General features: G+C 37.5%; 1 protein-coding gene and 1 pseudogene across 10 annotated transcripts; one reads left to right on the top strand and one right to left on the bottom strand.

Annotated features, from left to right (window-relative positions):
* Positions 1-37,413: 37,413 nt before the first annotated feature.
* Positions 37,414-122,687, top strand: WAC (WW domain containing adaptor with coiled-coil). Of its 10 annotated transcripts, none has more exons than XM_035713367.2 (14): positions 37,414-37,548; positions 38,560-38,596; positions 40,208-40,403; positions 83,776-83,882; positions 90,798-90,913; positions 91,478-91,590; positions 95,911-96,219; positions 108,108-108,353; positions 109,848-109,970; positions 111,085-111,233; positions 114,362-114,480; positions 115,952-116,138; positions 117,120-117,247; positions 119,539-122,687. In XM_035713367.2, exons 3-14 carry the CDS (start codon positions 40,265-40,267, stop codon positions 119,606-119,608), a joined length of 1,806 nt encoding a protein of 601 aa, XP_035569260.1. In that variant the 5' UTR covers positions 37,414-37,548; positions 38,560-38,596; positions 40,208-40,264; the 3' UTR covers positions 119,609-122,687. The 10 variants fall into 10 exon arrangements, with proteins under 10 accessions (XP_035569260.1, XP_048956281.1, XP_035569266.1 ...); XM_049100324.1 differs by having other exon boundaries at positions 38,560-38,597; positions 40,191-40,403; XM_049100310.1 differs by lacking the exon at positions 37,414-37,548 and adding an exon at positions 38,017-38,155 and having other exon boundaries at positions 38,560-38,597; positions 40,191-40,403; positions 115,955-116,138.
* Positions 62,576-63,421, bottom strand: LOC112670272 (40S ribosomal protein S3a-like; annotated as a pseudogene).
* Positions 122,688-144,179: the final 21,492 nt, after the last annotated feature.

Genomic DNA, 144,179 nt, shown 5'->3' with positions numbered 1-144,179 from the left:
GGACTTTATTGTGTGGCTGCCTGGATGGATAATGAAGGGATAATGTGTCCTCAGAGCCCTATCTATTACTAGCCAAGCTTTGGGGGGCAGTGCTGTGGTTTCTAAGTTGCACACCTTTCTCCATGAGTTCATTCTAGTGCACCTAGGGCAAGGAGAACTGATGTGACCAATCTCTTTCCTTTTGGCTCATCCAATGGCTCTTCTGATCTATAGGGCCTTGCTGAAGCTATTAAAGTTATTCTTGTCTCTGTTTCAGTCAACAGAGTTAAATGATGAATACAATTCACACACAAATTTTTTTCAGTATTAGATCTTCCTCCTTTTAATAAATGATATTTGGACCTGAATTCAGAAATTATGCTTGGCTTTAAATTTTACATGTAAAGCATGTAAAGCAAAATAGTTAAATGATGAGTTAGTCTGGGTTCTCCGAGAAGCAGATGCCAAGAAGGAATTGGATATGTAAGAAGCTTATTGGGGAAAACATCTGTGAGAGATGGTAGGGAAGGAGCAGAAGGCAGGGACATGCAGATCTGAGATGCATGATGAAGACAGGGAAGGAGGAAAGGAAGAAGGTGAAAAGGTGGGGAGGGAGGGAAGGAGGAAAGCCACAAACTGCTTGCAGTTCTCAGAAAGTTTCAACAAGGTTAGAAGGATATTCCTTTTTTTTTTTTTAAGATTTTATTTATTTATTCATGAAAGACACACAGAGATAGAGGCAGAGACAAAGGCAGAGGGAGAAGCAGACTCCATGCAGGGAGCCGGACTTGGGACAGGATCATGCCCTGGGCTAAGCGTGGTGCTAAACCACTGAGCCACCCGGGCTGCCCCTAGAAGGATATTCTTGAGCCAAACTCTCTCATCAGAGGATCCTCTGCCTTCCAGGAATGATCTCCTTAATATCCTTACCATGCTTAGTTACTGGCCAGGAGCAGACCATGAGAAGTATGGCCAGCAGCTAGGATTGGAGGCTGATTATGTTTCTTGCAGTAGGAGATCCAAGAGGCATATTCCACTGGCTGCAACCAACAATAATTTGCATGATTTAGGCTTAGCTACCCTCTGCTTTTACCTGAAACAGTGGTATAATCCAAGGCAAGTTTGGAGTTTTGGCCTTAATCATCCATCTGGACGCTGTTGTCAGTGACATGTAGCTTTGAACAGGGAGTCATAATCAGGGCACCCTAAATAAAGGCTGAGAAAAGGGATCCATGTTGTACTGAAAACATTAAGCTATAGCTCTGCAGCAAAATACATTCTGCTTTCATTTCAAAATACAGTAGGTACATTATTTTCCTTTTGCCTCATGAGGACATTGATTCAAGATGTTGGATGCCTATTGACTCCCCAAATCTAGTGGCTATTATTCCAAAGCCTCACTTAATTATTTATTTTAAATATTTATTTATTTATTTATTTATTTATTTATTTATTTATTTATTTAAGTTGGCAGGAGGAAGAAGGGGCAGAAGGCAAGGGTGAGAGAAAATCCTCACTGACTCCCCATCGAGCACAGAGCCCAAGGAGGGGCTTGATCTCACGACGCTGAGATCATGACCTGACCCAAAATCAAGTCAGATGCTTAACCAACTGAGCCACCAGGTGCCCCTAATTATTTTTATAGACTCATTTATGGATCAAGAAAGCTTTAAATTTGCATTTTTTGCCAAATGTGAAGGTCCCCTTATGGTGAGCTATCTTTGCGCCCATGGCCTGGGGCTGCTAGAATATCTCCTCTCAGAAACACTGAGGCTTTCAGTAACAGTGACATCAACTAGATGAAGACAGTTGGCTTTTGCCTCTGCAAGGTAACTGTTTAGGAAGCCAGAGTTCTTGAGAGGGTTCCTTTGCAGAGTGCATTTCACCAAATCTCTTGTTTGGGGAACATTGTAAAAATGTGAGGCTAGGTCATGGTAGGATCTAGTGCAGACGAGCATAGTTTTGATTTAGAGATGATGATATCCGGGTTTGAATCTGCCACACTACTCTCAACAAGGCAGATGGCTTGTAAATATCCAAGTCCCAGGCAGTTAGAAAAGTTCTAGAAGGAAAAGGAGGTCTAGGAGTAGCTATTTGATACTTGGTCACAGAACAATGGTGTTCAGAGGGGGAATTTATTCGTGGGGCTAGATGAAACTGGAGAACCAGAGGAGAATCCAGATCACAGCAGGTAGGGGCAGCGAAGCATAAGGAGAAGAGCAGCCATCAAGTTTCCAGCCTTTAAAGTAGAAGGCAAGGCCTCAGGCACAGAAGTATAAATGAGGAATCAATGTCCTGCAAATACTGGGGTGCAAGGATCAGATCCTATCAGCAGTTAGAGCCTGATCCAATGTTGGTTTGATGATCTGGTGACCTAGCTTTCCTTATCTACCACATATAGAGGATCTGATTTACTCCAGCTTGAGCTGGAACTTTCCTACCCTACAGATAGGGACTAAGCAGCCCTAGATGCAAACTCCCAAGGCTCAGAATTAGGGAGACCATGACCTCAGAAAGCTAGAGTCTAATGTTATGTGTTCACACTTTAGGATGATAATTTCTGTAATAAAGATTTCACAAACAAATTGAACATCAATTTACTCAAAAGGGTAAGAGATTGTTAAATAATACAGTGGGGACTCCATTATCAATATGGGACTGAAATATGACCCTAGAATAACTGCAAATTCTGTGTACTCACATGTCATCAATACCACTGAGAAATTCTCAGTTTTCATTACCTTTCGACAACTTGAGAACACACAGTCCTTTAAGATTATTGATGTATTGGCTGCCACTGCCATACACCATCAAAGCACGAAGTTAATACTGTATCAAGGCAGCTGCATATTCAAAACAAAGTATATATTAGAAAAAGAAAACAGAATTAGAGGTTAGGGCTCTGCTATTTTCTTATTTCTTTATAGGGGCATAAGCCTTTATCTGATAAATTTCATGCCACTTAGAGGCATTTATAGGTTATTCCTTTAGAGGTATTTAATCCTCTTTTTAGCAAGGTTCATAGGGAGAAGTACTTCTAGTCTTATAAATGTTTGGTAAGTTTAATGCTTTTTGTTTTTCTTCAAGTTGTTTTTTTTTGTTGTTTATTTTTTACACATTATGGATCATGATGTACATAATGCAGCAACCCTATCATTATTTTAAGGGAAAAAACAGAATGGTTTATTCTTGTCTTACCCTTAAATTAAACATATAGGGAAAATTACTAAATTATATACTTAAGGCTAAGTCTATGGTATTCAGAAAGTAGGGAAATTACATTGCCTATGTGCTCTACATCTTTTATCCTTCCCCCTCCCATGTGAAAAATGAATTATGGAGATATAATCCAGTTAAAACGTTATCAAGAGGAGTATTGATGGGGAAAGAAGACAGGGAAGGAAAGGAGGCTTTGATAGACAAGTAAATATGAAAAAAATAGGCATGGTTTTGGTAAAGAGATTGTAAGGCCACATTATGGACTGATTTTATTTATATGTGTCTATTACTGCCTAAAGTCCTTTTTCAGTAACAGTTTATTGTGCTATGTTCCATTCCCTAATTTACTACCTTCATGAGTCCAATGCTTGGAGTCTGTAATAGTGGGGCTCTACAGTGTAGAGGTGGTCGTTGTGGTATGGTTTACTCAGAGGCAGCTCTATGTGTAGTGTCTTCTTTCCAAAGTTTGGCTTGTATCCAAGGCTATATCTCACGATCACCAACCACCAGTCATGCTGATGATTAAGACAATGACTTGGTCTTCAGTGAGATAGGCATAAAGATACCCGTTTCTAGCTAGCTGTGTTATCGTAGACAAATCATTTAATGTTTGTGAGTTTCCTCATTATTAGAATGAAGGCGTTACACTAAGTATCTTTCAGTTTTCAATGTCCGTCTATGCATTTCATAGTTACCCTTTATTATTAAGGCAGATGCTTGTTAGAGAGTGATATTTTTGCTTGGAGCTAGGCTGATGAGAATAGTGCATAACTGTTGATACATTTAATAATTCTGTCACTGTAGGGTGCCTGGGTGGCTCAGTCAGCTAAGCCTCTGCCTTTGGCCTAGATCCTGATCTCAGGGTCCTGGGATCAGTCCCATGATAAACCCCACTACAGGGGTATAGAACTCCCTGCTCAGTGGGGAGTCTGCTTCTCCCTCTCCCTCTGCCCCTCCTTCTACCCCTCCCTATGCTCATGCTCACTCTCTCTCAAATAAATAAATAAGGTCTTTTTTTTTAATAAGGTCTTTTTAAAAAATTTAATAACTGCTACTGCTATATAGAAAGGTAAAATATACTTGTTAGAAGTGAATATTTCCATTTTGGAGTAGGTTGATAAGATTATTTAACCATTGTGGACTCATTTAGATTCAATTCAGAGTCTGTATATTTTAATCATACTCTGCCACTGGTTACTTTTGGTTTTCATATGAGTCAGTGATAAGATGAATATTCATAATCAGCCAGCCTCTCGGATCATTGTTTCTTTATAGGAAAACTTTTTATAAAATGTAGGAAAATTATTACAAAGTGTATATTAATGATTAAGTCTCTATTTTAATGTATTTTAACTGTGATAAGAGAAATGCAAACTATTAAGTGAGAATTTGGATATATCCAAAGCGAGTTTCTTTTTATTTAGACCACATCTATGGGTTAAGAAGACAAGTCAAGAGAAGGTTCCAGGCAGATAAAAAAATGAAAGATAGAAAATATGACTGACAAATTAAGAGACATGTAAGATCAATCCAAGAGGATTAATGCAATTCCAAGAAGAAATAAGAAAGAAAAAGTGGAGAGTTAGTAACTAAAAATAAAATAGGGAAAATCTCTCCAAGCTGAGATTGATGAGGCCATCATGTGTCAAGCAGAATAAATTTTAGTAAGACTGACATTTAGCCACATCCTCCTGAAATTTTACAAGAGTGATAAAGAATTCTTGGAAGCTTTCTGATATAAACAAAACAGAACAATGGGTTAAAAGGCATAGAACCCACACTTTCAAAGTTCTGAAACATGGTGACTTTTATATTCCAATTTTTATTGTACTCATCGTGATATACATTTCAGTTCTTGGGTTCTTCTCATAAGCTTGTCATTCATAAAACCACCTGCATTTTCTCATATGCATATTTTCTTAACTGAAAAATTGAAATGTTTTTAAGCTTAACTTCCTGGCCAAGAAGATTCTTTAAACATAATAATATACACATTAAAACAAGAGCTTGGTAACAATTTTGTAAAATTGTGTACTTTTCTTCATTTCCAAAACCTCTGAATGGAATTTGGATATACTTTTAAACATTTATTCTTTTCCTAGGTATGAGCTGTTCCAAATTGGCAAGATAAGGACATACAGGCTCCCTTTGTGCTAATTATGGACTTCAAACAAAGTCCTTAGGCATGACTCAACACATAAAGCTCTAGCAATACTGAAATGCAAGTATTTAATGTCTCAAGTAACTTTTCCCCTACTGATATTCAGAGCAAAGCTCAATTGTAAAGTAAAAGAAATCCTCAAGGGGAAAGAAGGAAGGAAGATAAAAGGAGGGAAGGAAGGAAGGAAGGAAGGAAGGAAGGAAGGAAGGAAGGAAGGAAGGAAGGAAGGAAGGAAAAGCAAGGAAGGAAGTGTGAGCTAAAGCTATCTTGAAAGCAGTTGCTGATTTCTGTAGATTGGAGGAATACAACAGCCATAGCGTAAGGACCCATGCAACACAGAGAGTCAGGCCAGAGACCCTGTGTAAAGTGAAAATGCTTAAAGGAAACCCCATAGTGGATGAACTACAAAATGATCCATCTCTAGCAGAAAGATAGACAGTTGACCCTTGAACACCTGTCGGTGTTAGGGATGCTGACCCCACATGCAGTCAAAAATTTACCAAAACCTAATTTCTATTAGCCCACTGTTTAAAATGTAGCCTTACTGACAACATAAACATAACATAAAGAGTCAGTTGACATATATTTTCCATGTTATATACATGATATACTATATCCTTATAGTGAAGGAAGCTAGAGAAAAGAAAATGTAACTAAGAAAGTCATAAGGAAGACAAAATACATTTATAGTACTGTTCTGTATTTATTGGGAAAAAAAATCTATGTATAAGTGGATCCACACAGTTCAAACTCCTGTTGTTCAAGGGTCAGTTATTCTTACACTAAAAAATTATTTATTGTTTTCTGAAACTCAAACTTAACTGCTGTCCTATATTTTTATTTGCTAAACTGGCAACCCTGTTCTTCAAAAAAGATAGTACTAGGGATCCCTGGGTGGCGCAGCGGTTTGGCGCCTGCCTTTGGCCCAGGGCGCGATCCTGAAGACCCGGGATCGAATCCCACATCGGGCTCCCGGTGCATGGAGCCTGCTTCTCCCTCTGCCTGTGTCTCTGTCTCTCTCTCTCTCTCTCTCTATGTGACTATCATAAATAAATAAAATTAAAAAAAATATTAAAAAAAAAAAGATAGTACTAGAATTTACTTCTTTTGGCCTTGGCTCTGGCTGGAGGCAGGTAGGCAGGAAATTTCCTGGAGAGTTTCTTGTGACAAGCAGGTCCTCTTACAACTTTTAGGGCACAAATTCATGCTTAGGGACACCTATGTGTCCCTAAGTACCTGGAAGAAACTATTGTAAATCTATTCTGCAGGAATCTGACTTAAAACACAGACTTTGAAGAATAACAAGAGATACATTTACAACAACTCACAGTCAGAAAATACAAAATACATAAGGAAAACAAGCCATCATGAATGAGAGTTAGCAGAAATAACAAATAACAGAGTCAGATTTGAAAGACTAAATGTGCCTAACTTTCTAGATTTAGAATGTAAAATAAGCAAGGTTAATCTGCATAGATAAATAGAAGAGGGTACCAGATGTATGACTAAGAAACAAGAGATTTGATTATTGAAGATACTTAAATTATTTAATTCGGTGAATCAGTTAATTGGAGCTAGGTATACTTTAACTCTTGCTTTAAATCACATCTTTCTTTCTTTCTTTCTTCCTTCCTTCCTTCCTTCCTTCCTTCCTTCCTTCCTTCCTTCCTTCCTTCCTTCTTTCTTTCTTTCTTTCTTTCTTTCTTTCTTTCTTTCTTTCTTTCTTTCTTCTTTCTTTTCTTTCTTTCTTTCTTTCTTTCCTTTCTTTCTTTCTTTCTTTCTTTCTTTTCTTTCTTTCTTTCTTTCTTTCTTTCTTTCTTTCTTTCTTTCTTTCTCCTTTCTTTCTTTCTCCTTTCTTTCTTTCTCCCTTTCTTTCTTTCTTTCTTTCTTTCTTTCTTTCTTTCTTTCTTTCTTTCTTCTTTCTTTTCTTTTTCTTTCTTTCTTTTCTTTCTTTCTTTCTTTCTTTCTTTCTTTCTTTCTTTCTTTCTTCTTTCTTTCTTCTTTCCTTTCTTTCTTTCTTTCTTTCTTTCTTTCTTTCTTTCTTTCTTTCTTCTTTTTTTGTTAAATTTATGATAGACATAGAGAGAGAGAGAGAGGCAGAGACACAGGAGGAGGGAGAAGCAGGCTCCATGCCGGGAGCCCGACGCCGAACTTGATCCCAGGACTCCAGGATCGCGCCCTGGGCCAAAGGCAGGCGCCAAACCGCTGAGCCACCCAGGGATCCCCACATTTTTCTTTAAAATGTAAAATAGCGGCCCCCTGAGTGATCAGTTAAACGGTTAGTCTGCCTTAGGCTCAGGTCATGATCCCAGGGTCCCAGAATTGATCCCCATTTGGGGCTCTCTGCTCAGTGAGGAGCCTACTTCTCCCTCTCCCTTTGCCTGCAGCTCCCCCTGCTTGTGCTCTCTGTCAAATAAATAAATAAAATCTTTTTTAAAAAAGGAAAATGTAAAGTAAATTAATGTAAAAAGAAATTTAAGTTTATTTTAGTCTTTAAAAAAGTGATCTCCATATCATGTTTCCTAAAGTCTTATAACATTTTTCTGTTTGAAAAATAGTAACTGGTCTATACTCTTTGGACAGTGTTAGCTTCTGCTTTGTAACAAATCATCCCCCAAATGTAGTATCTCATAGCAGAGTTTCATTATTTGTTCACAATTATGTGGGTCTGTCTGTTTTGCTCCATGCTGGGTTAGCTCTCAGCTCACTCTGTGTCATCTGAAGAGGCTGGATCAGCTGGAATATCTGGGTCCTCTCTTCACCGGCTCTTTCACCCTCTAGGAGACTAGACTAGACTTTTTCTGCATAGAATGGGCAGAGTCCCCGAAAGAGGACAAGACTTTGCATAAATGCTTTTCGAGCTTTTGCTTGCATCCTATTTGCTAATGTCTCATTGGTCAAAGCAAGACGTGGTCAATTCCAGATTTAAGGAGGGTGAAGTACCCTGTCGCCTGAGGGGAGGAGCTGCAAAGCAGCATGACAAAGGGTATACAGCTAGATAGAAAGAATTGATAGCCGTGTTTGCTGTCAAAAATATGGAGTGGCTACCAAACTGAAAGAGGAATAAGGGAAATGCACAGGGCAGCTCAAACAGTAGGTTTCGGAGTGGAGTCAGATTCCTTCACACATTTACTAAACCTTTCCTGAGTACCCACATAGTCAGGTGAGAGCCCACACTCTGCTCCGGGGATGTCGTTGGGATCATTCATGGGTGCTCTTTCACGCCAGATCCATTTCACTATTATCCAGTTAGGGCGTATAAACCAGGTGTCTAGTCCAAGCAAATCATTAGGTATAAACTATGTACAAAGGAGGCAAATAAGCATACGCCTTGCTTAAAGCCATTTAACTCATGGTTCCGTAGAGAGCTGTCTTTTAAATTGTTTCCAGTTTCTATTCTAGTTCATTTATTCCCACTCTCAGTCCAAGACCAGAGCCATTTATTTGTTTGGTTAGTTTAGATATATGCTCTGCCGCTACTAAGAAGATTTGAAGCAGCTGTTAAATTTCTTTTTCTCAGTTCCCTTGGGTACTAGGGAAGCACATTCCTTTCTCTCTGAGCCCTAAGTCTGGCCTCTTAGCACAAGTGAAAAATGCACACTTGATAGCCAAGTAAACCCCTACCTAGTTTAACACTGATTCTTACAAAATGTCCTTAACTTCAGTTCCCTTTTTTCTGGGAAAACAGAGCTGAGTTTATCTCCCATAAGCTCTTCTTGCTTTAAAGTGCTCACATCTATGCAGAAAGCATGATTTCTCTACAAACGTAGTGTATTTTCATTCTTTTCTTCAACTTGTAAGCAGCCTACCTCAGCGACACAAGGCTCGTATCTTGATTTTCTAGGAAACCATTATCCTCTGGTTGAGCTTTATCATATGCCTACTGTCAGGATATATTCCCAAGTCTATGTTAGCTTTCAAACAGAATTTGAAAAGACTACAGCTTTCCTTTTTAAAAATGTGGGGGATCCCTGGATGGCTCAGCGGTTTAGTGCCCGCCTTCAGCCCAGGGCGTGGTCCTGGAGTCCTGGGATCGAGTCCCACATCAGGCTCCCTGCATGGAGCCTGCTTCTCTGCCTGTGTCTCTGCCTCTCTCTCTGTGTGTCTCTCATGAATAAATAAATAAAATCTTTAAAAAAAGTGATTATTCCTAATAAATGCCAAAATTTTTATCAAAAAATTTTCCAAGTATAGAAACTCTTGCATTTTTGCTGTTATGTAACCTAAGTACATACTATATATGTACTTTAAAACATACTCTCTCATGAAGACTAAACTGATCTATTTTTACTCTTTCTCAAACTTACCCTGATAATCATTCTTTTTTAAAAGTTTCCGTGCTTGCTATTTTCTTTTTCTTTCTTTCTTTCTTTCTTTCTTTCTTTCTTTCTTTCTTTCCTTTCTTTCTTTCCTTTTTTCTTTCTTTCTTTCTTTCTTTCTTTCTTTCTTTCTTTCTTTCTTTCTTCTTTCTTTCCTTTCTTTCTTTCTTCTTTAAGATTTTATTTATTTATTTGTCAGAGAGAGCCACAGAGCACAAGGGTGGGGGTGGGGGATGGCAGAGGAGAAGCACACTCCTACTAAGCAGGGAGCCCGATACAGGGCTCGATCTCAGAACCATGGGATCATGACCTGAACCGAAGACTGAGCCACCCAGAGACCCCCTATGCTTGCTATTTCTGATAGAAAAAAATTAATTTACAAAATAGAGCAAACAGTTGAGACACACTGTTAATATGAAAGGGAGTTAATAGGGTGACCTCTAAAGAAAGGGAAAAGAAAAATACTGTTCTCAGAAAACATAGAGTGGGAAGATTTTGTCACAATCTGTTCTTTTCTATCACTTCTTATTTTTAACTGTATCACAATCTTAGAGTTGTAGCCAAAAATCTAGAAGGACACTACCCTTAGCCTTTGTGTATTTATCTAATACAGCTATTCATTTTCAAAGTAGACTATAATTTAGGGGCTGTATGACCTTTTCAGGATTTCAATAACCAGTGATTATGTTGCTGCAAGTTATTGGTCAAGAGCAGTCCCTTTTGCCTAAGCTCATCAAAGAAAAATTTGAAACCCAGCAGCTAAACCTAAGATTTTGTTTTAGCTAAATTGGAGGGAGAATTGGTGGAGAGTCACAAAATACTTCTCAACAAATGGACTTTTAGCAAATTTCCTGGCAGGTCACAGATAGGCCTTCAGGGTGAGTGACCTCTAGATTGCTTTACCAAGCTCCCGTACATGTTGACTCCCTTTCTTTTGGTAAAGCTTTGGGTTCGGAAGAGAAGAAGAGAGTTACACATTCTTGGTCATCATCCTCTCTGTCCACCAGTGCTGCTGCTGCCAGCACCACAGCTTTGTGGAGTTTCCGTTTTGATAATGCAGGGAAGCTGTGCTTATAGGAACTGTCTGTCAGTTCAACCACAGAAAGCTCCATGGTGTTATCTTCTAAATCCTGATATTTAGTTTAGCTTGTTCAGTTCACAGGAAAAAAAAATCATGAATTTCTCAGGCTACCTTGTCTTTTGATATCACTCATAGTGGATGATAAATACCTAAATTGCCCAATGTGATATGAAGATTTTGAAGCCCAGCACTCCTGGATTCAAATTCTATTTCCTCACCTTTAACTTACCGTGCATTCTGAGACATATTATTAAAGATAATGAAAAATGCCTACCATCCCAGCTAAGCCATCCCTTGTGTGTGGACCCTCTTCCCTCCAAGTGTCATCCGTATAGGTGTATCTCAGAGGTAACCAAACCAGGTTTGGTTCAAGACCATTGCAATAAAGCAAATCAAATGGATTTTTTTGTTGTTGTTTCCCAGTGCATATGTTTACACTCTACTGCAGTCTATTAAGCGTGTACTACCATTACATATAGAAAAACAATGTATATACCTTACTTTAAAAATAGTTTATTGTTGGAGCACTTGGGTGGCTCAATAGTTAAGCATCTGCCTTTGGCTCAGGTCATGATCTTGGGGTCCTGGGGTCCAGCCCCAAGTTGGGCTCCCTACTCAGAGGGCAGTCTGCTTCTTCCCCTGCCTCTGACCCTCCCCCAACTCATGCTCTCTCTCTCAAATAAATAAAGAATCTTTTAAAATACTTTAGTGCTAAAAAATGGTAACTATCATCTGAGCTTTCAGCAAGTCATCATCTTTTTGCTGATAGAAGGTCTTGCCTGGAGGTTGATGGCTGCTGACTGATGTAGCTGCTGAAGGCTGGGGTGACTGTGGCAATTTTTTTTTTTTAAGATTTTATTTATTTATTCATGAGAGACACAGAGAGAGAGAGGCAGAGACATAGGCAGAGGGAGAATCAGGCTCCATGCAGGAAGCCCGATGCAGGACTTGATCCTGGAACCCCCGGATCACACCCTGAGCCAAAGGCAGACACTCAACCACTGAGCCACCAGGCCTCTAGACTGTGGCAACTTCTTAAAATAAGATAATGACGTTTGCCACGTCGATTGACTCTTTCTTTTACAGATAATTTCTCTGTAGCAGGCAATGCTGTCTGATAGAATTTTACCCACAATAGAACTTCTTTTCAAAATTGGAGTCAATTCTTTCATACCCTGCTGCTGCTTTGTCAACTAAGTTTATGTAATATTCTGAATCCTCTGCTGTCATTTAAACAGTTGTCACTACATCTTGACCAGGAGTATATCCCATCACAAGAAACCACTTTCTTTGATCATCCTTAAGAAACAATTCATTATCTGTCCAAGTTATGTCACAAGATGTCAGCAATTCAGGCCCATCTCCCGGCTCCACCTCTAATTCTAGGTCTTGTGCTGTTCGGCTACATCTGCCACGACTTCTTCCAATGAAGTCTTGAGCCCATCCAAGTCATCCAGGAGGGTTGGAATCAACTTCTTCTAAACTCCTGATAATGTTGACATTCTGACCTCTTCTCATGAATCATAAATTTTCTCAATGGCATCTAAAACAGTCATTCCTTTCCAGAAGGGTTTTGATTTATTTTGCCCACATCCATCAGCAGACCTGCCATCTATGTCAGTCAGGGCCTTACATAAATATATTCCATAAATATTAAGACTTTAAAGTCAAAATTACTTCTTGATCCCCAGGCTGCAGAATGGATGTTGTGTTAGAAGCCAAGAAAACAACTTGTACATCTTGTACATCTCCATAAGAGTTCTTGGGTGACCAGATGCCTTGTCAATGAGCAGTCATGTTTTGAAAGGAATCTTTTTTTTCTGAGCGGTAGATCTTAACAGTGAGCTTAAAATATCTAGTAAACCATATTGTAAACAGATGGGCTGTCTTCCAGGCTTTGTTGTACCATTCATAGGGCATAGACAGAGTGGATTTAGCATATTTCTTTAGGGTCTAGAATTTTTGGATTGGTCAATGAGTGTCGGCTTCAATTTAAAGTCACCAGTTACATTAGCCCCTAATAAGCAAGATAACCTGTCCTTTGAAGCTTTGTAGTCAGGCATCGACATTCCTTCTCCAGCTATGAAAGTCCTAGGTGGCATCTTCTTCCAGTAGAAGGCTGTTTCATCTTCACTGAAAATCTGTTGTTAGCACAGCCCCCTTCATTAATGATCTTAGTTAGATCTTCTGGATCACTTGCAACTTCTACACCAACACTCGCTATTTCCCTTGCACTATTCTGTTATGGAGATGGCTTCTTTCCTTAACCCGCAAGAACCAACCTCTGCTAGCTTCAGACTTCTCTTCTGCAGTTTCCTCACTCTGTCAGCCTTCATAAAATTAAAGATAGTGAGGGCCTTCCTCTGGATCGGGCTTTGGCTTAAGTGAATGTTGTGGCTGGTTTGATATTCTGTCCAGACCACTAAAATTTGCCCCACATCAGCAATAAGATTGTTTCACTTTTGTAGTGTTCGTGTGTTCTCTGGAGTAGCACTTCTAATTTCTTTCAAACACTTTTCCTTTGCATTCACAACTTCACAAACTGTTTGGTGCAAGAGGCCTAGCTTTTAGCTTATCTCAGCTTTTGATATGCCTTCCTCACCAAGTTTAATCATTTCTAGCTTTTGATTTCAAGTGACAGATGTGCAACTCTTTTTTTCACTTGAACACTTAGAGGCCATTGTGGAGTTACTAATGGGGCTAATTTCAATATTGTTGTGTCTCAGAAAATAGGGAAACCTGAGGAGAGGGAGAGAGATGGAGGAACGGCTAGTCGGTGGAGCAGTCAGAGCACACAACATTTACCAGTTAAGTTAGCCTCTCTTGTCTCTTTTTTTAGATTTATTTTTTTATTTCAGAGAAAGAGAGAGAATGTGCACATGTGCAAAGGGGGTGCAGAGGGAAAGACTCCTCAAGGAGACTCCATGCTGGGCACAGAGCTCCAGGTGGGCTCCATCCCACATCCCCAGGATCACAACCTGAGCTGAAACCAAGCGCCATCTCCTTAACCAATGGAGCCACCAGGAGCCTCAAGGTAGCCTTCTAATTTGGGTGCACTTTGTGGTCCCCCCCCCAAACAACTACAATAGTAACAGCAAAGATCACTGATCACAGATCACCCTAACAGATATAATAATAATATATAATATATTATTATATATAATAATTTTATTATAATAATAATATATATAAATATTGCTAAGATTACCAAAATGTGACACAGAGACCCGAAGTGAACAAATGCTGTTGGAAAAATGTCACTGAAAGACTTGCGCCATGTAGGGTTGCCACAAACCTTCAAACTAAAAAATGCAGTATCTATAAAGTGCAATAAAATGAAGCACAATAAAACAAGGTATTAAGTAAGCAGTAAACTGTAGACAATATTAAACTCAAAAGGAAGGATAGCAGCCAATCCTATAGTTTTCTCCCCTTATCAGTTTCCTTAAATCAGTTCTCAGAATGAGAGAGGAGAGTGAGCTATATTATTTTTATTATTATTACTATTTTTACTATGAGGAACATCATTCAGAATTGAATTACTTCATTAAACGGAGACGCAACAATTAGCCAAAACTAAACCTAGAGCACAATATGGTGTATTTCCATGCTTGAGAGTTGAATTAGCTACAAGTAACAACAACAAAAAAATCCCAAATCACAGTGGCTTAACAAAATGACGGATTATCTTCTCCCTCATGAAAAAATCTGGAGGTAATCTCTCTAGGGCTAATAAACCATTCCATGGTGCCAGGAAACCAAAATTTTATCACCCTTTGCACATAGCTGCCACTTCATCGTCCAAGATGTCTTATTCAGCCTCCAGATAACACATTCACATTGCAGCCAGAGGAAGCAGAAAAGTATAATAGCCCTTTCCCTTTAAGGATATTTCTTGAAAGTTCCATGTGCTACTTCTGTTTATGTCTTATTGGACAGGATTTGGTCATGTGGCCACATCAAGCTACAGGAAAGTGGGGGAAATACAGTTTTCTTCTGGACAAAAATGGACTCCATTGAAAATCAGGGATTCTACTAAGAAATAAAGGGAGAAAAATTATTGGAAGAAAGCCTCTTTGCCCCAGAGGGCTTTTAGATTTGTAATGTTCCACAGGTAAGTGTATTTATTATATAAAAAGGTCGATATCCCCTCAAACAAGAAAGTAACTCTCATATAGTAAACAACAAAAATCTATTTTAGAATTTTGCAAACTAAATTTAACTTTCTAAATGATGACTTAAGATGGCCTGTTTTGATATAGCTGATGAATATTCTTTTATCGAGAAGTATACTTTGTGATAAAAGAATGAAAGTCAGATGGAAAACAACATTTTAAATGGAAGAAATTTGAAGGGCTCTTGGATGATTCAGTCACTTAAGCTGCTGACTCTGGACTATGGCTCAGGTCATGATCTCAGAGTTCTCGGCTCGAGCCCCATGTTGGGCTCTGCACTCAGTGGGGAGTTGGCTTGAGGATTCTCTCTCCTTCTCCCTCTCCCCTTCTCTCCGCTCATGCTTGCTCTCTCTCTCTCTCTCTCTCAAATAAATAAATAAATAAATAAATAAATAAATAAATAAATCTTAAAAAAAAAGAAAAGGAAGAAATTTGGTACTATCATACAGTTGCATACCACCTGACTAGACAACACTAATATAAGTTTGGAGTCCTGCTGATGGAGTCATATATCCCTACTATGCTGGGCTACAAGGCCCTACACTTGCTTGCATGTGCCAAGGGTATTCCCTACTGCAATGTGTTTGTTGCAATGGCCTAAAAGCATATAGCATGCACCAATGGTAAGCTTGAAAGAGTGTTCTTACAGAAGTCATATTATCTCAATACGATAATGAAGCTTGATGAATTAGGAGATATTGGACATATACATGAGTGAAACTATTATAGCATTTCCTAAAATATTGTGTGAAAAACAGTGTACCTAGTCATTTAAGTCCTAAGTTGACTTAAACTATAGCTCTCACGACTCCTTTGATCTGTCTCTCAAGAATTCAAATTATGAATAATGCCTGAATATGCATGTTAGAAAGGTTTTGAAGAAATGGATCCTATGATGCTTTGATGGAGCATTGGAGTCTATCAGGAGAGAGTGTTGACCAAGTAATGATCGCTAGCTGCAGGATCCAGAGAAACCCTACTTGAACAACAAAATAATCGCAGAAAGTACTAGAAACCTCTAGTGTTCCACATCACCCTCTACCTGTAAGTAAATTTTGCTTTAGCAAAGACCCCTTAATTGGGTTTGATCTTTCCAAAATTTAGGAGAATAAAAGAGTCTGAAGAAACCACTTGTATTTTCCTTCGCTTTGATTCAAACACAGATAATAATATCTAATGGATGACATAGAAGCCTTTGAAGGCAATGACAAACTCTTTTTTATGGATAGAAGACAGAGAACTTTTGCTAAAGCATGTAGTTCCTACACTACAACAAATAAAACTATTCATTCTTTTCATTCACAAGAGTAATTGCAGTGGTTTGGTAAAAGTAGACGAAATTATGAACTTTTCCAAAATAAAAATTGGCTTTCTTATTTTAAAAAGTTGCTTACTATTCTCTTTAAGTTTAATACTGTTTTGCAAAAAGAAGTTTGCATAGGGAAGTCTGCACCACAAAACAGTCTGGATAAACCAGGGATCTAAATAGTAAGGCCTGAGCAACTGTTACTGTAGCACTTGAACTCCCTGGTCAAGGGGAGTTGCCTCATAGTTGGATAACTGGTGCTTCTGTTTTGGGGTAACTTCCTGGCACAACTGAGAGCTTCCCTTATGGACACAGCTGCTCTATTGTAATATTATCAGGATTGCAAAAGAAAAGTAAACCCCCAAATGGAGACCCAGAAGCAATGTTTCATCAGTCTAAAATTTTAATCTGTGAGTAAATGAGCATACATACAAGTAGATGATGCCATGCAAATTACATTGAATGCTGTGGTTTTGTTGAGTAGGCATTGATTCGTACCTTGGGATCATCTGCTCTGTATGTCTGATTATCCATTTCATATGAGACATGTAGTATTATGATTCAGATTGTACTTTAAGTTATATAGATAATAATTCCACACAGTGTTTTAATTGTGGTAATATTTTTAAGTGTTCTGTGGCACTAAGTACATTCACATTGTTGTGCAAACATCACTACCATCCACCTCCTCTTTTTTATCATATCCTACTGAAACTCTGTACCCATAAACACAGCTCTCTAATAACCCCCCTTCCTTAGCCCCTGATAACCTCTACTCTAGTTTCTATCCCTGTGAACTTGACTAAAATAGGTACCTCATATAAATGGAATCATAAAATATTTGTCCTTTTATGGTTTATTTCACTTAGCATAAAGTCTTCAAGGTTCATCCATGTTGTAGCATGTATCAGAATTTCCTCCCTTTTTAAGGCTGAATAATATTCCACTGTGTGTGTGTACCATATTTTGTTTGTCCATGTATCTGTCAATAGACACTAGGTTGCTGCCACCTTTTGGCTATTGTGAATAATGCTTCTATGAATTACTGGTGTATAAATAGCTGTTGAGGTGCCTGGGTGGCACAATTGGCTAAGAGTCTGACTCTTGTTTTTGGCTAGTGTTGTGATCTCATGGTCATGAGATGGAGCCCCACGTTAGGTTTTGTGCTCAGCAGGAGTCTGCTTAAGAGTTTCTCTCCTTCCCCTCTCTAAAACAATAAATCTTAAAAAATAAATATACGTCTGTTTGACTCCCTGCTTTCTTTTCTATATACCCAGAAGTGGAATTGCTGGATGATATGCTAATTCTACTTTTAAGTTTTTGAGGCATCTCCAAACTATTCTCCATAGTGACTGCACCATTTTACATTCCTATTAGCAATGCACAAGTTTTCCAGTTTCTCCATCTCTTCCTCAACATTTAATATTTTCCATTAAAAAAAATGATAGCCACTTTAGTGGATGTGAAGTAGTACCTCATTGTGGTTTTTGACTTGCAGTTCTTTAATGATTAATGATATTGAGCACTTTTCATGTGCTTATTAGCCATTTGTTTATCTTCCTTGGAGAAATGTCTATTCAAGTCCTTTGTCTATTTTTAATCAGATTTGTTGTTATTGTTAGGAGTTCTTTATATATTCTAGAAGTCAATTCCCTATCAGATATATGATTTCACCAAGTGTTTTTTTTTTAATTTATTTATGATAGGCACACAGTGAGAGAGAGAGAGGCAGAGACACAGGCAGAGGGAGAAGCAAGCTCCATGCACCGGGAGCCCGATGCGGGATTCGATCCCAGGTCTCCAGGATCGCGCCCTTGGCCGAAGGCAGGTGCGCCAAACCGCTGCGCCACCCAGGGATCCCTCACCAAGTGTTTTAAGGGGTAATTAAGTTCACAATGGTGGCTGAGAGGTGGAAGACTCATGGGATGAACACAAGCTTTGTGTAAGTGAATGAAACATACTGACAAGCAGATCTCATGGGAGAAAGAACAAGTACTCTAGAAATCCCCCACAAATGCTAAAGTGAAAGGATTTGATCTTTGAATCTTAGGCAGAGTTCTTCTTCCTTTTCTATCCCCCTTGGTGTGTGTGTGTGGTGTTACCTGAAGGTTCTCCCTCTATTTCTCAATCCCAAAAACTATATCAAAACCTACCCCAGACAGATCAAGGATTTGCACTTTAGGACAGTGTTTCTCAAACTTCCCTCACCTAACAATTTTTGCCATATTCAATGTTAATGTTAATATGTTAATATTTTTTTCTAACACTTTCCTTTGAATAAACTCGATTTAAAAAATTAAATTTATCTTAAAAGAAAACTTTAAAATCAATATTGTAATGGAGAACCAGAATCAGGTACCTTCCAGCCACAGTAGATTATAAACATCAGTTACTCCTTTGTCATCCAGGACATCCCTTGCTAGTGGCCCTAGATAAGCATGCCTTGGCCCTGACAGTGGGCCCAATTACATTCGCCAGCATGATGAGGTGAGACTACTTATTGGGCAGAAGGTACTGCTCAGTGGATAGTTTGTACCTGTACAAACTTGTACTCAGGGAGCAGAAATGTGCTGATGGTAGCATAGTACCATCACAAATGGTTTTCTATCGTGCTGTGAAACACTGCTCTAGCCTAAAGAATACTTCTTAAAATTTCCTTTTTTGGAGGGAAAAGCCCACAGATTCTCACAAGACATGCTCTGTATACGTGAGAAAAATGTCAGTTGTCTGAAGGTAATTCCTTAATTTGGTAGTCCTCACACTTAGTGGTCTTAGGATGTCTTTAGATCCTTTAAATTAGTGAACTTTTGCTGATGTGAGTTTTAGCTACTCATGTTTAACATATTAGAAATTAAAACTGAGAAAATTTGAAAAAATTTACTGATCATTTTAAATAATATAAATCACATGTTAACAAATACATTTATGAAAAATAACTGTATCTTTCAAAACAAGAGACGAGTAACTTTGTTTACATTTTTTGTAAATCTCTTTAATATCTGGCTTAATGGAAATTAGCTGTATTTTCATATCTGCTTCTGTAGTCAGGCTTTTGCAATATCACACATCATGTGGCCTCAGTAAAACCTCACTGCACATTCATGAAAGGGAATGAAAAAGTCAAATAATGTTTTATTATAAGAAGTTATGACTTCATAGATCTTCTGAAAGAAGATCTTCTTAACTACTCACAGATGGAAAGCTCTGCTTTAATTCATTTGGAGCTATCTAGTGCAAGTTAGTGGTTTAGAGGGCAGATCCTGGAACTAAACCGCCCCAATTCTGCCTTCCGCTTTTATTATTCCTTTGACTTTGACCAACAAATTTAACTACTTTGTGCCCGAGGTAGAATAAAGATATAATGAGGTGATAAACATAGGATATATACATATACATATATATATAGCAAAATAAAATAGAACCTTGAAAGGGAGGTGTATGTAAGTGCTCAGTTTAGAGTTGAACTGGAAGTTCATTATTACTTTTATTCTGTTTCTTAGTTTATATGTGAAGCTGAACACTTCTGGTATGTTTATCAGCCATTTGTATTTCATTTTGTTGAGTTAGTCTTTTTACTAATTTTATGACATCTTTAATGTAAGTATACATATTAACTTCTCAATTCTTATATGTATTGCTTTTATTTTCTCCAAATCCATAATTTATCTCTTAACTTTATTTGTGGTGTATTTTTCATCATGAAGAAGTCTTAAATTTGTATGTGTCAAATCTATCAGTCTTTTTTTCATGGCCTCTGATTTTCGTGTCTTGTTATTCCTAGAATCAAACTATTCTACATTTTATTTCTGTAGTTTATACTTTAATTTTTAATATTAAGAGATGTAATATACTAAGAATTTATTTTGGAATATTATGTGAAGAGGGAATCTAATATTTTTTTTTCTGCAGAATTGCTTCACTATCACTTCTTGAATATTCCATTAATTTGCTGCTGATTTTAGAATGTCTTCTTCTGGGATCTATTTTTGGATTCTCTATTTTGTTCCACATAGCATTTGTCTCTTCCAACATCCATAACATACATTTTATTTTATTTTTTTTTTATTTTTTATTTTTTTATTTATGATAGTCACAGAGAGAGAGAGAGAGAGAGAGAGAGGCAGAGACACAGGCAGAGGGAGAAGCAGGCTCCATGCACTGGGAGCCTGATGTGGGATTCGATCCCGGGTCTCCAGGATCGCGCCCTGGGCCAAAGGCAGGCGCCAAACCACTGCACCACCCAGGGATCCCCCCATAACATACATTTTAAATTACTTTAGTTTTATAGTAAATTTTAATGTATGGTATGAAAAGCTTCCCTTCATCATTCACATAATTTTGAATTTTTCATGAATTTATTTCATGAATTTTAGAATTAAGTTTTCAAATACAAGCCTTACTCCACCCACATTGTGATTATGATTGGAATTACATTTGTATATTAATTTGGAAGCACTGTCCTCCTTTACAATATTAAGTTATCCCTGGTGCCTAGCTGGCTCAGACAGTGGAGCATGTGACTCTTGATCTCAGCATTGCAAGTTCAAGCCCCATGTTGGACTGTAGAGTTTAACTAAAAACCAAAACAATAAAAAGATTAACTTATTCTATCCAGGAAATTAACAGCTTTTAATTTAGTCCAATTGTTTTACATATTTCAATAAATTCTTAAGATACTCTTATATATTGAGGATTTATACATATATATTATGTTATATACATATTGCTACTGCTTTTAAAACTTTTTCTTGGACATCAAACGATCTGTAAAGATCTGTGATTATCACCCTCAATCAAGATAAAAACTATAAGGCAAATGTAAGTCTATAATTGTGAATTTTCTTTTGCACCATATTTTTGGTTTTGCCTCATCTTGAAAAATAGAAGTTACAGTGTTCAAAATTTATAGGGTGAGCAAAATGCATCAAGAATTAAAGATAGGGGCACCTGAATGGTTCAGTGGTTGAGCATCTGCCTTTGGCTCAGGTTGTGATTCTGGAGTCCTGGGTTTGAGTCCCCCATCAGGCCCCCTGCAGGGAACCTACTTCTCCCTCTGCCTATGCCTCTGTCTCTGTGTGTGTCAGGGCATGATCCTGAGTCTGGGGATCGAGTCCCACGTCAGGCTCCCTGAATGCAGCCTGCTTCTCCCTCTGCCTATGTCTCTGCCTCTCTCTGTGTGTGTCTCTCATGAATAAATAAATCTTAAAAAAAGAAAAGAATGCAACTAGATGGGCTAACAGAAATTGATGAAATTAAATCATCAAGATCTAATGATGAACTGGATATGACATGTAAAGGAAGCAAGTGACAAGGATGTCTTCTGGATTTCAATAAAAAGGTGAATGGTGGTCTAGCATTATCATTAAGGGCAAAGATTTTGAGAAGTCAGGATACCTCTGTTCAAAGTTAGCCTTACAAGATATGCAATATGAACAAGTTATTTTGCTTCTCTATTTTCTCACTTCAAAAAGCAGGTAATAACATATGAGCTTCTTGTGAGGATTAAATGAATTAGTAGATATAAAATGCTTATTTAAGCCCTACCACATAGTGAACCTTCAATGAGGACTATTTTTAGTCCTTATTAAAACATTCAAGGATGATCCAGCTTGAAATGGAAGTAATGAGCACAACTGTGTATATTTCAAAGCATACATTTAAAGCATACATATGGAGGTGTTAGGTAAATATGCAGTTGGACACTCAGGCCTAGAACTCAGGAAGAACGATCTGGGCTAGAGATACAGATTAGTGAGTCATCTGTGTATAGATGGTAGCTATACACAGAAACCATGAGAGTGGATAAGATTGCCTGGAAAAAAATAGGACAAAGACTGATTTTGTTTTTGTTTTTGTTTTTAATTTAGATAAAATTCATATGACATAAAATTCACCATTTGAACCATTTTAGTGCACAATTCAGTGACTTTCATTACATTCACAATGTTTGCAACCATCACCACTAAATTTGAACATTTTTATCACTCAACAAGGAAATCCCATATCCATGAAGTAGTAACTCCCCAGTCTTGCCTCCCACTAGCCCCTGGCAAATACTAATACTTTTTACATCTGTGGATTTATAGATTCTTGACTTTTCACTTGAATGGAATAATCCCATATGTGGCTTTTTGTGCCTGGCTTTTTTCACTTAGCATGTTTTTCAAGGTTGATCTATGTAGCAGTACTTCATTCTGATTTATGTCTGAATAATATTCCATTGAATGGATCCCACAACGTGTTTTTCCATTCATCTGTTGATGGACATTGGGGTGTTTCTACTCTTTGGTTAATATTTGGCTATACACATTCATGGACAAACTTTGTTTGAATATCTATTTTCAGTTATCTTGAGCATATGTTTAGAAGTAGTATTGCTGGGTCATATGGTAATTCAATGTTTAGACTTTGGAGGAACTAAGAAACTGTTTTCCACAGTGGCTGCAGTATTCTACATTCCCACCAGCAATTTATAAAGGTTCCAATTTCTCCATATTTTTGCTAATACTTCTTTTCAAATTATAGCCATCCCAGTGGGTATTAAGGGCTTTGCATTTCCTTAATGGTTTACAATGTTGAGCATCTTTTCATATACTCCTTGGCCATTAAAATATCTTCCTTAGGGATCCCTGGGTGGCGCAGCGGTTTGGCGCCTGCCTTTGGCCCAGGGCGCGATCCTGGAGACCCAGGATCGAATCCCACGTCGGGCTCCCGGTGCATGGAGCCTGCTTCTCCCTCTGCCTATGTCTCTGCCTCTCTCTCTCTCTCTCTCTGTGACTATCATAAATAATAAATAAAAAAAAATTAAAAAAAAAATATCTTCCTTAGAGAAACATCTATTCAAATCCTTGCCCACTTTTACATTGGGTTGCCTTTTTATTCATAAATTACAAGATGAATTTATTACAAGAATTATATATTCTAGGTTAGAGACCCTTAACAGATATATGACTTGCAAATATTTTCTCACATTCAATGGGCTCTTTTTCTTAATGTCTTTTGATGCACAGAAGTTTTAAGTTTTGATAAAGTCCAATTTAAAAAATTTTTAAAGATTTTGTTTATTTATTTGACACAGAGTGAGAGAGAGCACAAGGTAGGGGAGCGACAGGCAAAGGGAGAGGAAGAAGCAGGATCCCCACAGAGCAGGGAGCCCAATGCAGGTCTCAATCCCTGGGATCCTGGGATCCTGACTTGAGATGAAGGCAGACTCTTAACTGACTGAGACAACCAGGTGCCCCTGATAAAATGCTATTTATCTATTTTTCATTTTGTTACTTGTACTTTTGATCTTGACCTGGAAATCCACTGTTAAACCCAAAGTCGTGAAGATTTGCCCCAATATTTTCTGGGATTTGTGTAGTTTAACTATTCCACACAGGTCTTTTGATTCGAGTTACTGTTGTTACATGGTGTGAGGGAAGTTTCCAAATTCATTCCTTTGTACGCTGATATCCAGTTTTCTCAACAGTATTTATTGAAAATACAATTCTTCCCTTAGTGATCTGTCTTAATATCCTTATCAAAAATCAATTGAAAAAAAATCAATTGATCATAGATGTATGGGTTTATTTCTGGGCTTTCAATTCTATTACATTGATTTATATATCTATCTTTCTGCCAGTAACACATTGTTTTCATAACTGCACACTTGTAGTAATTTTTAAAAAGGTTTATTTATTTATTTATTTATTTATTTATTTATTTATTTATTTAGAGTGCAGAAGCAGGGGAGTGGGGCAGAAGCAGAGAAGAGCGAGAGAATCTGAAGCAGCAGTGTGGAGCCCAACAGAGGGCTCGATCTCATGACCTTAACATGATGATTGGAACCGAAATTAAGAGTTTAACTGACCGATCCACCCAGGTGTCTCTGTAGTAAGTTATAAAATCAGGAAGTATGAGTCCTCCAACTTTATTTTTTTTCAAGGTTGTTTAGGGACTATTGTTATTCCATATGAATTTTAGGGTCACCTTGCCAATTTCTCCAAAAAAAAAAAAAAGCAGTTGGAATTTTGATAGGTATTACAATGAATCTGTAGATCCATTTAGGAAATATTGTCATTCTAAGAATATTCAGTCTTCCAATTGATAAACACAGAAATATCTTTTCATTCATTATGTCTTCTTGAATTGCTTTCAACAATGTTTTTTAGTTTTCAAAAAAGAAAACAAAAAGAAACAAAAAAAACACCCCAATGGGGATGCCTGGGTGGCTCAGTGGTTGGGACATCTGGTGGCTCAGTGGTTAGGTCTTTGCCTTTGGCTCAGGGTGTGATCCTGGAGTCCTGGGATCAAGTCCCACATTGGGCTCTCTGCATGGAGCCTGCTTCTTCCTCTGCTTGTCTCTGCCTCTCTGTGTGTGTGTCTCTCATGAATAAACAAATAAAATCTTAAAAAAAAACAATGCTTTATAGTTTTCAGTGTACATCCCTTTTGCTTCATTTAAATTTATTTGTTGGTATTTTATTCTTTTCAATGCCGTCAATGGAATTGTATTCCTAATATCATTTTTGTAATATTCATTGCAAATGTAGAGAAAGACAACTGCTTTTTGTATATTGATCTTGTATCTTATGATTTTGCCAAGTTTATTCACTAGCTCTAATAATTTTTTGTGAATTCCATTTGGTCATGGTATATAATCCTTTTTCTTAAAAAGCATGCAACTCTTTTTTTTTAATACTATGCTGCTGAATTACTTTTGTTGAGATCTTTGTATCTATATTCATTAGGGATATTGGTCTGTAGTTTTATTGTTTTCTGCTGTCTTTGGGTTTGGTATCAGGGTAATGCTGAACTCTTAGAATGAGTTACAAAGTGTTTCCTCTTTGTATATATATATATTTTGTGTGTGTGTGTGACAGATTGAGAAGGACTGTTTTGTTTTGTTTTTTTCTTTAGACGGAGGGGGGGGAGGGGCAGAGGGAGAGAGAGCATCCCAAGAAGGCTCAACACCCAGCATGGAACCCCATGTAGGACTTGCCCCCACAACCCTGAGATCATGGCCTGAGCCAAAATCAAGAGTTGAACACTCAACTGACTGAGCCACCCAGGAGCCCTGGACTGGTGGTGTTTTTTAAATGTTTGATAGAAGCCACCAAGGAAGCCATATGGCTCTTGGTTTTTCTTTTTTGGAAGTATTTTGATTATTGATTCAGTCTCTTGTCCTGTTATATTTCTATTCTATTTAGAGTCAGTTGTGATAGTTTGTTTCTAGGAATTTATTTCATTTAGATCATCTAATTTTTTGGCATATAATCGTTAACAATTTCTTTTATTTCTATAAAGTTGGTAGCAGTAATAGTAATGTTTTCACTTTATTTCTGATTATAGTAATTTGAATTCTTTTTTTTTTTCCTTGTTCATTCTGTTTACAGGTTTGTTAATTTTATTGATCTTTGCAAAGAACCAACTTTTGGGGGCACCTGGGTGGCTCAGTGGTTGAGCGTCTGCCTTTGGCTCAGGTCGTGATCCTGGGGTCCTGGGATCGAATCCCACATCAGGCTCCTCCCTCTGCTTCTCCTTCTGCCTATGTCTCTGCCTTCCTCTGTGTGTCTCTCATGAATAAATAAATAACATCTTTTAAAAAAACCCAACTTTTGTTTTCATTGATTTTTCTGTTTTCTATTGTCTATTTCACTTATCTCTGCTCTTTGCTAGTTCCTTCCTTCTGCTTGCTTTGGGTTTCATTTACTTTTCTTTTTCTAATTTCTTAAGGCAGAAGGTTAAGTTATTATTTCCAGATCTTCTTTTTAAATGTAGGCTTTACAGCTATAATTTTAGTTTTATAATTTACAGCTATAAATTTCCCATTGAGCTCTGCTTTTGCTGCATTACATGTTTCAGTCTGCTGTATTTTCTTTTTTATTCATCTTAAAATATATTAAAATTTCTCTTGTAATTTCTTCTTTGATCATTATGGTCAGAGAAGATAATTGATATAATTTCAATCTTTTAAACTTTATTGAGACATGTTTTATAGGCCAACTTATATTCTATACTGGAGACTGTTCCATATGTACTTGAACTATGTTGGAATATCTTTTCCCATACTTTCACTTTCAACTCATAGGATTCTTTGATTCTAAAGTGAGTCTCTTGTAGATAGGATATAATTAGAACATTAAAAAAATCCATTCTGCCAACTTCTCTGCCTGTTAATTGGAGTTTAATGCATTTACATTTAATGTGATTAGTGATAAGGAAAAACTTACTTTGCCATTTGCTTTTTCATATGTTGCACATCTTTTATGTTGCTCAATTCCTCCACTACTGACTTCTTTTGTTAGGTATTTTCTAGTCTATCTTTTGTTTCTCTTGTCATTTGTTTTATTACATTAGTTATTTTCTTAATAGCTGTCCTAGGGACTATAATTAGCAACTTATAATATTTTAAAAATAAAAGCCAATTTATTTTCAAGGGTATAAAGCATCTTTACTCTTATGCTTCATTCTTTCTTATGTTATCACAAATTACATCTTTATACATTATGTGCCCAATTACACAGATTTATCATTATTGTTTTCATAGTTGTATTTTAAATCATACAGAAAAAAGAAGTTATTAACCAAAAATACATTAACTCTGACTTTTATATTACCCACAGAGTTACCTTTAACAGTTCTTCTTCATGTGGGTTCAAGTTACTCTCTAGAGTCTTTTCATTTCAGGTTAAAGAACTCCGTTTGGTATTTCTTGTAGGACAGGTCTACTAATGACAAATTATCTCAGTGTTTGTTTATCTGAGAATATCTTAACTTCTTCATTTTTGAAGCATAGTTTTTCTGGATATAGATTTCTTAGCTAACCAGATTTTCTTTCAGCACTTTGAATATGTCATTCCACTGTCTCCTGGCTTCCATAGTTTTGGGTGAGAAATCAGCTGTTAAATCTTTTTTTTTTTTTTTTTTTCAGCTGTTAAATCTTATTGCGGTTCCCTCCTATGTGAGGATTCACTTCTCTCCTACTGCTTTCAGGATTCTTTGTCATTGACTTTCAACAGTTTGATTACAATGTGTCCTGTTGTGGGTCTCTTTGAATCTATCCTACTTGGAGTTCATTGAGCTTCTTGGGCACCTAGATTCATGTTTTTCATCAAATCTGGCAAGTTTTTTGCCATTATTTTTCAAATATTCTTTCTGTCCCTTTCCTTCTCTCTTCTTCTGGGATGCCTGTTATGCATATATTCGTATACCTGATGCTGCCCCACAGGTCTCTTAGGCTCTATTCATTTTTCCTCATTCCTTTTCCTTTCTGTTCCCCAGCTTAGGTAGTCTTAGTTGACCTGTGTTAAAGTCTGCCGATTCCTTCTTCTGACAGCCCACGTCTACTGTTGAATCCCTCTAGTGAATTTTTAATTTCAGCTATTGTACTTTTCAACTCTAGAATTTCCTTTTTTAAAAACTATTTCATTTATTTATTCATGAGAGACACACAAAGAGAGGCAGAGACATAGGCAGAGACACAGGCATAGCCTCGCAGGGAGCTTGATGTGGGACCTGATCCCAGGACCCCAGGATTATGACCTGAGCCAAAGGCAGAGGCTTGACCGCTGAGCCATCCAGTTGCCCTCAACTCCAGAATTTCTACTTGGTTCCTTTTTATAATTTCAACCTCTTTATCAATATTCTCTATTTGGTGAGATACACTGTCCTGACTTCTTTTAGTTCTTTTTCCATAGTTTCCTTAAGCTATTCCAGCCTATTTAATAATAGTTGGTGGAACTATCTTTGTCTAGTAAGTCCAATGTCTGTGCTTCCTTGGGAAGAGTTTCTATTAACTTCTTTCTTTCCTGTATATGGGCGACATTTTTTTCTCTACCTTGTTATTTTGTGTTGAAAACTGGACATTTTGATTATCATAATGTGGCAAGTCTGGAAATCAGAATCTCTTCCCTCCCTGTTGTTTCTGCTTATTGTGATTGTTGTTGTTTGTTTAATGACTTTTCTGAGCTAACTTTGTGAAGTCTGTATCCCTTCTTATGTGTGACCACTGAAATTTCTATTCTGTTGGCTTAGTGGTCAGCTAGTGAGTAAAGAGAGATTTTCTTAAATGTCTATAACCAAAGAATGAAGAAAACAATTTCCAGGCTTTGTCAGAGGGCTCTTTGCAGGTGTGTTGGGACATGTCTTTATCATTCAAATGGGCAATTTATAAATCTACCTTATCTTTCACTTTCTTTCTGAGCAGAGCCTGAATGTTAGTCAGAAGTGAGACTTTAGGAACTTTGCAAGTTTTTCTGTGTATTTTCCCCACCCTAGATATACAGGTAGCCTTTTTCTTTAATTCTATTTTTAAGTAATCTTTACACCCAACATGGGGCTTGGACTGACAACCCCAAGATCAAGAGTCACGTGCTCTACCACCTGAGCTAGGTGGGTGCCCCTAGGTAGCACTTCAAATTCCCAGGAATATGTAGGAGCTTTTCAATGATTTTATTCTCCAAACTATCTCACTCTTCAGGCCTTCGTCCCAGGCTTTTTGTTGTGTCTATTGTTTGCTTATTATTCCTTTCCCCCACTGGCAGCAGCTAATAATTTGTCTTTAATATCTCCTGAGTAGTCATTTCTGCCTCAGGAGAGCTCAAGTTAGGCAAAATAAGGACAAGCCCTTGCACCAGGCCTTCAGAGAGCCACCAGACAGGTCAAAATAAATTACTACAATTCTTTGGGAACAAGGTCCATTCTGCTACCTCTGGCACCAGGTACCTACACCAGAAATGTAGGCTCTTGTCCAAAACTGCCACTGAACTGGGTATGAAGAAATGGGATTAGGGTAAGTGTTGGTAACACAAAGCTTCCTACTGGTATTCAGCTACCTTGTTCTTGATTTAATGTTTGCCTGGTATTGTAAACTTTTACCAATTTCCAGAGTTCACATAAACTTGATTCTGATAATTTTTGCCAAATTATTTGCTGTTTATTTGGAGGACAGTCCTTGGAGTTCCATAATGGCCATTTTTACTGACATCACCCCCCAAAGACTGATTCTTGGAGAATCTCAACACTTGGTAGTGGAGTAGAGGAAGATAAATCTGTAAAAAGGAATGAGAGGAGCTGCCGGAGGTAGAAAGAAAGCAAAAAATGTGATGTATTATAGAAGCCAAGAGAGAAATGTAATTCAAAAAGAGTAGCTATCAATGGCAAATATTCTAAGATTCTAAGAAAAAGATTGTAAAATCTTTGGTGAAGAAAGGTATATAAAAGTCATTTGTGACCTTAAGAGTATTTTTCAAAAATCTTTCTTCTTCTTTTTTTGTTTCTTTTAAGTAATCTCTACACCCAATGTGGGGCTCAAACTTGACTTCACAATCAAGAACCACATGCTCTATCGACTGAGTAAGCCAGGTGCCCAAGATTATTTTTCAAGAGGTTGATATTGATACTTTGAGAGCAGGATAATTCTTAAACGTGAGGGACTGTCCTACACATTGCAGTATGTTAGGTATCCTTGACCTCTGACAACTAAACACTAGTAGCACCCTTCATCTGTAAGTCATAACAAAAAATATACAAATCAAAACCAAAAGTGCTGCCACATATCTCCAAATGTCCCCTGGAGAATTAGCACTCTCTTGAAGAAAAATTACATTAGGAATATCTATTTTGGTGATATTATAGGCGCAGATGTCAGATGATAGCAACCTGGAATATGAATAAAGAGGTAAAGAATGAAACCAATGAGATCCCAGAGACAAGGCTTACTGAAAATTTGGCTGAAGTAAGGAACTTGACAGGGCAGCAATGGGGTCAAGGAAGGGTTTATTTTGACATAGGATTCAGATGTGTTTAGAAACAATGGATATGATCTAGATAAAAGGGAGAGTTTAAGTATACAAAGAGATAATTGTCAGTATAACTCAAGAGGTGGAAGGAAAGTATATGTGAAGGAAATGGCCTTAGAGAGGAAGCTTAACTCCTGTTTTGAAACAGTGACCTTAGGACAATGCAGTAGCATCCTAGGTAGTTTCCCTGCTTCCTTCCTTGTCATATGGACATTCTTAATATAGTAGCCAACATCACTTTTCTGCTTTTAACTCTCCAATGGCTTCTCATCTCTCAGAATAAAAGCCAAACTTCTTACAATGGCTTATTAGAGACTTCATGATCTGCCCCTTCACCCCCTCCTTTAACCTATTTGAGCTCACTTCCTAAAACTTTTTCCCTCAGTCACATTTCACCCCACAGCTTTCCTTATTATTCTTACACACCAGGCACATTCCTGCCTCTAGACTTTTGCTCTTGCTGTTCCCCTTGCCAGGAATATTCCTCTCCAAACATCCATATAGCTTGCTCTCTCACCACCTTCAAGTCTTTGCTCAAATGTCATCTGCTCAAGGACTATTTAAAATATTACTCCTAAAAAACAATAAATAAAATAAAATATTACTCCTTAATCAGCTCCTTCCTATAAACTTCCATTCTTCTCCATAGTACACTTACTATTTTCTAAATCACCGTATTACTTATTTTATTCCTGTCTTTCCCCACTAAAATATAAGCTCAAGGGCCAGACGGAAGTAAAGATCTTTCTTTGTATGGTTCATTGATGTATGCCCAGCATATAGTAGGTACTCAATGCATTGTTGAGTAAATAGGGGGAAGGATGACTGTAGGTAGATTTGTATATTTGAAAACAGAAAGAAATTTCCCTTTGCTAGCTTCATTTTGGGAGGAAAGTGGTGATGTTATCTGCAGAGAGTGAAGGGGAGGTAGTAAAGTGAAAGGGATAGATTTGAGGAGAGTGGAAGTTTGAAAACCTTGTTAAAGTGGTGAGAGGCAAAGAGAGAAATATAAGATGGCCTAGATGTCCTGGGGGTTCATTTGATTTTGGTGATCATGAGATTTTAGTGGAAATCAGTCTATTGGATTGTCCAATAGCCTTCAGCAATGTGCAAATGCTTAGAGGCACTGAGAATGGGTTAATTCAGGCTGCAGTTTTGTCAGACAGAGGCAAAGGGGTTAGGGTACAGTTCTCAATCTTGGCTATACTTAACCATCCATCACTTGGAAGGACTTTAAAAAGTGGCCTGGGTGGGGGGTAGTGGCCAGTTTATAAATCCAGAGCTTACCTCTACTACTTCTACTTGAGTAAAAAAGAACCTCTGGATCTGTTGACTATCCACATTATTATCTCTGCCTAAAAAGATACATCATATACTGATATAGTGCTGTCCTGGATGTTTTTACTCATCTTTTCTAAATAGTGATTTTTGTGGCAGTTTTCCTATTTTTCCACATACTTGAATGAAAGCCTCACATCACAACTCTGATAATCAAATGGTCTCCTTTTAGTTATATATTAAAATGTAAACTCCATAAAAGCAGAAACCAAGTGATTTTGCTTAATACTGTATTCTCAAGACATGATACACAGGTTAATGTTTTTTTGTTTAATGAATGAATAATAACCACCAGCAGTGGGGCATGTGTGTGCCTGGTGCTGCTAATTTATGTAAAGTGATTTCATTTACTTCTGACAAACAGCCCTATGCCCTATCAAACCTATTTTAGAAATAAGGAGGCATAATCTCTGAAATTTTGGTAATTTGCCCAACATCACATTGCTAGTCAATCAGTAATGTAGCCAGAGCTCTACATTATGTCATTCTGATTCAAAATGCCATGTTTTTAACCACTATATTATGCTATTTGAGAGGAAGCCAAGGACAGAGAAAAAAGATAAAAAGAGTAGGTAAAAATTTCAGAGAATACATTCTTATTTTGTGATCCTTTAGAAATTCTAGCAAAACCTTTTTAAGTCCCTTTTACAACTAGAGGTTTGAGGACTTAATTTTTTGATTCTTCTCCCTGAGCAGGATCACATTAAAATCACGGTCACCAGGGCACCTGGGTGGCTCAGTGGTTGAGTTCTACCTTTGGCTCAGGTCGAGATCCCAGGGTCCTGGGATGGAGTTCTGCATCAGGCTCCCCACAAGGAACCTGCTTCTCCCTCTGCCTGTGTCTCTGCCTCTCTCTCTGTCTCTCTCTTTGTGTATCTCATGAATAAATAAATAAAAATCTTAAAAAAAAATCATGGTCATCTACAGCCTATGGGCTGACAGTTCTCCCCCTCTATTGGTTGATATGTGTTATCTGTTGGTGGAAATATAGGTCTTTTGCACACTTACAAACTTGCAATCTCTCAAAAGAGAGGAACACAAATAGCATAAGATTTGCTATATATGCAAATTTATGTAAATTCTCAAATATTATCTAATACAGTATTTTATCTGTATTAGGAATAAGCCAGCTTTTCCCTATTTGTGACAGAATGACTGGATCTTATAATCAGGTCCTTTCCTCTTAGGAATGAACGACATTTTGCTATTTTCTTTGTAATTCTGTAGGCAAATATCCTTTCACTCAATAAATATGTTTATCTGCTGTCACAGAGATAGATATCATTCTAGTAGGAGACAACCAATAAATGAAATATATATTATATGGCAAATGGTAAAAAAGGGAGCAGAGAGAAAGAGATAGTGGAGTACCACTTATATAGAGTTCTCAAAGGAAAGATCTTTCTGATAAGGTGAGAGTGATACAGTGTGAACCAAATAGGACCAAAGGGGAAGAGCATTCCAGGAAGGATGGTAGAGCAAAGGTCCTCCAACATGCTTGGTATATTGGAGGAAAAGGGAAGAAAGTGATGGGGAAAAAATGAGCAAGTTAAAAAGTCATTGGATATGAAACAGGAGATAACACGGGCAGGAGTAGTTCACTTATAGAGTATGGTAAGAATACTGGCTTTTATTCTGAGATGGGAAGCCATTGGTGGGTTTTAAGGTAGAAATAATACTGACTTGTAAAAAGATCACTGACTACTTACTGTGTGAGCTAGTAAACGCTGTGGAAGCAGGTGTAGAAGTGGGAGAGGAGTTAGGAAGCCTTTGCTATGGCCTAGGGATAGGATAGTGGCTTGGATGAGTGAATGTGATGGAGGTAGTGAACCAAGATCAGATTCTGAGTATATTTTGAAGATAATACTGGTGGCATTTCCAGATGGAGTGGATGTGAAGTATGAAAGAAGCAAAAACTATCCCTAAGTCTCTAGTCTCAACTGGTAGAATGAAGTTACTATTTCACACAACAGGGAAGACCTAAACAGAATTTATTTAGGGGTGTAAGGAGTTAAGAGTTTGGTTGTGGATATATTTTTAAGTTTAGGATACCTGGACATTTGAGCAGTACTGTAGAGTTGGCAGTTGATTTTGAGCCTAGTGTTTAGGGGAGAGGTATAGGCTGGAGATTCAAACATGGAGATTCAAACATTTTGGCAGAGACATGGATGGGATTGCCTAGTGAGGGAGAACAGATATCAGAGCAGACCAAGTTGTGATATTTGAATCTTGGGGTACTCCAGCATTTTGAGGCTAGAAAATTAGGAGGAACCAGCAAAGAGACTAAGCAGAAAGAACAGTATCCTGGCAGGCAAGACAAAGAGTTTCAGGAAAAGAGAAATTTGTCAGCTGTGTCAAATGCTGCTGACAGGTGAAATAAGATGAAGATTAAGAAACAAAAATTGGATTTAAGAACATGGAGGTTACTGATGATATTGAGCAGTTTTACAGTGGACTGTGGAGATCAAGTCTGATTTGTGGATTTAACAGACAGTAGCAGAAGTGGAATAATTTGTAAGGAGAACAAATCAAAGCAAGGGGATATTTGGAGGGAGATACAGGTCAGTGTTTTTTTTTTTTTTTTTAGTTTTTTTAATGATGGTAGCTATTAAAACCTTTTTATAAGTTGACAGAAGTGATCCAGTTGTGAGGGAAAATATTCAAAAGGAAAACAGACAAGTCCAAGAGTAAAATGGCTCTAAAGGAAAAGGTGGCAACTTTAATTTTAGGAATTTTGGCAATTACCCATAGTTACAGGTATGTAGCAGTGTATTCAGATGTAGAAGGTTGGTAGGTACAATGGTGAGGAGGGGGCTGTCATTGATTTGACTTTTTTCCTACTTCCCTAGAGAGATAAGAAACAAGATAATGCCTTACGCAGAATGAGGAGTGGAGGATGTCTTCTTAGGTCTGAAGGATATTAACTAGCTGTTAGAAATAACTGGTAAATGGATTAGAGAAAGTGGCCTGAGGAGGGTGATGAACACAAAGAGCTCAATTCAGAGTTAGCATGGCTGTTTTTCTCCAGCCAAGTTCAACTGCTCTGTTCCAAGTATACAATGAATTAACCAGGATTGTGGTTTAGACAGGTAAAATAGAGGAAGAGAGAAGGAAAGGACTGAAGGTATTTAGAAAGGATTTATAATAATGGATGATGGAATCTAAAATAGGTGATGAGCTTTTAAAAAATGGGTATAACATTTATATGGATCCTTTAGTAAATAGCTGATTGTTCTTATTTGAGGTAATTCTATTAAGTCATTGTGAAAACAGGGGTTAAGTTCCTGAGACATTGTGTCTTTTTTTTTTTTTAAGATTTTATTTATTCAAGAGAGACACAGGCAGAGGGAGAAAGCAGGCTCCCTGTGAGAAGCCTGACATGGAACTCGATCCCCAGACCCAGGATGGTGCCCTGAAGGAAGGCGCCCAACTACTGAGACACCCAGGCGTCCCTGTTCCTGAAACTTTGGTCACATTTTCATCAGTGTGTTTCTACTTAGACATCTTATAATATTGTTGATTCCTTAACACTGAACTCATTATGGCTAAAAGCACTAATGATAAGCCTGGAAGTTTATCTAGGACATGTGTTTTCTCCACCAGGAACATCATATCTTGTGTTTAAGACTAATAAACAGCACTTCAGCACTACAGGAGGGGCATTTAAAACAGCAAAACCACCAATAAAAACAATGAAAAGTGCAAAAAACATTTAAGTATACATATTGTGAAAAGTGCATTTATTTACAGTTTGAAAGCAGAATCAACCAATGTGGCCTTGTTAAACTCAGCTGGGAATGTTAAATTTTTGCCACTCCATGCATGTCCATGGCTGCGATGCATACTGATTTGACAGTTACAAATTTTAAGGAGTAGGCAAAATTGCAAATGTGGGATCTATGAATAATGAAGACTACACATTGCCTGGTACATTTTCTTCATTTGTTGCTTTTGATCAAATGGTATATATAAAAATTCCAGCAGGTGATTACCATCAAGAAATTAGCAATAAATTTTGTTGTACTTTGCAAATCCGGTGTCCTGTCTTCAATGTATTGTTACAAAAGTGTTAGAAATTGCACAAGAGAGGCGTCTGGGAGGCTGTCAGTTAAGTGTTCAACTCTTGGATTCCGCTCAGTGTGGTGGGATCCAGCCCAGGGTGAGGCTCCTGGCTAAAATCATACGGTTGAGGGCAGCCCTGGTGGCTCAAGGGGTTTAGCGCCGCCTTCAGCCCAGGGCCTGATCCTGGAGACCAGGGATAGAGTCCCGGGGCGGGCTCCCTGTGTGGAGCCTGCTTCTCCCTCTGCCTGTGTCTCTGCCTCTCTCCGTGTGTCTCTCATGAATAAATACAATCCTTAAAAACATAAAATTGTATAGTTGAGATTCTTTCTCTCTCTTCTTACTCCTCCCTCTGCTCCTTCTCCTTCCACTCACTCTAAAAGAAACAAAATTTGTTTTCTTAAAGATTTTATTTATTCATGAGAGACATACAGAGAGACACAGAGAGAGAGAGAGAGAGAGAAGCAGAGACACAGGCAGAGGGAGAAGCAGGCTCCATGCAGGGAGCCAGATGCAGAAGTCGATCCCGGGTCTCCAGGACCAGGTCCTGGGCTGAAGGCGGCGCTAAACCGCTGAGCCACCTGGACTGCTCTAAAATAAAATCTTAAAAAAAAAAAAAAATTGCATATAAGACTCCAGGTTTTTAATTTCTTTCCCCCATTTCAGTCAATGGCAACTTTTTTTTAGGTACTGATAGCTTATGTGGGCATTAAGTAGGCTTTTACAGGTTCTCGAAAACAGCAGTAATCCTGATTTCTGGCAAGTGGGTATGACAAATAAGGCCACGTAATTACTTCTTTCAATAGATTTCAGGGCCTCCTCCCCACATCCTTCCTTCATTAGTCTCAGCAATAATGTAACTTGCTGGATACCAAGTTAGCCGGTTACTTTTTGATACAGGTTTTTGGTGGGGTCTTCTGGCTTGTTTCCTCCTTTATCTTTTCCTTCTATGCAAATACACATTTATGTGTATTACAACCTTTTCGTTAAATTAACGCTGCCTTATAAGGAATTTAGAGCGGGGGGGGGAACCCCCACCTCAGCATCATCCGCTATCCTCAAGTAAAGCTTGACTTTGGCGGGGGCGGGGGGGGTACACTGGACTCTGCCCCCCCCAACGTGCCAATGCCGGTCTTGTGCCCGAAGCGGTCTGGGAAGCGCAATTCGCCGCAGCCGCATTTAGCACACCCCGTGCCTTTAGGCACTTGCAGAATGTCCGAATGCGTTTTCCTTCACCAAAGGACTTCGGCGAGGAAGAGGAACGAGACGAGAAAAATGGGGAACGAAGAGAGGGTGGGGAAGGCCCAGCCGGGGGCGGAAAACAGGAAACAAGGACGCAGCGGCCCGAGCCTCGGCCCCAGCGAGCGCGCCCCGCTCCCCGGCAGCGCGGTCGGCGTTGGGCGCCAACGCCCGGAGCGGCGCTCCCTCCCCGCCCTCGGCGCGTCCCCCTCCCAGCCGCAGCGGCGCGCAGCCTTCCCGCAGGTTCTGCGGCAGCCCTGGGCCCCCGCGCCGGGCCTCGCTCGGCAGCTCGCCATCCTGCGCGCTCCTGCGGGGAGACGGACTTCCCACGCGCCGGCGGCCCGGCTCCCGGGCGCCCCTGCCCGCCGAGGCCGGCCGCGCGCTCGCAACCCGGCCCGGGTTCCGGCCGCAGGCAGCAGCGGCCCGCGCCCCGCCTCCCCGAGGGCGCCGGCCGTCCCGCCCGCCGCGGACGCCCCTCGGCCACCGCCCGCCCGCCGCCGCCGCCGCCGCCGCCGCCGCCCCGGGCGCTCTCCGACCACCCCGCCGGGGCCCCGAGGGGCGGGGGCCGGCGGCCGCAGAGTCACTCCGGGGCGCCCTCCCTCCCCCGCGCCGCTGGGCGCACGCGCAGCAGCCGCCGCCGCCTTTATTTGGTCCGCGATGGCTTCTCTCGCGCCGCACCGTCCTCCGCCCGCAGGCGGCTCCCTCCCCGCGCACCCCGGAGCCCCCGGGACCAGCCTCGAGCAGGGCCCCGAGCGGGACTATCCTTAAACTGGGACGGCAGCGGCCGGACTTGCGCGTGAGGACAAGAAGCGGCAACCGGAAAGAGCTGACGGCTCGCGAGGAGGCGAGCCAGGCCGCAGAGGAAGAGGAAGGCCGGGGCGAGCCGAGGTTTGCCGAAGGCGGCGTTCCCGAGCCGCGCGGGGCGGGGAGGAAGGCCGAGGGTGGGAGAGGAGGGGCGCGGCGGAAACTGCCGAGGTTTGCCGAAGGCCGCGGCGGCCGAGTTGCCCGGATGTAGTTGGTGGAGCGGCAGCGGCGGCACCAGCGGCGGCGGCGGCGGCGGCGGCAGGAGGCGGAGGAGAAGGACCAGGCAGCGGCGGCGACGGGGGGAGGAGGGGAGGAGGCGGCGGAGCAGGAGGAAGAGGAGGCGGAGGAGGCAGTAGCTCTCCGCGGGGCTGAGCCGGACGCGTCTTCTTGCCCCCCTCCCCCCGGCTCGCCGCTGCCGCCGTGTAGTTGGCGCCGCTGCCCGGGCTGAGCGTGAGCGTGGTGTCGGCGGAGGGAGATGGCCCGGGAGCGCCGGCGCCAGTAACGGGGAGGTGCTGAGAGTCGCCGAGGGCGCGCCGGGCCCTGGTGCCGGTGCCGCCGCCCGCCCGCCGCCTGCGCGCCCGCCCGCCCGCCCGCCCGCCTCTCGCGGCCGCTCTCCCCTCCCCCGACACACACTCACAGGCCGGGCATTGATGGTAATGTATGCGAGGAAACAGCAGAGACTCAGTGATGGGTAAATTGTCTTTTCGTTTCGGGGCCGGGCCGCAGCGCGGGCGGGGGGCGGGGGGCGGCGGCGGCGGCGGCGCGAGGAGGGGGGGGGGGGCTGTTCCTCCTTATCTGGTGCTGGCCGAGCCGCCATTTTTGTTGTTAACCCTGATCCGGATCGGGCTGGGAGGAGGAGCCGCCGCGCGGGCGGGCGAGGACGGAGTGCGTGTGGAGGCGGCGGAGGCCGGGTTCTCGGCGTCTGGCCCTCGGTACCGCCTTTCAGCCGAGTGTGTGTGTGGTGTGTGAGTGTGTGTGGGCTCGTTGCTGGTACGTTTGGTAGGTCTCCCGCGGGGAGGGGCGCTGGGGGGCCGCCCCCCCCCCCCCCGGCTCCCCGAGGTGTCTTATATCGCCGTCTCTCTTCCTGTTTTTCAGCTGTCACGACCGGAGGGGGGACTCGCAGCCTTACCAGGTACCAGCCGAGGCCGGGGTGGAGGGGTGGGTGGGGGGACGGAGGGGGAAGGGAGGAACTGCTACTCGAGCGCAGGCTTCACAAGTCGCTACAGGCCCTTCGGTGCAACAAATCTGAAACTAGCACCGCGGGTCCCCTGGAAATTTTGTTTGGTTCACTTAGCGCTCGCCAGCAACGTTTAGTGACTTAGTTTGACAGGTGACTGGAGGAAGTTCAGGGTTTTGTGTGGGGTGGTTTTTTTTTTTTTTTTTCCTCCTACGGTGGGGGAAGAAAAAAGCATTCCTAGCCAGGAAGGACCTGTCTCAATTATTTCGGTGTGAAGGAATCGATGGGGTGAGGTGATAGGTGACTTCTGAGCCTTATTTATTGTATTTGGGAACTTAACACAATGATACTTAAATTAGACGGAAAGCTTGGGAAGGAACAACTTAATTGGTTTGCAACTCTTATGTGTGTCCTGAACTGTTCTCTTCCCCATTTTAATTGTTTTTGGTGCATATAGCTGCTTCACTAGTGAAGGAGTGCTTTTCGTTTTTTCTAAGACTTGATTGAGATCTTTGAATACTTGGATAATTCATTTTCTGCTCAGAAGTCTTTTATGGGTAATTCATTCTAGTATAGATGGTTCTAGGTAGCTAGGTTTCCTTTTTGTGACTGCGGTTTCTGCATGTAAAGGTTTTAAAAATTGTGATAGAAGTGGGCTCTGTTTTGATGGGGGAAATCTCGTAAATGGTTGGTAACCATCAGATGACACCAGAAAGGAATACTTTACACATTCTACATTTACTCACTTAAAGGAGTTTCTAAGCTGGTAGTTTTGTTACTGGTTAGCATGAGTTGTTAAAGCTCAAGTTAAAAACCCGAGGTCCCTTGGTGTGTAAGATGTTGTTGGTTATCTTTGTGTAGTTAAAAGATTAAATCCTGTTGAATCTGCTCCTCCGAAACATACTAATTAAATTAACACATAGTAAAAGACTGGTTTATTATGATTGTCTTAAATGTGTTAGAATAAAACTAAATCATTATTTTGAGGGAGTTCCATTAAATTATGTTAGAAATACCCACCAACATTTTTTATTTTTTGTACCTTGAGATGATTTTCTATACCTGCAAGAGTAGGTAAGTTAAATGTGAGACATTTTCCTTGAATCAAAAACTTGGGGAAACATTATTTTTTTTTGTAGGTTTGCAGAAACATGTTTATGTTTATGTATACTTGTCTACATATACCAGTTGTAGAACACAAGATTAGTGCACTAGTACTCGAGATGAAACTAGTACACTAGTTTCTACTTTGGATTTAACTTTGTAATTCCCAGAAAAATTTATTAAGGAATTAATGTACCAAGGTGTTTGATTTCTTGTAGTTACAAGATGTTTAATGAAATATTTGGGGTTTTTTAAAGATTTTTTTTTTTATATGAGAAGCTCTAAGGCATTTAGGTACTGTCTGAATGACTTAAAGCAGAATTGAGAATGGAAATTTTGATTTTTTTTAATACAGGTTCATAAATTGAATATGCCAAATTTTATGATAAAATTCGTTTAGGAAATTAAGTTTAAAGTTTCAATTCTTTCTCTCTTCTTTTTTGGGGGGGTGATGTTTTACAGGCACTTAAGTATTCATCGAAGAGTCACCCCAGTAGTGGTGATCACAGACATGAGAAAATGCGAGACGCCGCAGATCCTTCACCACCAAATAAAATGTTGCGGAGATCTGATAGTCCTGAAAACAAATATAGTGATGGCACAGGTCACAGTAAGGCCAAAAATGTGCATATTCACAGAGTTAGAGAAAGGGATGGTGGTGAGTAGCTTTTTTGATGAAACTTCTACATGTACTTAACAATAGTTCTCTGTAAAACAATGGGTGGCAGTAATATTTCCAGCTTTCAGATGTTACCATATGGTTATATCATCAAAATATTTTATTTCTATCAAGTCATTGTAGAAGTAAGGTGCTGACCTGTACATCTTAAAAATGGATACCAGTGGCTTATAGTAAGAGAATGTATTTGAGTATAACTTACCAAATGCTTATTAATGATGAGAGAAATGTGGGACATTTTTCTAACAAGATAATTTACATCTTTTCAAGTAAAGACTTCAGTTTATTTGACTCAGTTTGAGATTCTTGTTGCTGCTTAAATTTATTTTTGTAAGGAGTTCAAATGTGTTTCCTACTGATAAATTTTCAATTTAAAAGCTTAGCATGGTTTTCGAGATCGTTTACAGGTTAAAAAAACCACTTGTGATTATAAAGTTCTTTAGGGTTTTTTTTTTTTTAAGATTTTATTTATTTATTCATAGACACAGAGAGAAAGAGGCAGAGACACAGGCAGAGGGAGAGAAGCAGGCTCCATGCAGGGAGCCCGATGTGGACTCTATCCCAGGTCTCCAGGATCACACCCCAGGCTGCAGGCGGCGCCAAACCGCTGCGCCACTGGGGCTGCCCTTCTTTAGGGTTTTTATTTGTAGACCTTTAAAATGTTACTTTCCATATTCTCCAGGATTTTATTAATGTAATTTTTATACTGTATTCATACGAATATTCCAACTTTTTAAAAGTTAGCCTCATTTCTTTTGTATAGTGATGTGTCCTTTCAGTTACTGCCCTGCCTCAAGCTCTTTTGTGGTAGGAGGCTAAGTAGAGAAACTCGGTAACTATTTTCAGATTTAATTTGCCCAGAATCTACCAAAAAATTGGATTTCATTCTAGAGCGTGTATTGAGGCATAAACCATTTTCACTAGGGTAATTAAAATGTTTTTTTCCACCATAAAATCTTAAATTGCTTACTAGATAAACATGTTTGAGATACATATATATACAACAGTGATTGTGCTTTCAGAGGCTTTAAGGAAACTCAAAAGTGCCATGTGGCTTTCTATCAAGGAGGTTTCAGTACTTTGCTCACTTTTTAAAAATGTCCTGCATTTTCTGGTCCTCTTTCCACCTCTTAGGGTGGAGATCAGCTTTATTCAATGCAGTCAGATATTTAGAAACATAGGTTTCCTCTGTCCATGGTAACTGGGTTGAGGAAATTAATAGTAGAAGATTGCATTGAGATGAAAGAATTTAGACATTTACTGGATGAAAGGAGAATAAAGTTCGGTTGAATATAGCTATAGTGTTGTGCTACTTCTGCAGATAAAACTATATTTTGTTTGTAAGTAACCAGTAGTAAGTGGGTTTGGTTATTAAAGTGTTAGAAGCCCTTTGATAGTAAAATTACTTAAACTATTAATACTTTTAATTTTGTGGGTAAAATTTTCCAGTGTTAGATATGGTCTGAGATGATACTATTTCCAATTACTCTTCTATAGTGGTACTGTTTGCATTATATTGTGCTTTATGATTAACATTTTTGTGATTGTGACAAAATAGGATGTGGTACTTCATCTCCTTACAGATAAGTGTCTTAGGTTCTCTTTTAGTGATTGTGATCTGGTTTAATGTATCCTATATCTCCAAATCCAGGAAGAAGTCAGTTTAGGCACTCTGGGAAAGTTCTGTAAGTGCTTTCTAACATTTACAGTTAACCATACCTGAAAATTTCTTTATAGGTCAAATAATCCCAAGACCATTCTGTTACTCATTCAACAAACATGGGGCAACAGTTGTGTGGTATTCCTGGAAGTAAAGATAAAACGTGATCCTGACCTTGAGAAAAGCTAGTTTGAAAGGCTTTGACTTGCCAACTAGAGGTGGTTTTAGCTGCTTTTTCTGTACTCCTTTTTTCTTCATTTTGATTTTAATTATGCTTCCTATATGAACTCTAGATGCCTCTTCTAGGATTTTAATTTTCTTTTTATTTGCATCTGGTTGCTGATGCTTCATTCGTAAGATACTTCTCTGATCTAGTCATTTGCTAAGTTAGGCTGCACTTTCTAATTGGCTTTTTAGCTGTTTATCTTCCTCTGGAGTCTTAACTAATAAAATAACTCATTTCTGTCTACCATTTCTAATATGCCTGACTGCCATATTCCTTTTTACTATGTATGAGTATTTATATATTTATATACCATAAAATATGAGATCTCCATTCTGAAGTTTGGAGTGTATTTTTGATGTTAATTCTTTTAAAGATGTGAAGTTGTCATTCTTATCTAATAGATACTTAGTCCTTATATACTGACTACAGGTATTTTTTTTATAGTTGATACGTGTTTGAAGCTGAATTTTGAAAGTGCATGTATATAATTTTATTACAGGCATTTGTATTCTTTTAGGTATTTACTTTTTAAGTAAATATATATAAGTATTCGTATATGTAGAGTCAGAACCATTACCCAAAGTCAAACGCACTGAGTTGGATTATCTGCACCTGTATAAAGAAATTTAACAGGTTATGGAGCACACCTGGGTGGCTCAGTCAGTTAAGCATCCAACTCTTGATTTCAGCTCAGGTCATGATCTCAGGGTTGTAAGAGCATGTCCTGCAATCAGGCTCCACACTGGGCGTGGAACCTGCTTAAAATTCTTTCCCTCCCCCCCCTTTAAAAATCTTTACGAACAAGTTACTATATATATATGTATATATATATATATTTTTTTAAGATTATATTTATTCATGAGAGAGAGAGAGAGAGGCAGAGACACAGGCAGAGGGAGACTCAGGCTCCATGCAGGGAGCCCGACGTGGGACTCGATCCAGGGTCTCCAGGATCACAACCTAGGCCGAAGGCGGCGCTAAACTGCTGAGCCACCCGGGCTGCCCTATATCGTTTATTGATCTAATATCAAATGTGTTGTTTTCATTTTAGGGTTTTAAAAAATATCTAAAGACTTTAGTAAATATCTAATAACTTAGGAGCCTATGTGCTGTGATTTGTAATTAACATTTTACAAAGAAAGTTAAATGTGGAACTTGTAAAATCCAAGATGGGGCTTTAAGTAATTTACTAGGAAAAGTAAGAAAGCAAGAACTGAGAAGGATTGTCAGTTGTAGAATAATTAGTTTAAAAAAGACTTACTATAGCGTAGTATGTACAGTTAAAAGAGTTACATTTTGTCCTTTTAGAATTTATTAAAGGGTTTGTAGATTATTGTAAATCAAGGGAAGTTATGTGAGTATAATTAAAGGATTCTTTAACTTGGTGAATCAGGTTATTTTCACATATTCTGTGACTTATTTGCAGAACAGTTTTTTTGTTTAAATAAAAATAAGTAAAAGCAAAAATCTTAAGGTTTGTTTTTTATAGCTTAAGCACGTTTTTAAAAGTGGAGCTGACATCCGAACTTGAGAAGTATGGGCATACAATATATGTTGAATTTGTGCTTTTGTGGAATTTTAAAAACACTTTGTCTTTAGTTATTAATGTTTTTCTTGAGGACTTGTTTTCAATGATTATTTTACCAAATAACTTTAAGAAAGATAGTACAGATGAGTTTAGGACTGAAAGATATCTTTTTATAAGGATTCTGAAAGCTGGTCCACAAAACTTCAGCCTCCTGGGGGTTGTCCCATTTTTTCCACATTATCCTTCCCAGAATTAACTGTAAGAAACTTATATACTTGGAATACTTGTTGGAAACTTCTTTTTTGGGGAGATAGCTCAGTTGACTACTTGAAAAATATTCTTCATTGGTTTCCTGAGCATTTAGGTATCTTTGAGTACAATGTAAAGGTGCCCTTATTGGTTTGGTAACCATTGTTTCTAAAGATTTTTAAATTTTTAGCTGCATAGTGAAAGTTTTATCTTGTTTTGTCTTTTAGCCATATTTGGAGTTATTTTGTAAATGTATATTCATCTAATTTTCAAACAAGACACTGTAAAACATTTGAAGGAATTATTTTGTAGGGAGTATTTGGGGATAATTAGTGCTTCTGTATTTTTAAAAATATAATTTAGTAATGTTTCAATCTTTTCACATTGGATGATAGACTGATACTTATGTAGCATAGCCTTAATCAGGTAACTTTTGGATAAAATGAAATGTGCTTTCCATTTGTAATGTTAGAAAATGTTATAAAAATGAACAATCTCCTATTGATCCTCCTGTTCTTGGAAGGTAGAACAGATAGCATCTCTACCCTAGTACATTGTTTACACTGTCAGGAAACATTTAGGCATATTGAATTGAAAGCTTATTTGGTGGGTGTTTACAATAGCATAAATTAAAGTCAGTCATATCCTCTTGTATCTTTGTAATGCTTTCACCCAACTTCCCATGGTTACATCTTACCTAATTTAGTACAGTATCAAAGCCAGGGCATTGACATTGGCACAATATGTGTGTGTAGTTCTAGACCAAGTTATCACATCAGTGTTTTTTAAAAAGAGTTTTAGTGTTAAAATTTGCCAAAATTTTTGCTTGGAAGCAGCCATTTTTCTCAAGCCTTCATATTCAGACACTTCTTTTCTTTCTTTCTTCTTTTTCTTTCCTTTTTTAAGATTTTATTCATTCATGAGACTCAAAGAGAGGCAGGGACTTAGGTAGAGAGAGAAGCAGGCTCCTCACAGAGAGCCCAGTGCAGGATTCAGTCCCTGGATCCGGGATCACGCCCCAAGCCAAAGGCAGACACTCAACCACTGAGCCGCTCAGGCGTCGCCAGACACTTGTTTTCAAAGCAACTTGAACATTTCATACAGAATCTAAAGTTAGTGTATTTGGATTTTAGTCCATTGAAACAGGAGATAAATATTACCTATTTTTATTCATCCATGTTTTATAATAAGATAGTAAATAAAGTAGGCAGATGTGTTTGCATTGGATTTTCATAGGTCAGTTAAAGACCACAGGAAGTAGATACTTCATTCCAAGAGAAACAGAATAAGGTTAGCAGTCATAATATTTCAACTCTTCAGTATTTTTTTTTAATTTTAGAAAATATGTATGCCCTAGAAATGTGTGCGAGTATTTGAACACATCCATGTCATTTGTCTTAGAGTCACCACTTTTTAACTGGTTATTATTAATGATATAATGGTTTTTCTATTTTACCATCATATTTTGGAATGGTTCACTTTGATCTTTTAAGGCAGTCTTAATTGAACTTTTTTTAGTTGTGCAAGATAAATTTGAAGTTTTGGTACAACATACTTAGGATTTTTGTTCCCTAATTCACAGAAAACTTACTTATTCTAGACTGTCTCTGTTAAGTGTCTGCTTATTGTCTTCTGTTGTGCAGAATGGTTGTAGTACATGTAGTTTATCATTTTGTTATGATGCTAAAAAGAATGAAGGTAGCAATGAGCTGGGGACATCTTTACAGAGATTTTTTTAAGTGGGACCGCATCTCTAACGGTTCTGTTTCTGGGACTCTCTACTTTGTACCAGAGACACTATTTGTTAATCACTTCAAAAACAGTTATTTAGGTATTGCAAATGTCTCCTCTAAGAGTAGAGTTTCCTTTCTACTTACACAATTTATGTGATGCTTCATAATTTTGAAAGCCTTTTAAAATTTTGACACTATTTCTCTTCTGATTCCCCAAGAAGCCTTTGAAATAGACTGATGAAGATTATTCCTGTTTAAGTGGTTATACTTGGGAATACAATTTGAGGATAGAGCTAGGGTGTTACATGTACCTAAGAGACTTGCTTTCTAGTTTTAACAGTTAGTAGCTTAAATACTTCACTTGGTTTGTAGTTATAACCACTTCTCAGTACTTGAAATACAACCATTATACTCCTAGCCACCACCTTCTCTTACCAGGACTCCGCAGAAGCTTCTGAATGGTGTTCTTTTTGCGTCACACAGTTACTTCCCCCCACAGTCCAGAGTGGTCCAGTTAAAATGCCCGTCAGCTCACCTCATTTTCTTGCTTAAAACCTTCCAGTGACTCCCTGTTACTTACAAGGCCTGTCAAAGACCTTGTTTAATCTGGTGTCTGGGTATTTCTTCAGCTTCTTTACCTACCACTCTTGGCTCTTGTTTGTGCTGCTCTGTTCATTCTGGCCTACAGAAAGAAGTTTGTTCTTGTCTCAAGACTACAGCACGTTATGCTCCTCATTTCTAGGATGTTCTCTCTTTTATGTCTGCCTGGTGCACTCTCACTTCAGTAATGTGCTTAAGTGTCACCCAGAGGCCTTCCTGCTCACTCTGAAGCAGCCATCCCCATCACTGTCTATCCTTTTTACTGAGTGTGCCTTCCTTGTACTTAACATTACCTAATGATATTTACGTATAGTCATTCTGCTATAATGTGACTTGTGTGTTCCTGAAAATCCTCATGCTGTGCAAAATCGCACCACAGGACTTAGGGGAAAATGTAGTTAGGCGCACATTAAAAAGACAGGCACCTGACAAAAATTATAGCGTAACATATTTAATGGTTAAGGAGTACAGTAACAGTACAGTAAGTATGGATGGTTCTTTACCTTCACAAAGACCAGAAATTAGCTTGTGAGAGTATATTTTGAAACGGTTGCAGCTTGTGAGTTATTGATGAAGCGATGGAAGGAGGGTTATCTGAAATAACCCTCTCAAAGTTGTAACGCCAATTGTGGATGGATATGGTTCATAACTCATAGGATGAATTGAGGTAACTGGCAGATTTTTGGGGTACATTGTAAATTCCTGTGTATCTTGGTTCAAATGGGTACAGCTAGTATTTTTCAGAGGTGAAACTGCTCTTAGGGAAAATTTGTGTTATGCTCAGATAATTTCCTTATTTATTAGTAGTACTGGAACACATGTGCATTTTCAAAAAGTGTTAATAGCAAAACTAACCGTATTTTAGCTTTTCTTAGTCTTCTGTGGAATACACTCCACCAGAACAGAGAGTGAATTTGTTAACTTGTATTTCTCTTCCCCAGAACAGTGCCTGACATCTTGTAGCATTTCAGTAAATGAGTAGATAAAATAATATTGGAATTGTAATTATGATTTAAAGGAAATGAAATTTCAGTTTTCTGGAGCAGTGCTTCTGAAACTTCGATGTGTATTATAATCACCAGGGGATCTTGGCTAAAATGCATGTTCTAGGTAATGTGAGCCACAAATGCAAATTACATGTGTGGTTTTTCTAGTAGTTCTATTGAAGTAAAAGTAAAGTGAAATTTTAGTATATTTTCTAACCTAGTATGTCCAGAATGTTATCATTTCAACGTGTACTTGATATTTTTAAAACTATTAATAATTCTTTACATTCTTGTTCTTGTGGGAAGTCTTTGAAATCTAGTATTTCATACTTATAGCACCTTTTCAGTTTGGACTAGCCACTTTTTTTTTTTTTTTTTTTTTTTAAGATTTTATTTATCTATGAGAGACAGAGAGAGAGGAAGAGACACAGGCAGAGGGAGAAGCAGGCTCCATGCAGGGAGCCAGACCTGGGACTTGATCCCAGGTGTCCAGGATCATGCCCTGGGCTGAAGGCGGTGCTAAACCGCTGAGCCACCTGGGCTGCCCGGACTAGCCACATTTCATGTGCTTACTTGCCACATGTAGTTTGTGACTATTGAATTGGACAGCACAGTTCTGGAGAATATGATCACTCTGGTCTATCTAATGTCACACATACTCCTCTAATTTTCTAAAGAAATTTTTCATATGCCTGATTTCTAAAATACTGTATAAATGCAAATTGCCTTAAATCTTGTCATTTGGACTTAATCGAATGGGACACCTTCTTAGGTCCTAAAATATCAGAGGGATTTTATAAATAGCTTCTCCAGAATTTTTATTAAAATGGTTTTATATTTCGTTAGACATTTTTTGGGCTTGTATTTAATATTTGTGTAGTGGGTTCAGTGGACACTTGGTATTGACAGTTTCAGTCTCTGAGGACTGACCAGAAATACTTTTAGTTGGTTCTTAGAGGATATCTTACCCTTAATTAATGGATTGAAATACTCAGTTAGATTAGTGTTTAAGTTTAGTCTCTGATACTTGTAGTCTCTGATACTTGTAGCTAGTTAGGCACACTATAAAATCTGAGTTTTTGAGTCTACTCCCTTAGGATTGTTATGGAAATTGTGCATCTAAAACATCTTTTTTTTTTTTTTTTTAAAGATTTTATTTATTTATTCATGAGAGACATAGAGAGAGAGAGGCAGAGACATAGGCAGAGAGAGAAGCGGGCTCCATGCAGGGAGCCTGATGTGAGACTCAGTCCCGGGACTCCAGGATCATGCCCTGGCCCGAAGGTAGACACACTCAACTGCTGAGCCACCCAGGCATCTCTCATCTAAAACTTTTAAAGCAGTTAACTAAGTACCTGGACTGTGACATCTTATATGATTAGGTTTGCTCTTACTCATTTGGCTAAGTTAGTATCAGATCAGCAGCTGTAGGTCTCAAACTACTATTCTCCTTAGAGTTGGAAAGTAAACACTGGATATTTTAAGTTGCCAAACTGAAGAGCCTGACAAGTGACAGCTACATGAAGGGGGCTCCAGGGTAATTGTGACTTGGTGCCTGCTTATATGCCCAGGAGTTTGCAGTTCAGAGATTTTTTAGGACAGACATAAGGATAATTTCTCCCAGATATGGCTACTTATTAGAATCCCCTGAGAAGCTTTTTTTTTTTTTTTTTTCTGAGAAGCTTTTAAAGTTACAAGTTACGGACTCCCTCTGAATTATCATGAATCAGAGCAGTAGGGGATGTAGCCTAGAAAACTGAATTTTTAAACACCGATTTATTTTAGATACTTACAAACTACAGGTCTAGCGGAGAGCACATAGAGGAGGGAGCTCTGAGCAGGACATTAAGAATTTTATTGTTAGGAATCCAGAAGTTAGAGTGGTTGTTTGCCAAATCATGTGTTAATGTGTTGTATCCTGAGTTCTAATGAATTTTCTTCTCTTTGGCCTTTCCTGATATATAGATAGTACAGTTTGTATGTAGTTACATATTAGTACTTTAGTATCCTGTGGCACGGACATCTAATGCCCCTCGGTAGAACTAATACTGGACAGTAGAGAGTTTCTAACCAGTATCTGCAACTGGAAGACCAGTGAGATCTATTTAGATAATATCAGGAGCTACTGTTGTTTCAGATAAAACTCTCTGGCACTCTGTATTCTCCTCCTCCTCACTTCCCCCAATCCCTGCACCTTCTTGTTGTCCTGAGACTGGTCAGTGGTAAACTTCGTTTAGTTTTGTTTGAAAGATAGGTTTCACCCATTGGTATACTCAGGCTGACTTCCGATGTTAGCAAATCATTTTCTTGAAATTTACCCTTGGGAGTTACTGCATTTTAAAAGAAACTCAGGATCTGAGTGTGATTGGTATATATTTACTTGGATAGTGCTAGTTTACTGGTTTGATTACCAAAAGATATATTTGATTACCTTTGAATTGTATGACAGTATACCAGAAGAGCATGACATAATGTTGGCATCTTCTGAAAGGTTCTGACCTGTGCTATCCTAATAGAACTAGTTGTCTCTGGTAGCCAGAAAGCAACACTAGCAAAGTAGGTTATTTTGGAATATTTGGATCATATGAGAGAGAGGATCATGATAAAGTTTCTGCACTTGATGATTGATTTGTGAAGAATAATTTTGCAGACTATTGCAACTTCATAAAAATGTGTGCAGGTTTATCATGAAAACCTTGATGTAATGGGAAAAAGGAAGTTGGAGCACAGTATGGTAGACTGTAAGAAGTAGTGTTCTCTACTGCCTGTGGCCTTTTCTGTGTTGGTTTGGTCCAGTTTCTGTTCCTGGTGTTTTTTGGCTCCTTATCAGGGTTTTCTTTTGTATTTAATATTGTATGCATAAATATTTGAGTCTTTATCATGAGACATTTAAATTAAAAAAGTATTAAAGTTAAGTCACAAAGCCGTACTTTTGTAAACTGTAGACTAACCTTAATTTTATATATTTTTTGTAATTACGATTGTTTCTTTTTATATAACTTAAATGTCAGTGTGCATTATTTTGGGAAAACAGGACAAAGTGCTTAGCCTTCAAAATCTCCCCTTTGATTTGGGCTAGTTTTATTATTACCTTGACAAGGAGTGGGTGAGTCCCAGACACTGACTCACAAGTAGGGATTTCTTGGGAAGAACAGATTTCAAAATGCAGCATTCATTTTAGTATTTCGATGTTTAAACTATTATCTTCAGTACAGGCTATGGGAATCGGAAAACTTATTTACTGTTTATTTTAATGTATTTGATTTTCATTGTAATTACAAAACTAGTTCATGGGAAGACTTTTAAGTGTGGTCTAGAGCAGGAGTGGGAGCTGTTACCCCTAGCAGTTTAACTGACTTTGTCAGCACGTGTTGTTAGTGAAGTTACGGAATTATATACTGTTCACTACTTTCCCCCTTAAATCTTTGCACATTGGCACATTATACATTTAGGATTTGAAATTGTCCTTTTGTATGCTGATTTGATTTGGGGCACATTAGCTAACTTTTGGTTATATAAAGCCATATGTTACTAGCATTGCTTGTATTGTAGATTTGGTGTAATTTGGATTAAGATGGTGGAAGTAGAATTTAAAGAGAATTACAGTTGATAAGAATATTTTGGCATCAGGATGATTAGAAATGCTAATAAGGAAGAGCTCAAGCTTGAACCTGATACACTGGGAGAATCCAGGAGATATGGGGCATAGAGGCCTAGAAAGTTAGATTTTTAGACATGTTGTGTTATTGGGTTATTTCTATTGCTTTTATAATTTTGTTTAAAATTTGCTATATGGGAACCATACCAAAATTTCACTAATGTGGACACTTCTCATTTCTACTCTGATAGTGTAGAATGGGATGAGTTAAAAACCTTTTACATTTTTCTGTTATAAAACAAAAAGATTTATTTAATTTTTATAAAATAAATAGGATGGTATCCAAAGAGAAAACAGTTACAACGATGAAAGCATGTTCAAGGTAGTCATTATATGTAGTTTCCTGCTAATTGCATGTTCTATTCATTAAAATTAGAAGAGCAGTGTTGATGAAAGGTAAAATGTACTTTTCTGCTGCAGCCCCTCACTGTAGTTTTATATGAGGCTAAATCATACTGTGTTGCTATTTCTGTAAGTAAAAAAAATAATATCCCCAGTTTCAAGTGGTTCCACATAAGTTATAACAGATTTGTAGCATATTCTATCTCTTGTTAGGGCAGTCCCCTGTTTTTCTAGGATGTACTTAAATTTTCCTGCCTTGATGATCTTTTTTTAATGTTTATTGCCACAAGATGGCCATCTACATAATGTTGATTGTGTTGATAATGAGCATCCTTGCTTTTCGCTGTAATGGGCATACTAATAAAGTTTTACCTTTAAGAATGCTGCTTTTAATTTTTTGGTAATTTTTTACCGAGTAAAACATTTTCCTTTTCCTAGTTTGTCAAGAGTATTTATCAGGAATAGGTCTTGAATCATGCTTTTTCTGCAACTGCTAAGAAAGGTGATGATACGGTTTTTCTTCAGTTTATTAATGAAGTTTAATAAATTAAAACAGATTTCTTAATGTTAAAGCACCTTTCCTTGGTCATGGGATTCATGGTTTTGATGTGTGTGTTCTGATGTGTATTTTTTATTTTTTAATTTTTTGCATTTACGTCCACAAACGAGAAGCACTGTTGAAAATGGATGAGAAACATTTCTGTCTTCTGTGCCCTGAAGCAGCTTAAATAAGACCATAATTAACTGTTTCTGAAAACTGTGGTTGAATTTTGCTGTAAAACTCTGCTCTTCCTGCCTTAGTGGTAGAATTTGGCTCTTTTCACATTTTTTTATATGCTTATTGATTCCTTTTCCCTATAGCCTTTAATATTTTACTAGAAAATGTGTTGATACAAAGTTTAAAATTCTATCAACAGTTGACTCTTTTCTTGTATCATGAGCTTCCTATACTTTTTAGGAATCAAACTTTAACCAAAGACTCATTTCTTGTATTGGTAGCTTTAAACAAGCTGCAGAGAAACAACTCTATTGTTTTTTATTGGATTCTTCTTTGGCCTTAATTTCTTCAGTTGAATAGTTTGATTGTTTTGCTTATTGAAAACCTTTAAACATGTAAATTTTCTATACTTTACTGCTTTGTTCATACTGCATAGGTTTTGGTGCAGTTGTAGAGTGACTGCATTTTTATTCAAGTCTAGGTCTGATTCCAGTTTTGTTTTTTTCTTTTTTAACCCAAGAGTATGCTTTTAAAAAATACTTAAAGTTTTTATTTATTGTTAGAGCAAGCAAGAGCATGTGCACACAGTTGTGTGGCCGTGGGGGGTGGGGGCAAAGGGAGAAGAGAGCATCTAGCCTGATGCATGGCTCTATCTCATGACCCCAAGATCAGGACATGAGCACCTGAGCCAAAATCCAGAGTCATACACTTTTTTTTTTTTTTTTTTTTTTTTTTTTTTGTTCAGTCATACACTTAACCGAGAGCCACCCAGGTGCCCCTTAGAAAATTTTTAATGAATTTTATTAATCAGTATTTTAAAAATTACTATTACTTGGCTTTCTGTTAAATTCTGATTTTATTGACCTATTGGAATTAAGATTTTTTTCCTTATCATAATAATTATTGGAGTATTTCGCAGGTGTTTGAAAATAATACATTTCTTGAGGTGCCTGGGTGGCTCAGTCGATTAAGCACCTGACTTCTGCTCAGGTCATGGTCCTGGGTTCTTGGGATTGAGCCCTGCTTTGGGCTCCCTGCTCAGCGGGAAGCCTGCTTCTGCTTCTCCCACTCCTGCCTCCTGCTCCCCCTGCTTGTGCTCTCTGTCTCTGGCAAATAAATAAAATCTTGAAAAATATGTATGTATTTCTTTATGGTACAGAGAATTCTGTCCGATCAAGTTCTTTAATTACATAGCATAACTACAATAAAAATCCTTAGTAATCTTAATTTTTACTCGATTTGTTTTCTGACTGGTAAGAAAGTTTTCCATTGTGATAGTGGATATTCTCATTTTTTTAAAACATTTTTTGCCTCCTATGTTCTGTCTCTGCATGAAGATTTATAACTAATATTTTTTATGAGTGCATGTCCTGACATGTCTTCATTTTGTCCTTATATGAGAATGATCTTTTGGCTAAATTAAAAAACATGAATCCTTTTCCTCCCCTTTTCTGAAGATACTTCTAAATTGATGATTACCTGATGTTCATTGTTGCAGATAAGAAGTCTGATCTCAAACCTGGTTCTTTTTATACGTAGCTTTCCATTATGATGTATGTCTTTTACTTTATTTATTTATTTATTTTTTTAAATTTTATTTATTTATGATAGTCACACACACAGAGAGAGAGAGAGAGGCAGAGACACAGGCAGAGGGAGAAGCAGGCTCCATGCACCGGGAGCCCGACTTGGAATTTGATCCGGGGTCTCCAGGATCGCGCCCTGGGCCAAAGGCAGGCGCTAAACCACCCAGGGATCCCATGTCTTTTACTTTAAACCTCCCATTCCCTAGCTTGAGGAGCCTTTAGGATTTTTCTTTTCCTTTATCCTAAAATGTAAAACTTCACCAGTCTCTTTGTAACTGAGTTCCTTTTTCATACTTCTCCTGATAGGGCTGTTTTGTCTAAATTAGAGTCCTTAGAATTGTTTCTCTTCCTCCTCCTACTGTGACCCCCCCCCCTTTTTTTTTTTTAAGATTTTTAATTTATTTATTCATGAGAGACAGAGAGAGGCAGAGACACACAGGCAGAGAAAAGCAGGCTCCATGCAGGGAGCCGGATGTGTGACTGGATCCCAGGTCTCCAGGATCACGCCCTGGGCCAAAGGCAGGCACTTGCTCAACCACTGAGCTACCCAGGGATCCCCTGCCCCTTCTTTTTAAAATTGTTTTTGACTCTTCGCCTTTTGGAATTTTGTTAGATGTGTTTTGATTATATTCTATTTATCTTTTTCCTGGTAAGCAGGTAGACTTGGATACTTTTTGAGTGAGAATACATTGTACTTTGGAAAGAATGCCTTGGCATATTTCTTCCAGCATTCTAACTATTTAAAGATGTGTTCATTTCATTCACCTATTGGAAGTTTTATTTTGGACAGCCGACTTTTAATTTCTTTGTGACCTATAATTTTATGAATCTGATTAAATAGAAATACTTGGGGAATTTAAATTATATTTCATTTTTTCCATGTCAAATATGTTTCCTCAGAAGGTTTTCTATTTGAGTTTGGTGCATCTCTTCCACATTATTGGGTTCCGTGGATGTTTGCTCTTTGTAGTTGACTGTTCACATTTGGGAATAAGAGTCTAGGTTAGCCACTGTCCAGTAGAATGTGTGGTTGAAAATGTTCATTGTTTGAGCTGTCCATATGGTAGCTATTAGCCACAAGTGCTCATTGAACATTTGAAATGTGGCTAGTAGAACTATGAACTATGAAATTGAGTTTTAATGTTTACTTAATTTAAATTTAGCCTACTGCCATTATGCTGCTTCTCTCCTCACTTGAGATTCTTTTTTTTGCAACTACTAAGTATCTCTTGGTTAACAAGTCCACTAAAAGCTTTTCAAGCCATAAGTTGTTTGAAGTGATTTGTCCTTTTATTGATGTGTGTGTGTGTGTGTGTGTGTGTGTGTGTATTATGATGTTGGGTTTTTTTTCATGTGCTGTTTTCATCTCATTACCTGCCCTGAACGGTTAGCATTCCCTAAGGTGTTCTGTCCTTGCTGCTTTTGGTTCTGTAAATCCTACCCTTTCGTTTCCAAGCCCACATGTCATTTTACTTGTTAAGCATGTTTCATATGGTGTTCCATGGATTATTAAAATCTGTTCCTAACTTGATTATTCCCTAGTTAATGCTTCTAGGAAATCATCACTTATTTCCTTTTCTTAATCTCCTGTGTTTAGAGGGGATTTCTAGATTGCACTGTCCTCTTAACTATTGCACTATCATTTTAACAGATCTTTTGTCTCATTCCTCATGCATTGCTGTCTGAGTGAAAATTTTAGGCTAAATTTAAACATTATTCTCTTCATTAACTCTTAAAGTCTTCATTGATTCTGTACTGACAACATAATTGTCCAAATACATGACTTTTCCTCCTTTCTCATGTACGTATCTAGGAAATCTTTCTGTCTGGTGTACATAGAAGACACTGAAATGAAAACTGAACACTGTGATGTTCATGCCAGAGATTTGACATCTTAGGATAGATTTTTTTTTTTTTTCTCGTAAATATAGCTTGAAACTTTGGAGAATTTAAAATCTTCTGAGTTATCCTTGCCAGGAGTCCAAACCTCTTTTCTCAAACGACTCTCCCTCTCTCTGTACTAAGTCATGTAAATCTACTTACCCAGTCCTAGAACATCAAATTGCTATTGCCCTTCTGTATGTTTTCACAGCTAAAGCTGTCCTCTCCCCATTCCTACCACTTTTTTGGGAGGGGGCAAACCTCTCTGAATTCTTCAAGATTCCAGTTCTTCATTGAATGAAGATTTCCTTGGACCTTTTTCTATTACAGTTCTTTTATAGGGAATTGTAATTGTTTGTATATGTGATTTGCCTGCTCTGCTGTTAGTTCCTAGAAGACAGAGACTTAATTTTTATGTATCAGGGCCTGGCATATAAATGTAGGTGCTCGGTAATATTAAATTAATATCTTACATGCCACTTGACCTGTCTGTATGTGTCTGAAATAGGTGAGTGGTAGTAACCTTCAGGGAATTAATTGGTTTCAAGTGAAAGTTACCTTTTCAGGTGCCAGTTAAGAGTAAAATAGTAAGAATTCACTATTTTAGAATTCCTAAAGCGATTAAACTTGGTTTTGTACTATTTATGAAGGAAGCAAATAGTTTTATTCAGACCTTCAAGAAAATACATAAATAGGTTTAGTTATAAACTTAAAAAAACACTGTGTACGTAACTGGTGGGCTAATTCTACCACATTATTAACCAATCCCTTAGGTAGCCCTGATTTTTAGACTCCTATCAGTAGTTTTATTATAATCTTATAGAGGATATTTTAAATTCTAGACTTTTTACTAGTTTTTAACTGTTCCTAAATTACTGTTTCTCAAACTCTCAACTTTATGGCCCACTATAAAGTTTTAGTTTCTTAAGTATATTAGGCAGAATAATGGTTTGGATTTTTTTGTTTTTTAATTGTTGTTAATCTGTTTTCCAAATATAACCTTATATTTGAATATTCAGTAGATTTTTCAGGCTTATTGAAATTAAGAATTTTCCTAGAAATTCTCGTATATAGTGCTTCATTTCTCAAGGGTAAACCCTTGTGAATTGCTGCCTAATTATTTTTAGTTAGTGATTCATTGTGTTGATTTTTATTCCTAAAAGTGACTAAAATGTTAACTGAAGATCATTTTGAATCAGGAAAAAAAAAAAAAGAATGCAATTATAACATGGCATATTTTAGCTCTTGAACTTGTGTAATTTTTTAAAGATTTTTTTATTTATTTATTCGTGGAGACAGATTTTTTAATTTATTTATTCATGGAGACAGAGAGGCAGACCAGGGCTGCCTGAACTTGTGTATTTTTACAGTAAAACTATGACTTTTAAAAGTAAGCTCTTGGGCAGCCCGGGTGGCGCAGCGGTTTAGTGCTGCCTTTGGCCTGGGGCGTGACCCTGGAGACCCGGGATTTAGTCCCAGGTCGGGTTCCCTGCATGGAGCCTGCTTCTCCCTCTGCCTGTGTCTCTGCCTCTCTTTCTCTTTGTATCTCCCATGAATAAATAAATAAAATCTTTAAAAAATAAAAAAATAAAAGTAAGCTCTTTGAGGGGCACCTGGGTGGCTTAATCTGTTAAGTGTCATACTGTTGATCTCAGCTCAGGTTGTGGGGTCAGGCCCTGTGTTGGGGCTCTACACCGAGCCCATTGTGGAACCTACTTAAAAAAAAAAAAAAGGTAAACTCTTTGAAAGAGTATAAGCTATTTCAACCCAGCAATGACTCAGTTGAAGTCTTCTGGGATTGAATTTACATTTTGTTGAAAATCCAAGAGCCACTGTAGCAGATCATTCTTAATTTCTCTTTAGTTTCATTTTGTTTTTGATATAAAACATTAACCAATGTTCCTTCTACTGTATTTAGCAGTATTTTCATTGAATTACTCATTGTCTTTAATAGCCAAACTCATCTTCAGTGATTAAAAAAATTAGCGTAAGATAACTTGAGTGAGGGTAACCTATGTGGCTCAGTCAGTTAAGTGTCTGCCTTCAGCTCCGGTCATGGTCCCAGGGTCCTTGGTCCCAGGGTCCTGGGATCGAGCACGTGGAGCCTCTTGCTCACTGGGGAGCCTGCCTCTCCCTCCCTCTGTCACTCCCCCTGCTCTTGCTCTCTCTCTGTCAAATAAATAAATGAAATCTTAAAAAAAAAAAAAAAAGATAAATTTGAGTGAATATATTATAGGCTCAGAAATGGTTTCTCAAAAAAGTTTCTCAAGGAGGAGTAATAATTGAGAATTGACATTGAAGGAGGTATAAAGTGAATACGTTGAAGATTCCTAATTTTTTTTGTGAGTATTCTATTTTTTTTTTTAATCACGTCATTTTTCCAATCTTTTTCTTTGTGCTTATTCTTAAGGATATGTGTGGTTTCTAAAAGCGGTCTTCTGGCTTTGAAAAGCACTAATTTATTTTTATAGATACTAGAATGGTATATTGTAAGATTTCTTTTCCTCTAGGCTCAGGATTGATCAAATTAAGTAGAGAAAGTCCATTGTTTGGGTAGAGTGGTACTTAAGTTTTGGTTTGTTAGCCTAGTCTTTTTTTTTTAAACATTGTAATCCTTTCAATATCCTTAAGATTAATGTCGATGGAGGAAGGCAGGGAAGCATATAGAGAGCTTCCATTATGTATAGTGCTATTTCAGAAGAGCCTTAGTGGTTGGCCTTTGAGTTTTTAATATGTATGTCCAAGCATCATGTTTTCTTTTTTTAAGATTTTATTTATTTATTTGAGAGAGAGAGAGTGAACAAGCGAGCATGAGCAGGGGGGAGAGGGAGAAGCAGATACCTTGCTGAGCAGGGAGCCTGACCCAGGCACCCTCAGAGTATCATGTTGAAACATTTAAAACATAAAATGAAAGATATTAAATCATAGAGCCAGAGCTCTTTGAATATTGACTGGATTCTAATTCTATAAGAAGTTCCTTTTGGGGTTTGGATATAATGTATCTTTCAGGTTGCTATGCTGCTAGAATAGATCATTGTTAATTGGATAAGAAGAATTGAGGTGAAAACCATGCAAAGTGAAAAGAGTACCGGTCTTGAGATGTGGATATTATAGTTTTTGTTTTGTTGGTTATTAGCTTTTTAACTATGGACAGATCATATTCATGTAACTTCTTGCCTGCTGCTTTTTATTCTTTTTTTTTTTTTTTCAACAAGGTTGGATTAATAATCTCCAACGTCCTTTCAAAATAAATGACTTGAGATATGTACAGGAGAACCTTATGATTTTTGTGATTTATGATTTCTGATATTTGTTGTGTGTCCTGCCATTCCATGGTAACTGAAACACTCTTCCTGCCAGAGTGTAATACAGTTATACAAATATAGTTTGTAAATATAGTTTCTGTGGGGACCTTTGGAATATTTTCCCCCAGTGTTATTTAGTATTTTTACCACTTTATAGAGAAGGGTGGAATAGCATAATTTTCTTTGCATTTTTTTAAGTTTAAATTGAGAAACAAGGTTGACATTTTTGAAGGCTTTTTAAACAGAAATCTTAATAGTTTTCATTATATATAATGTAGAAATCAGATTTTGTTCATATAAAAAGTGGTTTTGATTTTTTTAACCAATACATGCTTTCAGTTTAAGTCTTAAGTTGCCCACCAAATACAGAATTCATTTTTTATTTTAAGTCAGGATATACTCATTTTGACTTTCCTATAAGAGTATATTAAATTATCTAAACTTATCTGCTGGTCAAACACCAGTTTCTTTGTGGGGTAACTTTTTTTTAAACTAATTTCATATTCCAGAGAATCTTGTATTCTTTGTATTTTAAATGTAGAGCCTTTTCTGGGTTTTACATGATGGATGAGATACTTAATGGGTGTGTTAAAACAGGCATTATGTAGTGCCATTTAAAACTGTAGGAAGAGGAAGGGGCACCTGGGTGGCTTAGTGGTTGAGAATCTGCCTTTGGCTCAGGTTGTGATCCTGGAGTTCTGGGATCAAGTCCCTCACTAGATTCCCTGCAGGGAGCCTGCTTCTCCCTCTGCCTATGTCTCTCTGCATCTCTCTCCGTGGCTCTCGTGAATAAATAGATGAATAAAATCTTTAAAAAAAAAACAAAACACAAAAAACTGGGAAAAGTCTGTACAGGTATTTTATATTTAAAGTGTATAAATAAAGTATAAATGTTAATACCTAATTTGACAATTTATTTTCCGTGAAAACTGATTTTTCAAAACACAAATATCTGGCTTAAGTAAATACTTGTAATGTTGTATAGGTTCATGTAGCTGTGGAATGGAATGAGCCCTGAGGCTTGGGTGAAACATCCTCATTATGTATTTACCAGTTGTATGAACTTCAGTTCTCTTTGCATCCTGGTTTCCTTTCTTTAGCTCTTGACTTTCTTAATGCCATTATCCTCCCTTATCCCCAATATCCACTCAATGAGTCTCTTAGATCTTGCCTCTGAAGCAGCTTTTGAATCCATTCATTTTTTTCTAACTCAGACCCTGATCATCTTTTGCTTGAATTAAAGCACTAGCATACTCCTCTCCCTTCCCCTCCCCTACAGTTCACTTTCCCCACCATAGCCAGAATCACCTTTTAAGGAAAGTATGTTTGCTCATTCTTTATGTAAAAATCTTTCAAAGTCTTCCCACTGCCCTTAAGATAAAGTAAAAGTGTTTGACTGAACAGCTTGCTACATCTCCTAATTTTCTAGCACTCCTATATGCTTCAGTTCTTTGAAGATAATGAGTTCTCTCACACATGGGTACTTCACACATGCTGTTTCCTTTTAGAATATGATCTCTCCTCCAGCCCCTTTTGCCTAGTTAATTCCTTCCTGTTTTTTAGGCTTGGATTTAGGTAGAAGTTAACTTCCTCTAGCTTCCCAGTTACCAATCTAGGTTTATTAGCCCATCTGTTATCATATGTAACACTTCATTTATGGTGATTATATGGTAGTGTCCAAAACTTAGCTTCTCATTTTCCCCTCTCTAACCTGCTTTTCCCAGTTTTCTGTACTTTGTTAAATAGTAAATGCAGCCTCTCGGTTGCTCAGGCCAATAATCTTGAGCCTCCTTAACCAGTCTTTCTGCTTTCTTACGTTCTAGCTCTTCAGTTTCTTCTCCATGCAGCAGTCCTATCAAATTGCTCCTCTACTCAGAACGTTCTCAGGTGTCCTTACAGTGGCCCAAAGTGATTCATTGCTTTTTCCCAGTGTTACCTCTCTGACTTTGTTTCATTTTACATTTCATTTGCTCAGCTTTAACCATACTGACATCCTTGTAGTTTCATGAGCATTTAATTCACTTTCCTGCCTCACAGTTTGTCTTTACTTTTCCTTCTTATTGGATATCTCTGGTATCTTCTATTCTCAGTGTTTTAAAAATGTGTGATTAAGAGTAATTATTAAAGAGAAATAATTGAATGGAATAATCAAAATGATTACAGTAACGTCTGTGGTACTGTGGTTCTTATCTGGGACAGCAACAGATGGTTCAAATGGTTGGTTTCTCATGAATCTTATTTCTCCTGCCAGAGAACTAAAATCCAATTTAGTAACTTAGAGTCTAGTTTTTTTTCTATTTTAGCAGAAGGTGAACATCTACTATAAAATATACTGCTAGTAACCTTAACTAATCTTTTTTTTTTTTTTTTTTTTTTGGTGTTTTTCAGAACGTACTTTATTTCAGAGAAATCTGTGTTTATTACATTTTTAGAGTAACATTCCAACTTCTTTCCTCACCTATGGTCAGAAGCATGTGCAAATGTTCCAGAACCACTTGTTCCAGAATCCTTGGGGTGTTTAAAAATGCCACCCAGTCCTACTCAGTAACCAACTGAATCAGAGAACCTCTGGGTTACAAAACCTGGATGTTTGCATATTTACATGCTCCTGGAAGTGATGTTGATGCACATAAAAGTTTGACAACCACTGCTTTGTGCTATAAGAGTGATAAAATTATAATGGAATAGAGGAATTAAGAATTCCATGGTGTGATTGATTAGTGGCAGAAAGTTTGGGATGGACTTTAATTTAAAACTTGACATTTAATTTAAATATATTTAAAACTTAAAAAACAATTCTAAGTTATATAATATTGATGCTAAGACAACAGATTCTTTAAGAGTGCAGAAGTACCCTTTTTTTTTCCCGGAGTCAAGTATGAACATTTTTGGACTGATTTTGGATCCAGTAGGAGTTGCCGGTATTTGTGTGCCTTCTAATTCTTAATGACATTTTGTTACTTGGGATTACACTAGAGAACCTTGGGACTACTCTTTGATTCAAACCACAGAAACATAATGTATTAAGGGTTTACAAACCCCTTTCAAGGCATTTCAAGGGAAATGCCTCTTTTGTGTTAGTGTTTTGGTTGCATCAAGAAATTTGATGTGTGTTATAGTCATTGTGAACTGTTTTACATTAGCACTCAGTTTTAGCCTGAATGTGAATGGGTTATTTTGGGTTGAGGTTGGCTATTTTTTTTCCTACCTTCTCACAGTTTTGTTGTGAAAACTTTGCTGCTTTAATCCATTTAGTGTATAACAGTTTTAAGTTGGAAATTATCCTAACATTTGGGACTGGCAATTGGATACTTAGGTTATGTTTCTGAAAAGACTGTTTAAAGTTAAAATTATTTAACTTGAAACCGTCTTTTTCTAGTAAAAACAGGTACTTATAGCCTGAGGTGTTTAGAAATTAGCTTTGAGTACCTGTGTAATTGACTTATAAACTGTTAGGCATAATTTTTTTTTTCACGTTAAAAAAAAGTTTCCTTTTATTAACCATCTAGAATACTTCCATCCAGATCACTACAGCTTAAAATAGATCACTACCCTTTTGCAGCTATTTAGTAGCCAAGAGCAATGGATAAGATCCATACAACAGTTCTGAAAAGTTCGCACTGTCAGTTCAGAACATCTGCTTCACCGAGCCTGATTATTTAAAAAGAATGATAAGAAATTAAACATCACAAATATGTTTTTATTTGTCACCATTAAATGTCTGAATTTTAAACAGATTTTTGGACTGGTGGTTCATATCCATCAGCTCGTTCAACTTTAGCACCGGTCTCATCCCCCGTAGCTTTTCCAGAACTACTACCTTCACCATGAAGCTCCATGAGTTTTCCCAATTCAAACTTGGGCTTCTTCAGCATTTTTACTTTTCTAACAAAAACATCATAGGGTGGATAAATAGACTGACAAGCTTTTTCTATATCTTTTCCGATGCTGTCTGGAATCAATTTATTGACCACTTCTTTCAAGTCATTTGTTTGCACCTCTCGGGTCATGATTTCCATCATCTTTTTCTGGATTTGGCGGACCTGTTGGTGCTGAGCGTAAGAAGTCTTCTGAATCTGATTATTGCGTTTTTTAGTAAAACCAACACAAAATAGTCGAAGCAAATAACCATCGGTAGTCTTCACATCAACATGAGCTTCAATCATGGTCTGCCATTTTTTGACCATGGAGCACATTTTGTCATGGGTAAGATCCATGCCATGGAAATTAGGCAGTTTTTGCCCTGCACATCCTCAGTGATTAGCTTGAATTTCCTAAATGCAACTTCATCATTCTGCAGATCAGCAAGGCTAACTTCAAAAACGCGACCCTTGAGATCATCAGACGCAATTTTGGTTCCTTGAGTTCTTGTGACTAGTGTTTTTCCAATATTTCTTATATTGAACATAGCTGGTGCTTTCACATCATACCAATAATCTTTCTTAGAAAATGGATCAACCACTTTCTTCTTAGCTCCCTTTTTGCCGCCTTTCGTAAGGCGCTTGTTCTTGCCAACCGCCATAGCGCTGCTCTCTGTTAGGCATAATTTAATGCATTTTCAATGCCAGTATGCGTCATTTTGAGGCAGTATATAACAGCATTATAAGACTGTTAGCTTCATAAAGTGCTCTCATTACCTAAATAAGGTATATGAGATTTAGCAAGCTCAGTCTTAAGAGATAAAATTTTACCTCTGTGAAATTATTTTTCTTCATTTTTTTCCTGCTGCTACTCTACTTGGTTCTTCAGTGTTATATGCAGCAATCTACTTTTTTTCCTCTTCTTTTTTTCCTGTGCGGGGCTTGAATTCTCACAACTCTGAGATCAAGACCTAGGCTGAGATCAAGAGTCCCACGCTAAACTGACTGAGCACCTAGGCACCCCAGCAGTCTGCTTTTTTTTTTTTTATATAAAAATAAGTTTTATAATGAGCAGACCAACCTGTGTAAGTTTTAAGAATTTTCTTCTTCTCCTTGGTCCTTATTACTGCACTCCGTTGTGTCAAAGACTACAGTTATATTAACAAAAGCAAGTAAAAAAAATACTGAATTGGTTTCAGAATCAATAAAAATCTGCATTCAAGAAGTTTAAGGAATCCTAAGGTAGGACTGCCCTGGGGATTTTAAAGACACTGCAAAAAGTGAAGCAAAATTTTTATACACTGTAAACTTTTTAATTGATGCAGTTGGCAGGCACCTAGAAGTGAAAGGTTGACTAGAAACAAAGTTAGAAGAGATCAAGCAATCTGTAGTAGTGCATTGGTACAGATCAACCAACATGAATTTACTATAGCAAATGAATATGTAAAGTAAGAAAATGTAAGGAAAAACATGATATTTTCAGTAAGAGATTGATGTAGCACATACAAGTATATTGGGCATGTTTTATGTGCCAGGCACTCTGGATACCACAGACAACTAGATAGTTAAATCTGCCCTTAAGAAATTGACATTCACGGGAGAGAGATAATAAACCAATAATATGAGTTAGAGAAAAGTAATGCCTCATGGAAAAATAAAGCTGAATAAGAGGAAATAAAATAATCTAGGGAAGTAGAGGTTGTTATAAAGAAATTTTGGAAGGGTTGCTATATAGAAATGAGGAAGGGTAGGCATGTGACTATGGGGTGAAGAAAGTTTGTTCCAGGCAGAGATCAGTAAATGGCAAGGGCATCACATGAGAACATGTTTGATATGCTTGAACAAGCAAGGTAGCTATGGATGATGGAGGCTTTTAGGGTGAGGAAGTGATAGAAGTTGATGAGTTCAAGAGGTGAGGCAAGGGCCAGATCAAGCAGGGCCTTGTTTGTAGGCTTTTGAAAGGATTTGGGCTTCTACTTTGAATAAGATGAAGAACCATTGGAGGATATTGAGTGACTTAATCTATCTGGATAAGAGAAGCAGCAACAATGAGATATCACTTAGGACATTGTTGGATTTGCTGAAAGAGAGAGTAGTGGCTTGGATTAGGATGATAAAATAGAAGTGGTGTGATTCTGGATGTATTTTGAAAGAATCAACAGATAAACTAGAAGTGAAAAATGACTTCCAAAAGTTTTCACCTAAGTATTTGTAAGCTGGAATTTTCGTTTATTGAGGTCAAGAACAACTAAACAACAAAAAGTTTGGAATATGGGTAGAATTGTGAGTTTTGCGGGTTTGGGTTGTCTTAGAGAATCCTGTTCAGACATCAAAGGGAGATGTGGAGTAGGCAGATGACTTGGGTCTGGAATTCAAGGAGATTGAGCTGGAGACGTTAGCATATAGAGTGAATTTAAAACCATAAGACCAGATTTCACCCAGACTATAGAAGGTGAGTAAATATTTTCAACTTTGCAGCCATAAGGTCTCTTGCAAATACCCCCACTCAGCTAATGTAGTGTGGTGGAGCTTTGGCATTTCGTAAAGGAATGGGTGTGATCAGATTCAACTAGCAAATCATTTGCATACCTCTGCCATGAACAAAGAGCTGCAGGTTCAGGGATTGGAGGAGTAACTAGCAAAGAGATTGGGAAGGAGCAGCCAGTGGAGTAGAAGAGAACCTTAGGCAGAATATCTCCTGGAAACCAAATGAAGAAAGTGTTCCAGGATGTGTGTGGATGACTTACGTCTAGGTCTGCCAGTTGGTTGGATAATGTGAGATCTGGCACCAGTTTTCGAATAAAAGGAATAGACAACAAAAGTATGGCTTTTAGAGTAGGATGTAGGTTAAAGGAAAGGGATTTCTCTTTCTCTTTTCATTTCTTTTCCTTTCTTTTCCTTTTCCCCTTTTCCCTTCCCATCCATTCCTCATTTCCTCCCTTCCCCTTTCCTTTATGAGAGCCATTAAAGTATATTGATATGCTGATAAACTGATATAGCAGAGTAGGATATTACAAAGAGGCAATTGCTGGAGCAGTGTTGAGATTTAGTATACAAAATAGAAGAGTGGCCTTAGATCAGAGCATTAACAGTTCATTGATACTAAGAGGGCAGCTTATTACTATTACAGTGTTATATACTGATTATTCTTTGTCATTTAATTATAGCTGGAGAAATCACAGTAACACCATTTTTTAAGTTGAAGGAAGATTTATTTGAAACTATAGTTGCTAAATCGGTGTCCTTCATGCTTTGAAGTTGCCATTTTGGTGCCATTGGTGTTCTGCAAAAAAGTACCTTGCAGGTTACTGTTAGGAGGAGCAAGGGAGGAGAGACCAACTCTACTATTATTTCTTCTAGATATCTGTTCTGGGTAGGATTTTGTTTTGGAATGATTCTTCTTAGAGACTTTAAAAACCATTTGTCAAAGTATATTCTTTTAATATGAAATGATAGATGTCAAAGGAACAGTAATGAAAGGTAATGATCTGTTCTTCAGAACTGTATGCTCCCCACTTAATTTGAAATACATTCTTAAAATAAAGGAAACTTCTTGGGTACTACCCTTTTTCAATCATACTATCCTCTGGACATCCCACCCCCAGCCCTGCCCCTTTCCTAAAATTATCCTTTTGTCATTTCTATGAATTTGACTTTCTTATGTAGGCTTTATCTAAAATGTACTTACGTAAATTATCTTTTGATAAAATTCAACTAGAAAGGAAAAGTTCACTTGTAAATGGTGTTTTAAAAGCTTTTTTGAGGGCAGCCCAGGTGGCTCAGCGGTTTAGCGCCGCCTATAGCCCAGGGCCTGATCCTGGAGACCCGGGATCGAATCCCATGTCAGGCTCCCTGCATGGAGCCTGCGTCTCCCTCTGCCTGTGTCTCTGCCTCTCTCTCTCCTCTCTGTGTATTCTCATTAATAAATAAATAAAATCTTTAAAAAATAAAAAAATAAAAACTTTTTTGAAAATTTTATTTATTTGGGAGAGTGAGGGGGGAAGCCGACTCCCTGCTCATCAGAAAGCCCTACACGAGGCTGGATCCCAGGACTCAAATTATGACCTGAGCTGAAGGCAGACACTTAGCCAACTGAGCCACCCAGATACTCCTAAGTGGTGTTTTTAAAACAGTAGTTTAAAAACAATTTACGTTAGGGTGTTTGGATATGTTTGTATTTTAATGGAGTTTGACCCTAAGGGGTAAACAAGGATTGCAGAACTTCTAAGTTTTTTCATCAGGTGGGATGGTGAGTGAAATATGGCTTCCCCCTCTAGATTTTTATATGAGAATCTTTTTTTTTTTTTTTGGAATGGGCATGGTTGGGGAAGGGTTAGCATGAGAGGATAGGGGAACAGAGAACTAGGAACTGATTGTGATACATGATATGTTGCAGACATTTGAGTTGTTTCCTCATAGATATTTTCAGTGTTTTTTTCCCCCAAGCTCCTTGAGGGTGGTGACATTAATTGAAAATCTGATTCAAAAAAAAAAAAAAGAAAATCTGATTCAAATAGAATGATTTCACTATTTATATTTACCTTATACTTTTGATCTGGTGTGTCTTGTTCTTACACATAATAGTTGCTGAAATATATGGTGATTTAATGAGAAAATAATGTTATGGTCAATAGTAGTTTCTGAATTTGAATATAACTTAAAATACTTTAGGAGATGAGAAAGGTAACAAAAATTAATAAAATTGGGGCACCTGATTGGCTCAGTGGTTGAGCGGCTGCCTTTGGCTCACAGAGTGATCCTGGGGTCCTGGGATAGAGTCCTGCATCGGGCTCCCCGCAGGGAGTCTGCTTCTCCCTCTGCCTATGTCTCTGCTTCTCTATTTCTCATAAATAAAATATTTTTAAAAAAATAAATTTTGAGCTGTAAAATAGGCTTTTAAAAAAAGATTTATTTATTTTAGAGCCACGGTTGTGCGCAAGGGGGCAGGAGGAGGAGAGGGAGAGAATCTTGCCTGGAGCCCAAGGAGGCAGGGCTCAATCTCACCACCCTGAGATACGACCTGAGCCAAAACTGAGTCAAACGCTTAATTGACTGAGCTATCCAGGCACCCCTAAAATACTTACTTTTATTACTCCCCCTGTAAATTTCCTTGAGGATTAAATGGAATAAGGTACCTGAAATCTGTAACAATCCCTAATGTGTTCAAGGTAATCAAAGTATTTTACTTTATCTGTTTTATGATTCTTTCTGTTTTGAGCAAAAATCTGTTTGATTTAGGCACAAAGAACTATATTCTTTCAGAATTACTTTTTTCAAGTAATCTCTTTTCCTATATTTGGAATGTTTAGTAATACCTAATATTTCTTATTTTGTTTTAGAGCCAAGCTTTGTGATTGTGTTCTAGAGGTAGAACACATGAGATTTTGGGTTTAAAAATAATACGAAAAAGGGAACGTTAAATGTGGCACTGTTTTTTCTTTCATTGATAATATTGAATAGAATTTAACTCTTAAAATGCTAGCACTAGTCAGTTAGATTTGGGAATTTCACAGTAAGCCTAACCTGAACTGTCTTAACTTTTAAAAAAATTTATGGCAATTTAATGATAGCAACAAAAGAGATTACTCTATTTTTTTTTTGAGATTACTCTATTTTTAAGGAGAATTACAGTAAAACATTATTTGAATAAAGTCTTTCTGAAATGGTACCAAACCTAGAATTGTAGGGGGGAAAAAAAGGGAAAAATGAAAACTCAAGGAGCAAGAGCAGTGGGAAAGGAATAGTATAGAGTTTGTTGGTGTGATTGGCTGATACTGGTGTTTTCTCTGCATGGCAAAACGACTGATTTTGAAGGTGACAGATGGAGAATGTGGAGGTTAGATGAGTGACCAGGATGATTAAACCGAAAACATACTTCATGGAGATGAGGAACTTTAGTGGGGCTAGTGAGGAGCAATAATAAAATTGCCCTTCCAGCAAAAAATACTACAGAGTGTGTACCTTTTATCCAGTTTGCCTTTATGTAAATAACATGGCATAACTATAGTATATTATTATCAAAACCAGTAGTTTGACATAGTTACAATAGTAGGGGTGGAAAATTTTTTCTTTCTAAAGTTCTTTGACATAAAACCAATTAGTAGGAGGAAAACAAATTAATTTTGTACAAGTGCCCCAAACATTGGACTCTAGGGCGAGTCTGGCAGTTGAGTTATATGAGACAACCTGAGCTAAGGAATGGCATGGAGCCTGGAGCTTTGTAGGGGAAGGAGGGCAACTCACAGCATCATAAGAAGAGCAGATGTTTGTAATAGAATTTTGCTTTGCCATACACATAGGTCTTTTAGTACATGCCAAAGTGGCATATTTTGTGGTGACATTCTGTCCTTCTTCACAATCCACTGGCCCTATTCAGATTTTTACCAGTTTTGCATGTGATGTATGTGTGTTTGTGTTTCATACAGTCTTATCACATGAATAGATTAACATGAGATTAACACAGTAATAGATTAACTACTGCCACAGTCTAGATACAGAACAGCTCATCACAGTTTGATCACAGTTAATATCTTGTGCTTTTTATAGCCACAACCGTCTCTCTCCTTCCATTCTTCCCTGAACTCTAGCAAGCTAGCTAGTGTCTTGCAGTCATTAGAATTTTGTCATTTCAAGAGTGTTATGTAAATAGAAGCATACTGTGTAACTTTTTGAGGTTGAGTTTTTTTTCACACAGCGTAATTCCCTAGAGAACCAAGGGGGTATATATCCATGATGGATTTCTGTTGCATTGCTCAGGGTAGTCTATGGTATGATGCACTTAAGTTTGTTGAACTGTTCACCTGTTGAAGGACATTTGGGTGATTTGCAGTTTGGGGCTTTTAACCAACTAGCTGTGCATTCACATACACATTTTTGTGTGAAACAGCTTTTCTTTGTTAGCTGCTTTAACTTTTTAATGACAATTATAAGTAGGGAACTGTTTACTTACTGTCCTCAGTCATTGAACTATATTACTATAAATCATTACTATTAACCAGAATTTAATTCTCATTGATGGTCGTCTTCACATTCTTCTGTAAGTCATTACACAAGTATCTGAATTTTTTTAAGGAGAGGCTTAATTACTATATGCTAGTTTAAGGCTTCAATATTTATATCCAATGTAGAGTGATGGTAAATGTATCTATTTGCTTTCTCCTTTGCTCAGAAAATAATATATACAATTTTTCTGGATAACCTGTATTTTCATATTTGGTCAGTATATTCATTGGGACAAATATACTATTCATTTAATATATTTAAGCTAATTTTTAACTTACCAAACTCTTGAGCTGTTCTTTTTTCACAGAAGTATATTTTGCTGCTACTGTATTTTTAAGAGATTTTAAAGTTGTGTTCAAATCTAGTGACACAATCTAGAATCTGACATACCAGAGTGCCAATACCTACCAAACTACAATTGTCAAAAAACTTGGCAATAGGATAAAATACAGTAAATGGTAAAATTTACTGGATGTTATTTAATCTGCCTTGAAGATAAGGAGGCTTGAAGAAGTTACAGTATATGTTGTAGCTTTGGCAAGTATCTATCAATCACCTAGGAAGTTCAAACAAACAAATCTGAAAGTACTCCTTATTAAAAGGGGTGATATGGGACCAGAAATATTAACAGTTTTAAAAAGCACCTCGGGTTTCTGTTGGTACCTAGTTAAGTTTGGGAAACTATGTAAAACTCCAGGGAAGAATGAGTTCCGTTTGATTCTGTAAGTGTCTTTTACCATCTTGAGCATTTGCTGTTCAGTATTTGTCAAATAAGTACTGTGTGTGTGTGTAGGGATGGTTGTTATAGAATGCTTTTATGAATTAAAATAACAATAAAGGAAAAATTTAAAGAGTATATTTTGAGGAAATTAATATTTGATATATAATGTCAGTCATTTGGCATAAAAATCCTCAAGATAAACAGTAATCCTAAGTGGCTGTTGATTCCACATATTAAGCCAGGTGAGTTTAGGTGCATTTAGTGCACACTGCTGTATTAGAAGTATAGCTTCAATTTGCAGATTTGCTGGATTTTTCTTACGATTTTTGTTATTTGTTAATAATCCCATCCCCAAGTTATAAGTGCTTTGATTTTTTGAATTCTTAAATATTTGATAAGTCCTCCTATTGTTGTTATATATAAATAGCATCCTAGTTGGAAAAATAATTTTCTGGATCCCATCCATTTTTTTTCTCTTAGCACAAGACATTACTACTTTGTATTCTAGCATTTTTGTTTTATAAGTGGTATACTTCTTCTGCCTAAATGCGTTAAGAATTTTTTTTTTTAAATTTCAACAGCTTCACCGGACTATGAAGATAATGTTTCAGTTTTATTCGTTCTTTATTTTTCCCGGTACATGGTGACCCCCTTCGATCTCCAGGTTGAGAGCTTCCTATATTTCAGGAAGCTTTTTTTTTTTTTTTTATTACTTCAAATGTAGTATTTGTTTCTTTGATGATTTCATCTTTAAGTTCTTCCTCTTACTTCTTCCAGTTCCCCCACGCCTTATTTTATCCTTTTACCTCTTGTTTCATAGAATTCCTGTTTAAAATAGAACAGAATTTGTCTAAAAATTATCGGCTTCCTGATACTTCTTTCAAATTATTTTCTTCACCATATTAATGTTAATATACCATCACTTTCGTCTCTGTACAGGTCCTGTGTAGGATGTTTTCTATGTATGTTCTTGTGTTGAGTAAATTTGAGTATCTGTACATCTGTATATATAGATATATGCGAATGTATATATGCAGAGTGATTCAGTTCTCTGACTCTGTTTCTTATTCTCCTGGACACTACATTAACGTATCCTTAGAAGTTAATTGCTTATAATCTGCCTAAAGATCAGAGAAAAGGGTAAGAGAAGTGTCTATTAAGAGGAGAGTGATAATAATGTGGGAAAGGGCAATTCATTCATTGTTTTTTCTGTATGTGATGAACTCTCCTCTCAGAGCTCACTCTTGGACTCTAGGCAAAGGTTTAGAATGGTGGGGCCCTCCCTCCCGTTTCAAGTAGTTCTCTGCTCAGTTGGGCCAAAAAGTCTATGGGCCAAACGACCTTTCTCTCCCAGCTCTTCTGCCTGCCATAGTTTTTAAAGTATGCATGTAACGTTAGACTTTAGAGGAATTGGGTGTTGGTCTTTAGTAATTTTTCTGTGCTGTGTATGAATTTTAATTTTCTCCTTAAACCATTTGTCAATGCCAGTTTATTGGGTTGTAACTATTCCATTGTTGGGTTTGATTAAATTTTCTTTTCTTCCCTCTAATTTGGATAGGTTTTACAGAGGGCAAATACAGAAACATGCTTATGCTGTTATCTTTCTGGAAGTCTGCTTTTAATGTAATTTTTATTGCCCTATTTTTGTGCTATATGAATCCTTGTATCACTGGCTTTTAAAATTAGTTTGGAAGTAGTCTCTTTTAAAAAAAATTTTTTTTATTTATTAATTTGGTAGAGAGTGAGCACAAGCAGGGGAAGTGGGAGAGGGAGAAGCAGTCTCCCTACTGAACAGGAAGCCCAATGAGGGGCTTGATCCCAGGACCTGAGCTGAAGGCAGACACCCAAACAGCTGAACCACCTATACACCCCTGGAAGTAGTCTCTTAAGATGACTCTTTTATGGTTCTTTGCTGGGTTGGAAATTCCAACACCTAGATAAATGGTAACCATTTCTTTGATTACATATTATGGTATATGCATGCAATGTGATGTATAATGTTGCCATTAAAAATGATGATGTAGTAGAACCACTTTTATTGATGAGGGAAAATGGCTCTGAATTTTAAGTAGGAAAATCCATGCATTAAAGTAGTATGATTCTACTTTTGAATATTAAAAGTACATGTAGAAAAAAGCCTAAGAGATTAGAGTTCTTTTTCTTGAAGTTTTTCTAGATTCTGAGTGTAATATTACCTGTTCTTTATTTTAGAAAGGTAAGTTATGACATTTCCAAAAGAGTGGTTAAAAAGGAAAAATACTTGATTGGGGAGGTTCTTGGTATTGAAAGGTATTAGTTTATGATAAATGATCACTATGTAAAGCTCATCCCTTTTTGAAGTTCATCTTTTTCATAATAAGGAAACGTCTACTTATTCCTATAGATCATAATTTGTTGTCAAAAGTCTGCTTAAATTTTATCAAATGGTTTCTCACTATCTGCTTTTCAAAATTAGCATTCAAGGATACCTGGGTGGTTCAGTGAGTTAGGTGTCCAACTCTTGATTGTGAGGTCAAGATTTCAGTGGGGAGTCTGCTTTAGATTCTCTTTCCTTCTGCCCCTCCCCCTTCTCATTTGCCTGCTCTTTCTTTCTAAAATAAATAAATCTTTTTAAGAAATAAGCATTCAAGATTTGTATTCATGCAAGTCTCTCAGTATTCAACTTTTGTGCGTTCTTGGCCTGAGGTATGTATATAGTTGTAAATTCTCTTAATTCTGTATTGCTCTGTGGTTCTTGTTATCTTTGTGAGGACTTTATAGTTTGGGGTTTTTTTGTTTTTTGGGTTTTTTTTTTTTTTTTTCCATTTGAGAGAGATACAGAGCACAAGGGGAGAGGGAGAAGCAGACTCCCTGATGAGCAGGGAGCCTGACATGGGGCTCGATCCCAGGACCCTGAAATTATGACCTGAGCCAAAGGCAGATGATTAACTAAGCCGCTACAGGTGCCCTGTAGTTGTTTCTTTTATGACTGAATCTGTTTCTGGAACAGATACATTATAGGAATTTCTTTTTCCTTGAAAGTTTGAAACTGTTCCTAAATAAACCTATATAATCTAAATCTGGCTAGGGTTATGATTGGACAAGGAATCTGGTGAGAAAATGGCCACATAGGATTGAAGGGAGAGTGAAAAGGGATGTAATATTTGTCCAAAGAATGTTGCCATAAAGTTGATACATCGGTTAAACATTATCAGCCAATAGGATCTATTGAGCTTCTTCTCTCCTAATTATTGAGCTTCTGTTTTAATTTTTAAAATACCTTATAGTAAGCAACATTTGCATCTGCTACTTAATGTATATAAAATTGACTTAGGCAGTGTGCCAATGTTTACTTTCTCTTTAATAGACAACCCTTTAACACCTAGACTCAGTGTCCAATGGTAGATGACCAGTAGCTATATACAAAACTGCAACCACCTTGACTGTCTCAACACAGGCAGGATGACTAAGTAGCAGACAGATGGGAATTTTTGGATAGATAATGTTGTGTGCAGTGTACAGAGACACTCAAGAGCAGTATCAAAAATGTCTTACCTATAAGGGAAAACCCCATGTTTTCTTTGAGATACCTCTGCTATAATATGCAGCTTTTTTTCCTTCTAATACTTCATGATTTTGGGAAAAGCACTTTTCCCATTATATTTTAGTCTACTGACAGACCCAAGCACTGTTGTAATCACAGGGATTATAGCCATGACGTAACAGGCAAAAGTCCCTCTGTTCCAGGAGTTTTTCTCTCGTAGTAGAATAGAGGGACAATATGAAATGGACAAACGGGATAATTTTACATTATGATTTGTGCCTTAAATGAAATAGTGATTTGAAATGGTAATGGCACGTAGTAGGAGGTGGTTGAGGGGAAATCTGTTTTAGAGGGTAAAAAAAAAAAAAAGTTAAGTGACCTCCTTCACTTTTATTATTAGGCAGAGGCAAAATCTGGACTGAAGTCCCAGGTTACAGGATTGAGTGTTTATCTCACTGGTCATTTCACATGTCTATTTTTTAAAATTTGAGGTATAGTCACGTACCACCCCCACTCCCACCAAAAGCACCATACCTATTAGTAGTCACTCCCTATTTCTTTTCCCTGCCCACTCCCCACCCACTGATCATCTATGTATCCTGATGAGAGTTTTCTATTTTGGACTTTTTTTTTCCTTCCATCTTCATGCTGCATGGACTGTATATTGGACATTTCGTATAAATGGATTATATATAGTCTTTGTGACTGGCCTCTTTGACTTAACATTGTGTTTTTATGATTCATATATGTTTGTCATGTGTCAGTACTTAATTCTCTTTATTTTTTTCCCAGGTTAAAGTTTGTTTACTTCAGTAATTCTTAGGTCCTTTAAAATTTTCTATAGGAGAATATCATACTCCACTTTTTCCAGATTTACATGACCATGTGACAGTTTTTTATTTAAAGCATCTCATAGGATATTAGAGTTTGAAAAATGATGAAATGGGAATCTAATCTAGACAAGTCAAAGTCACATGTATGGTACTTTTTTTTTTTTTAACAGTTTTGTTGATGTGTACTTCACCTCTCGTAAAGTTTACCAATTTAAAGTTTGCAGTTCAGTGGTTTTTAATGTATTATTCCCAGTTGTGCAGGTGTCATCACAATCAGTTTTAGAACAATTTGATCACACAAAAAGAAACCCTATAGCTTTCACTTTGCCCCCAGCCTTAGGCAATCTCTTTCCTATCTCTATAGATGGGCTTATTGTGGAGGATGTTTTTAAGTGGAATCCTACAATATGTTGTCTTTTGTGACTGGTTTATTGGACTCAGCATAATATTTTTAGGGTTCATCCATGTCATCTTGTGACAGTACTTGTTCGTTTTTATTTTTGAATAATACATATTCGTTAATCAGACATTTGACTTGTTTCCATCCTTTGGCTATGAAGAGTAATGTACCATGAACACGTGTGGGCACATGTTTTCACTGCTCTTGGATATATACCTAGAAGTAGAATTACTGGATCATATGGTAAATCTGTGTTTTAACCTTTTTAAGGCTATGTGTTTAACCTTTTAAGGAAATGCCAGACTATCTCCCCAAAGCAGCTGAATATTTTATATTCACGACAGCAGTGTGTATGAGCGTTTTGGTCTCTCTACATCTTCAACACTTGTTACAGTCTGTCCTTTTGACTATAATACCTAAGTGGCTGTGAGTAGTATCATTGTAGGTTTGATAGTCAAATCCCTAATGGCTAATATTAATGAGCATCTTTTCATGTGCTTTTTGGTCATTTGTATGTTGTCTTAGAAAAGATGTTTGTTATCTTTCAGTCATTTTTAAAGTGTACTGTTTACTTTTATTGAGTTGTAAGAGTTTCTTCTAATAGAACTAGATAAATGTCCTTTGAATAGGATTTGCGAATCTGTTTATGCTCTGGATTGACTTCTCACTTTCTTGATGATGTCCTTTGAAGCAAGAAAAGCTTAAATTTCAACGAAGTCTAATTTATATAATTTTTTCACTTGAAATTTGGTGATGAAATAAGCCTGTATTTTCTTATAAGAGTCTTAGGGTTTCAGCTCCGTGATTCATTTTGTATTAGTTTTTGTGTATAGTGTGAAGAGTCCAACTTAGCTTTATTCTTTTGCATGTGTACTTTCCCTTAAAGTATTTTATAAATTTAATTTCTGGTTTGTAGATAAACATATTACCTACACATACCAGAGTAGGAAAGATGTGGGTTGTTCCAAAGGAAGTATGTAATACATACTTTGTACAAAGTAGTTTGTATCACTGTGCAAAAAAGATATGTGCATATTCGTTTGGGATAAAGGGTAAAGGGTAGTGCTGTTTTTTTTTCTTTTTTTTTATAGATTTATTTATTTAAGAGAAAGAATGCATTTATGTGAGCCCCAGGGTAGGAGAGCAGAGGGAGAGAATGTCTAGCACACGCCTTGCTGAGAACTGAGCCACATGGCCGGGCTTGAGATCATGACCTGAGCTGAAAAACCACGGTGCCCCAGCAGTAGTTTTTTCAGTGAAAGCTACATCTTTGATTTATCTCTGTTAGTTTATTAATTTTTGGTCCTTAGTCTGTTAACAAAGGAATCTTCTTGTTACTATTTGTTCATGACAGATAAAAGTGCAGATATATTGTATGGCATTATTGTTGGTGATGAAATTTTTCCAAGTGATAAACATCTTGGTAAAAGTTTGAAACAAAACTAAGTACTCTACAGTACAATTTTCACAGCCGTTATAGTCCTAAAAAATGTAGCATATTGTGTTAAGCAGAATTAGGTTCTAGGCTCAGCTAATTAGGTGAAGGTGACAATGGGCAACTTCATCTGGAGCAGTGCTGTCCAGTGAGCTATGTATGCAATTTAAAATTTTCTACTAGCCAATGTCTGGAGTTAACTTTAATTATATATACCATTTAATCTAATATGTTGAAAATAGTGCATCATGTAATCCATTTAAAATTTTAATATGCTGTTATTTTACATTATTTTTGTATTAAGTCTTTGAATCCAGTATGTGTTTTACATATGCAGCAAATTTCAATTTAGATTAGCCACATTTCAAGTACTTAGTAGCTGGCCTAATGGCTATCACTTGGATAACACCAACCCTAGAGGGAGTAATTCAACTATAGGGCACTGTCAAATGAAAGTCTATTGTTGACACATTATCTTACTTAATCCTTTCCACTTTCACCAGGAGACATAGTCTAGTTAGCTACATTTTGCTTTTCCACCACCATTTAGCTCATGTACAATTAGTAAGTTGGATAATGACATCAATAAACTGAAGCTGTGTTGGTTCATATGTGCAATTTTTTTTTTAGGCAAGGAGAATCAGAATAGCAGGAGTAGGGTTATAACCTTCAAATAGAAAAGAAAAAGCTCTCCTCCAGCTGCTGCACAGGCAAGATCTCTAAAGAAAATTCAGTTCTGCTCTCCCAGCCTTGCATGGCTTTGTCTGTGGCAAGTTACACTTTTTATCTGTCCATTTTAACGATAGCCACAGTGCTCAGAACTTCACTTTTGTGTTCTTAGCCTCAGCAAGCCTCATTTCTACCCTAATTTTTTTGTTTGTTTTTGGGTTTTTTTTTTTTGTTTTGTTTTGTTTTGTTTGCGTTTTTAGTATCTCCTGAAACAATTTATAACCATGCTGAGCTGCTTGCCTGTGCTGTTCAAGTTTTTGTTAAAGCTCTGGTTATAATAAAGTTGCATAGTTTGCAGTGATTTTCTCCTACTCTGTTTTTTCCATAAGACTTGGTTTTAGTGTGATTTTGCAGAATTTAAGGTTTGTCAGGAAAACATGTTATAGTAAAAATACTCATTATAGATGTGGTTTTTTCTTTCTAAAATCTCCTTATTTTTAACTGTTTGTGGTCTCTTGTTTCGAACTAATGAGTGGAAGACCAAAGACTGCAGAAGACAGTAGAGCATTTAAAATAAAGTGTGGCTCACATACTAACCACATCAAAACCATCTTACTAAAAATTTACACCTTGGGGGTCCCATCCCATATACTGCAAATCAAAATCTCTGTGAGATGCAGCCTTGAAATCTATATTTTAATATACTGGAATTTGAGATCCACTGCTGAACTTTATTCAGTCTTAACTACTATCTGTTTTTATTAGTTTGAATAGCAGTTTAGGGTGACAGATGTCCTTGAAATCTTTCACTTAGTATTCTAGGTATACCTTACACATTCTTTCCAGTTATTTGTAGATGGCATTAAGACTTAATCTCCAACTCTGAGGATGTGGTAGTGAAGTCTAGTGATTGTCATGTTCTGAATAACACAAAAATGCCATAGTATTTACTTCTAAATAGAATGAAAACTGTTGTTTCACTTTTTGAAAAGCTGGTTGCATTTCCGAGCCTTGTTTGCTCATATAGAAATAGATGTTCCTGGGGCAGCCCCAGTGGCTCTGCGGTTTAGTGCCGCCTTTGGCCCAGGGCCTGATCCTGGAGACCCTGGATTGAGTCCCACGTCGGGCTCCTTGCATGGAGCCTGTTTCTCCCTCTGCCTGTGTCTCTGCCTCTCTCTCTCTCTGTCTCTAATAAGTAAGTAAAACAAATATATATATAAGATATATATATATATATTCCTTCTGTTTTTCCTCTAATATCCAAGTTCCTTTTCTAAATGGAAGTACAATGTAATTGCTTAATTTCTAGCTGAGACAGGTACATATTGCTACATATTTTGACCCATTTCCCAGAGTACTCTCCTAGGGCTCCCATCTTTCTCAGCCTGGAGGTTCTAGCCTTCTCACCCTTAAGATTTAGCTTCTGAAGTTACAGAGGATGCCAAGTAGGGATTATCTTGCCTTTTAAATATTGAAGATTCTGTCAGGGAAAAAGGTCAGTATCTTGCAGTATGTTATATTATTTATCTTAAATTAATGTTTAATCTAGGAGTTGGCACAATTTTTCTTAAAAAGCTGAATAATATTTTAGTCCTGTAGGTCCCACAATCATTGTCACAATTAAAAGAGAAAAAAGTAGGGACTGTTGAGTGTCTGCCTTCAGCTCAGGGCATGGTCCCAGAGCCTCAGGATCAAGTCCCACAACAGGCTCCCCTTAAGGAGCCTGCTTCTCTCTATATCTGTGTCTCTGCCTCTCTCTTTGTGTTTCTCATTAATAAATAAATAAAATCTTAAAAAAAAAATAGCCATAGGTAATACTTAAATGCTTGACTGTCGCTGTGTTCTGATAAAACTTTATTTTTTTTGTCTTTTTTTTTTAAATTTTTATTTATTTATGATAGAGACAGAGACATAGGCAGAGGGAGAAGCAGGCTCCATTCACCGGGAGCCCGACGTGGGATTTGATCCCGGGTCTCCAGGATCGTGCCCTGGGCCAAAGGCAGGCGCTAAACCGCTGCGCCACCCAGGGATCCCCTGATAAAACTTTAATGATGCAAACATGCACCAAGCATGTTGTAATTTGCTGATCTTTGGATTCTAGTCTGACATTATTAGCATCCAATCAAGTTAATACACCTCCATTTCATATTTGCCTTTGGTTAAGCACTGGATGAAAGAACTTTGCTCAGGCATAAATGTATTATAACCCTGCCCCCAAACTCAAAATCTCAATAGTATCCATTTCTTTGAAATTTTATAAGACTTGCTTCATTAATGCTAACTTTAATTTCTTAAAGTATCATTTAAAATCATTTTTCTCTCACTTATCCATAAATACCTTTCCTCAAAGAGATTTTTTTTTTTTTAAGTACTGAGCCCCCTTTTTTGGTAATATGTAGAGAGCATAAAGGGCACCAGACCACATAAACAGCTTTTGCTTCCATTACTCTCTTGAGCCAAATAGCATCTATGAGACTATCTTTTACTAGTATAGATATTATCTTCCTTTGTGCACTTGAATAATCACCAATTTAATACTAAAATTCTGACTTCCAAGTTTTATGCATGGCTCTATTCTTCTTTGGATATATTGCCAACCACAAATCACGTGTTTTTTTTTCTCTCAATCTTAGGCTTACATGCACCATACTACTGGAAAAAAAAAAAAAAAAAAACCTTCTTATCCTAAAACATACAAACTTCATTGTAGGGCAGGATAACAAAAATTCATGTGGATTTTTAAGATAAAAGTTTTTTTTTTTTAAAGATTTTGTTTATTCATGAGATAGGCAGAGACACAGGCAGAGGGAGAAGCAGGCTCCCTGCTGGGAACCCAATGTGGGACTAGATCCCAGGATCCAGGGGGGTCTGAGCTGAAGGCAGAGACACTCAACTGCTGAGCCACCCAGGCGTCCCAAGATAAAAGATTTTAAAGAAATTTTGTGTTGTAGCACTTTGCATATAGGTATGGAAAATGCAGTTTTGGAAAATCATAACCACCATCATCATTGCTCTGATGCTGGGTAGGGTGTTTATAATCACTTTGCTTTTCTACTTGTGTATTACTTCAGTTTGGAAAGAACTATGTGGAGAAATTAAAAGGCTCAAGTGAAATTACCCCCCCCCCTCCCCAAATACATTGGAAGATAATATAAATTGCAGTTTTTAAGGAGAGTTAGACATAACAGTATGCTCCTGTTATGTAGGGGCAAATCGGCGCTGCATTCAGTTCTTAAGCACATCCTTTTGGCTGGAATCTAAAGATTTATTGCCTGCTATACCATACCATGCTTTCTATAAAACCTCTTTTACTTAGTTTTGGATCCTATTTATGAACGTCAGTTTATTCTTAGCCCCTTACTAAAATATCTATATCTTAATCTTGCTTCTCACTTCTTTTTTGCTAAGTGGTCTATGGTCTAGAAAAATCTTTTTCACAGGATGTAGACTCTAATCCCTAGTCAGAAAGCTCCTGTCTCTGAAAATGTCTTCCCTCTTAACAGCTGATTCAGTTTTCTCTTGTCTCTAAAGTCTTAGGCTAGTATGCCTTGATACTTGTGTTTTTTCATTGTTAAGCCCTCTAAAAAAAAAACATAGGCTAGGCCAAAAGCTGTCTGATCCCACCTGTCAGACTGATGGACGATGCACTGTTTATTTAGAGGTAAGAGCTTAACTAATTGGGTGCTTGTCAATTTTATAGATTTAAGCATAGATCATCTTGCTTAATATATGCAGGGCTGCCTGGGTGGGTCAGTCAGTTATGCATCTGCCTTCGGCTGAGGTCCTGAGTCCTGGGATTGAGACCCACGTGGAACTCCCCTGCTCAGTGGAGAGTCTGCTTTCTCCGTCTCCCTCTGCTGCTCCCCCTGCTTGTGCATATTCTCTCTCGCTCTCTCTGTCACATAAATAAATAAAATCTTAAAAAGAATATATGCAAATAAATGTCAGGGCATCTAACCCAGGCTTAATGGATTATTCTAGGATTCATTTTAGTCTATAAAATTGGCCTTTTCTTCATGATTGCCAACATATTGAAGTTTCTATGGGAATCTCAGCTCTACTAAGGATGCATAAATATGACATTCTTTTTATATATTATTGTTTCTTATCTGTATTGTCCTGTAAACCTGATTTAAAAAAAAAAAAAGAGTTACATCTGAAAAGTGCAAATTTTGGCCTCAGTTTAAGATTTCCTTTTCTCTCTTTTCTTTTCAACATTTATTTATTAATGAAGGACACAAGAGGCAGAGAAACATAGAGGGAGAAGCCTTTGCTTCTTGATCCCAGGACTGTGGGATCATGACCTGAGCCACAGGCAGATGCTCAAACACAGAGTCACCTAGGTGCCCCATGTTTAAGATTTTCTTAAAAACTTGTGAAAATTTTTCTTTGTATGAGTGTTTTGGAGTTTTTTATTTCTCCCCCTTCCCCAAGAGGGTCACAGGACCCAGTCTTTAGTCATTATCATGGCTTTGACTTATTACTGTGAAAAGATACAAAGCAGAGTCAACCAAGGGAAACGCTATGCAGAGCAAAGCCTGGAGGAAATCAGGTGCAGGCTTCCAAGAGTCTTCTCCTGGTAGAGTCACGCAAGACATACTTGATTTCTTCAAGAATGAATTGTGACAATATTTGTGAAAGGTTGACTTATAAAGGAGGCTTATTGGCGATTTAGTACCCAAGATTTTTATTGGATTTGGCTTGTTAAATGGGTACCTCTACCTACCATGTACCAAAAATCTGGATTTCCAATAGGAAAGCATGTTAAGCATAACCCATATTGTATGCACAAACAGCTTAGGCACAGTGAGCAACTGTTAGCTCTTGTGGGAACTTTCCAGAAATCTAGCTTCCCACTTGTCAGCCAAAAACCAACTGTGCAAACAGGCAGGCAGGCTTTTCCAAGGATAACAGTCTTAGGCCTGCTGTGTTAACTTTTATGCCCACTGAGTTTATCTTGACTGATTTCTTTTTGATTGTGTTTATCCTTAAAATGTTTACTGAAGAATATTTTGCCTGCTGTATTAAAGTTTAGGGTGTTTTATATAAACACATGTCATACAGCAAGATTAAAACAAGTAGATAAAGAAGTCATCAAGCAGTAGCCTTGTTGAGAAATTGCCTCTGTTTATACCTACACTGTGTGCCATGTTTTTCAGTAATCCTTTGCTGTCTTTTGTCACATCACTAGCTTTTTTAGGTCTTTGAATCTGCTTCTAGGTTCCCTTACAAACTGGCCCTTACCCAAGGTTAGATAACCTTGGCTGTTGCCTGTTTTTGTGCCATACTCTTCATTCCAAACTCATAGTGCTTGTTGATATTGTATAAGGCAAAGTTAGAGTCCCTACCTTTCACTTCTAGCGTAGGAGACTTCCAGATCAACTTCTTATTAATTCCTAGTGCTACGTAGATCTGCTGACCGTTTCCACTTGGATGTCAGAGTTATCTTCTGTCTCAGTTCACTTTTCTTACCTACTTAGCTTCCCTTGTTGACTGAAATAGTTAATTCTTAATCATTTCTGCTGATAACTGTTGTAGTTTGAACCCGTAACTGATTGCTAGACCATTCAACCATTTCTGTGACTCTCCCCCACTTTTTGCTCATTGCGATGTAACCTTCATACCATTACCAGTGTAGTTTTTTTTTTTTAACATTGAATTATGGTACCTTTTTGATGAAAAATTAAAATGTGGAATGAAATTGAAATACTAACATAACAATCAGACATCTGTTGTGAACATTTTTGTATCCTTAATCAGTGTTTTGAAGGTCTGTATTTTTATACTTTGGCTTTTCTTAAGACAATAAACACTGTCACCCTGATGGTCTTTGAAATGTGTGGATTATTCATAAAATTCATGAAATACTTTTAAGCAATTCTTAGAGTTGCTTGAGACTGTTTTCATTGTCTTGAAAGAGAGTAGTACATTCTGGAAGACTTAACTCTCAATATTGTTTTAGTTGAAATATTGGCAAAACTTTAAAAATCAAGTTGCAGAGGCTGTTGAAGAAATTGAAAAATAATTGCAAAGTCATATTGAATATTTATGACTTTAGTTCTTTTTCTATATCCGTGAATTTTTGTGCCTTTTTTCTTTATGTTGTGTTTCTGTCTTTAATAAAACTCTTATTTAAAGAAAAAGTCGTTAGAAATGATATTGATGAGATTTTGCTCATCTAATTATACAAAACATTTTTCCATAGGCTATCGGCCATGTAAGCTATATGCTCTTTAAGCCACATATTTAGTAGGCTCACAAATACTTGATATGTAAGAAATTGTGTGTGTGTGTGTGTGTATGTACACATATACGTGTTTGTATACACACGCACATACAAGATGCTTAAGTAAAATGATGATTTAGGGATAGAAGCCAGTTGAAATGAAACATGAAATACAACTTATAACTCACTTTGGTCTTTATTTCTTTTAAGGGACCAGTTACTCTCCACAAGAAAATTCACACAACCACAGTGCTCTTCATAGTTCAAATTCACATTCTTCTAATCCAAGCAATAATCCAAGCAAAACTTCAGATACAGTAAGTATATAAACATGCCCAATTTTGTTTTGAGGGGACATTTCATGTGTATGTGTGTATGTTTAATTTATTACCCTCCCCTCTTCAAAAAAAAAAAAAAAAAAAAAACTCCTCCAACAAGTATGTTAAATCTAATGTCTTTTTTTTTCTATTTTAATCAAGATTGACGTTTTTTAAAATGTATTTGAGGTAATGAGCTAATCGTATTAGAACTGAGAATAATCAGGAGATACCATTTGTATTATTTCATCACTTCCTATATAAAGCAAGGTTTGCCATTGCAATACCTGAGATATAAAGAACTGTAGATTATGAAACTTCTGAGTTAAAGTGGTTTACCTTGAGCTTGTTCTCGTTCTCTAACTACAATATAAACTTTAAACAACTATTCAGAACATTTGTGTATTACACACCTGACTAAACACTAGTGATATAAAGATTTCTGTCCTCAAGGGAATGAAAAGAATTTTATATATTTCTAAACTAAAGTAACTCAGCTTGGAATTTTTTATTTTTCAAGTCAGGGTTCAAATGAAAATTTTTCATGCATTAATTCAACAAACATTTAATAAAATAACATTTCGATTTGCCAAGCATATGCTAGGTTGTAGATAGTAGTAGAAAATGTGGCCCATCTTAAAGGAACTTTTGGACCTGTGGTGAAAATTAAAACAGTGCATGTTAAAGTGGGCTTGGGAGCACTCAAAAGGGGAACACTCAGTTTGGATGAGAAGAAGGTATGGGTGCAAGTAACACTCCCCAGCAGATTGAATATAACAGCCAGTTGAAGAGGTCTGGAATTTTGTTGTATGCAAAGGGAACAGCATCTATAAAGACACAGAAGTGTGAAATGGCATAGCATATTTGGAGAACTGCACGTATTTTGAAAGTGTGAAAGAATGGCGCAAGAGCTCAGATTACAGAGATAAGTGGGAGCTAGATCATAAAAATTGTATATTACCAAGAAATATGAATTTTATATAAAGGCAGTGGAGAGCTATTGAATAATATAAATGGTGAAGTAACCTCGTACTTGGAATTTAAAAAATTCTATCAGATGGTAGCGTGGAAAATACAGAAAGGAAAGAACAACTAGAAGGCTATAAAAGTGTAGGTTGAATCCAACAGATTTTGCCTTGGATATTTGGGTGATCATCCTACCTTAATCAGATTTGAAAGGTCTTTGAGACTGATTATTTCTGACCCCTTCTTGAAACATTGTGGGTAGTACATTTCCAAAGAAATTCAAAACATAAATGATAGATAGCATTTTCATGAAGATAAATTTAGAATAATTTTAAATACTGTAACAGAGTCTAGGTAGGAAAACAAAACATGTTAGTTATTTTAGCACAGAAAATTTGACAACACAGAAAATTTTACATGCAGGATTGGTTAAGCACATACTGCCTGTTATTGAGGAGTGGAGAAACCAAAAAGGAACACTGAGGTAACACACATACAGTATATATATATTTACCCTGAGAGCTGAAGTATGGTAGGAAGAGGATGTAGTTATTAGAACCTAATGGCTTAAAGGAGGGGCCCTGCAGAACTGGTGATATAGTACCTGCAAGCGGTGTGATGAAGCTGGTTCTGGCTTGGGTCAGATAACAGAGAACTGGAAACTGGAGCTGTGGCTGCTAGGTGTCTCCTTGTCCTGCCTCTCAGTGTGAATTCCAGTGCCTCCTATGGGCAGAATCTAACAGGAAGCTAGCTGACTAAACAGCATTATTTGCAGTATCCCAGTCCTAGTAGCATCACAGTAGAGAAGGGGGTGGTGTTGAGGCTGAGACAGCAGCTTAGTAAACCTTAATAGTTGTTGTCATCAAACTACTTGTAATGAGTTATTTCCAATAAAGTATATATTCAGGATTTTAGAATGAATCTAATTTCGTGGAAAGTGGCCTTGTTAATTTGCAAAGTAACAAACTCTAAAGTGCCACTTATCATTACAATTTCAATTTGGTAGTTCTTTGCTGATAGTTACAGTGGCAGGCCACTTGGACATTGTTTTGGCTTTTTAAAAAATCATAATTCAGAGAAAACTAATTCTGCTTGTTTTGATTTCTAAGACATGGGCTAAATGTAGTGAAATCAGAAAGAATAAATAATGGGCATGTAAGCTTGATGGACCCAAATCATAAACGGTGTCAGGGGATTTCATTTTATGGGTGGAAGCTGAAGACTGTTACCTGAATGGATTAAGTGTTACGTGTTTTCAGAATCAGGATTTCCCTTTCTATAAATTTCAAGTATAGGTATATAATCTCCGAGTAATGGTCTTTTTCATTATAATGCACCCAGTGCTGTGAGCATAACACCTAAATTATTTATAAATTACAAATTTAATCTTATCTGAGATGTTAGCTTTTGAATCTTTCTGCAGGTTACTGTAAACTCACTTTGTCTTTAAATCACTTTTAATGGAAGTTTTTGAGTAAAAATTTTAAAACATAAAATTAGTTTTTATCTAATATTTTCATAATGAAAGAATAAAATAACAGATGAATAACGTAGGTCAAGACATTATTTTAACCTAGGTTTAAGAAGTTATGGAATAACTTTTTTTTAAAAATAGTTCTTTTTTCTCTTTGAAGTTTTCAGACTTTAAATCCAACTTTGAAAATCAGTAACAATATTATCTAGTTATCTACATAGACATTTGGTTGTATGAATGATTTATATGTATCAAACGTTGATGATGGTCTAGTAGAAGTTAACCTTATTTTTTCAGTATTAGATTAAGATACTCACATGTAGTTCCCTAAGTCCTGTGATGAACATTTATTGTGATTTAACATAGAACCTAGCCTATGATAAACTATTTAGGAAAAACTTTTTTGAATGTCTCTTCCTTCCTAATATAAATCATAATAAGACTTACAGATCACATGTAGCTTGTTATAGATTAGTTATGCATATTTGTGATTTTTAAGACGCCTCCGAATTGCTTCATTTAGAAAAAAAAATTATTCACATTTAAAGAGTTAATTGATATCTTCCCTTCTACATATCTACCAATTTTGATTTGCTGGGAAGTTCTTTAAATTCAATCACAGATGACTTTGCATTTATATTCCAGCACCACTTGTTATCCCTTAAATATCTTCTGCATTTTTTGGAGCTTTTCAAATTGAGGCTCTCAAGATCTACTTTCTGTAACCAGTCTTTGCCTGAAGATATTCTACTTAATTTTTTAAAATATATAAATTTATCAGAAAACTCTTAGGCCCCATGAATTTCTTTGTTATAGTAAATGCCTTTCCTTGATGTTGTAGATGTTATTCAGTGAACCATTCCTTATTAACAATTCATCAGTTAATTTCTAGGATTAACTATTTTTTTTTCCATCTTTTCACTTGGGGAAGAAGTAGTAGGATTCTGTATTTTAAGGGAGAGTGCAGAAAGGGATATACACTTTTTTAAGAGGAGAAAAACATGGTTAAAAGACATTTTGAATTGAAGGAGAGCAGATGGGTGCCTCTTTATTTGTTTAGTACATTCTTTCAGAGCAGTCCTTTTCATCCCTTTTGGTCTCAAGACCTCTGTCTCTACAGTCATGAAAACTGAGAGCTGTTGTTTATCTTCTACCAATATTTACCATATTAAAAATTAAAGCTTGATAAATGAGTCACTTGGGTGACTCAATCAAACATCTGCCGTAGGCTCAGGTCAGGATCCTAGGGTCCTGGCATAGAGCTCAATGTCATACTATTCAGTGGGGAGCCTGCTTCTCCCGCCGCTCCTCACCCTTGCCTAAGAGTGCCTGCCATGTCCCCCAACTCAAAATCTTTATTTAAAAAACTTGATAACTATGAAAAATAATTCTAAAATCAGTTGATTGTAAACCCTTTAATGTTAGCTTATGTAATGTTTTTATGAAAAATAATTATAAAATTAAAAAAATAGATCTTGAGTATCTCTTTAATGCCTCTCTTAAGAGGAAACTTCAGATGTGCTCTGCATTCAATCTTCCATGATAACATACTTTTCTACAGCATCTGGGAAAACTCCACTGTTTTTGTGGTAGAATGAGGAAGAAAAAGACCATCATATTAGTGTTATTATGAAAATAGTTTTGATCTTTTGAAATGATTTTGGGGTCCCTCAAGGGTTCCTGGACAACACAAGGAAAACTCCTGCCTTAGTATATCAAGCCTAAGCCAGCAAATTTGAAGTGTTTGCAGACCTTTTTGAAGTTTAGTTCTTCGCTTGTTGGTTTTTTTTTTTAATTTTTTAATTTTATTTATTTATTCATGAGACACACGGGGGGGAGGGGCAAAGACACAGGCAGAGGGAGAAGTAAGATCACGCCCTGGACCGAAGGCAGGTGTTAAACCGCTGAGCCACCCAGGGGATCCCTAGTTCTTGGTTTTAGATACTCTTTTTTTTTTTTAATCAAATTTAACAACTTTAAGATCTAATGTTTAATATGGTGATGGTAACTGGTAACACTATATTGTGTAATTGAAATTTGCTGAGATGAAGACTTAAATGTTTTCATAAAATCTGTTAGGTGATGATGTGTTAATAAACCAGATGGGTGGAATCCTTTCACAGTGTCAAATCATCACAGCATACACTAAATATCTTCCAGTTTTGTCAATCATACTTCAATAAGGTTGAAAATACACAATGAAGAAAAGCATTGTAACACCTATTGCACAACAGTATTTAAATATTTCCCATTACTAAAAGGTTTCCCCCCCACAACCTTTTTTTTTTTTTTTTGAGTATGGAAGTGGGGTGGAGAAGATAAACTAGAGTTATTAGTATGTTGTTGTAATGCTGTACGCTGAAACACATTTTGTTAAGTAAGACATTAAGTTATACTGAGCTAAGATTTGGTGGGCAGAATCCACACAGTGTCATAGACTCCTATTCTTCAAGGTTCTGGCCTGTAAACTTTTAACTGTCCTGGAGTTAACCTGGGTGTAAATTAACTGTCATTAAATAATATACCATTTACTTGAGCTGGAAAAAAAAATACCCTTTTTTCTTAAAGTGAGACTTTGACAAGGAAAAAAGTATGTTGATATAATTTTTTTTTTTTTTTGATGCATGCTCCTTATCCCCTGCAGAACAGGTAACAATTCACAAAGCCATCGCTTTGAAGAGCAGTGGTGTAGATCACTCTGCCCTGCTCTGATGTCCTCTCATCCACCTGTCTCAAATCTTATCTACCTCTCCAACCAGACTAGTTATCATAATCAATCTCATGTAACCACCTTCCAAGCAACCCAAATCTTCCAGATACATGCATAGAAGTATTCAGTTTGGGGCAGCCCAGGTGGCTCAGCGGTTTAGCGCCACTTTCAGTCCAGGGCCTGATCCTGGAGACCCGGGATCGAGTTCCACGTTGGCTCCCTGCATGGAGCCTGCTTCTCCTTCTGCCTATGTCTCTGCCTCTCTCTCTCTCTCTCTCTCTCATAAGTAAATAAAATCTTTAAAAAAAGTATTCAGTTTGTATAATAATTTAGGTACAGGGAGTAGTAAGTGGTGAAAAAGCTTTTAGAACTTGGCCTTCTGTGATTGGGTTTCTGCAACTTGGTTGTAGCCTACCTTTGGAAACTAGAAGGATTGAGAATTAACTTTCTGTATGAGAGGTTTGGAGGCACAGGGCTGATTGCCAATAGCTTCATTATTTTGAGGCATAATCCCAAGAGCATAAGTGTGACAGAATCTGCAATATTTTTTCATCTCTTAAAATTATTGCAGCATTTTGAGAATTGGTATTGATTTGGTGGCAATAATGGGCATCCTGAAACTTAAGTTTTTATCCTTTTTTCTGTCACCAATTAGTTTTATGGCGTATGGATAACTCTTACGACTATCTCTAGGCTTGTTGCCTACTTGGCAAAATTAAAGCTGAGTCAGCAGGGCATGAAGGTTCATTCTTTTCCTCAAGCTTTAAGATTGGGTCACTGTCCACTGGTGAACCAGAATTGTAGACTACCAACGTATAACATTTCATTAATCTCAAAGCTCCTTTGAGGAAATAGTCCAGAAATTCATCTAGAAGTAACTTGGGATTCTTCCAGATTCCTGGGGCCAGTGCACTTCTTTAAATTTTACACTTTTTAGATCAGTAGCATGGAAATTGGCCCTCCTTTCAGATTTCTCTAATTTCTTTATAATTTTACTATACCAGTAAAATACCTAAAGAGAATGTATCTGAGAGTTTTTGAAAGGCTAGTTTTTGTTACAGGGATATGAGTGATGCTGCTGACCTCATATATTATGTGAGACAAGGTTTAGCTTGCCCAATCTCATGGATTTTGAAGGTGAAGCAAATATATGGCTTTTAATTAGCTCTGTGTTTATAGTTCTATTTTTAAATTCTGTGGGTTTTTTTTTTCTTCACTAAGTAACAGTGAATACAGACCAATTGTTCTTGGTTACTAATATATATGAGTATTATTGTGCATGAGTTTAAAATTGATACGCCATCATGTCATGAAATCAGTTAAGTATGGGTTTTCTAATCTCCACCCCCCCCCCCATGTGACAGGATTTCAGCAATTAAAATTATGTAATGGGGAACTTTGGTAATGCTTTTCCAAAGTCAAGATGTTAATTTTGCATTTCTCATTCTGTGCTTAATAAACTAATGTATATGAATCTGTTTTAATTTCGTATTTTACTGGATTTTCCATTGTTATTTTTGAAGGTTTTCATAGACTAAAGTCTCCTAAGAGATATAGATAGATATCTACACACACACACACATAGATAGATATCTACACACACACACACACACACACACACACACAATTACATTTTATATCAGGGTACATTTTTTTTATGGTCTTTTCCCTTATATGTGCTTTGAAAACCATTGACTGTTGAAGTTTCATAATAAGTGGTTAAATAGTATTAATATTTTCTAATTTTTAAAAATGTATTTTTAAGCCTTATGATTCTGCAGATGACTGGTCTGAGCATATTAGCTCTTCTGGGAAAAAATACTACTACAATTGTCGAACCGAAGTTTCACAATGGGAAAAACCAAAAGAGTGGCTTGAAAGGTATTTGCTCTTACTCATTAAAAAATACTTATTATTCTTGACTACAGCTTAACATCTTAGAACTTTCTCAGCTTAGGTTTCTTAGTGAAACTCCTCATTCCCCCCTTTAATTGCAATAGTTGGCCCATTATGTTTTCTATAATTTCTCTTTGCTTAAAAAAAAAAAAAAGAAAGAAAGAAAAAACTTGGATAAGTCACTGTCCACAAGGACCTTGTAAACCATCAGTATATTTAAGATTTTATATCAACCTATATTATCATTTATAATGAACATTTTCATAATTTGAAGTATATTAATGTTTCCTTCATATGTGTAGAATTAATATTGGGGAGTTTTGGTTGTAGGGTTTAATGGTGTTATAAACAATTGCTATAATGCCATCACTGAGAAACATTAATGTTCTGTTAGCTATGTTTCATCTCCCATACCAGTTGATATTATGGCTATGTTCAGTTCTTTTATTTTCCATATAACATTCTGTTGAGCATTTGGTCAGAAGTGTCATATGTAAACTCATTGTACCTGATGTAATTTTTATGAGTTTATCTATGTTTTATTTTTAGAGAACAGAGACAAAAAGAAGCAAACAAGATGGCGGTTAACAGCTTCCCAAAAGATAGGGATTACAGAAGGGAGGTGATGCAAGCAACAGCTACTAGTGGGTTTGCCAGTGGAAGTAAGTATTAATTTTTTTTTTCTTTGAAACAACATGATGTTTAATTCACTCCTATAGTCTGTATGTTTATATCCATATGCATAGCTGTTTACATATGTAAACTAAAATAATATAAATGTATAGTTTCTTTTATGTTAGATCTGTCTTCCTAACCTCCACCATTTTGTTTCCTGAAAAGGAAAAGAGTTCATGGAGGATTAGTACACGTATGTTATTCTTCACTACTCATACTGGCTATGATGCAGTTGAATTGGTGGAAAACAAAATCTCATATTGTGGATTGACTCTTAAAACAGGAGTTGTTTGGGTTTTTTTTCCCCCCTTTGCTGAATTGTGTCCTGTTAAACTGGACAGTGAAACTTCTTCCAAAACTCATTGAATGTTTGAATCTAACAATTGAATTGTAGCCACACACAGATGGTAACATTAAAGTGTCTCTTGGTGTTTTGTGTTTATCAGTGAGAAACTTTTTTACCTTTTATCTGGGAACTGATTACATCATCATAGATGTGAATAGCATCTCTATACTGTGAGCATACCTTAAAGTTTTTTGAGGTCACATTTTGTCTAAGTGGGACAATATGAGTAATATGCATTTATTTCTTAATTCAAATTAAATTTGAATTTGAAGCTTTTAGTAAAGGTCCTCTATTCCCAGTGGCTTCCTTTTGCCCAGAATAGAATTTAAATGCCACCATAGACTTCTTAGGCTTTTTACTAGATTTTGAAATTTGGAAGAATTTTTAAGATGTGTTCAGGGAATTCTTGGACATCTTCTTCCTGTAACTTACATAGAAGGTTGTATTTGGTCTTAGCAAGACAGTACTGCTTTTTTGATGGGAAAAGTTTTAAGATGAAGCAGATAGTAAAGTAACATAATTCTTCACTGAATTTTTAAGATATGTTCCTTTGAACATTTAATTTTTTTGTACTAGTGAAATTGTACTTAATTCTTACAAAACAATGATTTAGTGTACTGAAGTAAGGAAATTAAAACTATTTTTGAGACAGAAGACTTGGGTCCTGGTTCCATTTTACTTAATATCTTGAATAACTGTTACTTCTTGCAAACAATCAGAAATAAGGTAAAGGTTTTCCTCTCCAGGTTTAAAAAAAAAAAAAAAACCGCACCCAGCTTGTAGTAGTTCTGTCTGAACAAACTGCAGAAGGATATTGAGAAGATATGGTGGAGGAGTGGCAAATGGTTGTAAAAAAATAGTCACTTTTTTTTTTTTTTTTTTTTTTTTTTTTTTAAGATTTTGGGCCAGGCCTCTCACTTAGTGGGTGATAGTTCCCAGAGAGGGAAAAAAAATAGCCTAGTGCGTCAGCTTTATTCTTTCCAGAATACCCTATCATTTTAAGTCTCTTCTCCTCTCTTGAAGTAAATGGAAGTAAATAAAGATCTGATGGAAGTATTGATGAAAGTGAAAGTAGTGTTTTTTGTCTTTCTAATAAACCATCTTTAAGGAAATAAAATCAGAATTGTGTTTTTAAATTGTGTGCATCTTTTTCTTTCACAAATGAAGGAGTTCCTTCTCTTTTTTCTTTGTAATTTCAAAAGTGAAGCATGTTTGTTACTAAAAAATAAAAAGGGGATTTTTTTAATTTCATGAGCCAAGAACATTTGGGGACATACACTTTTTTCTGCGTGTATATAAATGTGTATTAAAACTACATATGTGTGTGTTTTACATAATAAATGGCATTATGTTACTATTTTTAACCTTTTTTTGTTCATTAATATTTTGAGGAAATATTTCTGTGTCAGTTTAGAAATCCCTGTGTGTTAAAATTACATGGTTTTCCTTTTCTTTTTTTCTTTTCTTTTTTTTTTTTTGATGTGCCCTCATTTATAGGTAATCATCTGTGGATACTTGGGTGGTTTTTATCCTTTTCCTACTGTCAGCAGTGCTGTGATGTCTATCTTTGCCCATTACTTCCTTAGTCACATTCCTAAAAGTGCAAATGAGGAGTCAGTAGGTCTCTGTGTGTGTTGAAGTACAGTTATGTGTCTCACTTTTTCAGTTTTAAGTGATAATTAGAAAAAAAAAACAAACCTTAGCTATATTTCTTTTTATTTTTCCTTAATTGGTCAACTGAGTTATACCTAAGTGTGGTAGTAATGAAGTCATTAAGTCATTTAAGTGCTTAACTTTTTCTGTCCAAAAAGTATTGGCAGAATTTTCCCATGTGTCCAGCACATTGGTGTTCATGTTGGGTAAGACCTAAAGCTTTGCAGTTTGAACTGCCAATACAAGGTATGCGTGTTGGTGGGGGTGGGCAGATTGAAAGATTTTATATGAAAGGAGAAAAAGGTAGAAAATCAATTTATTTTATGCACTACAGCAAATAATGTTATCTAGAACTTGACCTTGAAAACTTTATGGATAAAATTTTTAATTTGGTTTTACTGCTACTAGATTATTTTCATTGTCTTTAATCTGTGCCTTACAGAATTATTGCTCTATACTTAGAGAAACCTTAACTTGGTGTTTCTCAACTGTAGCACCAATGACATTTTGGGTTAGGTGATTCTTTGTTGTGGATTGCTGTCCTGTGTCTTAGGACATAGAGTACTGTACCTGGCCTCTACATGCTAGATGCCAGTAGCACACCTCCTCTCTTCCAAGTTGTGATAACCAAGAATGTCTCCTTATATTTGCCAAATGTCTTTGTTGTGGAGGCGGTGTGCAAGTAAAGTCACCATGTTAACTGTTTTCGTCTAGAGTTGTGAATCATAGAAAGCTGTTGTAGCTACAGCTTCCTTAGTTCCTATAATGCTGCTGCCACTGTAAAGCTTACAAGTGTCTGAAGAAGTATCAACTTTAATTTTCATCTGAATACATTTGCTTGATACTCTTTGACTCTAGTCTTACAGAAGTGAGATTTTTTTCTTGGTGTCCAGGAAATAAAAGTTATTGGTAATCAAGTGACAGGATTGGTGGGAATTGGGTATGGTATTATTTCTGTTTTATTCCTAAACGTTTCTGTTGTAGCAGTATTCTTTTCAGGAAGAAATTGTAGAATAAAATTTAAGTTCCTTGTGCATGCAAATGGATAGTTTACTGATGAGTTAATATCATGCAACAGATGTTTGTATTTTGCTGTGATTAGCTCAATCTGTTCACCTTTTTCTGTTAAGGCTAATATATGTGTAACTTACAACACTGAATTTCATTTATTAAGTCAAAGACTTTGTGTTTTGATATAACTAAAGCTTTTTGGCAGTAGCCAGTACATTCTGTTTAGTATAACATGTAGGAGTTGTACGCTGAAGGTTTGGAAACTGACTTGTAGTTTAAGCATACTTCCTTCTTTGTGCTGTCTTGGTTTCTAGATTCAGAGGAACCATGAATTGGGAAAAAAAAACCTAAAATACTCAATGGGGAGGGCATCTTTTGGTAATATTATTATTACATATGTGCTTGAATCTTAAGATATTTCTCTACTTGAAAGTTGTTTTAAGTTTCAGTTATTGATTAGACTTATAATTTTGGTTAGAGATTTTTTGATAAATTTTATCAAGATTGGAATTTTCCTTATTTTTTTGTGGAAGCAGAAGTATTTCTGAGGTTTAAATGTTTTGTGACCAAATTGGAAGAGGATGTTTTTAATATAACTGGTAATAGCAAGTAGATTTTTCTGACTATGCTGCTGGATGTAGGCCTTCTCTGTTTTCAGATAGCATTATCTATAACTTGAGCTTATTACTAACTTGTATTGTTAGCATTTTCAAAAATATGAACTGATTTAATTACTGATTGCACAGTTCATCATAAATTCAGCCGTCCCATTTAAAGCCCTAGCACAAACTACTTTAGAGACCACTAATTAGCTACTTCAGTATTCAGAAAAATCAGGCTAATAAAGCTAATATTCCTTTGCAGTTGAACCACTGTGGATAATTCAATTATTAGAACCCATGGCCCATATTTTAAAAGAATGGACCATTTGCTTTTTATATTTTTAAAATACTTTAAAATTTTTCATTTGAGTGAAACGTTAAAACTCCATATATGGACTGTTTGTTTTTTTTTTTTTCCCAGTGTTTTGTTTGAATTGTGGTGTGGTTCTAAAGAATCCCCAAAAGCTCATAGCTCATTTGAAATCTGACTATAGATTACTTAGAGTTGAGGCTAAATATCCTCTTTCAGTATTTGCTGGTGGTAAAACTGCAGATACTAACTGGGCTTGCAGTTTTATAACAAGATATAAGTATGTTGCTAAATTAGCTGATGTTATAGACAGGATTCTAACGTAATCTTTTTTCTTCCCCCTTCTGTCATTCCAACATCTCTTTTTTCGAACTGTGAACTAAAGTGGAAGACAAGCATTCCAGTGATGCCAGTAGTTTGCTCCCACAGAATATTTTGTCTCAAACAAGCAGACACAATGACAGAGACTACAGACTGCCAAGAGCAGAGACTCACAGTAGTTCTACGCCAGTACAGCACCCCATCAAACCAGTGGTTCATCCAACTGCTACCCCAAGCACTCTTCCTTCTAGTCCATTTACGCTACAGTCTGATCACCAGCCAAAGAAATCATTTGATGCTAATGGAGCATCTACTTTATCAAAACTGCCTACACCCACATCTTCTGTCCCTGCACAGAAAACAGAAAGAAAAGGTATGCCATTATTACTAGATGCTGCACGTTGAACTGTAGATTGAGTTTTTTTATTATATTACAGTATCTCCATTAGCTTGAATAAGACTCTTAATTATAAATTCTTTTTAAAAGTCTTTTAAATGTTACTGCGTAGATTTAGGTCTAGAGTTAGCCATATTTAGCTTTTTCTTTTAATTTTAATTACTAAGCCTTAGCTGTTTTGCCTTTGACACTTCGAAGTCAAGTGCTTATTAATTTATAAGTTAGTAATGGTTTAAAGTCAAAGGACTGTCCCATCATATTTGTGTAAAAGTAATTTTTGTTTTTTGTGATAATTGTCATGATGGTTTAGTTGAGATATTGTCTCAATTTTCTGTTAATTAAAATTTGATATGAATAGAGACCTTTTAAAACCTGTTATTTCTGCACAACATGCAACTATTGGTTTCAGTTTGTGAATAAGAAAACTGTGTCCTGGGCCAGAAGACAAAGAGTCTTAAAGTCTGAATTAGAACTTAAATCTGAAGGGTAGAAGTTAACTTCAGAACTCCAATTGTGTTTATCCAGCTCAGTGCTGATAACCGTAGCATGTTAAAGGAGAAAAATTGTGGCTACAACTACTCAGGAGATAACATACAACAGAAGCAGAGTGATGAGATAATAAGTTTATTTGCACAGACCACTCACAATTCTAAACTTAACACATTATAATGTGTTTTAAGAAATGAAGGAAATTAAAAGACAATAGGCAAATAAATTATAGGCAGACCCATTAGCAGCCTAATTAGCAGATTAGCATGAGTAAATTCTGAGAAACTTTTAAACGTCCTGTGGGTTTAAGAGATGTTACAGGGAGCTAATGAGTCTTTAAGCTTTTAATCTATGGTTTGATTCATTATTTCACATTGATTTAATTTGCTTACAAAGGGTTCTCATAGATTTCTTTGCTGCTTGTTTTCTTTTATGCATGTTATTTGAATTTCTTCTGTAAGTACTCATTCCATATTTAAACCACGTACTTTGGGCCGCCCGGGTGGCTCAGCGGTTTAGCGCTGCCTTCGGCCCAGGGTGTGATCCTGGAGACCCGGGATCGAGTCCCACGTCAGACTCCCAGCATGGAGCCTGTTTCTCCCTCTGCCTGTGTCTCTGCCTCTCTCTCTCTCTCTCTCTCTCTCTCTCTGATGAATAAATAAAATCTTTAAATAAATAAATAAATAAGCCACGTACTTTTATCATCTGGTGCTTAATGCATCATAAACAGATCGTCCCAAATGTTGTCAGATTCCCCTAAGATAATTTGTACCAAAATCCATATGTTGAAGTCATATTTACCCTGATGCAGAATTAAACTTGTAAAGAGAATTCTTGAGGGATGAAATCTGAATTAATGCAGTAATTGTTAATGTGGTAGTACTTTCTAAAGGATGTTAACGGTTTTTCAATTTTTATAATTTTGATTATTTAGTCACAGAAGTTCTTTTAAAAATCATTAAATCCTGTGGCCTTTTAAAAGTCTTTATCTTGGGGTGCCTGAGTGACTCAGTTAAATGTCTTTGGTTCAGGTCATGATCCCAGGGTTTTGGGATTGAGCCCTGCAACCATCTCCCTGCTCAGCAGGGAGCCTGCATGTCCCTGTCCCTCTGCCCCTCCTCCCTACTTGTGCTCTCCCTCTGTCTCTCACACCTTTTTTTTTTTTTCTCTCACACCTTTTTAAAATCTCAAATAAATAGAATCTTTTTTAAAAAAAATATCTTTATCTCATTTCTCTCTTGTTAATTTAATTCTTAGCTCTTACCTCCTTTTTGAAATTCTTTCCATCACTGGCTTCTGGAATAATGCTATTTTTCAATATTCTAGTTCTCTTCTTGCCCCCTAAATAACCAGTATTGTTCATCCTTTTACTGTTTTCTTTTTTTCTTGCTCAGTATGTTCTCTTTTGCCAGGCAGTCTTATCTACAAAAGTGACTCCCAAATCTTTATTTCTGACTCCTACCTTTTATCTGCTTTATTTCAATAAGGACTTGTTGTGTCCCAAATGCCTCCCTTTCCCCACAGCTTATTCTCAGATTCTTGGTAAGTAACTACACTGTCCTCCCAACTGTTTCTTGTTCTTTAGAATTTGTCCTCATCTCTGTCTACTGACCTGTCAGCAGATCTTGGATTCCGCCTTCTCTATCCTTTCTCTGGTTGTCGCCACTACTATGGAAACTCCAGGCATCTCTCTTGAAAAAGCCTTCTAATAACTGTTCTGCATCCTTCCATCCACACTATTCACTGACAGTTGTTTCATTATAAAATTTAGATTGGATTGTGTTACTTCTAATACTTTTCCATTATCCACAGGATACGTCCATACTTCTTAGTGCCTGACAGTCTGCTTGCAGCCTGTTATATCCTGGGCATGTTATATCCATTCTTGTTGTGAGCTTTCGCTGAAAAAGGACATGCTCTAACATTCCATCCTGTCGAGCTCTTTAAGAGGCAGCTCCAATGCCCTTGGGTTCTCAGCGTCAGTTATGCTCTCTCAGTCTGTGTTTCCCAAACCTCTCCCTGTTATATTTATTTATTATTATAGCACCTATCATATTGTAATTTTAGTTGACTTAATTAAACTGTTTAGAGTTAGGTATTAATTACATGTTGAACTTGGTTCACCTATACTACCTTCTCCCTCCATGCTTCACCATTCCTGACAAATTTTTAAAATATCATTAAAAAAATTTCTTCTAAATATTTATTTATTCATGAGAGAGCGAGAGAGGGTGGGGGGTGCACAGACACAGGCAGAGGGAGAAGCAGGCTCCATGCAGGGAGCCCGACGTGGGACTCAATCCGGGGTCTCCAGGACCACGCTCTGGGCTGAATTCTGCGCTAAACCACTGAGCCACCAGGGCTGTCCAAATACCATTAAAAATTAACTGTGTACCAGGCTTGGTGCTAAGTGTTTACTACATATTTTAGTTTATTTTTTAAGACAGTATTGCAAAGATGGTGTATCTTTTAGATAAGAAGAACCTGAACATTGCCACTGTTTAAGTACATGATGTTAGAGGCAGCTTCTCCAAAATTCATGTTATTTCCATAAAACCCTAGGGTAACGAAAGACACAAATCTATATTAATTTGAACCCCAGTAATTAAAAATTGGTAACAAATCCTAGATGATTCCATTTTAATACTACAAAGTATATTTGCTAATCACAAACTTTTTCTAAAACTTTTACATATGGTAATTTTAAACTTACAGGAAGAAACTTGGTTACCTTGCAGTTGACTATTGAAATAGGAAAAATTGTATAATTTTCCCAAGTATTCCTTGTGTATAAATGAAGACTACTATTTTCAAACTGTTCATTAGTTGGTCTAAATTTGTGAAGTGTCCATTAATTTGAAATATTTCTTTTCTCTCAGGCACATCCATGTTCTTTAAGTTAAGCCTTTTTATTGACTGTTATCAATATACTGATTTCCTTGTTTGAGTTTTCCTTAACAAATAATTTATATTAAAAGGCTGATGATTGGGTAATATCAGACTTTTGGACTCTTGGTTGTAAGTGCTAATAGTATGGCTAGGCTCTATCTGGGGGTGTCCATGGTAAGATGCTGTGTTAAATAATAGCAAGATCTTTGTCATTATGACCCACTGCTCTATCCCTAGTTCTGGAAAAAATAATAGACCATCAATACTTGTAGATGGATAAGTAACAGAGAATGGTAATGGTGTGTGTGTTAAGGGCTTGGAAAGCACTTACAGTAGTTCATGGTTTAAGAAATGTATTTGGAGAAAAAGAAGAGTATTATAATTGTTGTAAACCTAAAGATTTAGATCTGTTTAATGCCAGTGTGCCTTTTGAGAAGAAGCAACTAAATTAATTAATTTAAAGGATAAATTCAAAGTCTGTGCTTGCTTGAGAGACAGAGTGTGGAAAATCTGAAGCTCTGGTTTTGTAGGAAACAATCCTGGTGTTAGGTAGGGTGAAACAAGGTCAGGCATCTTCTTTTAGATCTGTATTTGTTGTTAGGATAACATTTGAACATCTCTTGGCATATTACTTTATTGGACAACCATATAACAGAGTGATAGAGACAATGATATACTTAAACACCTAAAACTTGGTTTTTATCAGTTGGTATCCCATTAACCATTCCTCATATATATATATGTATATATATATATTATTTATTTATTATACAGCGCAAGAGAGAGAATATGAACTGGGGGACTAACGGGGAGAGGGAGAAAGAATCTCTAGCAGACTTCCTACAGAGCATAGTGCAGAGCCTGACAAGGAGCTTGAGCCAAAACCAGGAGTTGGAAACTGGAACCTGGATGAGAAGTCATCCAGGAGCCTCTTCAGTCGCCCATAGACTGTTCTAAATTGTATCTAACTCTACCCTTTCTTCCAGATTCATGAAATGACAAAATAGGCAGGAAACCATTGCTTTGGCCAAATAACTGCCAGAGTGAGAGGAGTTTAATGACCTTAATTAATAAGTTTCTTACTTAGTAATTTTAGAGTTATGATTTATTAGCATAAACAAACTTGAAAAGTAAGGCAAAATAACCAAAGAAGCAGACCTATTCATTGAGTAATGCTAATCTGCTGAGGGCTAGTTTGCATCTAAATCCTTAATGTGGTTACTTAATTCCGCACTCAATCTAACGGGAGGGGGGATTAGTCATTAATGTGAGGTGTGAGTCACTTGGAATAAACTTTGCTTTTGTGTCTTGATGGTATGTAGACTGAGTGAAATTTAAATGAACCTGAAGATTTCAGTATGCATTAAGGCAGTACTAGCCTTTTATAAGCTAGTGTAGTAGGTCATTAACTAACTTGAGTGGGCCATGTTCAGCCCTCACTCCTTTGCTTTACTTTAAAATAATTTTTAGGATTACTAAACTCTTCATGAAAATTAGGAAAACTGGTTACAGATGTGTTAGTGACTCAAATTTTTTTAAGATTTTAAAAAATTTATTTGACGGAGTAAAAGAGCACAAGCAGGGGAGAAACACCCCACCAAGCAGGGAGCCTGATGCAGGGATGCAGGGCTGGATCCCAGGGCTCTGGGATCATGACCTAAGCCAAAGGCAGGCATTCAACTAACTGAGCCATGCAGGCCCCCCATGATTCAAATTTTGTTGAATAACTGAATACGTTAGTAGAAGAATTTAGTCTGTATTAGTCTATAACTTTAAAATTATGCTAGTTAATCTAAGATGGCACTTTTAACAATGGGACAGGGGGAATAGCTGTGATGAAAGAATATACTATTTATAATTTGAGGGGTGGGGAAGGGCTTTTTAAATCAAGATCCAGTATGCCTTTGCCTTTTAAAAAAAAATGTTGATAAATTTAAACACAAGACATATCTCAAATTGGTAGAAAATACTTGCAACACGTATAGCAATATGTTAAGGATTCATTAAGAATACGTCAAAACAGTAGGAAAAAAGACAATCTAATAGAAAAAATAAGCAGTAGATATGAACAAGCAGTTATAGAAGAGGAAATTAAAATTGCCAGCCTTGGCTTACAGCTATAAAAGTTAACTCAAAATGGATCAAATACCTAAAGTTAGGAGCTGAAACTATAAAAACTCTAAGAAGGAAACGGGTGAAAATTTGTGTGACGTTGGATTTGGTAGTGATTTCTTAGATGTGACACAAAAAGCACAGGCAACGAAGGAAAAAGATAAAACGGACTTCATCAGTATTAAAAGCTTTTGTGCATCAGAGGGCACTCTAGAGTCAAAAGGCAACCCATACAGTAGGAGGAAATAAATTGTAAATCCTATATCCAGTAAAGGATTAATATCTAGAATATATGAAATCCTATAACTGAGCAATTAAATGAAACAAGCTAGCTCAAAAATGGGCAAAGGACTTGAATAGACGTGTTCTCCAAGGCCAGCCAGTAAGCACATAAGGCATTCAGCATCAGGGAAAGCAATCAAAACTACAGTAAAAAAAACATTTCACACCCATAGGATGATTATTATGAAAACAAACAGCAATGAAAATAAATGTTTTTGAGGATGTGGGAAAAATTAGACCTCTTTTTTTTATTTTTATTTTTTTAAGACCTCTTGTACATTGCTTCTAGGAATGAAAAATGATGCAGCTCCTGTGGAATACAGTTTAGCAGTTCCTCAAAAAATGAAACCTAGAATTACCATAGGATCAAACCATTCTGTGCTTGGATATATAACCAGAAGAATTGAAAGCCAGGGAATCAAACCGGTGGTTATACACTGATATTTGTACCATTGTTATTTAAAATAGCCAAAAGATGGAAATGGTTCAGGTGTCCATCAGCTGTTACAGGTTTTAAAAAATATATATTAGCTAGACATACAGCCTTAAAAAGGAAGGAAATTCTGACGCATGCTGCTGTGACATAGATGAAATTGAAGACCTTATGCTGAAAGGAGGTAGTATAGTGGCTACTAAGGAGTGGGATGATGAGCCCTTGTTTAATTGGTGACAGAATTTCGTTTGGAGAGATGAAAAGGTTTTGGAGATGGATAGTGCTATGTGATGTTTGCACAACAGTTTGTAAATACTTAATGGCCCTGAGTTGTAAACCTAGAAAGTAGTTAAAGTAGTAAGTTTTATGTTATATATATTTTAGCAGGCTAAAAAATTTCAAGAGAAAGATTATCAGTGCATATTGGAAATTAAGATTAAAATAAGATTTTTCACCTTTAAGATTAGTGACAGTTAACAGCTGGATGTGGGGAAGCACAATTGGTGGGAATGTGTATGTCGGTTATTAGAGGAATCCCTTTAATAAAATCTGTTAAAAGTTTCAATACGGGGATGCTTGGGTGGCTCATGGTTGGGCACCTGCTTCGGCTCAGATCGTGACCCCGGGATCTGGGATCAAGTCCCACATCAGGCTCCCTGCGAGGAGCCTGCTTCTCCCTCTGCCTGTGTCTCTGCCTCTCTTTCTGTGTCTCTCATGAATAAATTTCAGAGTATGTTTATCCTTTACATGTATAGCATAAAGATTTCCTCAGTTGAATAAAAAAGCAAGGTGCAAAAATATATCTTAACATATTTTACATCACCATATTTCTGTACGTTTGTAAAATGCATAGAAAAGGTTCTGGGTGGATATGTGATTTAACATATTCATGAATTATCAAATTAAAAATAAGTGAAAATCACAGATTATATACCAGGTTACTGCCACCTAGGTACCTTATTATTACATTTTTTCCTACTACTTTTGAATACTTTGTTTCCTTTGTAACTTCCCCATGTTGTAATCTTCAGTGTAACACCATTACTACAAAACAGAACAAAACAAACTGCCCTTCTTGCAACAGTAGTTTGAGCTTTGTTCACATGTTCCCCTGAATATTATTACAGCAACTCTCCAAGCATCAGAGGAAATTAATGATTAGAAATGTAGTATGGTACCTTTTACCCTTTTTAAGTGCAGTGTCTTTAGATCTTATTGTAGATCTAGAAGGAATTATTTGGCGTGCCAGAAAAATGTAGGTCAAAAATAGATTTTGACTTTGGTTTATGCTCTTGGATATTTTGGATGGGGGCCTAGATTTAGAAGAGGTGAATATTAACTTTAAACCATAAAAGAATTAGGGTATAGTAACAGATTTTTAGGTGACTCTGAAGTTTAGTCTTTAGTAGATTATGCCCCCTACTGGTAAGCATTGGAAATGTAAGTGAATAATTCATACAAGTATAAGGGGAAAGAAAAATTTTGTCAAAGCATATATACCAAAAATGAGAGGATAAAATTTTAAAGTTTATAGTAAAGAGTTGGTTAGAGATCTGTAAGTCTTAGAAATAATCAGAAGGGAAAGTGACTTAGTTTAAGTTTAAAATAGGTGTGTAAGAGATTGAAAAAAATGCTCAAAGGAACCTAGATTTGCTTGGGGAGAGTTTACATTTAAGGAATGAGACTGGAGGATGATATTCTTTAAAAGTGGAAGAGCCTATAGAAATGGCTTTGTAATGCAAAAACTGTTCTTTTACCTACATTTACTTCTTGGTCTTTATTTTGAAAGACCCAAGTTTTTATTTGTTTAGTTTGATAAAAATATATATTTGATGACATTACTGTTTATTCCAAATAGTTCCATTTCCTCTCTGTGTTTTTTAAAAGAAAGGTTGAGTATTTTATAGGGTTATTTAAAATAAGCTTAAATAAGTTAAATTTATCTCTAAGACTACATATAGTTCCTTACTTTTATGAAAGTAGCATAAAGCTGTAATTGTCAGTTATTTAGGATGGAGATCTTAGACTTTCCTCCGTATTATCATAAATTCTATACTTAGAGATTAGAGGGAGAATGCATGTACGTGGACCTGGGCCTTTACTGCAGGATCAGGTACCCATTCAACAAGTACATGTTGATGCCATCTTGGTGTCATGTCCTCTCGTACCAGGGCTATAGAGATAAATACAACAAAATCCCCCTACTGAAGTTGTTAAAGTTCTGCAAGAAAGGAAAGACAATAAACTATATAATAGAAGATACTGGGTAACGTTAATAGATCTCTTTTAGGGCATTCAAAACACAGGAGAGGTACCCAACCAATACCTTTCTTTAGTAATATTTTAAGACTACCTTACAGAGTAGCATTTTATATTTATATTATTAATTTTTTTTTTAAATTTTTATTTATTTATGATAGTCACAGAGAGAGAGAGAGAGAGGCAGAGACACAGGCAGAGGGAGAAGCAGGCTCCATGCACCGGGAGCCTGATGTGGGATTCGATCCTGGGTCTCCAGGATCGCACCCTGGGCCAAAGGCAGGCGCCAAACCGCTGCGCCACCCAGGGATCCCATATTTATATTATTAAACTCAGTACATTGTTCTCAGTTATATATATAGATTGAGGAAAGTAATATGTAAAATGTTTAACATGTAACATGTTTTGGAAGGGCATTTGTATGGATGTGTCTTTATAGGGAGACAAGGTGAGTGGAGCTATTATTAAAATAGTGTGGAAATACTTATATATGTGAAGAGTCTAAAAAACCAAAACCAAGTGTATAGATACAGAGCACACAGCTTGGTGGTTGCTGGGACGAAATAAGTGAAGGAAGTCAGAAGATACAAACTTCCAGTTATAAAGCAATGGGGACATAATGTGCATAATAATACTGTTGCATATTTTCAACTAAGTCTTGAAAGTTCTCATAGCAAGAAAAATAATTTTGTAACTGTTTGGAGATCATTTTGCAGTATATATAGATAAGAATGTTGAACACCTGACACTACTAGAATGTTGTATGTCTGTTATACCTCAATGGAAAAAATAGGAGACCTACCTGGGAAAAATGATTTAGCTTTTCTGTCTTGCATCTTATCCTTAATTCCACTCACTCCTGTACCTTTGTGCTATGCTGCTTTGTTTTGGTTTTGTTTCCTTTGGTTTTTAAGGTGAAAAGCAACCTTGAAAGCTCTAACCTGTTTTTTCAGAATCAACTAGGGTGTCAGAATCACCTATAGAATTCTTACAACTTCAACATATGCCTGGGCCTCCCCAGGTTCATTAGAGTGGAGCCCAGGTATCTGTTTTGTTTTGTTTTTAGCTTTATAGATAATTCTGATAAGCTTTCTGCTGAAAACTGATACTCAAACCTTTTAATAGAAAAATTCTGGCCTTTAAAGATGTTGCCTGTTCAAGGGTCTCCTAGATATTAAGCAGGATCACCTGGTTTCCATACTACTCTTCAGTGATCTTCTTTGACAGAACTTCAAAAGAAATTTATCTTAGAGTAAACAAACTTACTAAAACTAAGAGTTAAGGATATTTAGTTTTTGTTACTTTATTTCTTTATGGTAATATGTATAGTTTTCTTTTCTGGGGTGTTTCCTTTTTTGGATTAAAGGGCAGCACTCAAGAGTTTTTTAAGCTGTGCTTATTTTAAAAATGTGTGGATAGATTGAGCAGCATCAGAATACGTTAAAAAACAGAAGAAAGCCACAATAAAAGTAACAAAAGAGTAAGGATCATTTCAGAGGTATGTAAGCACTAATTTGATGGTTCATGCAGAAAGTAAAAATGCAGAACTTGTTTTCATTTTAAACATTAATCAGGAATGCCCCTAAGCTGACCCTTAAGGAGTATGATCTGGAGAAAACTGTCATCATAAATGTAAGAACTGACAGGTTTACTAGTAATTCCCAGCTTCTGTGGGGACATGAAGATTAATAAATGTTTAGTTCTTAGAATTGGAAATGAGGATTTGCAGTTACTAGGTAGCAGTGTAATATTCAGATGCAGTATTCCTGCAACTTTTATACATCATATAATAGTCTTAATTTGGGAGATATATATATATATATATATATATATATATATATACACACACACACACACACAAACTTGAAAATCTTCAAGAAATAGGTGTGTATGGAAAATTAAAGATTTTTAGCAAATCTTCATATTTAGGCCAGTATTGTAAGCATATGCATGAACATCTTGATTAGTTGTTTTAATATTTTTATCCAGAGGTCCTCTGTTCCTCTTTTTTCTTTCTTTAAAGTTATTATATTAGTAATATTCCATGGTATGAAAGTACAGTGTTCATCTTTCTGTTGGTGAACATTTAGTTTGTTTCTAGTTTTGTGCTAAAATAGAAACAAGCATTGTATTATTATAAAAATTGTAAAGCCATTCCAGTTTCTTCTGGGAAATGTCTTTATTTCATCTTTTGTTCATTTTTCTTTCGTGTAGTTTGTCTTTTCTGATTATAGGAGTTCCTTAGAATACTTATCTGTGCTTTGAATGTAATTGGTTTGCTTTTTGTAGTTTTCTGCGTCTAGATGTCAAAGATACCTTCTTGTTTTCATCTTCTAGTTCTAAAGACACATAACAGAAGTTTAATCGACCTTATATTGGTTTTCTTTCAATTGTGAGTTTTTATACTGGCAAGACACATTTCACTAGCTGTGTTCTTTTTTTTTTCATGAACTTCATGGCCGTACTAGCCCTTACCTTTTTCAAATAAGTTAATAGAATCAACTTCTCAAATACTGCCAAAAATGCTTTTGGAGTTTTGATTGCGATTGCATTGACTCTATATATGTAATTTGCAATTATAGCTTTCAGATAATGACCATTTTCCGTGCATGTTTTATTTATTTATTTATTTTTGGTTTATTTAAAATACTGAATATATGTATTGTGGATGGGTTGCTATTAAAAAAGCATCATTTCTAGTGCTAATAAGTTTTAAATGTGACAAATAGATATATTTATAGAAGGAAAGTATGTAATCTGGAAACTCAATTGTTAAGTATGAAAGTTCAAAGTTGGAGTTTCATTCTTCTGATCTGTAGCCTATATTGGAGGTGCTCGCCATGGTGTTAAATCCTGATTTGTTTTCTGGTCATTGTCATGTTTTGGAGGGCTCTTACTGTGGTCATAAACATTTTCACCTTAAATTAAGTCCAGGAGAATTGTATTGTACCTTTATCTTAATAGAAGCTTATTTGAACGTGTAGTTAATACATAACTGTGTTTGAAACAGCATTACCAGTAAACAGAACATGAGACTTTTAGAATCAGACATGAATATAGCAGAATCACTGCTTTACCAAGTTTTGTGATTTCAAGCAAGTTACATAATCTTTCTTGTTTAGTTTTCTCACCTGTGAAATTGGGATATAAAAATACTTAACCCTATTATTCTAAGTAGGTAGATCTTTACTGAGCCCCCTCCCTGTGTCACCTTGGGAAGATGGAATGAAATTACTTGAGTTGGGTGTTTGGCACATGAAAGTTGCTCTTTCGATGTTGGTTCTAGTTTTCTCCAAGTAGTTTTTTTTGGTGTTTGGCACATGAAAGTTGCTCTTTCGATGTTGGTTCTAGCTTTCTCCAAGTAGTTTTTTTTCAGCCTTGTTATCTCCTTTTTACTTAGAGTCTGCACCAGGAGACAAATCTGTATCACATTCTTGCACAACTCCTTCCACATCCTCTGCCTCTGGACTGAATCCCACATCTGCACCTCCAACATCTGCGTCAGCAATCCCTGTTTCTCCTGTTCCACAGTCACCGATACCTCCATTACTTCAGGACCCCAACCTTCTCAGACAGCTGCTTCCTGCTTTGCAAGCCACGCTGCAACTTAATAATTCTAATGTGGACATATCCAAAATAAATGAAGGTAAATTGGTAACAGTTTTATTATTATTATTTGCTTCGTGTCGTTAGTAAATTCCCCAATTTAGGAGTGGTCTTTTGTTTCATTTTGAAATTCACATTTGAGCGTCATTCTTTGAAATTCATATCATAACCTCATGGTTGTTGAAAACCTTTGGTATTGTAATTAAGTTAGTAGTACTTGGATTTTTCCTGTATATTTTTCTTTTTTTTTTTTTCTCTGTATATTTTTCAAGACTTGCTGTGTACGGTATTTACCGGAGATAAAGCTATTCTGTCTGCTTAATGTGTATAATAAATGTCTTTTTTTTTTTTTAATTAAAGAGCATTTCTAAAAACTGATATAAAAACACTTAAATTCTAGCATATTGTTAATTCCAACTTTGCTTTTCAGTATGCTATTTAGCTAGCAACATCAAAGAAGTCTGAATAAAAGTGGATATAGTTTTAATTGACAAGCTATTCAAATTCAAACAGTCTTAAGAGCATTTTAAAATTTTCTGTTTAGAATAGTCCATTTCAGTATGTGTACATTGTTACATAATATATTTAACAGTAGTGCTAAATGGTTAAGTTCTTCCTTTATCTTAAAAATGGAGCTATTTCACGCTAGTTGGTCAATAATTTTGTTCTTACTGTACTTTCTTGCATTTTGATTTTATTCTCTTAAGATAACTGTGCCATTCTATTTGATAGGTACATGTTTTACTAGGGAAAGTAGGACTTTATGCAGTTTGAAGAGATGATAGCATAAGAAAATGTCAATAATAAAGGATCTTGTGCTTTGAAAATAAATGATGTTCCTAAATTACCTAGCTTCTTTTATTTAATGTCTGTTCTTTAAAAGATTGTTGGAGTGGGTATTAATGTAGGGTTTTATTTTATTTTATTTTTAAAGATTTTATTTATTTATTCATGAGAGGCACAGAGAGAAAGAGAGGCAAAGACACAGGCAGATGGAGAAGCAGGCTCCATGCAGGGAGCCTGACATGGGACTCGATCCCGGGTCTCCAGGATCATGCCCTGGGCTGAAGGCAGGCACTAAACCGCTGAGCCACCTGGGCTGCCCTAATGTAGGGTTTTAATGGTCACCTTGTTTAGTAAAGCATTCACATGAAATAACTACCCTTTATCTTTTTAATTTCAGGTAACCTACAAAAGCCCTTTAGCTATTGATGAATAGATTTCTGGTATAATCAGAATTTCCAGGGAACACTCTTTACTGTTTTTAAAAAGTCTCCGGAGTTTCTTAAATTGAACACAAATTTTAATGCAAAGGAAAACTACTGTTTTCCTTTACAAAAAAAACCATTAAATTTCTTCTACCTCTGATCATTTCCTATCTCTGGACCCATTTTATTACCATCTTACAGATTTTTATTTTGAGAGTTCTAGTTTGAAACACTGCAGTTTCTTTGGGGTTTTTTTAGTTTTCAAGTTGTTACTAATACCATACTGTGCCACTATGTTTTTATTTTAATTTAAGATATGTGTTTAGTTCTTACAGCAGCTGTGACACAAGCCTCATTGCAGTCTATAATTCATAAGTTTCTTACTGCTGGACCATCTGCTTTCAACATAACTTCTTTGATTTCTCAAGCTGCTCAGCTCTCTACACAAGGTATTCATTTTCTTAGGTATTGTGAGAATTGTATATTAATTTGGAGCAGGGGGTTCATGGTAAAACTTTTTGGTTTCTGAAGAGACTAGCTATAACAATTTGATGTTTGTTTTACAGGATCCTGTAATTTGTTTTTAATTTTATTTATTTATTTATTTATTTATTTGAGAGAATGTACATGAGGGCGGGGAGAAACAGACTTTCTGCTGAGCAGGGAGCCTAATGTGGGGCTCAATCCTGGGACCCTGAGACCATGACCTGAGCAGAAGGCAGATGCCCAACCTATTGAGCCACTCAAACACCCCTGATGTTTGATGATTTTTTTTTCTAACACTAGTATATACAGTATTTTTTTTTTCCAGATGAGGCAAACATTGACATTTATCTTGCAGTATTGCCATTAAATCTGTAATACATATTTAATTCAGACTTTAAGTTGTCAATGTACTCTAAAGCTGAGTGTAAACTGATAGGTCCTCAATTTTTATGAAACATTGAATATATTTTAAGTGTTGGTTTGGTTCACATTTGATGTTTAATGATTTTTGACTGACCACAGGATACAGAAATGCTCAAGTCCTGTCTTAAATTACCTATTTCTCTTCTCCATGAAACCTCCAATGGAAAGAGGCATATATAGGAACAAAGAAGAAATGAATTGGTCACTTTGACTTGTCCCCCTGCCCCAATTCTGAAAACTAATAAACTGAGCAGAAACACTTATTCTGAAATTGAAATATAATAGTGCAAAGACTTAACTCTCTGGTTATCCTCATGAGGCAGGAGATAAAGGGGTATAACCAGGCCTAAATATAGAATAAGAAAGAACAAATAAGAATGGTGAGGATGCCTTCCATGTGAGAATAGTTCAGGCTTACCTTCTTGCTTCAGCCTGAAAAAACAGGTTGGAGGAGGCATACATTGGATGTGCTTCTCTAATTCACAGCTCGTTTTTAGTCCGTGACTCCAGTGAGTATTTCAGATTCTGACTTTAAACAGTTAAGTGTTCTGTCTGGTGTTCAGGGGGCATGTAGAGGGATGGAAAGACCTCTACATATATATTACGGAAGTTTTGGTTTATTTGGAATTAATTAATTGCTTTACTTTTTCACAGCTCAGCCATCTAATCAGTCTCCAATGTCTTTAACTTCTGATGCATCATCCCCAAGATCGTATGTGTCTCCAAGAATAAGCACACCTCAGACTAACACAGTCCCTATCAAACCTTTGATTAGTACTCCTCCTGTTTCATCACAGCCAAAGGTATGTTGCTTTTGAGGGAAATTTGGAAAAGAAAGCACGAAAGCACTCACTTCTGGAAAAACAAGTTTAATGTTTTAGACTCTCTATTGTAGGAAAAGCCCTCTTTGAGAACGTGTAGTAGTGGTGGAGTGAATGATGGGTCAGCTTAGATGCAGGTTAGTCTCAGTAAATTGAGGACTCTAGAGGGAGTTGCATCTATGCTACTTTTAAACATTTTTTTAATTAAAAATTATATTTATTTATTTACAGAGAGGGTATGGGGGGGGAGGGCAGAGGGAGAAGCAGACCCCTTGCTGAGCCGGGAGCTCACTGGCGGCTTGATCCTAGTACCGGGAAGTCAGACACATAACTGACTGAGCCACCTAGGCACCCCCATCATATGTGTTACTTTTATACGCTGATTGTTTTCTCTTACTGGCTGAGATTTGTGACCTGGAGGAAGAGTGGGATAAAGAAGGATAAAATAATTGTCTTAATATTTGTAGAGTTTTTTAACTTTTTAAAAGATATAACCTGTTTTCCAGTGGCTTTCCTCCCATACTTTTATTTTAGAAATGAATCCATTTCTGTGCTAAGAGCTTAATAGTATTATATTTAACTTCACATCATGAGAATCAACTACTATTTGCTTCATTTAATAGATAAGAGAATTAAGCCTTCAGTTAAATCCAGTTTTTGTGGTGGAATCAGAATTTAAGGCCTAGGTCTTTCTGAACACAGAATCCATTTTACTAAGCTTATACTACCTGTGTTTCTCCAAGCAAAAGTTTGCATGAATGGCTCCTCAGAGACGTTAGAAAATTGCTGGTCTCTTCTTACTGGAATATAAACCAGACCTTAACAACACTGCCTTCAGATTTTATACTATATCATTTGAGTCTTGCCCAAATTTTTTTTTTTTTTAAGATTTTATTTATTCGTGAGAGACACAGAGAAAGGCAGAAACACAGGCAGAGGGACAAGCAGGCTCCATGCAGGGAGCCCGATGTGGGACTTGATCCCAGTACTCTGGGATCACACTCTAGGTGGAAGGCAGACGCTTACCTGCTGAGCTACCCAGGTATCCCTTACCCAAAATTTCTTAAGCAAATCTTAGTCATACTCATTCTTTGCTTTGTAGTCCTATTACCAGCAAAACATTAAAAGATTTGGAAGTTGGTATATGCACAAATTGCAGTTTTTTTTCTTAATGGTAAATTTAAGAAATTCTTTTTAGTTAAAAAGTAGGCTATTTCAATCCTTTATGCTGAAGATTTTTTTTTTTTAAGAAGGAACTTTTTTTTTAAGAATTTATTTATTTATTCATGAGAGACACAGAGAGAGAGAGAGGCAGGCAGAGAGAGAAGCAGGATCCATGTAGGGAGCCCGACGTGGGACTCGATCCTGGGACTCCAGAACCAGGCCCTGGGCCAAAGGCAGGTGCCAAACCGCAGAGCCACCCAGGAATCCCCTGAAGATTTTTTTTTTTTTTAAGATTTTATTTTTTTTTTTTTATTTTTTTTTTATTTTTTTTTTTTATTTTTTATTTATTTATGATAGTCACACAGAGAGAGAGGCAGAGACATAGGCAGAGGGAGAAGCAGGCTCCACGCACCAGGAGCCCAACGTGGGATTCGATCCCGGGTCTCCAGGATCACGCCCTGGGCCAAAGGCAGGCGCTAAACCACTGCGCCACCCAGGGATCCCTAAGATTTTATTTTTAAGCAATCTCTACGCTTATTGTGGGGCTCGAACTCACAACCCTGAGATCCAAGAGTCGAATGCTCTACCTACTAAGCCAACCAGGGGTCTTGCCAAAATTTTATATTGAAATAAAGTTAAGGCTTAAAGCTTTAGGCTTTTTCACAGAAGCCTAAAAATAAAAACGTATTGAAAGATAACTTGAAATTGATGCTAGGACAGCTTTTAGGTCTTCCTTAGCTTATCCCTTCCCTATTTAAGTCATTTATTTAAACTCATTTTAGGGTCAGTCTGGATTGATACATTTAACTCAAAATTTAAAAAGAAATTAGTCTATTCTGCAATTTCATACTGTTTGCACTTTGTGAGAGAAGGAAAAAATTGTTTCAACAAAGGAGATCTTCTTAGAGCTTAAAACTCATCAGGGTGTAGTATCTTAGGAGTACAATAAATAATGACTAAAAGTGATTGTAAAGTTTTACAATCAGTTATAAGATTAGCATTTCAAATCCCTTATGTATATGGGCATCAAATTTTTTTTTAAGTGGGAATTCAGTATTAAGTAGACCTTATAAAAATGCTTATAAAAATGATTTTTATGTAGCCAGGCTATCCAGATTTGTTTGGGGGAATATTAAAAAAAAAAAAAGGAAGAAAGAAGAAAAAAACAAAACTATTATTGGAGGATGTGACTTAATCACAAATGGCTGTCTGCCTTCGTGCCTTAATTCGGGGCTTGTGTTTAAAAGTACTTGTTTTCTTTTTCTGTGGCATGTAAGTATGTGTAGTGTACATATCCTCACTGACAATCATGGTCCTCTTGTTCCACCTCTGTAGGGTAACATGTCTTTGAAGACCACTCCAGTGTTGACTCATTCACTGGTAGACCAATCTATACGCTCTGCATATGTGGTTTAAATTTGAGCAGCTGTATTTGTATGATATAGTAACATTAATTTTTACTGATATAAAAATAACTGAATCAGAGGAGCTATCTTAGTGTATTAGAAAGAAAACTGGGCTCAACATTAGAGAACTAGTTTGTGTTCTTCTGCTTTACAAAAAGTAATCTTAAAGTCTTCTGGGCCATTTTATGAAGAAATTCTATGTTAGTCTCAAAATGAACGTGGCTCTTCTAACTGTGAACTTTGGGAACTTAATCTAACTGCAATTCTTGAAGTCTCTAGATTTTTCAGAGTTTAAGACTATCCAACTAGATTTGGAGGGGTGTATGGATTTGGGGACCTGGATGACCATGATTTACACAATTAAATATGTCTATATCACTAATAATTATGAAACAATTAGGGGACAGCTCATGTTATCTTAAAAATTACTAAAGAATAGAAATAAGAGACTTCACATTGATAGTACTTTTGGTTTTATGTACTTTCCATGGTATTTATGCATATAATAGAAGCCTGTCTCACCAGATTTTGACATTTCAGGTTAGTACTCCAGTAGTTAAGCAAGGACCGGTTTCACAATCGGCCACACAGCAGCCTGTAACTGCTGACAAACAGCAAGGTCATGAACCTGTCTCTCCTCGAAGTCTTCAGCGCTCAAAGTAAGTTCATGTGTGTTGAAATATTTTTTCATTAATGTTGCATGCTGCATTGTTTGAATATTATAAAAATATATGTATAATAGAACTTGATCTTGTAAGAATCCATGGTTAGCCTAAGTTTTATGTATTAGAAGATTTACAAAGTCAAATCTTACTCCAAGTAGGTTGTTGTCTCTAGTAATGAAGCCAGCTTATTTTTTGAAGAAAGTCATTCTTCAGATTTTACTTAATAGAATATGATAGGAGTAACAATATGTCATACTTGTACAAAGAGGGCACCTGATTTTATAATACTTGTTGGAAATGACATCATTTTTTAACCTCCTCATAGCAGTTTTAGATATGAGTGTATTGCTGAATCCAAAAATGGGAAATACTATTTCTCAACTGGTATGTGTCAGGTTTTCCTAAGAGCTTCAATTTTGACCCCTGTGTGGAGTGCTTGTCAGATAGGGCTGTATTGTGTTACATGTTTCTTTGTTAATTAACAAATACAACTTTAAATGATTTTCATTTGATTGATTTTCCTATTTTGATTTCTTGCTATGAGGTAGCAAAATAATTCAACTGTTGTTTTTATTGTTGTTTTCTAAACAAGCATTTCAGAACTTTTACATCCAAATGAGAGTTGTTCCCTTCAAAATAATCACCTTGGGAAGCTGTCTACTTACTCCAGCAATGTTGCCATTGCTCAGAACATTTTTGGGAAATACTTCTTTTAAATTGTCTTTAGAGGCTGCAGTATTATTTTAAATATCCTCAGTGATGAAAACTCTTCATCCTTTGGGAGATTTAGTTTTTGGAAATAACTGAAATTCATTCAGAGCCAAGTCTGGTGAAGCAGGTAGGAAATCAACTTGGGTGATTAAAGTTTTGGTTTTTACCACCATATCCCCAAACCCTAGCCAAACCATACAGTTTTAAAAGAAGATAACTTATCTCAGAGTGTCATTTTGGGTCTTATTTTGCCACTAAACTCATTTGTTGCTGTCCAATAAAATGCCTGTATTTTGCTTCACATTATCTACCCTCTGATTCAGTATTTTGTTCTGACACTAAACAAAGGCAATAGATTTTTTTCCCCCTCTTTATCTACATGTACTTAAGATGCAATACTCAGTTGTGCCTTATATCTACAACTGTTAAAATATGACCATTTCTTAGTTACATTCTGAATAGTGTTTCTGGTATACAAAATCACAGGTTCTGCTGTCAAATTTGAAGAGCACTATTAGTTTAAATTTAACTGACATTAGTGTTCTTAGAAGGGCCCTTTTTCCTCCCAAAAGTGTGTTTAAGGAGTACATGATATATAACTACACTTTGGATTTTAAATTCTATGTATTTGATGTTAAAATAACAGATTTTTCTTAGGAATTTGGATATCTTTAATTTAATAGAAGATATTGACAATTTTTAGGTATCTCCTTTTTAAAATATACTATACATTCAATTCTTTTTTCTCTTCCAGTAGCCAGAGAAGTCCATCGCCTGGTCCAAATCATACTTCTAGTAGTAATGCATCAAACGCAACAGTTGTACCACAGAATTCATCTGCCCGACCTACATGTTCATTAACACCTACGCTAGCAGCACACTTCAATGAAAATCTCATAAAACATGTTCAAGGATGGCCTGCAGATCATGCAGAGAAGCAAGTATGTTACATGATTCATAGCAGATGTTTTACCTTTGGATGAATGACAAAATATAATTTCTTCTAGAAAATCTAATCTAGATCACTGAATTTAAGCTACATTTAAAGTAATGTCTAATTAGTTTGTCTATAGTCAGTGCATTAAATTAAATATTTGGTAAGCACTTATTTTAGGGCATTTATGAGATAACTTTTTATGGTTTCACATAAAATATTTTAATATACTCAGCATTTAGCACTGTGCTGAGTGCTTTATTTTCTCCACTTCTCAAAACTGTTAAGCAGTGCAGATGAGTTCTCCCATTTTACCATTGAAGACCCTTAAGACCAAATAAATTATATACCAAAGTCACCCAGTTAGAATAGTTATGAGGCTTAAAGCCAGGATGCTTCTCAGCCAGCTGCTCTGATAGTTTTAGAACTTGTTCATACTATTACTCTTCTATCTCTCCACTAGACTAGCAAGTAGAAGTTAGAAAACAGTTTTGCTTTGGAATGAGGGACCTTTGGACATTCCAATTAACTGCCATTGGCTTCTCCCTTTTAGCAGCTTACTGACTGTCTGAAATTTTCTCTAAGTTCACAGAGGTAATATTGCATATCTTATGACATCAGAATACAGTGAAGTCCCTTTTAACATTGTTACACCTGAACTTTACTCTGGCTGACTCAGCATCTTATTAACCACGAATCATGAGCTCTTCTATCCTTAGTGCTATGCAATACTAAAATTGGAAATACTATATCCTCCAGAAGTTGAAGGGGGAAATCTTGGAAAAATACCTTTTTTCCACCATTAGACAGTTTTTTAAAGAAAATCCTTTTTCTCCCTTAGATTCACTATCATTTTTGTGGATTTAAAGGCGGATTATTCTGTAATCTTGGTACAAAGTTGTCAGAAATTTAATGTTTTGGGGTTTTTGTTTTTTTTTTTTTGTACGTGATTGTGGCATGTATGTGATCTTTATTTCTTTAATTATAGGCATCAAGATTGCGAGAAGAAGCCCATAATATGGGAAGTGTTCACATGTCAGAAATTTGTACTGAATTAAAAAATTTAAGATCTTTAGTCCGAGTATGTGAAATTCAAGCAACTTTGCGAGAGCAAAGGTAAGTTTTTCACTGACAAAGTTTTTGTCTTAGTATATCTTAAATCAGACTGAAGAATATAAATCAAATTTCATTTCTGAAATTTAAAGTTCTCTTTGATAGAACGTGTTCCATAACACTGTAACTGCATTTTTAAAAAACGATTGATTTAAGAGAGAGAGTGAGTGAGGTGGGTGGGGGGGAGCAGAGGCAGAGAATCTTTAAGCAGACTCCCTACTAAATGTGGAGCCTGATAACACGTCTTGATCTCTAGACCCATAATAAGATCATGACCTGAGCCAAAACAAAGAGTTGAACTCTCAACCAACTGAGCCACCCAGGTGCCCCACACTATGATTACACTTTGTAATTTAATAATAATCCTGGTGAATGGTAATGGCATCTAGATTTTAGTTCTCTAACTCACAGTAGATGCTTCATTAGACTTTTGTCTTCTAACTCTGTAAAGTACAATAGTATTTAAATAGTGAAATGTTATAACACTGTTAACATATAATGTTAACTAAATGTTAACAACAACTGTTAACACAGTTGACAGCAACTAATTATAAAGGGTCTCCTCTTCAATTGAGGGTAGTATTTGGTTGCTGGCCATACTTGTTTCAGTTGAAATTTCAAATCACTGTTAACATTGTCTTTGGATCTTTCCAAGATCCCTTGGAAATTTAATTGTCTAGCAAGTATATCTGTTTCAGGTGTTTTCACTTAAACTCTTCTTGTCTCTCAGTTTTTAATCTAGTATCCTACTCAAGCAAGGATATCTACATCCAAGTAAATAGGACAGATATTTTTTACATGTGTCTTATAAAATCAAGGACAAATTTTTAAGGGCCTCTCACATCCTATCTTTATAAGTCACTGGGTCACAAGTAGAGTTAGTCTTAACATGAATCTACAAATATTTAGTAAATACCAAGTTGGCATTTATAGTAAAAATTGAAAACTGTTTTTGTCTAATCCTTTATTAAATTCTCTGGAGTTGTATTTTGAATATCAACTGGGATTTGTTTATGATTGCTCTGAAAGGACTTCAAACATACATAAAACTTGACTACATTTTGGCTTAATAAGACAGGTGATTTGACTTTTAGGAAATTATTTGCTGCCCCAACTATTGACAACAGTATACACTGATTACCAAGCTATAAATACTATATAATTATGCCTATTTCACTGGTACAGGCAGTAAATATCATACTCCATAGAAAAGAAGGGTCAGAAGTTCATGGAAGGTTTATGAAGTTCATGGAAACCTAGTTAGCCGTGGAGTTTATTTTATTTTTTGTTTTAAATATGCTTGTTAATTGGAATTTGACTCAGCTTTCTTTATGAGCCTATGTTTATATTGAGAATCTGTTCTTCAAAATGATTAGCCTCTTGCACCTAGTTTATTCTAGGCTTATTCTGTTGTGGCCTAGAAAACATATTTGGCTCAGGTTGTGATCCCGTGGTACTGGGATCAAGTCCCACATCAGGCTCCCTGCAGGGAACCTACTTCTCCCTCTGCCTATGTCTCTGCTTCTGTATGTCTCATGAATAAAGAAATAAAATAAAATATGTGTCTCATATTTAATATGTGCTGCCTTTTGTGTGTATCTGTGGTGATACAGTAAATGACATTTTTAAAAATCAGTCTTTATAGTCAAATTAATTGAGAAATTGTTAGAAAACCAGGAGACATTCTAACTTTTGTCATCCTAGTGTTTCATGCATTCACTGGTCATTTTGTCTTAACTCTAGACTAACACATTTATTTATTTTTAAATATTTATTTATTTGAGATGGGGAGGGGCAGAGGGAGAGAGAATTTAGAGCAGACTCCCTGCTGAGCACAGAGCCTGCCATGGGGTTTGATCTCAGGACCGGACCTTAAGATCATGACCTGAGCCAAAAGCAAGAGTTGGGACACCCAACTGACTCAGCCACTCAGGTGCCCCTAGACCAATCCATTTTTAATTTCTTAGTTTTAATTGTAGTTATTCATTTTATCTTTTTTTTAACATTTTTAAAAGATTTTTTATTTATTTAAAAAAAATTATTTATTCATGAGAGAGAGCAGCAGAGACAAAGGCAGAGGGAGAAGCAGACTCCATGCAGGGAGCCTGACGTGGGACTCGATCCCGGTCTCCAGGATCAGGCCCTGGGCTGAAGGCAGAGTTAAACTGCTGAGCCACCCGGGCTGCCCTCATTTTATCTTTTAAAGATATTTTTGTAGTTAAAGTTTTGTTTGGTTTTTCTGTTTCATTTACATGAACCACACAAGTTCTAATGCCCTTTCTTTTCCCCCCCAGGATACTATTTTTGAGACAACAAATTAAGGAACTTGAAAAGCTAAAAAATCAGAATTCCTTCATGGTGTGAAGATGTGAATAATTGCACATGGTTTTGCGTACAGGAACTGTAAATCTTATTGCCCAATCTTAACATTTTTGAGCTGCATTTAAGTAGACTTTGGACCGTTAAGCTGGGCAAAGGAAATGACAAGGGGAACGGGGTCTGTGAGAGTCAATTCAGGGGAAAGATACAAGATTGATTTGTAAAACCCTTGAAATGTAGATTTCTTGTAGATGTATTCTTCACCTTGTAAATATGTTTTGTAGAGTGAAGCCATGGGAAGCCATGTGTAACAGAGCTTAGACATCCAAAACTAATCGATGCTGAGGTGGCTAAATACCTAGCCTTTTACATGTAAACCTGTCTGCAAAATTAGCTTTTTTAAAAAAAAAAATTTTGGGGGGTTAATTTATCATTCAGAAATCTTGCATTTTCAAAAATTCAGTGCAAGCGCCAGGCGATCTGTGTCTAAAGGATACGATTTTGAACCATACGGGCAGTGTACAAAATACCATGAAACAACTGTTTCCACACTTGCACCTGATCAAGAGCAGTGCTTCTCCATTTGTTTTGCAGAGAAATGTTTTTCGTTTCCCGTGTGTTCCATTTCCTCTGAAATCCTTGATCTGATTTTATCCATTTTTTTTAAGGCTCCTCTTTTTCTCCTTTCTTAAGGCACTGTTGCTATGGCACTTTTCTATAACCTTTTCATTCCTGTGTACAGTAGCTTAAAATTGCAGTGATTGAGCATAACCCACTTGTTTGTATAAATTATTGAAATCCATTTGCACCCTGTAAGAATGGACTTAAAAGTACTGCTGGGCATGTGTGCTGAAAGTACATTGATTGCTCAAATAGAAGGAAATGGCCCAATGAACATGGTTGTGGGAGGGGAAAGAGGAAACAAAGCTAGTCAGATGTGAATTGTATCTGTTGTAATAAACATGTTAAAACAAACAAAAAATTGTTATTTTTCTTTTCCTTCGGTCAATGCATATTAGAATTTGAACTACCTGGGGATTCTTTATCAGAACTATTCTTGTTGAATATTTATACTTAATTGAAATAATTCCTTAAGGGAGGTTTTGTTTAAAGCATATTAACAGGAAATTGTGTATAAGATATTTAATGAAATATGACATTCAACAAGAATGATTAAGTCACTTCCCAAGTGGTTGTCATTTGTTATAAACCCTGGTTTAACCTGTCTTGCTATTAGGACATTTCATTTTGAAGGATGTTTGTGTTGTAGCTAACTGTTCAAGTCTGGTGCTGACTGCTGTTCTTAGCCATCACAAAACGCTAAATTTGTGTAATTGGAGCTTCCTTCTGTTATCTGGAAATGGTGGGAAAGCTCAGCTTTGTATATTGTTTCCTAAAGTATATTAAAATAAAAAAAGAAACTATTGCTACTATAAAATTACTTTGGCTTTTTTTTTCTTTTCTAAAATATTGGTCACATGGCCTTATTAACATGACACTGCCAGTATGATATCAAATCACAAGGGTTTCTTTATGCAGGAAATTTAATCTTAATTTCAAAATCTTACCCGATTTAGAGACTTCTTTGCTGTTGAGGCAGATGTATTTATGTGCTTTCAGAACTGCCAGCACCAAGGGCTTATTTTGTGATGTTAGACATTAATGTTCTTGCATTTTTGGATGTGAAAATTCCAAAATTGCTCTTGTGCTTTAAGCATATATAAAGTGTAGACGATAATGCTCAGACCTTTCAATAAACTTTAAAAAGTAAACTGTAAGTGATAGTATGAATGAGATTTTCTAAAATACAAAAAATGTTCCAGTGTAATTGAGAGGAATTAAAAATCTTAGACTGGAAACTGTTTTTTGTTTTTTGTTTTTTTTAATTGTAACTTGAGCATACTTATAAAATGTAAGAAAGGACAAATGTCAAATTATATCATCATGAAATGTTCATACCTGTAAGATTGTTAACATTTACTGGGCTTGATTAGTGCATGTAAATGAAACTCCAAAGAGCAATGTTAAGCTAGAACTCTCACTGGTGGAGTCCTGTATCTTTCCTGGAAAGAAGTGAGCAATTTGTGATGTAGTAGGCAAATGTTTCCTGATCAGATGGCAACATGACTTGTGATTTAAGGTAAATTTGAGTTTTATTTGCTAATAGTCTATTGGCCTATGTCACCTTATTCCTTTGCTTTAAAAAATGTTTATGTCCCTAAATGCTCACATATATATATAGGAGAAGATGCCTAATATGAAATTTCTTGGTGAATTTTTAAAATTAAAATTTTTATGGAAATATTTTTACAATATTTGATTCACTTATTCTGTAGTAAATTATTTTAAGTATTGCACTTTAACACATTTCATCCAGCTACTAACCTTGATAACTAGGGAATGCTTATTAAAATAGGCATATCATCTAAGAATATTCTTTATATAGTTGGCCTGTTGCCATGGCTTTGGACATGTATCTCATTTTGATTCTCACCTTGGTTCACATGATATGGAAATAGAAATACAAAGAGCCCCCAGGAAACCTCAGGGTTTTTAAGAGAACATTAGGAGTCTTATATTCAAACCTTAAAAACTGATACCTGTAATAAAATGTATTTTTTTTAAGGTGGGTCTGTTAGAAAGTCTGTCCTCTTAAGAACCAGCTTTCCTACCCTTTTTTGGTTTTCTGTTTAATTAGTTTGACTAACTTAATTTCAAAACTTGGACAAGAACAGATTTTAAGCACACGGAAAACTCCATGATTCAACGCTTCTAATAGCCCAGATGAATGGTTTTATCTTAGTTTTATATTTCACACCTATAAAACCTTGGAAAGGAGGTGCTTAAAACTTTGCAAAGATGAATTGTTACCCCATTTCAAACAATCTATTGTTTAAACATAACTAGCTGTAAGGGATTATTTCAAAGGGAGGGGTGTCATAAAATAATTTACTCTGCAAACCAGAACTATTGTAGTTCAGAATTTAAAGCTACTGTATTTAGATAAGGGGTTTGAATATACGTACGGATTTCTTTTCAATACCTGTAAATATGGCTATATTCTTGTATTTGTACTGGAGTGTACAAAATGACACTTAAAGTAATAAATATGTTTTGACTATATTGTGCAGTTATTTCAGAACAGTCTTTGGAAGTCTTAGAATGCATAATTTGCATTTGAGTAAAAAAATACCAAATTACAGCTAAAATTAGTGTTTCAGTAGTTTCCATTCAATTTCTTTGCACTATTTCAATGAAAATTTTGGCTTAAAGATCTTTTAAGATCTGTAGATTCTCCTGCCTCTGAATTTTGGGAGTGCCCTCAAGTGCAGTCTGCCTAGGTGATCTCATCCAGGCCCTTGGCTATTAGAATCCTACTCTTAGGTCCGTTTCATCCAAATTGTCTTCAGTATTGAGTTCTTTCTTGAGCTCTGAACAGCAGTCAGATACTTAACATGGGAAGTTCTCTTAAAAAAAAAAAAAAAGTGCTTCAGACTTTCTCTGGCTGTGTCCCCATTTTCAGTAATTGATAAGTGTCATTCCCCATTGCTTGAGACCTAAACAAGAGGCATCCTTTCTCTAACACCCTGTATGTAATCCATTATCAAGAACCAGAAACTCTGCAAAATGTATTTTGGATCTGCGAGCTCACTATCTCCGTGTTTACTACTCTATTCCAATCCACAATCCTCTGTGAACCAGACCACTGCCACAACCTCCTACCTAACCTTTGTCTTTGCTTCAGTCACCACCACTACACATACCCGGTCCTTTGATACCAGAGTGAAATCAAAAGCATGTCATTCTGTTCATAATCTTAAACTCCTGTGATTTCACATAACAAAATCAAGAGCTCTTACTGTGGTTTGTGTTCAAGCCCATGAATACTGTATCACAATCTTGTCCACTAGTTCTCCATCACCTCAGGGTTTTTGTATTTTCTGTCTGGAAAGCTCTGGTTTTGTAGACTTGGGCAGCTAGCTGCCCAGTCTTCTCAAAGAAACCTGTTCCTTCTAAAAGAAGACCATCACTGTTCTTCACTCTTTTTCTTCAATAGAACAGTGTCTGATACATAGTAAGTACAGCCGAAATGTGTTGAATGAATTAAGAAAAAGGCTATGAAAACAACTTTCGATTTGTGAAGGTTGCTGATTTTAAGTTTTGATTTTTGGTCCTTTCACCGTGGGAGAAAGGAAAGAAACAGCAACTAATTTTTTGGTTTGGGGTTTATTTTTTTAAGAAATGACTGCAATTTACTAAAGTTAACCAAAACCTAACTACAAACCTAATATTTATTGTTCCCATTATAAAATACGGTCTCTCTAAGCAATTTAATCAACTGTGAATCGATAATAGAGTGCCCTCAAGATAGGATGCTTTGAGGACAGCCCAGGTGGCTCAGCGGTTTAGCGCCACCTTCAGCCCCGGGCGTGATCCTGGAGACCTGGAATCAAGTCCCATGTCAGGCTCCCTGCATGGAGCCTGCTTCTCCCTCTGCCTGTGTGTGTGTCTCTCATGAATAAATAAAATCTTTTTTTTTTTAAAAAAAGGATGCTTTGATAGGCCCACTTGATGCCTTCACATCCAACCAGACCTGACTTTAGGACAGGAGTGTGAGGCAAGAGACATTCAAGTTGACATTCAAGATGTGTCACTAATAGAAAATCTACATGTAAACATCTTGCAGGAAAATGGCTGGGATCTGGGAATTCCCTGCTTTTCCCTTCACAGGTGTGAAAGATTTGAGATTGTATGCACTTCATAAACCGGATTTTTTCATTTTCTAAGGTGTGTAGTGTTTATTGTGTAATTTGATCAGCTATGTGGCTGTGTTAGGCTCAAAATAAATTTTCTTATTTCTTTTAGGCAGTTACAGGATTATCATCTTGGGTGAAAAAGGTAGAATGCAAGGACAAAATTGTCTCTTGTGTATCTCCCAACCTAGAAAAATCAAGTAGGCTCAAAATGTTTGCATGAATGAGTGAAATCTATACATTTTAAATACTTGCTCTGTAAATTTGCTGAAATGTGTATTTAATCTTTAAGCATAATGTTTTCAAAAATATTTTTTAAATTAAAAATCTGTTTAGGGGCACTTGGCTGGCTCAGTCAAGTGGAGCTATGACTTGATCTCAGGATTGTAAATTCAAGCCCCATGTTTGGGTGTTGAGATTACTTAAAGTCTTAAATTATTAAAGGGACCTTGAGCAGAGAGAGAGTCACTGAAATTTTTAAAAACTTCTTGCTTAAATGTCATTTTTTTTCTCATTTAGATGCCTTGACATTTATTTTGTCATCTCAAACTGTTAAAAATGATAAAATATTACCATGGTTGGCAAGAGCTCTGACTTTGAAAATGCCAGCCTAAGTCTCAGGCTACATCTCTCTGTAACTGTTACAGAAGCCCAAAAGTTCCAATGATAATATGTAAAATACTGATAATGGAATTGCAGGATAAGGTAGCTGATGAAATATCTTCCAGTGGTTAACAAAAATATTTAAACAAAACATTTCTCCACGAACATCAAAACAGTGAATGAAACATGAGACTTCGATGATGGATGGAAAGAAAGGAAGATAGAAAGTTTTAGTATAATTAAGCACATTTAATCATCCTGAATTAGAATTGAGTCAGAAAATAGAAATCACCTTAGGTGTTTCAAAAAGAATTTGAAACTAGTGGAGAGTAAAGCCAAGGCAGGCCTTACTAGAGGAAATGACTAAAGGAGAGAGTTGGGAATATGGACAGAAGAAGGGAGCTGGATCCAAGGAAAAGATGCTGACCCAAGATACCTTCTGAAACGGAGGGAGAAACCCAGGATTTCCCCTCTACTTGTCCTCTAGTTCGGCCTACATTGGCAGAACTTACTCAAAAGCAAGAGAGCTTGGGACCGTCTCTGCAATGCTGAGAATAAAGAGAAAAATGAAACTGGGAGCAAACGACCAGCAAAACCTCTGACCCTACTTGCCAAGAAAAAGGGAAGAGTATGCCAATTCGAGCCACATTTCCTAGATAGGAACCATGTCTATGAAGTTCTAGGAAATGTGTAAGAAAATGTATTGTGACCCAACTATTACATTTAGTAAATTGTTCAAATGTAAAAGCAATAGTGACTCCCAAATATGAAAGGGGTTAAGACTATTATTATACTCATGAGACTTGGAGTAAACAGTAAGTGATAAAAGCTAACCAAGGGGTGAATGGAGATTGGTGATAAAAGCATTATTGGTGTTAGGGAAGCAATTTACACATGCAACTACAGAATCATGGGAAATACATGAATGTAGTGAAGTGTGACAAAGTGAAAAAATGGGGAATGGTGGGAAGTTGGAAGGAAATGTAAGTGCATCAAAAAGGGTTCATTTTTGTCTTAGAAAGTCCAAAGGTGACTGATCACTCTAGTTGAAACTTCCATTTAAGTGAAGGCAAAAGCAAATGCACAAAAAATTAAGAATTCAATACATAATGCATGCTAAATACAGAAATAATTGTGAAGAATATAAAATAAAGTAATAAATTAGAGACCAACAGAGAAGTGAGTTGTAGTGATTTTAAATCCTGTGTTTAGGAAAAACATTAAAAGACAAGGCTTTTGAGCTGAGATCTAAGAAGTGAGAACAAGACAGTCATGTAAAGCTTATTATAATTAGGAAAAAGAAATGAGCTATAAATATGGAAAGGATGAAGACAAATGATTCTTTTCAGTGAAATGTATGAAAAATAAAAAAGGAAAGTTTAGGAGGAGGGCTAACTACAAGTTTAATATGCAAACATCAATAGCTTTGTTACATAGAAAAAAATTAGAAGTATAGATTTAATTTACTATAGCAATAAAATTAAGACATGTAGATTGTCTCTTCAATAAATACTGTTTGGAAAACTATATTCACATGCAAAATAATGAACTTGGCCTCTGATTTTATACCACTCATAAAAAATTAACTTGAAATAGATTAAAACATTAAATGTAAGACCTGAAACTGTAAAAATCCTAGTAGAAAACAAAAAAATTTCCTTGACATTGGTCTTGGCTGGTTTTTTGGATACAACATCAAAAGCACAAGCAGCAAAAGCAAATATCAAGTGGAACTGGGGCACCTTGGTGGCTCAGTCAGTTAAGCATCTGACTTGGGATTTCAGCTCAGGTCATAATCTCATGGGTCGTGAGACTGAGCCTTATGTTGAGCTCTGTGCTGAGCAGAGTCTGAGATTCTACCTCTCCCTCCATCCCTCCCCCCACTCACACTCTCTCTCTTAAAAAAAAAATCTTAAAAAAAAAAATCAAGTGGAACTACATTAAGCTAAAAAAGCTTCACAGCAAAGGAAGCAAAAAGGCAGTCTATGGAACAGGAGAAAATGTTTACAAACTATACATCTCACAGGAAGTTAATAGCAAAAATATATGAGAAACTCCTACAACTTGATAGCAAAACCCCAATTCAATTAAAAAATAGGCAAAGGATCTGCACACTTTTCCAAAAAAGACATACAGATGGTCAACAGATACATGAAAAAGTGCTCAACATCACTCATCATCAGGGAAATGCAAATCAAAGCCACAGTGAGGTATCACCTCACACCTGTTTGAATGGCTATTATCAATGAAACGAGATAATAAGTATTGGTGAGGATGTGGGGGAAAAGGGAGCCCTTGTACACTGTTGGTAGGAATGTAAATCAGTGCAGCACCATGGAAAACAGTACGGATGTTCCTCAAAAAAAAAAAAAAAATAGAACGATCATATGATCCAGTGATCTTCTAAGTATATATCTGAAGGAAATGAAATCATCTCGAAGAGATGTCTGGACTCTCCTGTTCATTGCAGCATTATTCACAATAGCCAAAATATGGAAACAACCTAGTGTCCCATCAATGGATGAATGGACAAAGAAAATGTATTTATAAAATGGAATATTATTCAACCATAAGAAAGAAGGAAATCCTGTCATTTGCAGGTGGAACCTGAGGGCAAGATGCTACATGAAATAGGTCAGAGAAAGACAAATATTATAAAGTATCACTCTTAGGTGGAATCTAAAAAAAGCTGAACTCATGGAAAAAGATTTGATTGCTGGTTGCCAGGGGTTGAGGGGTGAGGAAAATGAGATGTTGATCAAAGGGTACAAACTTACAGTTAGGAGATAAGTTCTAAGCATCTAATGTACAGTATGATGACTGTGGTTTGCATTGTAGTGTATACTTGAAAGTTTTTAAGAAATTAAATGTTCTAACTACAAAAAAAAAAAAATCATGTGAGGTGATGGGTAGGTTAACTAATCTTATTATGGTGCAATATATACATGTATCAAATCATCATGTATGCACCATACACTTACACAATATAATATGTTAATTATTTCTCAATAAAACTAGGGCAGGGCAAAATATTTTATAGGCCCATGTGGAAAAAACTTTAAAGCTTTTCTGGATACAGAATAGAGCTTAAATGCAGGGTCGCCTGGGTGGCTCAGTGGCTGAGCGTCTGCCTTCAGCTCAGGGCATGATCCTGGGTCTGGGGATCGAGTCCCACTTCAGGCTCCCTGCTGGAGCCTGCTTCTCCCTCTGCCTGTGTCTCTGCCTCTGTGTGTGTGTGTGTGTGTCTCATGAATAAACAAATAAAATCTTAAGAAAAAGAAAAAAGGCTAGTGCCTTTGTTTTTATTTCCCATTTTTTTTGTGGCTGCTGCCCAGGAGACACCTCTTGATTCCCTGGCACCAGTGGCTGAAGCAAGGCTTGGATTCCTGGGTCCCATGAGACTGTGCTGAAAGATAGTTCTCGCCAGCCTAGCACATTCAGATCACTGTGCAGACAGCAGATGGAGGCACATTCCCCAGAGTTCCTGTGAAGGAGGCCTCTCCCTGTCCTGGGGCTTCAGCCTGGGGAGCAGGCTGTAGTTTGGCACATGTGTGGTGGCATATAAAGCTCTCTGAAGAAACAGTCTGTGGAACTGTCCTTGCGCTCTCCCTCTGTCTTGCTTCGGTTTGGAGATATCTCCCAGAAGGAAGTATATACACTTGTCTGGCACCCTGATGTCTGAAAGTGCCACTCAGGGGACACCTTCAGATCTGATGCTTGCAGCCTCACAGGACTGTATATATCTGCATATTTTTAAAAGCTGATACCTAAAAACACACACACACACACACACACACACATACACACACACACACACAAACCTGATGCCTAAGGGTCTGACTTCCAGTCACCCTGACTGAGATTTTCCTTTTGGGGACACTGACAGGTCTTGGCACATCCTCAACTACTGGCACTATTAAAAAATATCATAGTCTGCCTGGACACGCATGGAGGTTTGAAAGACAACCAGGACCTGAGGCAGGATTATTTGAATGACAAGTTTCCTCTCGTACATAAGGCTACTGCTTCAAGACTGAGAGAATTGGTTTTTCATTACTGTATGGAAACTAACAGTCAAGGAAAATGAAAAACAGGAATGTACTCCAAGTGAAGGAACAAAATAAAACCTTGGGGGGTAAGGCGAAGTATCTTAATAGGATGGAGGTAAGTGATATATCTGATAACTAGTTCAAAGTAAAGGTCATAAGATGCTCACAGAAGTGGGGAGAAGCATGGATGAATGTAGTAAGAACTTCAGTAAAGAGATGGGAAATATCAGAAAGTTCCCACTAGAAGTCACAGAGCTAAAGAATACAATAACTACACTGAAAAATACACTGCTGTTCAACAGAAAAAGAAAGAACCAGTCAACTTGAAGACCAGGCAGTGGAGCTGCCAAAAGGAAAAAGAATGAAAAAATATGAAGATAGCTTAAGGAATTTATGGTGGTTTCCTGACGCAGGTGTTTGAGGGTGGAAGTGGGTGAACTGTTTTTTTGTTTGTTTGCTTAAATAAAATTTAAAACATTAAAAAGAAAGAAAAAATACTTATAGGACAGGGAAAATTGAACACTAATTGTATTTGTTAATATTAAGCATTATTGCTAATATTTTTAGGTATGATTATGACATTTGGGCTTTTTTAAAAAGAGTTATTACTTTTGGATTATGCATGCTAAAATATTTATGAATGGGATTAAATAATAGTAAGGATTTATAAAAATAATCTGGTAGGAGGTGGTAGTGGATAACTATAGACAGAAAAGGTTAAACATGAGTTGAAAATTGTTGAAACTGGACAACAGAAGCAGGGATTTATTATATAATTCCATCTACTTTTGTAAATGTTAAATGTTTTCCAAAATAAAATGTCTTTAAAACCAGAGGAGGAAAACCTCAGAAGTACAGGATATGCTTTCTTTGCTAAATGTTGGGTCTGCTGTTATGGCAGGAACTCTGCATCCTTTTGTGACACTCACTGAGAATTGCAGAACAAAATGGAAACTGCCGGCCCGTGTTCTTGATGTCACTTGGGCTATGAGTTAACCATTCCTAAAAATATTTTATCTTCTGTCCTTGTCATGTGAGATAATGAGGTTTCCTGATTTTCAGTTGGGTGTTCTGTGACTTACAGGTAAAAAAACATCCTAATGGATACAGGGAATAATAAGACATTTGTGAGATTGAACAACAGAAGTCTAATGGGATGTATCTTAAACATATATTAAAATATATTACTATGTTTTGCATACTATATATATTAACACTACATAAAATCCACAACTCGTAAAAAACTAGCAGACAAGTTGGTAGAACATAATAGGCAGGCCAGAAAAGATTGAAAATATAAATATGAACTTACTGTGTGATAAAAGTAACATTTCCAATTGGTGTGGAAATAGTAAATACTAGAAACTGGGAAGAACTGGCCCAGGAATTTTAAAAGTTATAAATCTGGATCTGAATCTTTTTATTGATGAATCAAACATTTAAATGGGTTGATTTGTTGATCATCTTGGATGGGGAAGGTATTTCTGAGCCAGAGACAAAACTCAGATACCACAAAGTTATTTTTATTACATGGGAACTAAAAACCTGGCTACTGAAAAATACAAGGTTTAAAAATCCTAAATAAACACAACAAACTGAGGAAAAACTGGTGATGCATGAAAAATTGGAGACTTTCCTACAAAGAATACCTGCAAATATGAAAAAAGACTAGGAAAAAAAAAAAAGACTAGGAACAAACCAAGAAAAATGCAGCAGGATATACAATAGGTAGTTCCTAGAAGAGGAAGTATAAATAGCTCAAAAAATCTATAAGAATATACTTCACTGCACTAATTATTGGGCCTTTTACAATACATCAGAGTGTCTGTCAATAAATACCTCTGGAATGGGTGACTGAATGAAATGCGGATTAAAGCAATATGACATCAATTTCCAACTATTAGGTTTACAAAAATAAAAAAATTTGACAAAAATCCACTATATTGATAAATACACGGGAACTCAGCATTGTTTATATTAGCAACAGTAAAAAGAGAAATAAACATCTATCAACAGGGGTCTTGTAATAATATTGATCAACACCTCCACACAAGAGAATGCTAAAGAGCCGTTATACAGGATGTTGTAGATGTGCACGTACTGTTAAAAACAGCATGTCCAAAATGGAGTCGCTAATGATAAGCTCTGAATCAAGAATTAACTTAATTGTAGTTTCAGCCTCTCCCAGAAATGGAATCTTAAACCAGCTAGTCAGGATTCACCTGATGAGCAGTAGTGAAGTAGCCTGCCTGATAGACTCCTGCCATCCCCTAGAGGAAAGTGATCTTGGCACGACTGATCTACTTTTTCCTGGGATAACTTCCTTGTTTCGGCTCCCACCTGCCTATAAGTCTTTCATTTGTCCAGCTTTTTGAGAGTCCTTTCTATTTGCTAGATGAGATGCTGCCTGACTTAGGAATCATTGAATAAGGCTGATAAGATCTTTCAAATGTACTCGAAGTTTGTTTTTCAGCACACTCGTCAAGAAAGCTCTTTAAGATTTTTATTAAGTGAATGATTCAAGATACAAAATAGAGTGTGAGTTTGGGCAATTAAAAAACAGACACTTTGGGATGCACATATATAGAGAGAGGCATATGCATAAAATGTATTTTGAGCATATAATGAGGAGCCAGTCTAGTAGCTGACTTTAAAGAGAAGGACTTTGGGCAAAGGAAGAGAGACTTACTTTCTTTTAATACAATCCCACATGCTCTGCATTTCCTACTCTGGTTTTCAGTGGTGCACTGGAATCAAGCTCAAGAGTTTAAATTGTGTGTTTGTGTGTATTCATCCCCAGCTCTGTGTTTAATGACCTCTCACTGGCAGCTTGAAATTGGCCATGGCAGTAACATTGACACCATGGAAATGGGCTGACCCTCAAATCAGGGTTTCACTTCCCCAAAACTGTAGTTCAGTATTTATCAACACGATTCTGCGTAGCCTCCTACTATTATCACACTAAAATGTTTGGTTAATAAAGATGTAGAAAAATCCTCAGGCCACCATCTCCCGTGTACGGGAGGCAGACGTGACCAACCAAAAGGGAGGAGTGTTGGCAAGTGCCCTCTGCTGGATCCTTTTTCAACCAGGACCCCCTCCTAGGTGAAGAGCTGAAGAAGCTGTGCCCTGCAACATGTGACTTCCAAATATTCTTCCTTAGGGAAGTCCTCCTTAAAATGTAAAAAGCCTTTTCCAGTTTTGAACACAATGAAAATTCCCTTAGAGAAATCTCATGGTGTGCCTTTGGGGGAAAGGGTGTTAATCAGGAGAGAGGGGCTTCCTTACAAAATAGTCTTTCCCTGCCTTTGTGTCCTTCCATGGTATATCCAATTACGTGAAGACATTGCAAAAACCTGCAAACATTTACTTTAGCTGAATATATGTTCACCACGAGAGTTTGTCAGGTTTCTCTGCATTCTCTCTGCTTCCATGTACTCATGTATGTTAATGTAGGGAAGAAAATATTTTCTCTACTTCTGTTCTGGGTTCTTTGGCCAGTCTATTCATTAAGTTGATATGGGACAGATTAACAGGAGACATACAAATGTAAATCTTGTAAGTACAGGAGTCCCATAAAGATATGATTCCTGAAGGGCAGCATGGTAATCGAGGCTTATATAACATCCTGAGCTAAGGAAAGGGGGATGGGGGTCTAAGGATATATAGAGAAGGACTCCATTCACAGGAAACTGAGATGTTTGGAAGACTAAGGTTGCCCTGTAATGCAGATAGGTTTCTTAGGTAAAGAGATATCTCTGGTAATAGGTCTCTTCCTGGTACAGACCTCCTCTCCAAGGTAAATTTAGGTAGCTGAGGGGAGCTAGAGAGCTCTACCTGCACCTGCTGGGTTTTGATTACCTTTTGCTCAAAATAACCCTCAGGCTAAAGTGACAGATTTGGGGGTAGCAAATTTTGCTCCTCTTCATTGACCATAGTATGCAGCTCTTCTGTTTAATGCTGTGTCAGTCAGGTTTAGTAAATTTTGTTTGGTTGGAGCCACTGAGTTTATCAAGTAGAGGAAAATTAGTTCTGTCCCAGAAAGTTTGATGCTACCCTTGAGGTTGTAGGCTGGAATCCAGTCCCACATGGTTCAATTTGCCCATAAGCAATACCCAGCCCCTAGAAGTTCTAGTCACAGGGAAGGATACACAGGGCCCATGTTCCTAAGCTTGGATGTCAGTGTATGAACCATGCCTACCCTCTCTCCTTACACATTCCAGTGATGTTTGTGACTTTTTATTTGGAGAATATCAAACATACATAAAGTTGAAAGAACTATGCAATAAACATCATGAATACTACCATTTAGATTCATCTCTGTGTCACTCCCACCACCTGCCTCCCTCCTGAACCATTTAAAAGTCAGTTGCAGACACAGTAGCACTTACCCTTGCATACTTAAGAGTGACTCTCCTGACAGTCAGGGGTTAAGGAAAACTCGGGAATATCCATTTGGAGGTCAAAGCAGGGCTGATTTGGTTTCTACAATGTGAGATTTTAGAATCCTTCTTCACAAGCAGACTAGAAAGTGTTACAGTGAGCACGTTCTTGTGTAGTCAGAAAAACAAAGCAAAACAAAGACACAGATGTTGGCAGCTGGGTCAAAACCTGTAGGCTCTCAGTGTTGCGTGGCCATTGAGCTCTTGGTGGGCCTGGGTGAGCCTGCTGCCGACACTAGGTGGCGGTGTTGGGCTACGTTCAGCCAAATCATCCCAACTGGTGAGAGTGCTTCCCCAGAAAACTTCAGGGATGGAGCAGGACAATGGTTATGGTTTCAAAGTAAATGTTAGAACCGCAAGCAGACCCCAAAGAGACAAGAAGGGGCAAAATGCCTAGAGAACTTATTTTAATGAACACACACTTCTTTGGGGAGTTATATAGAGCATTGTCTCTGGAGTCTGACCTACTGAATTCAAACCCTGATTTTGTCCCTTCAGAATTGACCTGCCATGGACAATCAATATGACCCAGAGAAGGCTTGGTTTTGTTTTATACTACATAGGACTGTAGGGAGGGGTTAATGTGATGAAGCCTGGAAAGCCCTTAGCACAGAGTGGGACATGAAGCTAGTATACATGCCATGTTGCTTAGTCAATGTTGGCTTTATCCTCTTTTTAAAAAATAATTTAATTATATTAAATAATAATAATAAATAATAATTTAATTATTTTTAAAATTAAATTCAATTAATTAGCATATAGTGTATTATTAGTTTCAGAGGTAGAGGTCAGCGATTCATCAGTCTTACTTAACAGTGCTCATTCCATCATGTGCCCTCCTTGATGCTCATCACCTCTTTGATGCTGTTACCCCATCTCCATCCCCCGCCCCTTCAGTGACCCTCAGTTTGTTTCCTAGACTTAAAAGTCTCTTCCCGTTTGTCTCCCTCTCTGATATCATTGTTATATTTTTTCCTCTCTTCTTCTATGATCCTCTGTTTTGTTTCTTAAATTCCACATATGAATGAGATCATATGATAATTGTCTTTCTCTGACTGACTTATTTACCTTAGCATAATATCATAACATCCTCTAGTTCCATCCACATTATTGCAAATGGTAAGATTTAATTATTTTTGATGGCTGAGTAATATTCCATTATATATATATATATACACACATACCATGTCTTCTTTCTCCATCCATCTGTCAATGGATGTTGGGACTCTCCATAGTTTGGCTATTGTGGACATTGCTGCTATAAACATTGGGGTATAAGTGCCCCTTAGTAATCCTAAATACCCAATAGTAAATACCCAGTAGTAAATATCCAGTAGTGCAATTGTATCTTCGGGGTAAATACCCAGTAGTGCAATTGCTGGGTCATAGGGTAGCTCTGTTTTTAACTTTTGAGGAACCTCCATACTGTTTTCCAGAGTGGCTGCACCAGTTTGCATTCCCACCAACAGTGTAAGAGGGTTCTTCCTTCTCCACGTCCCCGCCAACATCTGTCCTTTCCTGACTTGTTAATTTTAGCCATTCTGAAAGGTGTGAGGTGGTATCTCATTGTGGTTTTGATTTGTGTTTTCCTGATGCCAAGTGATGTTGAGCATGTTTTCTTGTGTCTGTTGGCCATGTGTATGTCTTTTTTTTTTTTTTTTTTTTTTTTTTTTTAATTTTTTTTTTTTTTTTTTTGTATGTCTTTTTTGGAGAGATATCTATTCATGTCTTCTGCCCATTTCTTGATTGGATTACTTGTTCTTTGGGTGTGGAGTTTGATTAGTTCTTTATAGATTTTGCATACTAGGCCTTTATCTGATGAGACATTTGCAAATATCTTCTCCCATTCTCTCAGTTGTCTTTTGACTTTGTCAACTATTTCCTTTGCTATGCAAAAGCTTTTTATCTTGATGAAGTTCCAGTAGGTCACTTTTGTCTTTGTACCCCTTGCTTTTGGAGATGTGTCTAGCAAAAAGTTGCTGCAGCCCAGGTCACAGAGGTTGCTGCCTGTGTTCTCGTCTAGGATTTTTATGCATTCCTATCTTACATTTAGGTCTTTCATCCATTTTGAATCTATTTTTGGGCACAGTGTAAGGAAATGGTCCAGTTTTATTCTTCACGTGGCTGTCAAATTTTCCCAACACCATTTGTTGAAGAGACTGTCTTTTTTCCATTGGATATTCTTTCCTGCTTTATTGAAGATGAGTTGACCATAGAGTGGAGGGTCCACTTCTGGGTTCTCTATTCTGTTCCATTGATCTATGTGTCTGCTTTTATGCTAGTACCACACTGTCTTAATGACCACAGCTTTGTGATACAGCTTGAAATCCTGGATTGTGATGCCCCCAGCTTTGGTTTTCTTTTTCAACATTCCTTTGACTATTTGGGGGTCTTTTCTGGTTCCATACAAATTTTAGGATTATTTATTCCAGCTCTATGAGAAAAAGGTGAGGGTATTTTGATAGGGATTGCATTGAACGTATAGATTGCTTGAGGTAGCATAGACATTTTAACAATATTTGTTCTTCCAATCCATGAGCATGGAACATTTTTCCATTTCTTTGTGTCTTCCTCAATTTTTTTTCATAAGTGTTCTGTAGTTTTTAGAGTACAGATCCTTTGCCTCTTTGGTTAGGTTTATTCCTAGGTATCTTATGGTTTTTGGTGCAATTGTAAATGAGATCGACTCTTTAATTTTTCTTTCCTCTGTCTCATTGTTAGTGTATAGAAATGCAACCGATGGCTCTCTGCTCCTCTCTGTTCAACAGACAGCTGCATCTTCCGGTGTAGTGCCAGACACATCCCTGATACATGATGGTGAATGTCAGAGTAAACAGATTTGGCCATATCGGGTGCCTAGCCACCAGTGCTGCTTTTAACTCTGGCAAAGTGGATATTGTCACCAACAATGATCCCCTTCATTGACCTCAACTACGTGGTGTACATGTTCCAGTATGATTCCACCCATGGCAAATTCCATGGCATGGTCAAAGCTGAGAATGGGAAAGTTGTCATCAATGGAAAATCCATCTCCATCTTCCAGGATTGAGATCCCGCCTACATCAAATGTGGTGATGCCGGTGCTGAGTATGTTGTGGAGTCCCCTGGGGTCTTCGGCACCATGGAGAAAGCTGAGGCTCACTTGAAGGGTGGGGCCAAGAGGGTCCTCTCTGCCCCTTCTGCTGATGCTTGCATGTTTGTGATGGGCGTGAGCCATGAGAAGTATGACAACTCCCTCAAGACTGTCAGCAATGTCTCCTGTACCACAAACGGCTTGGCTCCTCTGGCCAAGATCATCCATGACAACCTCAGCATCATGGAAGGACTTATGACCACCATCCATGGCATCACTGCCACCCAGAAGATCATGGATGGCCCCCTGGGAAGCTCTGGCATGAGAGCCGAGGGGCTGCCCAGAACATCATCCCTGTTTCCATTGGTGCCGCCAAGGCTCTGGGCAAGGTCATCCCTGAGCTGAATGAGAAGCTCACTGGCATGGCCTTTTGTGTCCCCACTCCCAACGTGTCAGTCATGGATCTGACCTGCCTCCTGGAGAAAGCTGCCAAATACAATAACATCAAGAAGGTGGTGAGGCAGGCATCGGAGTGCCCCATCAAAGGGATCCTGGGATACACTGAGGACAAGGTTGTCTCCTGAAGATTTTTTTTTTTTTTTTTTTTTTTAAGATTTTGGGCAGCCCTGGTGGCTCAGCGGTTTAGCACTGCCTTCAGCCCAGGGTGTGATCCTGGAGACCCAGGATCGAGTCACATGTTGGGCTCCCTGCATGGAGCCTGCTTCTCCCTCTGCCTGTGTCTCTGCCTCTCATGAATAAATAAATAAAATCTTTTAGGCACAGAGAGAGAGGCAGAGACATAGGTAGAGGGAGAAGCAGGCTCCCTGCAGTGAGCCTGATGTGGGAACTTGATCCCAGGACTCCAAGATCACGACCTGAGCCAAAGGTGGATGCTCAACCACTAAGCCACCCAGGTGTCCCTGTCTCCTGCAACTTTAATAGACACCCACTCTTCCACCTTCGATGCCAGGGCTGGCATTGCTCTCAATGACCACTTTGTCAAGCTCATTTCCTGGCATGACAATGAATTTGGCTACAGCAACTGGGTGGTGGACCTCATGGTCCACATGACCTCCAAGGAGTAAGAGCCCCCTGGACCACCAGCCCCAGCAAGAGAAGGAAGAGAGAGACCTTCAGCTGCTGGGGAGTCCCTGCCCCAACTTATCCCCCAACACACTGAGAATCTCCTGACCTCCAGTTTCCATCCCAGACTCCCTGAAGAAGGGGAGGGGCTTGGGAGCCCTACCTTGTCATGTACCATCAACTGATTTCTGTGCATGTATTTCATATCCTGCTGCTTTGCTGAATTCCTCTATGAGTCCTAGCAATGTTGGGGTGGAGTCTTCTGGGTTTTCCACATAGGACATCATGTCCTCTGCGAAGAGTGAGAGTTTGACTTCTTTCCTGATTCAGATGCCTTTTTATTTCTTTTTGTTGTCTAATTGCTGAGGCTATTGAACAACAGTAGTGAGAGTGGACCTCCCTGTCGTGTTCCTGACCTTAGCGGCAAAGCGCTCAGTTTTTCCCCATTAAGAATGACATTGGGTGTGGGCTTTTTGTAGATGGCTTTTATGATATTGAGATATGTTCCTCCCTGCGCTGTGAAGAGTCTTGATCAAGAAATGATGCTGCACTTTGTCAGATGCTTTTTCTGCATCTGTTGAGAGGATCCTCTGGTTCTTGTCCTTTCTTTTATTACTGTACTGTATCACGTTGTTTGACCTGGGGATGCTAATACCCTTGCAGCCCAGGCATAAATCCCATTTGGACATGGTGAATAATCTTTTTTTTTAAAGATTTTATTTATTTATTCATGAGAGACACACACACAGAGAGAGAGAGAGAGAGAGAGAGAGAGAGGCAGAGACACAGGCAGAGGGAGAATCAGGCTCCATGCAGGGAGCCTGATATGGGACTCGATCCCGGGTCTCCAGGATCACACCCTGGGCCGGAGGTGGTGCTAAGCCGCTGGGCCACCGGGGTTGCCCAATAATACTTTAATGTACTGTTGAATCCTCCCAGCTAGGGTCTTGGTGAGAATTTTGGCATCCGTGTTCATCAGGGATATTGGACTGTAATTCTCCTTTTGGGTGGGGTCTTGGTCTGGTTTAGGGATCAGGGTAATGCTGGCCTCACAGAGAGCATTGGAAGGTTTCCCTTCCATTTCTATTTTTTTATAAACTACTTCAGAAGAATAGGTGAATTCTTCCTGGAATGTGTGGTAGATTCTCCTGGGAAGCCAGCCGGGCCTGGACTCTTGTTTGTTGGCAGATATTTGATGACTGCCTCAGTTTCCTTGCTGGTTATGGGTCTGTTCAGGTTTTCTGTGTCTTCCTGTTTCAGTTTCGGTAGGAAGGGATCCATTTCTTCCAGGCTGCCTAGTTTGTTGGCATATAGTTGCTCAGAATGTGTTCTCAAAATTGTATTTCTTTGGTGTTGGTTCTGATCATTCCTCTTTCATTCATGATTTTATTTATTTGGATCTTTTCCCTTTTCATTTTGATAAGCCTGGCCAGGGGTTTATCAATCTTATGATTCCAGCCTATTTATATGAACCTTACCACCTTTCCTCCGGCTTCCAGCTGGGGCTGAGGATGTCCTCTCTCTCTCCATGCAATTGCCACATCTTACCCCAAATCCATTCTGCTGTCTCTAGTTGTTTCCTCTGCCTGGAATGGTCCTTTCCAGATTCTCCTGCTGCTGGTCCTTCTCACCATCCAGTTTCTCAATGGTACCTTCCCAAGGAGTCTTCCCTTATGAGTCACTCTTTACGCCACAATTCTGGATACTTCCTTCATGGTGCTTATCACTAAGTTTACAATAATTCATCCGGGGGCCCTAGAAAAGGCTCTCCCATTTTATTTTTTCTGTGTTCATGGCTTCCTTCTCATGACTTGAGTAATGAGCTCTGCGAGGGCAGAGACTATGTCTGTCCTGTTTACTGTGTAGTGCCCACTACCACTCTCACATGTGCACCCTGCCAAGTGCCTGTCCTGTGCATAGTAGTTCATTGCTTGTTAGCTATTTCTTTGACTGCAGGTTTATAATTTGGTGTTAGATAATAGAGGTAGAGTTTTGGGAGCTTGAAAACATCCTTGAGGTCACTGTTCTGATGACCTTAGGAACAAACCACTCAGATGTACACTTGGAGATGAATAGTCTAGGGTAGTTCCTAGGATGTAGGAAAAAAACAAAGAGTAAATTGTTGCAGCCATATTGGACCTGCAGAAAGAATGTGCTGGGTTGTTACAGAAACCTGTCTGCCTAACCTCTTCCAGCCACTCTGAAAAATCCAAAGGCTTGCAGTTGGCATAGGCCTACTAACCACCCACTCTCATCATGCAAAGGCTTGACTGCAGAATGTGCTGGTACTAACGCTCCATAGATGGGTTTGGAAGAGAAAGAAACTGGCTAGTTGTGATGAGGAGAAGAGTATCTAGGGAAAAGTGCCCCATCAGATGAGTGTGCCATTGGCAGGTGGTTGGACACTGCCAAAGGTCCAAGTGGGTGACAGCCCAGGTGGACAGTGATCCAGGTCTATGGGAAGATACCAACCAGGAGCCAATAGCAGGACTGGTCCTGTGGGCTGGAGGCCTGGATAAAGCAGGAAAAAATGACTAGATCACAGGCAAGGAGACTGAGGTCAAGTTCAACAATTGGCCTACACTAGGGACTGACTGGCAAAAAGCTCCCAATGTAGTTTAGGGAGCCCTTCGGCTCTCTTTTCAATAGGGTCTGGGTTGAAGACAAAGAAACTGAGGCAGGCCAGTACCATGAGATGATATAGGGGACAAGCTTAAACTCAGCTGGACTGTGGGTGCCTGGGCTTTCTCTCCATGCTAGATTTCTAGCACAGAGCAAGATGGCATTGACCTCCACTGAAATGTCAGCCAGGACGGTCAGTGAAGAGAACAGCAAATGGACCTGGGTTCAAATCTCAACTCTGTTGGTTTTTAGCTGCAAGACTTTGGGCAAATCACTTTTTTTTTTTTTAAGATTTTATTTATTTATTCATGAGAGAGACAGAGACACAGGCAGAGGGACAAGTGGGCTCCATGCAGGGAGCCCGATGTGAGACTCAATCCCGGGTCCCAGGATCACACCCTGAGCCAAAGGCAGATGCTCAACCTCTGAGCCACCTAGGCATCCCAGGCAAATCCCTTCTCAGAGTAAAGCACCTCATCCAGTGTTTAGCACATAGAAGATACTAACTCAATGATATTTATGATCTACATAATTTGGTGAAAAGTAGGCATTATTAAGATAGTGAGGTTTGTGTTTCTAAGGAGTTGGCAGGAAATTAAAAGGGAGAAAAAGGGCCAGCCCGGGTGGCTCAGCAGTTTAGCGCCACCTTCAGTCCAGGGCATGATCCTGGAGACCCGGGATCGAGTTCCCGCATCAGGCTCCCTGCATGGAGCCTGCTTCCCCCTCTGCCTGTGTCTCTGCCTCTATCTCTCTGTCTCTCATGAATAAATAAATACAATCTTTTAAAAAAATAAAAATTGGAAAATAAATAAAAGGGGGAAAAAGACACCCCTGGGGAGGGGTGACAGTGTTGGGATAGGCCTGCTTGGTTCTTTTTTTTTTTTTTTTTAAGATTGTATTTATTTATTTATTCATGAGAGACACAGAGAGAGGCAGAGACACAGGCAGAGGGAGGAGCAGGCTCTGTGCAGGGAGCCTGATGTGGGACTTGATCCAGGATCACGCCCTGAGCCAAAGGCAGGTGCTAAACCGCTGAGCCACCCAGGGATCCCCAGCCTGCTTGGTTCTGATCTTTGCTTTTTGGGTCAGATCACAGACGGGGACAAAAGGAAGCAGGATTCAGGGGGAAAACCCAAATCTGATGGGAATAGCATTCTTCTCTTTTCCAAAGAGGGAGACTAGTTAGTGAGTTGAACGGTAGCTAGGGTGTAGCTACTATCTTTGCAAAGCTGCAAGGTGTACTAGCGGCTGCTCTGAAAATAAAGGTTTTTTTAAACTGACAAGGAAGAAAATTGAAAAATCTTCCCGAAAAGAAAAAAGAATATGAGTTAGATATAGCAGTTAATCTTCAAGGATGTTTAATTTGAACCAGGAATGTGTGTCTTACTCTGTATTGGATCTTTATTTAGGCCATTCTAACTTACGGAGTGAGAAAGCATGGAGATAATTAGCATAATTAACTAGCCAGTTATTTATTTATTTATTTATTTATTTATTTATTTATTTATACAAATGACTGTTTCATGTGCTACATTTCTCTTATCTTCCAGCTTTCTGTTCCTGGCCAGTTCAGTTTACACAACCAGGACTATTAGGCATTATTTACATGAGACAGCTACCAGCCAAGCTGGTGGTGCCCAGGCAACAGTAACGAGCCTTGAAAATGCTGAACCAAATTGTAATGGCAAACACATCTGTGCTTCTCAGACCAAAAAGGCACCTGGGTGGCTCAGTCGGTTAAGCTCCTGACTCTTGATTTTGGCCCAGGTCATGATCTCAGGGTCCTGCCATTGAGCCCCTCATGGGGTTCCCTGTGGAGTCTGCTTGAGATTCTCTCTCTCTCCCTCCTCTTCCCACTCTCTCTAAAATAAAAATAAGGGTAGCCCAGGTGGCTCAGAGGTTTAGTGCCACCTTCAGCCCAGGGCATGATCCTAGAGACCTGGGATCAAGTCCCACGTCAGGCTCCCTGCATGGAGCCTGCTTCTCCCTCTGCCTGTGTCTCTGCCTCTCTCTGTGTGTGTCTCTCATGAATAAATAAATAAGATCTTAAAAGAAAAAAACTCGTTTAAAAAAATAAATAAATCTTTTTTTATTTAAAGGCAGATACTGAAGTTCAATCATTTATCAGGTACCTACCGTATATTAGGTTATTGCACAAAATATTCCGTGTGACCACAGGACAACCCTGTGGGTGGATGTCATTCACTTGCCCAAGTAGTAGTGAGGTGAGCAGGGAGTTTAATCCAGGGCTTTGAACTGGCCCATGCTGCTTTACAGTACCAGGGTTTCTCTGATGTGGAGGCGCAATGAAGAGGCTACACCCAGGGCATTCTCCTGGCCTCTTCTCATATTTTCTTCCACCTTTTTTTTTTAAGGTTTTATTTATTTATTCATGAGAGACACACACACAGAGAGGCAGAGACACAGGCAGAGGGAGAAGCAGGCTCCATGCAGGGAGTCTGATGTGGGACTCAATCCCAGGACCCTGGGATCACGACCTGAGTGGAAGGCAGATGCTCAATCGCTGAGTCTCCCAGGTGTCTCTTTCTTCCACTTTAGACTTTAACTGATGATGCCAGTTTAGCCTCAGTTATGCAGCATCTCTGAGATTCAGAGACACCTCTGAATCAGCCAGAAGAGGTGCTTTCACCAGGGACCCTGGGAGTCATGGGAGCACTGGCAGGGTGGCTTCAGGGCTCCAGTGACTAGCTGTGGTATCTATTGGTAAAGAGAGCCATTCTTTGGCTCATTCCTGCAACAAATATTAATCAAGCATCTACTCATTTGCCAGGAAATGGCCTAGGTACCTGGTGTATGTTAGTGAACAAAAAAATCACCCGACTCCATGGAGCATGTATGCTTGTACAGAGAGACAGACAGTGAATGGGAAACACAACAGGGAAGTGAATTCTCAGGTGAGTTAGGAGGTGCTGGGTCATAAGAATAAAGAAAAGCAGAATGAGTAAGAAAATTCAGATGCGTAATCCAGATGCATGGGTAGTGGTGGAAATGGTGCTATTTTAACTAGAGTTGGGCGGTTGACTGTCCAGAGGTGATGTGGATGACAGGATTTCGAGGAAATGGGTGAGCTGTGGTTACATCTGGGGATGTCAGGAAGAGGAGCAGCTGGAGTGAAGGTCCCCAGGCTAGGGCAGGTGTGGCATGTGGTGGGCAGAGTGATCCGTGCTGGCAGGAGGGGAGTTTGGATCTGCGTGGGGGCCCAGAGCTCGCGGGGCTTTGTACCCATCTAAGAACTTCGGCTTTTACTCTGAGTGAAACGGGCCCATTGGAGGAGAATTTTGGTCAGAGCGGTGATGTGATTGGACTTGACGTTTTATTTTATTTTTTTTATCTTAAATTTTGGAAACGCTTTTATTTATTTATTTATTTATTTATTTATTTATGAGAGAGAGTGAGAGAGAGAGAGAGAGAGGCAGAGACACAGGCAGAGGGAGAAGCAGGCCCCATGCCGGGAGCCCGCTGCGGAGTTGGATCCGGGACCCGGGGTCACGGCCGGAGCCAAAGTCGGACGCTCGACCGCTGGGCCGCCCGGGTGCCCCCGACTTACATGTAGGGGGCGCTGGGCGGAGAGTAGCCTGCACGGGGGTGGGGGGGGCGGGGCGGCGGCGCGGAGCGAGCAACGTGCCCAGCGTGGGCAGCCCCGGAGCGACAAGAGGTGGGAGCGTGGGAAGACGGAGGAGGCGGCCGGTGGCAGCGCGTGGGGACCCACCGGGTCCAGGGCGCCCCCAGGGGCTTGCGGGGAGCAGAGGCGGAGCGAGCGGGCAGGCGGCCCCGGAGCCCGCCCGTCCGGTGGAAGCACCCGGTGCCCCGCTGGGGCCGGGGCCCTCGGGCGGCTCGGGGAGCAGCGCGGGTGTCGTCCCGCAAGCGGCGAGGTCGCCGTGAGGGCGGCGCGCAAGGCCGCAAGCAAGCCGTGTTCGCTGTGGCCACGGGAAGCCTGCCTTTGTTCCCGGGAGCCGCTCCCCACCCGCG

This window comes from Canis lupus, chromosome 2 (assembly GCF_003254725.2).
Source record: "Canis lupus dingo isolate Sandy chromosome 2, ASM325472v2, whole genome shotgun sequence".
In the NCBI taxonomy this organism is placed as follows: domain Eukaryota; kingdom Metazoa; phylum Chordata; class Mammalia; order Carnivora; family Canidae; genus Canis; species Canis lupus.
Note: the sequence above shows the minus strand (reverse complement) of the source record. Positions and strands in the feature narration are given on the sequence as shown.

What these genes read in the sequence shown, in the direction of transcription:
- WAC (XM_049100308.1), top strand. Translation starts at nt 38,115, where the DNA reads ATGGTAATGTATGCGAGGAAACAGCAGAGACTCAGTGATGG. An exon ending in CAGCAGAGACTCAGTGATGG is followed by an intron (nt 38,156 to 38,559) that starts GTAAATTGTCTT and finishes CCTGTTTTTCAG; the next exon opens with CTGTCACGACCGGAGGGGGG. An exon ending in TAGTGGGTTTGCCAGTGGAA is followed by an intron (nt 91,591 to 95,910) that starts GTAAGTATTAAT and finishes TGTGAACTAAAG; the next exon opens with TGGAAGACAAGCATTCCAGT.